Genomic DNA, 124471 nt, shown 5'->3' on the forward strand with positions numbered 1-124471 from the left:
TTATACAAAGATATATTTTTAACCTAATCATAAAAATTATTGAATTCTATTATTGTAACAGCAAAGATAAGTACAAATATCAATTTTTCTTGTGTATAACAGTTTTCCAAAACTGTTATAATTTTTTTCAAAATGGAGCAACTGCAATAAAAATCCTATTGTATAATGATATTTTATCGTTTTAAGAAAATATTAAAAGTTTTTACACACTTTTTACACAAATATGTCACCAAAAAACTTTTAAACAACCGCTATTTCAGGAGATAACTGTTATACGAAGATCTATTTTTCACCTAATCATAAAAATTAATGATTTATGTTATTGTAACAGCAAATACAAGTCAAAATATCAATTTTTCTCGTGTATAACAGTTTTCTCAAACTGTTATAATTTTTAAAAAATGTTGCAACTATAACAAAAATCTTGTTTTATAGTGATATTTTATTGTTTCCAGAAAATATTGATAAAAACCCGTTCAAATAATAATTTTTTTCACAAGCTAACTGTTATACAGTCCTCTAAAATTCAAGAAATCACGGAAATTTATGATTTTTCACATGACAGCATCCAAGAAGAGCACAATAATATATTTTCATTTGTATAACAGTTTTCTAAAACTGTTATAATTTTTAAAAAATTATGGAATCATGACAAAATTCATGCCTATGAACTTTTTAAGAATTTACAACTGTTATACCCAACAGCTAGTGGCCATAGTGTCCATTTTATTCGTTGTTGATATAACATAAAATAAAATTGTTTGAGGTTTTTGTTTTTATTTAAGTCTATAATTCTCTTACCTCCCATTTTGTCCTCTCGCGAACACCTTTCTCTCTCATGAGAATGATAATAAAATTCTCAATTTAATTCCCCGAACAATCACTTGTTGTGCGACTCTCTTTTTTCTCATTCTGTTCCCAGTGCTTGGACCCTGATGCTCAACGAAAATTGATTTCTACAAGTAGAAAAAACGACGCAGATTTCCAACATTGTTTGTATTGAGTATAATCAGAATTTTGCCAAATACATAAACAAATCGAAACAAAAACATTCGAAAAAATTCGAATTTTTCGAACATTTCATTATGTTTTCCTCAATTATTGGCTCAGTTGTTCGTTCAATGGGATCTCGTACAGATTCATTTGAAACACACACTTTTTTTCCTCCTGCTACGGTAAACGGTGAATTTTGATTTTTTTTCAGTATTTGAATTGAAAATTTTGTGATTTGTGTGTGCGCGTGTGTGTATTTTAAAAAATAAAATCGAAAAATAGTCTAGTTGGCCATTCAAACGAGTCTCCATAAAAAAAGAAATATATAGAGAAAAAATTCTCTACAATTAAGGCCTTTTTGGCGCCAAGCGTTGTCTGGAATTTTTGGTTGCGTTGCAATGTGTGTGTGATTTTTTTTTGATTTTTTGAAATTTTCAAAAATATGTGCTAAATTCTGTAAACATCAAATATTTAAAGTGTTTCAGTGGTTTTTGTTTGAATTACAATTACAAAATTGAAATTTTGGCTGAATGTTGTAATTTATGGTTTCTTCGTTCGGTTCGAAATAAAGACATCATTCATCACTCTGCGGCCTGCCAAATGTAAAGTAATTAAAAGGTATATAAATGAAATGCATATAATAAACTATTTAAAAGAATGAAATGTGAATTTACAGCAAAACAAATTAAGATTACCAAGGAAATGTGCCAAGCAAGTGGATTATATAAAATTGTGATAGAGGAAAATGATTTTGAAAATCTTGAGAATTTAAAAAAAAATAAAAAATGAATAAACTGAAAAAAAAATATTTAAAAAAGAGTAATATTTGTAAAACAAATTTGCTATGAAAAATTGAGAAATAAAATATTTCAAAATTAAAATAAATATTTTTTTAATAAAATATTGGAAATATTGAAACTAATTTGGAAATTCCGAAAAGTATTTGGAAATCAGTCTAGCTTCCGAACGAATTGAAGTAGATTGATAAATTTTTGCTCAAATGTATGTTATGTCTGCAGGACTTTTGGTATTGAAAATGGGTCATGTAGGTCCACTTCTTAGTATAGCTCCCATATAACGGTACCTCCCGATATTCGGTATTTTGATGACTTTGGAGACATTATTCACCGGAATGGTTTCAAATTTGGTATTTCATGGATATTCAAAATGTTGGCCCTTTTGTGTGGGAGGTCCCAGAAGGAATGGTCCGATTTCTACCATCTTTAGAACAGATCTTATGTTGACGGAAATATTGAGTGGAACCTGCTGTTAATTTGTCTGAGTGGAACCTGCTGTTAATTTCGCGTTTAATGATCTTCAAGAATATTCAAAATTTTGACCTCTTGTGGGGGTGGTATATGATGGAGTGGACCAATATTTTCCATTTGAGCACCTGATGTAGCACTGATGAAAATATTTGGATATTACGATGCAACAGGTTTGGACCAACTGGGATACTCCCTTCGAGAGTTATCGTGAGCACCAGCCAACCAGACAGGCGGACAGACGGAAGGACTTCGCTAGATCGACTCCAAATGTCCTGAAACGGATTTCAAGTTTTTTTTTTCATATTTTTTAATTTTTTTTAGTTTTTTTTATTATTTTAATTTTTCTACATTTTTTAGTATTTTTTTCTAATTTTTTATTTATTTTTATTTTTTTTATTTTCTGATGGTATAAAAACAGTTTTCTCACGTTCCATTTTTTATATATTTTTTTTAGATTTTTTACATTTTTTCTAATTTTTTTTAGTATTTTTTCTATTTTTTTATTTATTTTTATTTTTTTTTTATTTATTTATTTATTTATTTATTTTTCTTGTTTTTTTCTTTTTTTTTGAAAAAAAAAAAATTTAAAAGATCTGTTGAAGACACATTTTGGCCCCTCAACTTCACAGTGCTTCATATTCACATTGCATTTTATTTTATTCTCAAATGAAAGTAAAAATCTTATTTTGAAAGTAAGCCTCCTTGACTCTTCGTAATTTAAATGTGTCAACAAATTTGTTTGAAAACAAAATTCAGCCTCAGCTTTTTGAGAAATTTGAGGTTATACAAACAGGTTTTTAACTTTCCATTTTTTTAGTTTTTTTATATTTTTAATATTTTTTAGTTAGATTTTTTAATTTTTTTTATATATTTTAATAATTTTTTTTTGTTATTATTATTATTTTTTTTTTTTTTTTGAGTGAAAAAAGTTTTTGAAAAGATCTGTTGAAGACACCTTTCGGCTCCTCAACTTTACAGTGCTTCTTATTCACAGTGTATTTTATTTTAATTTCAAATGAAAGTAAAAATCTTATTTTGAAAGTAAGCCGCCTTGACTCTTCATAATTCAAATTTGTCAACAAATTTGTTTGAAAACAAAATTCAGCTTTTTGGGAAAATTGAGTGTATACAAACAGTTTTCTAACTTTCCATTTTTTAGTTTTTTTTAGTTTTTTTTTTATTTTTTTTTTTAATTTTTTATTTAGAAATTGTTTATCAAATTTTTAATCATTTTTGTATATATATATATTTTTTTTTTTTTTTTTTTTGGAGTGAAACATTTTTTTAAAAACAATTTTTTAAGACACATTTCGGTCCCTTAACTTCACAGTGCTTCATATTCACAGCCTTAGCTGTTTGAGAAATTTTTTAATTTTTTTATATTTTTTTTTTAGATTTTTAAATCTTTTTGGATTTTTTTTATTTTTTTTGAGTGAATTTTTTTTTTTTTTTAAAAATCTTTTGGTCCCTCAACTTCACAGTGTTTCATATTCATATTGTGTTTTACTTTAATCTCAAATGAAAGTAAAACTCTTATTTTGAAAGTAAGCCTCCTTGGCTCTTCGTAATTAAAATACGTCAAAAATTTGTTTGAAAACAAAATTTAGCCTCAGCTTTTTGAGAAATTTGAACAGGTTTTTTGAAACAGGTTTTTTAACTTTCCAATTTTTTTTAGATTTTTTTTTTTTTTTTTTTTTTTTTTGATTTTTTTTTTTTTAACTTTCCATTTTTTCGGATTTTTTTTAGATTTTTTTTAAATTTTTTTTTGTTTTTTATATTTTTTTAATCTGTTTTGTTTTTTTTTTTTTTTTTGAAGTGAAAAAAAAATTTTGAAGATATCTTTTTAAGACAAATTTTCGTCTCTCATCCTCACAATGCTTCGTATTCATATTGAGTTTTATTTTAAGTAATACTCTTATTTTGAAAGTAACCCTCCTTAGCTCTTCGTAATTCAAACACGACGACACATTTGTTTCAAAACTAAATTCAGCCTTCGCTTTTTGAAAAATTTGAAATGAAAACAATTACCTCTGAATTTTGTAGAAATTCTTCTGATTTTTTTGAATGTGTCTCCTTCATTTTTGTGTGATATATTTCCCATTTATTCTACTCTCACTCTCATCACTTTCCACAATGGGATTGTAAACAACAAACAATGCAGGCATACTTTTCTCTCTTGAGAGAGAGCGAGAGAGTGTGTGTGTGTGTGTTTGATTATAACTGGGAAAAAATACACTTTCAAATAAATATTTGCCCAGAAGAAATATATATCCCTCTTCAGCCACGATAAATATGGAAGTAGATTTTCCTCGGGTAACTGAATATATATGCTGCTGGTTAGCTTAGCAGTGTTGAATAACAAAGAAAATTGCTAGAAAAAATCACAACTAAAATAAAATTCGCACGACCAAAAAAAACCGACCGAAATATAGTACACCTGAAACTTGTTAAGTGCTGCCATGGAATTCATGGCATTTTTATGCAAAACTTCGACAATAAAAGCTTGGGGGAGAGAGAAAATATTTACATTCAGCGGGGTTTTTTGTTTGTTTGTGCGTTTTTTTGCCACTGAAACTAACATCAACACAACTAAAACTAGTCCCGGTGGCAGTTACACCAGCATACGGGCCCAATTCCAAAACCATTTCCCACCGACATTTTCAAGCCTTAACTCCTTTCTATTTGCCAACATATTCCACAGAATTTGATTTTTTTTTTGCTACCACGCAGCTGTTTTGGGTTTGGAGCAGTGAGGCGGTGTGGATGGGAAAATGTGAACATAAATCTCCAAACAATGCAATTGTATTGATTTAAACGCAACTTCCCTGCGCTCAGCTACCAAAATAGAAAAAAAAACATTTTAAGTAAATATTATGTTACTACTTAGCGTGCAATTTTGAAATAATTTTCAATTTGAAATTTAAATGGATTTAAGATTAAATGTTTTAGAATGCACTGGGGAGGACACAAAAATGTCTACTGCATAGAAGACCCAAAGGCATTCTATTCTGTAGAAGACAGTTAAAAACTTATTATCCATTGTCAGTTGAAGATCTCCTCACGTAAAGCTGAAACTCTTCTAGGCATATTCAGAAAATATATATAGGACTTCTCTTCTGAGAGGAGAATTCTAAGGCTTGATATGTGAGGAGGAGTTCTTTGTATTCTTACAGAGGAGCTTCTGAACTTTCCATAGAAGGGTGTTCACAGATAAAAATTATAGGCCCTCCCATCGAAGAGCTCTAAAACTTCCCCTAGAATTACTTTAAGAATTCTCCTGAAAGAGCTATAGATCTGTATGTTATATCTGAAAAAAATTCAAAGTCTTCTCACAAAAGGGCTCAAGGTATTCATATAGAAAAACTAGAGGAGGTCTTTTCGTAGAAGAAACGGTTTTATGTTTTTTCAGAGAAGGGTTCTAGGTCTTCTCATAGAATAGCTCGAGGAGGTCTTCTCATGGAATTACTCGAGGAGGTCTTCTCATAGAAGAGCTCCATGGGTTCTCCTCATAGAAGAGCTCGAGAAGGTCTTCTCATAGCAGAGCTCGAGAAGGTCTTCTCACTGATCTTGAGGACATCTTCTCCAGAAGAGCTTGAGGATGTCTTCTTAGAGAAGAAATGGAGGAGGTCTTCTCGTAGAAGAGCTATAGATCTTCTCATAGAAGAGCTATAGATCTTCTCATAGAAGAGCTATAGATCTTCTCATAGAAGAGCTATAGATCTTCTCATAGAAGAGCTAGAGATCTTCTCATAGAAGAGCTATAGATCTTCTCATAGAAGAGCTAGAGATCTTCTCATAGAAGAGCTATAGATCTTCTCATAGAAGAGCTAGAGATCTTCTCATAGAAGAGCTAGAGATTTTCTCATAGAAGAGCTATAGATCTTCTCATAGAAGAGCTATAGATCTTCTCATAGAAAAGCTAGAGATCTTCTCATAGAAGAGCTAGAGATCTTCTCATAGAAGAGCTAGAGATCTTCTCATAGAAGAGCTAGAGATCTTCTCATAGAAGAGCTAGAGATCTTCTCATAGAAGAGCTAGAGATCTTCTCATAGAAGAGCTAGAGATCTTCTCATAGAAGAGCTATAGATCTTCTCATAGAAGAGCTATAGATCTTATCATAGAAGAGCTATAGATCTTCTCATAGAAGAGCTATAGATCTTCTCATAGAAGAGCTATAGATCTTCTCATAGAAGAGCTAGAGATCTTCTCATAGAAGAGCTAGAGATCTTCTCATAGAAGAGCTAGAGATCTTCTCATAGAAGAGCTAGAGATCTTCTCATAGAAGAGCTATAGATCTTCTCATAGAAGAGCTATAGATCTTCTCATAGAAGAGCTATAGATCTTCTCATAGAAGAGCTAGAGATCTTCTCATAGAAGAGCTATAGATCTTCTCAGAGAAGAGCTCAAGGAGGTCTTCTCATAGAAGAGCTCTAGAGCTCGAGAAGGTCTTCTCATAGAAGAGCTCGAGAAGATCTTCTCAGAGAAGAGCTCAAGGAGGTCTTCTCATAGAAGAGCTCTAGAGCTCGAGAAGGTCTTCTCATAGAAGAGCTCGAGAAGGTCTTCTCATAGAAGAGCTCGAGAAGGTCTTCTCATAGAAGAGCTCGAGAAGGTCTTCTCATAGAAGAGCTCGAGAAGGTCTTCTCATAGAAGAGCTCGAGAAGGTCTTCTCATAGAAGAGCTCGAGAAGGTCTTCTCATAGAAGAGCTCGAGAAGGTCTTCTCGTAGAAGAGCTCGAGAAGGTCTTCTTATAGAAGAGCTCGAGGAGATCTTCGCATAGAAGAGCTCGAGGAGGTCTTCTTGTAGAAGAGCTTGAGAAGGTCTTCTTATAGCTATTCTCGCAGAGGAGTTGTAGTTTTTCTCCCAAAGCAGATGAAGTTCTTCTCTCAGATGAGCTGTGGCTTATCTATCCGAGGAGTTGTTGCTCATCTGTCATAGGAGCTGTAGCTCTTCCATCTTATTATATTCATTGAATGATTTTAAAATTTTCCATATTCGAAAATTTCCATATCCTCCACATTTATTTTTCACTTTTTTCAAACGGAAATGACATCTTCTTCCCATTAAATAAAAATATCAGAAAAATCTCTCCCCAAAGTGGTTGTATTTCTTTAGATTTGTGCAGTTGCCTTCATTTTCAATATTTACAGGTGAAACAGCAATTTACTTCGTAGGGGGGAGCACTGCATGTAGATGCAGCAGTCAAACTCTACATGATGCATACACGAAGGGAGAAAACAACAACAACAACAAAAATAAAAAAACAGAGCCCAATTCTATGGCCCAGCAGGTTGTCTGGCATCGAAAACAAGACCCAAACAGAAATAGCAGAAGCATGCAGCATGTGGCAGCGACAGCCACACCAACAGCAACAGAATGCTGTTGTTTACTGCAGCTGTTACAACGAACATATAAAATGGTTCGTTGATTTGGCCAGATACACACACACATACAGGCATAAACACACTGACACACTCTGCTATAGATTTGGCATACGGGTACGTGTGAATATGGATTTTCTAGAATTTATGGCCATTTCTCTTGGGTGTAAAGTCTCTTTTAAATCCCATTGATCTCTGATGCTTTAGTGGACTCCCTCCTCTCTCTCTTCTCCTCTCCATTACCGCTTCAACGACCGGAACAACAAAAAGACTGGCTGCAGTTGCAGCAAAGCCATAAAAATGAATTTAAATTCCATTGATGGCTCGGCCCTTTTTGCATTGCCTCCTAACTCCCCCCTTCCCCAAAAACGAGGTAGAAGTTTAGGGAAATTTTTTCTTGGTCTGCTGATTGTTAGATCCCTATTTTTTCCAACGGACCATGACAAAATTGAAAGGTGTTTTTTTTTTGTACCTGAATTTTTACAACAATTTATATATTTTCACTCAAAAAAAATGTTGTCGGCTTTATTTGGCTGGGTTAGTTCCGCCGCGAATACCACGGCTGTCTACATTTATAACCAGAGATAAATGTTTTTTTTGTGTTTACATCTCGCTTGGAGAATGTGTGTTTCACCCAGTATGGCTGTGTTGAAAATAATTGTTTCCACATTTCCAACTTCTCCCCTCTTCTTCTCTATTAAAAAAAGCAGGACCATAAAACACTTGCAGAGAAATTCTTAAAGAATCTGCAGTGGCAGACAGGTGAATAATGTAATTGGCCCAATAGCGCAAAATAAAGTTATACTTTTGGCCAAGTCAATTGCAGTGAAAATAGGAAACTTTAGTTTGAGAGCAATGCGGCAGAAGGAAAAGAAATTGAGGAGAGACCAACAGGTATTTTATAAAAACAAACTACAAAGAGAAGAAAAAACTTACAACCTTCAGGGGAGAGCGGTAACCTCATATTTGGGGGAAGAGATATACTGCTCTCCTGGGAGAGCTCCTCTTATGAGATGATCTGTAGCTCCTCTCTGAGAAAAGCTGTAGCTCCAATCTGATGAGACAACAGGTATTCTATAAAAAATATAAGTACAGGAAAGAGCTTACAACTTCCTGGGGAGAGGGCATACATCACTACTGGCAGACAGCTCTTCTGGGAGAAGAAGAGAGAGCTATAGCTCCTCTCTGAGTAGAGATGTAGCTCTTCTCTGAGAAGAGCTGTAGCTCCTCTCTGATGAGGGATGTAGTTTCTCTCTGAGAAGAGCTACAGCTTTTCTATGAGACGAAGAACTACAGCTCCTCTATGAGAAGAAGAACCCATCTATAAGAAGACCTCCTCGAGCTCTTCTATAAGAAGACCTCCTCGATCTCTTTTATAAGAAGACCTCATCGAGCTCTTCTATGAGAAAACCTGGAGCTCTTCTAGGAGAGGAGTTCTAGCTCTTCTATGAGAAATCCTGGAGCTCTTCTAGGAGAAGACCTGGAGCTCTTCTAGGACTAGGACGACTTATTCTATGAGAAGACCTCATTGACCTATTCTATGGAGAAGACCTCCTCGAGCTCTTCTATGGAGAAGACCTCCTCGAGCTCTTCTATGGAGAAGACCTCCTCGAGCTCTTCTATGGAGAAGAAGACCTCCTCGAGCTCTCCTATGGAGAAGAAGACCTCCTCGAGCTATTCTATGGAGAAGAAGACCTCCTCGAGGCTCTTCTATGGAGAAGAAGACCTCCTCGAGGCTCTTCTATGGAGAAGAAGACCTCCTCGAGGCTCTTCTATGGAGAAGAAGACCTCCTCGAGGCTCTTCTATGGAGAAGAAGACCTCCTCGAGCTCTTCTATGGAGAAGAAGACCTCCTCGAGGCTCTTCTATGGAGAAGAAGACCTCCTCGAGGCTCTTCTATGGAGAAGAAGACCTCCTCGAGCTCTTCTATGGAGAAGAAGACCTCCTCGAGGCTCTTCTATGGAGAAGAAGACCTCCTCGAGCTCTTCTATGGAGAAGAAGACCTCCTCGAGCTCTTCTATGGAGAAGAAGACCTCCTCGAGGCTCTTCTATGGGGAAGAAGACCTCCTCGAGCTCTTCTATGGAGAAGAAGACCTCCTCGAGCTCTGCTATGAGAATAACTTCGAGCCCTGAGAAAACTTTCGGCTTTTTTATAAGATGACCTGAATTCCCAATCCTTCTCCAAAATCATTTATCCTTTTATCCTTAATTTTTCTTAAAAAAATTACTTCGCAGGATTTTCATTTCATGCTCCTTAATGTGGAAGAAAATAAAAAAAGGAAACCGGATGGGATGAAAATATTAACTGTGAAAAAGTTAAAAACCTTCATTTTCGGCCCTCTTACGAAGGATAACACTTCGAAAGAGAATTTCAACGATTTCAATGCGTGCCTAGCAGTGAAAGTGAAAGAAAAAGCCGCGAAAAAAACGTGAACTCATTGAAATGAAAAGATTGAAACCGATTCAATCAATTGGAAATTATAACGCACACTTGCATACACAAATGCTTAAGGCGGCGATGGCGGCAGCTACTTAAATGGAGGAGAGAAAAAAAGAAAGAAAGGAAGAGGAAAAGTAAAAAAAAAATCCGCCGAAGAAGAAGAAAACAAGTAATGCCTATTAATTCAATAGCAGGGTATGGGAAAAGAGGAGGAGAACAAGAGGAGGAGGAACAGCAGGAGAAAATTGGTTGATATTAAGGCAATTAATGTGTCAAGGGGGAGCAACGGAGAGGATGGGTGGGAGGTAGTGGAGTGGAGTGTTAGCCATACCCATGGAATTAATGAACTCTGGCTGGATCTTGCAAATTTCATTTGTATGTGTTTTCCAGGGAATTTTGAAAAATTTTCAGGAACGAAAGTGAGATTTCTATGATTACGAGAAGCAGCATCAGACCTCCTTCCACTCACCGAGCATATCTCATCCTAGCCCCTAAGCATATTAGAAGAACATATTTTTACTAGAACATATTTTTTAAAATTTCCAAAGCAATGGCATTTAATTAAGTATTCGTTCAAATGAAGCTCCCTTAAATCTTTTGTTCTGGCCCATCCTTTGCCACTTTGTCCACGAGGAAGTGCTTACCGCAAACGCAAATTTTTTTTCGCATTTTAATTGTTTCAAAAAATTTCCGTTTTCAAATTGTTATGGTGATTTGCCAGTTTTTTAAATTTTTTTCTGTTTTTCTCTCAAAATCTCATCCAATTAATTAAAGCCAAGTAGTATTTGTTTTTAATTAATATAAACAAATAGAATGCGGGAAAATTCCGTTCGGGGGAAAAATTGAAATAAGAAGAACGTGCCTTGTTGCGACTACTAAAGCAGCAAAAACAACAACAAACACCCAGAGCCACCAGCCAGCAATTGCCAACATCACTGAGAGATGATTGAAAATGATGGCACGACGACAACGAACGACGAAACGATGACTAGTGCTTTTGTTATTTCGGAAATATTTAGTTGGCAAACTACTGTTATATGGCAGTGTGGCAGTGACTTGTGACAAGGAGGTAGAGGAGGAAGGGTAGAGGTTGTAATATAAATATTATTTAATTTTTTTTAAAGGAAAATCCTTTTTTCATTTTAAGATTTAAATTTTATTGAATGAAAGCAAAAAAATTTCGGAAATAGCATCAAATTTTAGAATAAGTTTAGATTTATTCGAATTGGTAACCTTAGGCACGAATTATGTCCTTCAAACGGCCAATGAAACCGTCACACGCTACCCGAATATTGCTCTGTGGTATTTTGGCCCATTCCCGGCGAAGAGCTTACTTGAGATGATCAACACTTCGGTATTTTTTAGTGCCAACCTTGCTTTCCAAAAATACTCCAGACACAATAGTCCAACGGATTGGTATTCGGAGATTTTGGTGGCCATTATGCGCTGGAAAAGAAGCGAGGAACCTTATTTTGAAACCATTCCTGGGTGGCGTGTGCTGAGTGGTTGCGATGGTGCTGAGTACTGTTGGAATGTCCAAGGTCAGCGGCTTTAATACACCTCCAGAATATTTTCGCGATAATATTGGGCATTTATTCTGATACCACGGTCGATTAATACGAACGGAGAGCGACCACCGGCTGTTATGGCGGCCCACACCATCACCATGGCCGGCTTGAGGCTTGAGTTCTGGTGGCCAACCGAAGGTGCACATTTTCAGCAGACCTCTTTGGCAAGTAAACACGATCATTTTGTTTGTTTACAAAGTGCCGGACAACGAATGTTTTCTCATCGGTGGAAACCAAATTCGGCTGTTCCTTTTGGATAAGAATATCACAATAACCTCCAAGAAGTCATGCCACCCTTCTTTTCAGTGAGAATAATCTGAAATTTTCTATGACAACTCTCATAGTTGTGTTTTAAGGTCCAAAAATTTAGAGTGGGAAGAATCGAGCTTCTCCCCTAAGTAGAGCCACAGTTGTTCTAAGAGATGTCCTCAGTTTTCCTTGTCACTGAGAAACATTTTTTCTCTGAGAACAACATGAGGTCTCCGGAGAGAAAAACCCCAACTCGTTTTGTGAGAAGACACTTATGTCTACTCTACATAGAGTCTCGGTCTCAGCAAGGAGGCCTCAGCTCTTCTGACGGCTTTGTTATACCAGGAGAAGACCTTTACTTTTTCCATGGGAGGAACATTAGCTATTCCCTGAGGAAGATTCTCAGATATTCTCTAAAATTAACCAAGAGCAGTGGGTGAGTGAAAACCTCTCGTCTAAAATTAGAAGATCCTCAGAGATACCCTAAGCCTGGACCCTCAACTTTTCTGTGAGGAAGTCTTTAGCTAATCTGTGACTCTTCCTCTTTAGTTTTTCTGTGAGAAGAGTTTTGGTTTTTCTGTGAGAGGATCCTCATCCCTCCAACAAGAACCCATCTAGCTATCTTACAGGAACGTCTTCAGTTCTTATTTATGTTTTTCTGTGAGAGAACTCTCAACTGTCTTTTTGTAATAGAACTTTAGCTCTCTCTCTCTCTCTCTCTCTGAGAAGAAATCCAGCTTAAATATGAGAATACGCTCAAATCTTCTGTTCAAAGGACCTCAGCTCTTCATTCACTCAACTTTTTGAGAAGATTGTCTACAAAAGATAGCTGTTCTATGAGAACAGTCAAAAATTCTCTTCGAAAAAAAACCTTCAAGCTCCCACATAAAAATACTCTAACGACGAACACCCTATAGCTTTTCTCTGAGAAGATTCCAGTTCTTTTGTGTCCTCAGCTCTTCTATGGAAATACTCTTAACTCCTCCATGTACAAATCCTCAGATCTTTTGGAAGAATACTAATCGCTCTTCTATGAGAGTATCAGCTGTGTTTCTCTTAGCATATTCGATGAGAGTTCTTCTCAGATGTTGAGAAAACCTCATTTGTTGTGGGAAATATAACATCAGCTCTTTTGTGAGAGTATACTCAGTTCTTATTTAGTCTGAAGACGTATTTTTTTTTTCTCGGTTAAAATAATGGTAAGACATAAAGCTCTTCTGTGAGAAGGCCTTCCTCTCTCAAACTGTACTGAGAGAAGACCTAAAGCCCATTAGAACAGCTTCATTTTTTCTTTGAGGAACTTCACGGCCTTTCTGTGAAAATAGCTTTATTTCTCCTTTTATCTCAGATTTCACATGCGAAGGCCCTTAGCTCTTTCCTTCTATGAAAATGATACTTTGAAAATATAACCTTCTATGGGAAAAATATTGGATTCCTTGAAAATATAGCCTCTGAAAATAGCTCCAGTTTTTTCCTTAGCTTAGGAGGTATTTTTGGTGTGTAAAGACCACGAATAGGCCTAAAGTTCTTCTGTGAAAAGACTTTCCTCACTTTCGTGAAAAGATCCACAATTCTAGTGGGAGAAGGCAAAATGCTCTTCTTTTTATGAGACTTTCTGTCTATGAGATTTCCTATGGAAACCTACAGAAAAACCTCAGCTTCAAAGTTGGCATATTGTGACGTTTTCTAAGTTGTCTTCTGTTCGTTGAAACAAGCTTTCAGGTCATCGTTTCCTTTCTATGCAGTTACTCCATAAAAACATCTTTCAAAAAAAGTATTTTTTCTTACTTTTATACCCTCCACCATAGTATGGAGGGTATATTAAGTTTTGTCATTCCGTTTGGAACACCTCGAAATATGCATTTTAGACCCCACAAAGTATATATATTTTATGTCGTTTTAGCGATGTCCGTCCCTCTATCCGTCTCAATCTAGCTTCCGAACGAAATGAAGTTGGTTGATACAATTTTATTCAAATGTATATTAAATCTGCAGGACTTTCAGGTCGTGTAGGCCGACGTTTTGGTATGGCCCCCATATAATAATACCTCTTTTTTTGTGGTATTTTGATAATTTACAGCCTATGACAGAAAATTGTCTGTGCAGGTCCACGACTTCGTATAGCCCCCATATAACGGTACCTCCCGATATTCGACATTTTGATGATTTTAGCGACATTTTTCAACGGAATTGTTTCGAATTTGGTATTTAGAGTTCGTAATGGGAACAATAGTATGTGACAGAAAATTGTCTATGCAGGTCCAGGTCTTCGTATGGCCCCCATAAAACGGTAACTCCCGATATTCGGTATTTTGATGATTTTACCGACATTATTTTCCGGAATTATTTCAAATTTTGTATTTGAAGTTCGTAATGGATACTACAGCCTCTGCCAGAAAATTTTCTGTGCAGGCTTATAACAAAATTTGCGTATGTAGGTCCACGTCGTCGTATAGACCTTAATATACGGCTAAAAAAATTAACAGAATTTTTAATGGATTTTAATTTTTTGAAAACTGCCAAATTTGTACCAAATGGTGGAGGCTATTCAAAGTTCGGTCCGGCCGAACTTACGGTTTTTTTACTTGTTTTACTTTTATTTCTTTTTTTTATTTTATTTTATTTTTTATTTTTTTTTTTTTTTTTTTTTTTTTTTTTTTTTTTTTGATAGACTCATTTCTGACATATCCTATCGCAATAACATAATTGCCAATCACTAAATTAATTAACTGTTATACAAAACTTTTTTTTAATTCATTACCAATTGTTGCATTTTCCCTCATCGTCAGAATCAAATTAAGCGAATGGCGTAATTTTTCATGCCACCCCCAAACAAAAAAACCTGCGTCATTACCAGCTGAAATGTGTATGTGTCTGTGTCTCAGTGTGTGTTGTGCGTTCAATAACTGACCTCTGAAACCTTTCAACACCAATGGCAGCGGTTGGTCATTTATTTATTTCGAAATAAGCTCATAAAAACGAAAATGTTATTTGTTTTGTTTTTTTTTTTTTTTTCGCAAATTTCTTTATTGTTGTTGCTGGTGGAAAGAAATTTTAACAAATTGAAAACAACAAAACAAAACATAACACACACATACACACCATATGATATCATCATCGTCATAGCCAAATAACAGAAAAAAGCCAACAACATCATCGTATTGAACATTTCAAATAACATTTAAATTCTAGGTTAATGTCATGCAGCATTCTCCCACCCCAACCCCCGCCATCCATCCACCTTCTAAAGTGGTTTCAAAAATTACGTCGTTCATTAGGCCCCACAAAAAGAAAATGACTTCATTATGTGAAAGTTAGTAGTTAGAGGGAGAGAGGATGAGAGGCGAGAGGGGTTTGGAGGGTGAGCAACGTTAACTACCTTATCATCCGTAATAATTTAAGGTTCTAGATAACAAATGCTTGGTGTGATATTTTCATTGTTGTTGTTGTTCCCATTCCATTTACCCATTTCTTATCAGTCAAATGGCGTTTGCAATGAGCCATCGTATTTCAATTGCAATTTAACTCGAAAATTAAAAAAAAAAACAATTGATGCATTTAATAAAGATAAGAAATACATTTGGTGTTGTTGTTGTTGTTTGTTTGTTTCCTGGAAATTTACCGGTGAATTTTTCAAATGCTATTTTGTGGCTGTAAACATTTTAGGGCAGGGGTATAGAAAACGAAACATTTTTATTTATTGGGGAACCTTATACTTGAATTTAAAGACATATATAATTTCATCGAATGTTATCGGAATGTAATTTAAAGCAAAAATCATCGAAAAATAGCAAAAACTGAGAGTATAACAGTTTATAACAGTTTTATGAAACTGTTATACTACGGAAAAAAGGACTAGTTTTGAGTTCCTAATAGGTTCTCAACATTGTTATGCATTTAAAAATATTTATTTTTACTATATTGCACAGTATAACAGTTAAAAATTCATTTTTTCATTAGGCAAATCCTTTGTTTCAAATTTTATAAATTTAAAAATGCCTTACATTCCCTCGATAAACAGTTTTCTAACAATATTTCGCTCTTAGAAATGTGTTTCTATTATTTTAGTGCTCAGTATAACAGTTTGCAGAAGCTAAGTATAAAATTCGTGATTAATAGATATATTAACATCGATATCAAATCGAAGACCTCACTGGAATAATTTTTAAGACATAATTCAATGAAAATTAAAAAAAATCGTGTATAACAGTTTATAACAGTTTTATGAAACTGTTATACTCCCAGAAAAGGGTTTTTCCTAAAAGGTTTCCAACATTGTTAAGCATTTAACAATAATAATTTAATTAAAATAATAATAATTTTTAATATATTACACAGTATAACAGTTAAAAGGAGGCCCTTTTCATTTTTCATTGGACAAATCATTTTATTACACCGTCATACATTTAAAAATGGCATATTTTCCCTCCATTTACAAAGTTCTAACAATATTTCGCTTTTCGAATTTTTTTTTTATTATAAAAGTGCTCAGTATTACAGTTTGCAGAAACTAAGGATAAAATCCGCATTAAATAGATACATTAAAACAGAAATCAAAAATAGAAAACCTCACAGGAATGATTTTTAAGACATAATTCATTGAAAAAATGAAGAAAACTTGTGTATAACAGTTTATAACAGTTTTATGAAACTGTTTTAAATTCGAAAACTGATTAATTTACTGTTTTTTAACGGTTCCCCCACGTTATTTAGCCTTCGGAATTGTTTATTTATTATTATACGACACAGTATAACAGTTTGCAAAAAAACGTTTAATTATATGTTCAAAGGCTTTTCCATAGAAATTATTAGAAAATCTCGATAAATTAATGATATCTTGGTGGAGGATCGTCCTCATTAACTCTTCAGTTTTTGGACATTTACAGATAATTTTTCCTGTCAACATTTTATGACTATTTAGGCTATACAAACTGTTATACGCATTTGAGGAGTCTTTAAAAATGCATCAAAATTGCGGAAAGCTATTGTTATGTATTTTTTATAACCTATTACGGCTTAAAAATACGTTCCTCGACAAAGTTATGCATTTTTAACTGCCACACTCTAGTATAACAGTTTGGAAAAATTGTTATAATGTCCAAAAATGTTTTAATATTTGAGCAAATATTTTTTTTAATTAGGCCTAGAATGTTCATATCTCAATTAGTTTCAAAATCTTTTGAAGTTATAGCAGTTGAAAATGTGTTATAAAAGAATAGTCTCATTATAACAGTTAAATATTTATTTAGACAGTCCAAATAACCAAGTAAAATATAAAAAAATAAATTTTTTGCTCAAAATCAATATCTTAGTTGAAAAATTAACATTTTTCTTGTTAAAAAATTGAGTATAACAGTTTTGGTAACTGTTATAATATTTTTTGAGAGTACAACCAACATATTGTCGTCTTAAAACCCCATCAGAAATCAATTATATGTACATTAAACTATTTTACTGTAGTATAACAGTTTTGGAAAACTGTTATAACTTTGAAAAAATATTATAATTTATGTATTTTTATCAAATTTGAGGTTTTTGCACTTTGTGTTTGTTGAAGAAAAATTCCATTTCACAACTTATAACAGTTGGAAATGTGTTATAAAAGAAGGGACATATTATAACAGTTAAATATTTATTCAGACAGTTCCGACAACCAAGTAAAAAGTTAGGAATAATAACATTTCTGTTTAAACCTTTATTCAAGATGAAAAATTAAAATTTTTCTTGTTAAAAAATTGAGTATAACAGTTTTGGTAACTGTTACAATATTTCTTGAAAGTAAGACCAACCTATCTTTGTCTTAAAAACTCTTCTGGAAATACTTATAAGTACTTAAAACTATTATACTGCTGTATAACAGTTTTGGAAAACTGTTATAATTTTTAAAAAAGTTACAATTTATGAATATTCATCAATTTTGATGTTATTTCATTTTGTCTTTGCTAAAGAAAAATTCAATTCCATCAAATATAACAGTTGCAAATGTGTTATAAAAGTAAGGGCAGTTATAACCGTTAAATATTAAATAAGACAATACAATTAATCAAGTAAAAAATTAGGAATAATAACATATTTTGCTCAAAATCATTATTCTAGTTGAAAAATTAAAATTGTTAGTGTTAAAAATTGAGTATAACAGTTTCGTTAACTGTATATATATTGCAAACAACATATTGTCGTCTTAAAATCCCATCTGGAATAAATTATATGTACTAAGAACTTGTTTGCGGCAGTATAACAGTTTTCGAAAACTGTTATAATTTTGAAAAAAGTTACAATTTATGTATTTTCATAAATTTTGATGTTATTTTACATTGTGTTGGTTGACAAAAATTTCCATTTCGCAACTTACAACAGTTGAAAATGTGTTATAAAAGAGAGGGCATGTTATAACAGTTATTTAACTATAGAGACAATCGAAATTCTTCGGTAAGAAATTATGAATCTTAAAATGTATTGGGTGTAAATCGTATTTTTAGTTGAAAACTTCAATTTTCACCATTATATTATTGAGTATAACAGTTTTTGTAACTGTTATACTCTTTACTTTTAGTAAAACCAGTATATTTTCTCCTTGAAATTGCTTCTAGAATAAATCCCTTCATTTGAAACTGTTATACAGCACTATAACAGTTTTCGAAAACTGTTATAATTTCGAAAAAATAGTTAAAATTTTCAAATTTTCCTCTTTTTTAGTAATATCTCATTCTGTGTTTACTAACAAAAAATTCCGTTCAACAAATTTTCCTGGCCATTACACACTTAATAAACAAAACTTTCGAATTTTCAGTCTGGGGGTGCACTTTTCCTCAAAAAAAAAGAAATATTAGCTAGCCATTAGAAAAAATTTAATGCATTAACATTTTATGACAGCTATATAAACAACAAATCCGAAAAAAAGTATTGAAATTTTTTTAAGTTTGAATATTACTGCATTTTGGGGGAGGCAAGTCGCCGATCTCGTTGTCCATATTTGATTTTTTTTTTTTTGAATAATTTTTTTTTTCAAGATATATTCACATGGGCCTACCAACCTAACTACCTACCTATATATCTATATCTATATATTATAGAATTTTCATACGTACGTCTGACCATACCAAAAAATAATTTGTTTATTTTATTGTCTACTTTGACTTTTTGTTTATTTTTAGAATTCTTGTGTTTTGGCCAAAAAAACAAAGACGACCAGCAGCAGTGGCAGTGCGGTGTGGTGTGGTGGTGGTGGCAAAGGCAACAACAAAGAATTTGGTTTTTTTTACGCTATCAAATCAGTTGGAAAGTCAAAACAACAACGTCGAACAATTCTGCCAACAGAGAAACAAAAGAAAAATCACTCAAACAAAATAGAAACGCCGTACAAAGAACAACACAAAGATCGGGACGCGCGCTTTCAAAATAAAACGTAACAAAGGAAATAGGAAAACAATATGAGAATTACAACGGCCACGAGTTATAGTTAGTAGCTAAATAGAATAATAACAAAAACAACAACAAAAGCATCAAAAGACCACAACTAAATATCAATTCCCCCCAAGAGAGCAAGAGAGAAAACAGAACAAAATTGAGACTTTGACCACACACCAAAAAATAATGAAAACAACAACAAAAACAAAACTGGCAACACAATTGGTACCAGGGAACCATTAGCCACCGACAACACAGAGCACATTTCCCTATATTTCCGCCAATCTCTCCCCAAAAAAGAATAAAATAATATAAAACTACAACAAAACATATCTCAACCCCATGCCCAAAAACACACACACACATACATAGAGACACACCTACACCCGAATTTTGAAAAGAAAATCGCCTAACAAAAGATTCCGCAACATCGAGGGAAAACACGAAATTGCCAAAATAAAATTTTCGGAACATTTTCAAGAAAATTAGTTCGAAGTAAAACTTGATGCCGGGCACAACACGGGGCACACGAAACAAGCGAATTGAAAAAAAAAGCACATGCCTGCCATACATCACGCACGTACGGCTGCACGGGGTAAGGCAGTGGCAGAAACGTCATTAATGTTTACAACAACAACAACACCAACAACGTCATCGTCTTCGTTTCGTTTTCCTGAAATTTATTTTAGTGGCAGTGCTTTTCCTTTCTCATTTCGTTTTTCAATAAAGAAATCAAAAAAATACCAAAAAAAATAATAACAACAACATCCCGAAAAAAATATAATAGAAATATCACAAGAAAATAATAATAATGAATATCAAACATAACGGAATATGAAACATGAAAACATAAAACAAAAAAATAACAATTTGTATGCAAAACAAAAAAGTAGAATCCGACAATGAACGGAAATTAACAAAAAATGTAACGAAACAAAAGCAAAGCTAATGGAAACAAAATTAAATGGGAAAAAAATTAATAAATCATTAGTGAATAACAAAATAAATAAATACACATAACAGCAGTAAAAATTCAATCAAAATTGAGAAAAAAAAATATTCAAAAATATTTGAGCAAAAAAAAAAATTAAAAAATGTAATAAAAATATTTGAAAAAATGGAAATTTAAAAATTATTTTTTTAATGAAATGAATATTTTCTAACAGCTTTTATGTGCCGTGGCCTTGAAAACTATTTAAATTCCACATCCATTGTATTTTCCCTTGCAAAAAATGCAAAATTTAAACTATTATACTGCAGTATAACAGTTAAACCAAACTGTTATACTGTATGGAAATGTCAAAATTCAAACCCTTTTAACGTTCCTAGCAATACCTCAAACTTTTGCAACTGTTATACATCAGTATAACAGTTACATCAAACTGTTATACTGTATTAAAGCGTCAAAATCCGATGCCTTTCAAGGAATTTAACATTTTAAACACATTTTCAAGTGTTACTTACGAGTATAACAGTTATTGTAAACTGTTATACTAACGGAAATTTTTGAAATTTTGGATTCTTTTCAATATTTTAAAGTACGGTTTACCAATGGTCTTTTGGAACAACATGTTATTTTATAAAACAAGCCTTTTTGATTCTTTTTTTATGGAGGGACATTATGTTCCAGTCTTACCTGAATCATTAGAAGGCCCAGTATAACAGTTACCTGTTATACAAAGGTAAAAATTTTAAACATTAATCCTTTTTTAAAGAAGACCATGTTATCTTTATGGCAGATCCTATTTTTTTATATATGTTGTGTTTTTAAAAATTTCTAATCTAAAAATAGAAGATTCAATCTGTTATACCAGAATATAACAGTTATAATAAACAGTTTTATACAGTAAAGAATTGTCTAAATTCAACTCCAATATTTTTAGCATTTCCTCACACATTTTCAAATTTAATACACAAGTATAACAGTTACAATAAACTGTTATACTGAAGGAAATCTTGGAAATTTGAATCCCTTTTGATATTTTTAAAACAGCTCTCCCTTTGGTCACATAGAATAACATGTTGTCTCCCACGAGAAGGAAGGTCAGATCCCCCTCTAATCAACCACTTCTTGTGGCAGATCAGGGCCTTTCTAGTTGAATACAAGGCGATTTTCTCATAACCTACCCTAAAACTATTTAAATTCAGCTTCCTGTGAATTTTCTCTTACAAAAACTTGAAAATCCCAACTGTTATACGGCAGTATAACAGTTAGACTAAACTGTTATACTTCATAAAACAATCACATTTTAATTCCTTTCAACATTTTTTAGCAATATCTCGATAATTTCAAGTGTTATACAACATGTTGTCTCCTAAGAGAAGGTAGTACCTTTACAGATACACCAGAAACACCTCCTCGTGGAAGATAAGATTCTTTCCAGTTGAATACAAGATGCTTTTCTCATAGCTAACCCTAAAAATATTTCAATTCAGCATCCAAATTATTTTTTCTTGCAAAAACTTTAAAATTCAAACTGTTATACTGCAGTATAACAGTTAAATTAACCTATTATACTATATAAAAATATCAGATTTCAATTCCTTTCAAATTTTATAGCAATATCTCGGCAATTTCTAGTGTTTTGCAGCAGTATAACAGTTATCATAAACTGTTATACTGAAGAAAATTTTTGAAATTACAGTCCCTTTCGACATTTTTAGAATTATTTCAGACATTTTCAGTTGTTATACACCAGTATAACAGTTATCGTTAACTGTTATACTAACGGGAAAATTGGAAATGTGTTTTCTTTTGTATATAATATAAAAAGGACGATAAAATTGTTTCATAGAGTACCATGTTATGTACTGTTTTTTTTTTTTTTTTATTGTTATTATGAGAGAAAGAGTACCTTCTGGTCTTCTCAGATACACCAGCAAGTTTTCCTGCCGAAATTCGGGATTTTTTTCCATTGAGGACAAGAAGATCTTGCCATTGAAGATATGTGTTACTATTTATTTGACCGTCTATGTGAACACTATTTGATCTTCTTTGGAAAAAGTGTCCCATATTCTACAAGAGAAACATCCTGTCTCTTAGAAGAGGACCAGTCCTCTCTGCCACTGCCAAAAGTTATTCAAAGTAAAAAATATTAATTAAATAAGACTTTATATAAAAACTGATTGCAATAAAAAATAGATTTGAGAATTGAAAAACAAAATTAAAAGTGAAAAATGAGAGACCACTCCGCTCGGCCACTGTCACATGTTATTAAAAGGAAAAATATCAATTAAATAAAATTTTATATAAAAACCTATCTCAACAAAACAAAAATTAATTTTAAAAAATAAATAAAAAGTGTAAAATGTTTATTGGAATAAAAATTTGTATAGATTTTCATAATTTTATGAAATAAGAATTTATATAAAAATCTATCTCAACAAAATAAAATTCAATTTTAAAAAATTAAAAACAAAATAAAAAGTGAAAAATGTTTATAAAATTATATGCCCTGGTTAAAGTTTTAAAATAAAAAATAAAAATATTAATTTCAAAAACAAATCCCTTTAAATTCTCTTTACAGTGAAATAAAATAATTGTCTGAAATAAAAAAAAAAAATAAATATATATTCATGTGTTTGTGAATTAATTTATAACAACAACAAGTGCCATACAAAAAATACTCAAAATAAAAATATTATAAATAAAAATATTTATATATAAAAAAAAATATTATATTATTAAATATTATAAGAAAATATTGCCAAACAAGCTCTGTACACTCGACATCCTGAAAAAAATCTCTCCGTCCAATATTATTGTCAACAAAGCAACAAACTAGTCTCCATTTACTAGATTTTGGATTATTTCTATTTTCCATCACTCCAGAAAACAAAACCGTCAAAATAGGTACCCGTTTGCGAGAACACCACGAAAACAAGACCAATATGATTTATATCGATGACTCAGAGCCGGAAGGTGGTAAGTGTCGCAAATCGTTTCTAATACCTAAAGACTTTTTCAATTGCTATCAAAATATTATTTTTGAAAATTTTTTATAAATAGGTGTGAATTGTTAAAATTTTTGATAAGAGCCATAAAGAGTGCGGAGAGGAAGGGGGGAGGGGGGGAGAGAGTTTGGAAAAATAATAAATAATTTATGATAAATTTAAGTGGACCGATAAAGTTAAATGTTAACTTTGCCAAGAATGATAAGATATATTTTCAATAGTTGGAGAAATAGAGGAGGGGAAGAGGGGCATAATATGTGGAAATAGATAAGCAAGGTCGTTTCAAAGAAAATTGAAAATTTATGAGGTAGGGGCGATAGATAAGGGGATTTTTTAAGTTATTTATATTTTATAGGTATTTATTGTTTAATAAAATAAAAATAAAAAGTAAAAGAGGAAAGTGTCAGATTTTTGATTTAATTTTTTTTATTTTAAATAAATTTAATAATAAATATTTATATACTCTACAACACTATGTGTTCGGGGAATTTTTAAAATTTGATTTGGCTAAAAAGTTTGTAACACCGTAAACATTAGTCCAAGATATTCCTATCTCGCCGAGCTGAGCCGATCTAGCTATGTGCGTCCGTCCTCCCATATCTTGGGGGTATTATATATAAGTGGCAATCAGATGATAATCCCCATGGAATTTTTCATGGAGGTGGGATTAGGGCCAGATTTTTTTTTTTAATGTGATGATCGCAAAATATTTAGAGGATGAAAATGGAGAATGAAATGAAAAAACTGCAAAAAAAAACTTCAGATTGCTGTCATTTCTAAGTCACTCGTCCGACAGCTGTTAGAATTATTCCAGGGACAGCTCTCTATATTGTTTACAAGCCTACAAAAGCATTTCGGGTGAGAATTTTCTAGAAAAAAAGTTGTTCGTGATGGAATTCGCGGAAGCGCGATAGTGTGATTTCTTTATATTTGGCTGGAAAACCACAGGAGGCTATCGTTAGAGCGCTCCATCATTAAAATGCGAATAAATCTTTTGCGTCTCGTACCATCGCTCGTTATCCCGATACTGATAGTGTAGCCCGACGTTAAGGAAGTGGACGGATGAAAACAGCAACATCACCAGAAATGGTTCGAAAAGTAAAGAAGCGACTTGATCGAAACCCGCGTCGTTGTGGCCGAAAATTGGCTCGTGAGCTGAACAAATCGCAATATTCCATTCGGCAAATATTGAAAACTGAGCTCGGGGTAAAGCCATTGAAATTCCAAAAAGTGCAAGAACTTACACCGCAACAGATAGAAAATAGACTCAAAAGAGCTAAAGAGTTGCTCGCTTGGCCGAAAGTGGTGAACTGCCGAATTTGGTTTTCTCCGATGACATCCGAAAACATTCGTTGTCCAGCTGTTTGTAAACAAACAAAATGATCCGCTCGTGTTTACTTGCCAAAGAGGTCAGCTGAAAATGTGCACCTTCGGTTGGCCACCAGAACTCAAGCGTTGGCGCCGGCCACGGTGATGGTGTGGGCCGCCATAACAGCCGGTGGTCGTTCTACGCTCGTATTAATCGGCCATGGCATTAGGAAAAAATGCCGAATATTATCGCGAAAATATTCTGGAGGGTGTATTATAGCCTTGGCCACGCGAAAATTTTGGCCGCAGACTTTGAACATTACAACAGGACTCCAGGTATCATCGCACTCAGAGCACGCGCCACCCGCGCACAATGGCCACCAAAATCTCCGGATACCAATCCGTTGGACTTCGTTGTGTCTGGAGTATTTTGGAAAGCAAGGTTGGCACTAAAAAATACCAAAGTGTCAATCACCTCAAGCAAACGCTTCGCCGGGAATGGGCCAAAATACCGCAGAGCAACATTCAAATAGTGTGTGAAGGTTTCATTGGCCGTTTGAAGGCAATAATTCGTGCCAAACGTGACCAATTCGAACAAATCTAAACTTATTCTTAAATTTGATGCTATTTCCGACATTTTTTTGCTTTCATTCAAGAAATTTAAAAAATAGATTAAAAATTATGGCGTTTGACTTTGTCGCAGATTTATTTATCTCACCTTATTTAGGTCTGATACGAAATGGTCGATATTGGCCCATTCCTTTGGAACCTAATCCATGGTGGGTCAACAATTCGAATAATCATGACAGATGCCAAAATATATTTAAATAATCGAACATTGGCTGAGGGTATATATCTGCCGGCAAAACCGACTATTACTTTTAAACTTGTTTTTACTTAAAACTCCGCATCCATTATATTTCCATAAAAATCATTTAAAAACTCCTTTTATGTACCTCTCGAACCCTTTTCAAACCTCTCCAACAATTCTCTTTAGATTTATTGCTCTCCTTTTATTTCAAATAAAACTTTGTTAATTCATTTCTCTCCCTTATCAGCCAACAGACGACAATCTTTCTCTCAAATGTTCTCCTAATTTGAAAAAAAAATCGCCTAAATCATTTGAATATCTTTTAAATGCCTCATGATGTAGCTAAACTCCATCCCGAATATCCTATGGTGGTGAATGAAAAGCTTTTCTAAATCCCTTATCTCAATAGGCGTCTTGGTTGAGTTGTGTATTCGGAAAAGTTGTTTTCCCTTTGCTCCCATAAATTATATTCACAAATCACCTGAGTTTATCATTAGCACATAATTTAGCAGCCGAACATCCCCTTTTGCAAACATCATTTGGTGGACCGAATCCCTCCCCCCTCCCTGTCCTCCTCCCTTCTTAAGACCATATTTTAAAACAATAAAATCACCATTAAATGGCCATAATACAATCGGCAAGACAAAGCACGCCCATTTCGCCGGAAAAATTCCCCAAGGTACGCCTGGATTGTGGTGACCCAGCGCAGCAAAGGCGTTTACAAAGTCATAAACTTAAAATGTTTGCAAAACACACAAATTTTCGGAAGTTATCCTTTCTTAATACCCCCTCCTCCCGACAAATATCCTTCCTGCCTTCCCTTCCTTTGAGAAACTTCCATTTCAATTTATTTTCCAAAAGGAGGAAGGAAGGAAATAACTCTTCCTCTGAAAAATTTGAATAATGAAACGAATGAATCCTTTCTTTTGCAGGATTTAAATTGTTTTGCAAAATTCTTTAAATGTTTGCCTCCTCGCTTAAGCAACCGCAAATAAAGAAAAATCCGAAAATAAAACAACAAAAGTGAAACAAAAAGTTACCACTTCTCCCGTGTTGAGAAACCGAGGGCAATGCGAAAAATACTTAGTTTCCGATTTGTTTTTCGGGTTTTATGGTTAAATGCTAATGAATGAGGCTGGATGCCAATAATGCGGTTGGGGCTTTGGGTGATTTGCGGATTCAAAACTGAATAAAAAAAAAAAACGGAAAATTATAAAAAAAATAAACCTGAAACGGAAATGAAATTTTAACAAAAACGAAGGAACAGAGAAACCTTTAGAGAAAGGGAGATGAAAAATAGAAGAGCTTAAGCTCTTCTCATAGAAGAGCTGAAGAAGCTCAGCTGAAGAAGCTCTTCCCATAGAAGAGCTAAAGTAGCTCTTTTAATAGAAGAACTGAAGTAGCTCTTCTCATAGAAGAGCTAAAGTAGCTCTTCTCCTAGAAGAGCTAAAGTAGCTCTTCTCATAGAAGTGCTAAAGTAGCTCTTCTCAGAGAATAGCTGAAGTAGCTCTTCTCATAGAAGGGCTAAAGTAGCTCTTCTCATAGTAGAGCTAAAGCAGCTCTTCTCCTAGAAGAGCTGAAGCAGCTCTTCTCCTAGAAGAGCTGAAGCAGCTCTTCTCCCAGAAGAGCTAAAGTAGCTCTTCTCATAGAAGAGCTAAAGTAGCTCTTCTCGTCGAAGAGCTAAAGTAGCTCTTCTCATCGAAGAACTAAAGTAGCTCTTCTCATCGAAGAGCTCAAGTAGCTCTTCTCATAGAAGAGCTAAGGTAGCTCTTCTCATAGAAGAGCTAGAGTAGCTCTTCTCATAGAAGAGCTAGAGAAGCTCTTCTCATCGAAGAGCTGAGGTAGATCTTCTCATCAAAGAGCTAAAGTAGCTCTTCTCATCGAAGAGCTAACATAGCTCTTCTCACATAGCTCTTCTCATAGAAGAGCTAAAGTAGCTCTTCTCATAGAAGAGAAGCTGAAGTAGCTCTCTTCTCATAGAAGAGCTGAAGTAGCTCTCTTCTCATAGAAGAGCTGAAGTAGCTCTTCTCGTAGAAGATCTAAAGTAGTTTTTCTCCTAGAAGATCTCAAATAGCTCTTCTCATAGAAGAGCTCAAATAGCTCTTCTCATAGAAGAGCTCAAATAGCTCTTCTCATAGAAGAGCTGAAGTAGCTTTTCTCCTAGAAGAGCTGAAGTATCTCTTCTCCTAGAAGAGCTGAAGTACCTCTTCTCATAGAAGAGCTAAAGTAGCTCTTCTCATCGGAGAGCTAAAGTAGCTCTGCTCATAGAAGAGCTGAAGTAGCTCTTCTCCTAGAAGAGCTGAAGTAGCTCTTCTCCTAGAAGAGCTGAAGTAGCTCTTCTCCTAGAAGAGCCGAAGTAGCTCTTCTCCTAGAAGATCTGAAGTAGCTCTTCTCCTAGAAGAGCTGAAGTAGCGCTTCTCCTAGAAGAGCTGAAGTAGCTCTTCTCCCAGAAGAGGTAATCTAGCTCTTCTCCCAGAAGAGCTAAAGTAGCTCTTCTCCTAGAAGAGCTAAAGTAGCTCTTCTCATAGAAGAGCTAAAGTAGCTCTTCTCATAGAAGAGCTAAAGTAGCTCTTCTCATAGAAGAGCTAAAGTAGCTCTTCTCATAGAAGAGCTAAAGTAGCTCTTCTCATAGAAAAGCTGAAGTAGCTCTTCTCCTAGAAGAGCTGAAGTAGCTCTTCTCCTAGAAGAGCCGAAGTAGCTCTTCTCCTAGAAGAGCTGAAGCAGCTCTTCTCCTAGAGGAGCTGAAGCAGCTCTTCTCCTAGAAGAGCTAAAGTAGCTCTTCTCATAGAAGTGCTAAAGTAGCTCTTCTCATAGAAGTGCTAAAGTAGCTCTTCTCATAGAAGAGCTAAAGTAGCTCGTCTCATAGAAGAGCTAAAGTAGCTCTTCTCATAGAAGAGCTAAAGTAGCTCTTCTCATAGAAGAGCTAAAGTAGCTCTTCTCATAGAAGAGCTAAAGTAGCTCTTCTCATAGAAGAGCTAAAGTAGCTCTTCTCATAGAAGAGCTAAAGTAGCTCTTCTCATAGAAAAGCTGAAGTAGCTCTTCTCCTAGAAGAGCTGAAGTAGCTCTTCTCATAAAAGAGCTAAAGTAGCTCTTCTCATAGAAGAGCTAAAATAGCTCTTCTCATAAAAGAGCTAATGTATCTCTTCTCATAGAAGACCTAAAGTAGCTTCTATGAATTTTAATTTTTTTTTTTTTTAATTTCCATTTTTCTCTTATATTCCCCCCTCTAGACAACCTGCTGACATGTGTCTTTGGAAAAGCCATTCAATGATCATTTGTCTTTGACACTTTTTCTCGCCCCCCGGTGGCCACATTGCCTTTGCTCTCTTCTCTTTCTTGTTAATGCCCCGGTGATCATTTCAGTGTTGAGTACCAAGTGTTTTGTGTTTTTCTTTGTTTTGTTGTTGTTATTTTGTTGTTGTGGTTAATGATGATGGTGATGAATATAGAATAATACCCCCGTTAATGACCATGAAATTCCGACTTCGGGGGCAATGCTATGCGCCATCATTGTTAAGGTCGTTGAAAGACATTTCATTTCAGTTGAGAATGAACGCACATCTTTTTTTTGAATTTTTGCTACTGGGAGGGTAGATAAGGAGAGGAGGGTAGACATTCTTAAATGTGATGTCATTGGGAGTCTGTGGTTTTTAAGGAAAAAAAATTTAAAAATATTCAATATAAAAAAATCAATATAAAAAAAATATAATAAAAATAAAAAGTAATAAAAAATAAAAACTATAGTAAAATAATAAAGAAAATAAAAAATAATAAAAATTTAAAATTTCTTGATTATAGGCCAGGTAGTCCTAAAAAAATTCCTAAAGGAATGGCCCTTAAAAAATTTAAACGGCCTGTGATTGGTCCTTTTGATCTTGAATTAAAAATCCATAAAAACTCTGAGATATTGGTCTGGCAGTCGAAAAAAAAATCCGTTTGTCATCGTTTCGAAATTTTATACAAAAATCCACAATTTTCACATTAATAATCCTTAAATATGAAAAAATCCTCCAATATTTTTTAAGAATTTTCAAACAGCATTTTTAGTTGAAAAAAAAACTTTTTCTAGTTGGCCACATTGAAACATTGACTACGGCCTTCTTAAATGTTAATGTCTAATTAGACTTAAAAAAAATATTTTTTTAAATAATTTTCACCACCCCCACCAAAAAAAAATTCTATGTTTATTCATCTAGCTTAAAAAAATACAACCAAAAATTCTGTAATTATGCGAATAATTTATTTTCGAAATGACATTTTGTGGCGCTCACTTAACCGGCTAAGCGTTGGGAAACAATGACAAAAATTCAATTGTTTTTGAAATGCTAACGTGTTTTTATTTTTTTATTTTTGGGATTTTCATAATTCACACTAATTGTCGGTGTATAGCTGCTGGCACGCTATTGAGGATAGCATCTCCTTCTTTCATGTTTTTTTGTTTTTTGTGTTTCAAATTCATTTTGCATGGCTTCTCAAAGGCCTTTGGTGGGTGTAGTTTTTGATTTTATGCCAAAGCACTTAAAATTGTTTCAAAAATATTTATGCATAGAAAAATATATACTATATATATATACATATATGTAGATATGCATGCGGCGGAAATTTATGGGCATTTTTAAATATGTATTCACTTAGACCATATATTTTTTGTGCTGGCAGACAATGTTAAAAAAAAAATAATAATGTTTTCAATTTAGCCATAAAGAGAATATTTCTTTTTTAGCAATGAAGACAAGAAAAGTGCGAATTTTTTAGACTCTTTGTTTTGAGTACTAGACAGGACGGACTTCTCGAAAGAATATTTTTACCAGGACCATAGACTTCTGAATGAAACTTCGTATAGCATATAACGAGCTTTTTTCAAACGGTATTTATCTACAATTTATTTTTTAATTTTTTTTAAGTCTCTTCCAAATGGTTAAGGGTATTAAAAGTTCGGCCCGGCTGAACATAGGTATTTTTTACTTGTTTTAAATCAGTTAATTCTCCAAAACCTGGATTTTAAAATAATATTTTTTAGGAGGGCAGACGGACCCCAAAATCTATGTATTCTATATCTTCCTATTCTCCATAGGCAGACAGACATATACAATTCAACATACCTCTAAATGTCGATTTTTGAAGAATATTCTTTCGAAGACATTTAAATGGGATTCGTCTTAGAATTTTTTTTTTTAAATTCCTATCGACTTTCCGACCCTTAAATGTTGATCTTTTAAGAATATTTTTTTAAAGATCAACAGTCATCTAAACCAGGATTTATCTCTAAATGTGAACTTTTAAAAATATTTTTTTGAGGACCAAAAAATCCCCAAACATGGTTTTTTAAAGACTACTTCTTCGAGTACAATTGTCGATTTTTAAAGAATTTTTATTGGTACAAACAGACCTCTAAATGGGGACTTTTAGGGAAATTTTTTTGAATATCAACGGACCTCCTTGTTTGGATTTTTTTGAGAACGAACAGATCTCTAATTGAGGACTTTAAAAAATATATTTTTTGAGGATAAACAAAGCTCCGAACATGAATTTTTGAATATAATTTTTTTGAGGAAGGAGAAATCTCTCAATGAGGATCCCCAAGCATGGATCTTTAAAGATTACTTTTCGAGTATAATTATCGAAAAAAAAAAACACTTTTTTTTTTTTTTTTTTTTTTTTTTGAAGATCCACGGACCTCCGTATTTGGATTTTTTAGAATATTTTTTTCGATTACCGACTGAATGTGGATTTTTTTTGAGAACCAACAGGCCTCTAAATGTCGATTTGAACGTAAATTTAAACCAAAAAATTCTCTTGTGGACCAACAGATTTTTAAATGTGGATTTTTGAATATTCTTTTTTACGCCTCCGAACGTTGATTTTTTGGGGAATTCTTAAGAAATATACACTCAAAGACCCGTAATTTTATAGGGAATTTTTATAGGACCAAAATACTGTGGACTAACAAATTGAGGACCGATTGACCCCCATATTTAGGGCTTATATTTTCTACTTTTAGAGAATTTTTATTTCGATGTCTAAAGGCCTCTACACTGAATTTTATTTTGTACCAACTAACAGCTCTTCTATGAGAAAAAAGCAGAAGCTATTCTAGGAGAGAGAGAGAGGGGGCTACAGCAATTCATTGCTCTAAATATGGATTTAAAATATATTTTTTTCGAGGACGTACGGACCTCTAAATACGGACTTCTAATGTTTTTTTTTTTTTTTTTTTTTTTTTTTTTTTTGAGAAATTAAATTCCTCCTAATTTGGACTTTGGGAATTTTTTTCGAGGTTCTATAGGCCACAACAATGATTTTTTTTTCTAAGGGCCAATACCTTTTCTATAATAAAAATAACTACAGAGAGAGAGAGGTCTATAGCTCTTCATCTATGAAAATCGTAAAAAGAGATCTTAAAAATGCTAAATAAATTCTGATGGTCAATGAGAAAAAATTCTGAAGAATCTAATACTGTTCTCCATGACTGTTTCTAAAAAAAGCTTCAAAAATCCATGACTACAATCTTCTAGATATGGATTTTAAAAGAGTATAGACCTCTAAATGTTGACTCTATTTATTTATTTATTTATTTATTTATTTTTTTTTTTTTTGGCGACCAACAGACTTATTTATAAACGTGGCTTCTTCAGAAAAAAAATTCGAGGTTCAAAATGCCTATACACAAAATTTTTCCTCTACGGACCAACAGCTCTTCTGTGATAAAAGAGCTTCAAATATTCTACGAGAGAGAAGAAAGCTATAGCTATTCTATGAAAAAAAAAAAACTAAAAAGCTCGTCTCTTAAAATCCTTGAAAAAACGGTCCTAAAAACAGTTTTGATGGTCAAAGCGAAAAATTTCTCAAAAGTCGATGGCTGTTATCCATGGCTGGTTCTGAAATTTTTTTTTTAAAAATCCATGGCTACAATCTTCCAAGGAACCAAGGTCCAACCAATCTCCCTACGAAGATTTCTATAGAAATTTTTTTCGAGGTCTAATAATCCTCTAGCCTTGAATTTTTAACGATTTTTGGTCAAGAACCAACAGCTCTTCTATGAGCTGCTGGAGAGAGAGATGGAGAGAGAGAGAGAGAGAGAACTGCAGAACCCTTATGAAAATAAAGAGAAAACATTTTTTTTTTTTATTTCAGATTGGTTCTGAAACATAATTTTTTCATTTGATAAGAAACATTTTTTCTTAAAAAGGCAAGACAGGGATCATCTGAGATCCTTGGGAAAAATATGTAAATATCTGTAGTTAAGCCGTGGTTGACCTTGAGAAAAAAATTGCTAAAATTCTACAACCATAGTTTTGATGGTCTTTCATAGTTTTTTTCAAATCCAAGACTTTTACTCTGTTCTTCAGAAGTATTCCTAATTTGCAGCTCTCCTTACCCTTGGTCAAATATTCTTTAAAATCTACATAAATAACTCTGACATGGCTTCAAAAGTATACCAAAAAATCAACACTTGTAGTTGCGATAAAATTTCCAAAAAAATCCCCTCGCTACCACAGTGCATTTAAGTATTGCATTCTTGGCAAGTTCGAGTTTTCCACATTCTCGTTATTTTCCATTTTTATGTCATTTTACTCCCCAACAACTGACACCTACATTTACATACAGACATATTTTGAATGCAAAAAAAAAATAAAACAAAATACAACAATAATTAAAATATTTAAATGAAAGTCTCTCACACTGGGCCAAAGGGGTTGCAGAAGGCCGCAATGAGTAAGTAAATGTGAGAATGAGAAAGAAAATAATTATTATTATCTAGAGAGATTGGAATTTAAGAAAGCATGCACATACACACATAAACATGCACACACATTTATTTATGCCTGTATGTAAATATTCCGGCGATCTTCGAAACCGTGTTAATGATGCATCATTTTTGCTCTACCTTCAACCGCAAAATTTCTTTTCATTTTAAAAGTTCAATAACAATAGGCATCATAACGCACAGTGTGAGGTAGTATGAAAGCCCCCCTACGAACAGGCGGAGAGAGGACATGGAACTCACCACCCCCATCATCCCAGGATGATTGATGATGACTTGCTGGCTGGCTAGCTGGTTTCTCTAGCTCATCATTGTTCAAAGCATTTCATTCCATTTTTGGCAACTTTTAATGGCCGCTCGCTCGGCAGCCCAAGCATTTGCCAATTGATGACGTCAAACATGCTTGTTAGTAGTTCTTTCTTGTTGTTGCGAAGAAAGTATATCAGCCCCAGAGATGGATTTTATTGCAGGAAATCTTTTCTATGGATTTGTTGATGATGGCTTCCCAAAAAATATTATTATTTTTCTGAAATTCCACACAATGTTTAGATTACATATTGAAGAAAATAGTTGTTGTGTTTGTTGTTGCTATTTTGGGTATTCAAAATAAACAAATTATAAACAAAAACATGAATGAATTTCGGTGTGACGTCAGCGGTTGCACACGAATGGACTGGTGAATTTTGTTGGCAGAGGCAAGAGATTGCAAATGTCAATGAGAAGGGAAATTGTTTTTCTTGGAAAATTTAAAAACAAACATTTATAACAATTGCGGTCTCTTGAATGAATATGGGTGGGAATTTTATGAATTTGGATGAGAAGAATTAGAAGAAAAGTAAAAAATAAAAAAAAAGATTTTTTACGTGGGAGTTTGGGGTTCTTATGGCGAATAATTTTTGGAGAAGGCAGCCAAAACCATAATTCTCGAAAAAATTTTTTTTTGAAAAATCCAACATAAAATGTATATATATATAATGGATCCATATAAAAATATACTTCTTAAGAACTAGGAATCTAGGAATTATTATTATTATTATTATTATTATTATTATTATTATTATTATTATTATTATTATTATTATTATTTTTATTATTATTATTATTATTATTATTATTATTATTATTATTATTATTATTATTATTATTATTATTATTATTATTATTATTATTATTATTATTATTATTATTGAGAGACATATTTTTAAGCATTCCTTAAGAAATTTTTCCTTTAAAAGTCCACTGCTGTAGCTTCAAAATTCTTGAAGAAATTTCCCCATTTCAACCCCAATATTCAATAATCTTTGTTTTTTTTTTTTTTGCAATCGTCCTTGATTTTTTTTAAAACATGTTTATCTTAAAATTGGCGATTATAGCCCCGAATTTTCTAGAACAATCCTTGGATATTTTTATTGACTAGTGTCAACAATCCTTTGAAAAGACGTACTGAAAAATCTACGAAAGGTCCACGATTGTCCTTCAAAAAAAATCTACCCAAAATATCCTAAATTGTGCCTGAAAAAAATACCATTAAAAATTAAGGGTTGTCCTCGGAAAAAAATTTAATTAAAAACTCAATATATATTCCTTGGAAAAATTGCCTTAAAAATTCAGGAATAAAGTTCTCACAAAGACCCCACAATTGTCCCTTAAAAACAATTCTTTAAATAACAAAGATTATAGTTCAGATAATGCTTGGAAAAAATCTTTAAAAAATCGTGATTACAGCTCGGATTATCCTTGCAAAAAATGTCTGTAAAAATCCACGATTGTGCTCGAAAAAAAAATTCTTTACAACTTCAGGATTATGGCTCGGATAATCCTTTTAAAAAATGTTTTTAAAATCCACGATTGTCCTTGGAAAATAATTCTTAAAAATGCAAAATTGTCCTTGGAAAACTTTTCTTCAAAAATTCACAATTATGGGTCATATAATCCTTGGAAAAAAATCTTTCAAAATCGACGATTATAGCTCCGATATTCCTTGGAAAAATGATCTTTCAAAACCACGATCACAGTACAGAGAGTCCTTGGAAAAAATCCTTTAAAAACCGAAAGTCCTTGGAAAAAATATATTTAATAATTCGCCATTATGGTTCCGATAGTTCATGAAAAATATGTCCTTATAAATCCACCATTAAAACTCAGATAGTCCTTTAAAAAAATGTCTTTAAAAATCCACGATTATAGATCTTATAGTCCTTGAAAAAAATGACTTAAAATTTACAATAATAGCTCAGACATTCCTTGGAGAAATGTCCTTAAATCCACGATTTTAGCTCAGATAGCCCTTGGAAAAAATATTTTTAAATATTCACGATAAATGATCCGATAGTCCTTGGAAAAATATTTTTAAAAATCAACGATTATAGCTTAGGTTGTACTTGAAAAAAATTCTATAAAAATGTACAATTTTAGCTCAGATAGTCCTTGCTCGTTAAAAAACCACGATAATAATTCAGATAATCGTTGAGAAAAAAAATCTTTAAAAATCCACGATTATAGCTCAGACAGTCCTTGGTGAAAATCTTTTAAAAAATCCACGATTTTCCTTTGAAAAATGCTTAGAAATTCTCAATTATAGCTCATATAATCTTTGAGGAAAATATCTAAGAATCCACGACTACAACCCAAATAGTCCTTGGAAAAATTTAAAAATCCACGATTTAAGATGAGGTCGAAAATGTCTAAAAATGACACGATTATAACTCCGATGGTCTTTGGGAATAAATCACGATCATAGCTAAGAGAGTACTTGGAAAAAATTCCTTGAAGGATTGTCTTTGAAAAAAATGTCTTTAAAGACTCACAATTACAGTTAAGATAATCTTTGAAAAATATGTCAATTAAAATCCTCGATTGTAAAAAATAAATTTCACGAGCATAGCTCCAAATGTCCTCGGAAAAGAATTGAAAAAAAAATTGAAATCGACGATTGTCCTAGGAAAAAGGTCTTTAAAAATCCGCGATTATGGCTCCGATAGTCTTAGGAAAAATGTAATATAAAAAACACGATTCCTTTAGCCCTTGGAAAAAATTGTCTTAAATAGTACTCAGATAGTCCTTGGAAAGAATGCCTTTGAAAATCCACGATCATAGATCAGATAGTTCTCGGAGAAAATGTCAAAAAAAAATACGATTATAGCTCCCATAGTCCTTAAAAAGAGGTATTTAAAAATTCACGTTTTTAGCTCACATAGTCCTTGAAAAAAATCTATGACTGTCCTTGGAAAGAAATTTTTTTAAAAATCCAAAATGAAGGCTCAAATGGTCTTTGGAAAATTTTCCTTAAAAATCGACGATCATGGCTCAGAGAATCCTTGATTTTTTTTTCTTTAGAAACCCTCAAATAGTCCTTGGAAAAGTTTTATTTTAAAATCATCGATAATAGCTGAGACAGTCTTAGGACATTTTTTCTTTAAAAATCCGTTATTATATCAACGATAGTCCTTGGAAATATTTTCTATATAAATCCACTATTGTATCTTTTGTAAATTTTTTCTCATGAATTTCACGATTATAGCTCCAATTATCCTTGGAATTTTTTTATTTAAAAATCCACAATAATAGCTCCGAAAGTCCTCTGAAAAATCCACGATTGTAGCCTGGTCCATGATTATAACCCAAATTATCCCTGGAAATTTGAAAAAAAAAAAATACAGGATTATAGATTTAGTAGTATTTGGACGACGTTTTCTTCGAAATCTCACGATTATGTATCGAACGTCCTTGATATGTTATACCTTACTTTATATCATTCAAACATTTTGAACAATTTTCTTTAAAAGTCCCGGGATTTTTTTTTATATTAATATCTTTTTTTTTAAATAAAGGTCCTTTGTGAAATCATATTCGTTAAAAAATGAATATTCTTTAAAATTTCTCAGTTATTATTTCAATACTCTTCAATTTCAATAACATCCATCTTCCATAATTCCCATAAAATGTTTTTCCCTTTACATAAATCTTAAAATAAAACCATTATGCCAACCATTAAAAAATCTCTAAATACCATTTCCATTTATTAGAAAAAAAATAAATAAAAAAACAACATCCTAAAATTTTGTTGTACAAAAACAAAATTCCCTCAAATCGCATTTTAGCTGCTAAAAACACAAACAAATGAATTGACATTTGTTTGTTGTCGACATTGACAACTAACTATCTATCTATCAGTGCAAACGGAAAATGGCAAACAATTTCCAAAACTAAATGAAAAAAACGACGAACACTTTCAACTGATGAATATTAAAAAAAAAATTTGAATATGAAATGAAATGATTTGGCATTTCTTGTTTTTTTTTTCTAAATGCACACCAACAACAACAACAAAAAATGAATGACAATAACATACATTTATTGAAGAGTGCCCCAAAGCGAAATCATTTTGAATTTTTTATTTATATTTTTAAAAATCTGTGCAAAATCGGAAAACTATTTAAAAATATGAAATTAAAAAAATAATGGGAAGTTATTTATGCCAAGTGAAAACTAATGGAAATTTTCTATAAATGTATAAGAATATTATGTTGCGAATGAGTTATATAAATTTGCTAAAAATGGCGTATGATTAATGTGAAATTGAGTGAAGTTAATCATACGACCAAGAACCAGAGATGATTTGAGAACAAGAGGAATTGTGTGAGTAGTGAGGAAAAAATTGAGTTCCATTGAGAAAGATACAATCGGATTGCTCTACAGATAAATATGTCCCTTTGTGAAATATGTACCTGAAGGTCTGAGGTCATATGGTAAATAGCTACATACTATAGCAGAATTTTTCTTCAAAAGTCATGGAAAAAAGTCATGTCCTTGGAAAAATGTCTTCAAATATCCTGGATTTTTCTTTTATAAAAATCCGCGTTTTCCCTTGGAATAATTTCGTTAAAAATTCACGATTATAGCTTAGATAGTTCTTAAAAAATGTCTTTAAAAATCAACGTTTATAGCTCATTTAATCTTTAGACAAATTTTTTTAAAAGTCCACAATTAGCCTTGAAAAAATATTTAATCATTCAAGATTATTAGTTTAGGCAATTCTTGACAGATCTTCTTTAAAATTCTACGATTATAGCTCAGATAGTTCTTAGGAAAGTGTCTTTAAAAATCCACGATTATAGCTTCTATAGAAATTCGCCTTAAAAGTTTCTTAAAGGGCATCGCTTTAAAATCCGATTCTCCTTTAAAACCTTACCTTAATAAATCCAAAAATCTTCGAAAAAAAATGTCCTTACAAATCCGCCATTAAAGCTTCGATAGAAAAGAGAGACTTTCCTTACACAATCCTCAATTTTACTTTCAATGGTTCTCGAAAAAAAAATCAAAAAATTTCCCTAAAAAAAATTTCCTATCCTTGGAAGATCAACGATATTCTCTGGACACATTTTGTTCAATTATGAATTCAATAATCATTGAAAGATTATTTAAAAAAATTCAAGATTCTAAAATGTCTTTAAAAATCCAAGATTAAATATCCAACAGTCCTTTGGAAAATTTTTCTTGGAAAGATGTTCTTTTAAAATCCACGATAGTCCTTTGGAGGTTTTTTTAAAGTCTACGATAGTCCTTGACAATTTTTTCTTTTAATTTTTGTTTAAGTCCCCGATAGTTCTAGGAAAGGTTTTTCCTTAAAAATTCAGGATTATAGATCCGATAGACCTTGAAATTTGTTCCCTTAAAAGGTCAGACCATAGCTTCCATAGCCTTTATAAAAAATGCTTTTAAGAGCCACGACTATAGCTTTAATTGACCATTGAGAAATAGCTTTTAAATCCGCGATTACAGCTCCGCAAATCCCAAAAAGATCTCTAATTAAAAATCTACGACTATGGCTTGGAGAATCCTTGGAAGGTATATATTTTTTTTTTTTTTTGTTTTGCAACGATATTCCTTGGACAAATTTTGTTCAATTATAAATCAAATAATCCTTGGAAGATTAAAAAAAATATGAAATTCTAAAATGTCTTTAAAAATCCAAGATTATATGTTCGATAGTCCTGGGGAAAATATTCTTTAAAAGTTCTCGATAGCCCTCGGAAATGTTGTCTTTAAAAGTCTACGATAGTCCTTTGGAGGTTTTTCTTCAAACAAAAGTCCGCGATAGTCTTTGGAAAATTTTCCTTAAAAATACACGATTATAGATCCGATAGTCCTTAAAAAATTTTTCCCATAAAAGTCCAGACCATAGCTTCCATAGCCCTTGTAAAAAATGATTTAAAGAGCGACGACTATAGTCAACGATAGTCCTTGGAAAGGAGTTCTTTAAAAGTCCACGATAGTCCTTGGAAAGGGGTTCTTTAAAAATCCACGATTATAGATCCGATAGTCCTTGAAATTAGTTTGCTTAAAAGGCCAGACCATAGTTTTCTTAGCCCTTTTAAAAAAATGATTTAAAAAGCCACGCCTGTAGCTTTAATTTACCTTGGAGAATAGCTTTTAAATCCGCGATTATTGCTTCGAAAATCCCAAAAATATGTCTTCTAAAAAATCTACAACTATGACATGAAAATCTTCCGAAGATCTTTCATTTCTTGCATCGGCAATCCTGGACAAATTGTATTCAATTAAAAATCCAAAATCCTTGGAAGATTATTTTAAGGAAATCTGAGATTTTAAAATGTCTTTAAAAATCAAAGATTATTTATTCGATAGTCCTTGGGAAAATATTCTTTAAAAATCCCGGATGGTCCTTGGAAAGTTTTTCTTTAAAAGTGCAAGATTATAGATCCGATAGTCCTTAAAATTCTTAGTGTTTGGAAAGTTTTTCTTAAAAAACCCACGATAGTCCTTTGGAGTTTTTTGGTACTTAGAGGGTTTTTTTTGGAGTCCACGATAGTCCTTGGAAAGTTTTTCTTTGAAAGTCCACAATAGTCCTTGAAAAGTTTTTCAATCCACGATAGTCCTTTGGAGTTTTTTGGTACTTGAAAGGTTTTTTTAAGTCCACGATAGTCCTTGAAAAGTTTTTTCCTTAAAAATCCACGAATTTAGATCTGATAGTCCTTGAAATGTGTTTTCTTAAATTCCAGACCATAACTTCATAAAACTTTAAATATTTCTCTTTAAAACGCGTGATTAGAGCTTCAAAATCTCTAAAATAAAATTCCACGATTGTAGCTCTTGTAGTCTTCGAAGATATTTTTCTTTAAAGATCCACAATTATAGTTCAAAGATTCCTTGGAAAAATTTGTCCTTTAAAGTTCATGGTTGTAGCTCTGATCGTCCTTAAAAAAAAAATTTGGTTAATACTCCAAAATTATAGCTCCAAAAATCCTTCTAAAATTGTCTTAAAAAAATCCTCAATTCTAGCCGAGATTGCCCTTAGAGAAATCTGCATACAAAAACCATAATTGGTGATCCGGTAGTCCTCGAAAAATGTGCTTTAATAATCCACGAGTGTGGCTCCAATTGTTCTTTGATCCAATAGCATTCGGGAAATTGGAAAATTTTTTTGTTTATTATATATAAATAATTTTTTTTCTCATATACCGGAATCTAGTTTCTTCGAATATCGATTGTCATAATAAACATAAAGTGATTGTCACGAAATGGTGAATGGTTTAGTAAATTTCAATCAAAAATCAAGATTGCCCTCTTCAATGACTGACAATTAGTGGAGTTTTAAACAAGTTTTCCTTTTTAGCCTTAAAATGTTACCCGATGGTCATACGAATTGGTAGGCTTACGTTCCGTTCTAAACTGCAACTTCATGCTCAATTCCCCGATTATTGAACGGACAGGTTGTCGGACACACGTAACTAAATCTGAAGTCCCTAATTCTTAAAAAAAATAACAAATTTTACTCCGGAGGTCCAGATTTTTTTTTTTTTTTTTTTTTTTTTTTTTGCCCACGATTTTCTACAAATATGTATTTTACGAAAATAGTTTCCATTAATCCCATTTTAATTTCCATGAAAATTCCCCGCAATAACTATTTAGCACCTACCCACAACCTTAACCATTTTTTTTTTCCTAAAAATGCAAAAACCCTGGAGTTCGCTTAAAATTCCAATGCAATTTGCTTGCCAAAAATTATTACCACAAAATTTCAATTATTTTCCCCCCGGCCAAAAATTACAAAAAAAAAAATATTCTGGTTTTTATGAATTCAAATAATTTGCTCACCTATTTTCATAAATGAAATGAATAAAATAACTTACAACAGAAAGTGGAAAAAAACAAACGCCCGGAAAAAGCAATTTAATTTTTGCAAACATCAGCAGGTTTTCCACTCCTCGCAACGCTAAATGGTATTGTGTTAATAATAATAACGATAATATTGCAGCATAATAACCCATAAACTCGATATTAGGAAAAAAAAGTGGCACCCTCGGCATCATCATCATAGAGAATTTCCTTCCTTCCTTTTCTCCACCATTTCTATGAAACACACACACATATTTTCCAACGCCAAATTTGAATTTTAATGCAATGACACACTCATTGACGAGTTCACTTTCCCTCACAACCCTCACAAGCGTAGGAGGTGCTTCCAAGTTGGGGTGTCGAAAAAAAAACAAGTTTGTCATACATTTTAATTTAATTGACAATAACGCCAGCTATGAACAATTTCCAGTAATAATCGTAAAAAAATTGTGAAAATGAAATTTTATCAAACGGTGCAAGGAAGGAAGGAAGAAAAAAAGGAAACAAAACTGAAGGATAAAATTCAAGGAAGTTGGGTTGGCCTCAATTAGAAAAAAAAAACAGTTTATGATTAGAATTGTTAAAATTAAATAATAATCATATTGTGGGAACACCTAAGAGGGAAGGAGAGGGAAATTTAAAAGAAAATGTAGAAAATGCCAAAAAAAATATTTAAAATAAATACTGTATTTTGCGTATGAATAATTTTTCTATGAATATTACTCATCCGCCCCATAGACTGGAATTAAAAATAATTATACGCCACCAAGTCCCAATATATTTATGGCGGTAATAAGTATGTAACACCACGAAATATTGGTCCTAGACCCACGATATTATATCTCGGCGAGCTGAGTGAAGCACCAAATTGGTAGGTTTAAAAAAAAGTCCAATAAAACTCGTAGTACTTTAAGACAATTATTTCAAGGACTTGAATGAATAAAATTGAAATTGATATTTTAAGAAACAAGGTTTATACCCTCAGCCATATGGCTAAAATATATATTATAGGATACGGTCAAAATGTGCCTCAGCGAAATAATGGATTTGGACCCTAGGCCCCTTTGGACCAACATTTTTCTCGTCTGAAAATTAGTGGAGTTCCTCGATAGTATTTTTGTTATTTTTTGTAGGCCCCTCCCGATTCATGGAATTAAAAGCCACTTTTTTATAAGAAAAAATGAAAAGAGCTCCAGCATTTTTGCTTAGAAAAACTCATGATTTTTTGAAGAAAAAAATTTCAGGACATTTGGAGCCATTCTAACGATGTTCATCTGTCTGTCTCGTTGGATCGCATGATAACTCTTAAAGGGAGTAACTGATTTGGTCCAAACTTGTTACATCGTAATATTATTTTCAAACATAGATCGAGTTCGAAGACCGATATTGCCCGGTCCCCTCCTTCTGGTACCTCCCCCACAACAGGTCGATTTTTTCAAAAAAAAAAAAATATAAATATTTTATTACGCAGAAGGAGAAACGATAATGCAATTTTTATTTAACTTTGTAAATCCTAATATTTACATCAGGACAGATGCGATAATGGGTAATATCGGTGTAACTCCGCTACAAAGGGTCAAAATTTTGAATAATTATAACTCTCATAAAATGTGATCTAAAACTCCAATAGTCTTCAAATTTCAGACATCACAATATTTTTATTAAGCTAAGATCTGGTGTGAAGATGGACAATATTGGTTCACTCCTTCTGGTACCTCGCCCACAAAGGAACAAAATTTTAAATATCGCCGAATTAACATCCGATTCCATTCAGACTTGGCACATCTCAATATTTCCATAAACATAAGAATTGTTATAAAGATTGTAGAGATCGGACCATTCCTTCTGGTACCTCCCCCACAAAGGGTCAAAGTTATGAACAACCAAAACGACTATTAAATACGAAATAATCATCCGTTTCTCTTCATATTTCAGACATCCCATAATTTCTACTAACACAAGATCTGCTGTGAAGATGGAATATATCCGTGCACTCCTTCTGGTACCTCCCCCACGAAGGATCAAAATTTTGAATTCCCGTGAAACTCATAAAATACGAAATTAAAATCAGATTCTATTCAGACTTGGTACATTTCAATATTTCCATCAACATAAGAATTGTTATAAAGATGGTAGAGATCGGACCATTCTTTCTGGTACCTCCTCCACAAAGGGTCAAAGTTTTTAATAACCAAAACGATTATAAAATTCGACTATCTTCATATTTCACACACCCCATAATTTTTACTATCAGAAGATCTGATGAAATATATTCGTCCACACCTTCTGGCACCTCACGCACAAAGGGTCAAAATTTTGAATATCCGTGAAGCTGATAAAACGCGAAATTAACATTCGATTTCATTCAGACTTGGCACATCTAAATATATTTCCATCAACATAAGCATTGTTATAAAGATGGTAGAGATCGGACCATTCCCTCTGGTACCTCAACATAGAGTTCAAGTTTTTAAAAAACAAAACGCTTAAAAAAGCATAAAACTCTCTTCAAATTTCACACATACAAACATTTTTGCTAACACACTATCCGTTCTGAAGATGATTTATATGTGCCAAGCCCTTCGGGTACCTCACCCACAAAGGGTCAGAATTTTCAATACTTTCATCTGTTATAACCTGCGAAAAAAAGTCAGCTATTTTTTACAACTGACCATATGGAATATATGATTCCGCATAAAATTGGATAAAAGTGTTCGATTTTCTTGTATACATCTGTCGGCAAAATCGACAAACAGATCGGTACATAAAATTCCTAAACCATGGGCATTTTGAATAAAAAAATTAAATATTTTCTTTTTTTCTATTCCCAAATAAAAATCGCATAAATTGACCACAATTTGCCCAATATGTGGTCAATAATCGACACGAAAAATCAGCAAACTGACCACAAAACTAGCTTTTACTACCTTGGCCACAAAAACATATTTGAAAATCTCAAAAAAAACACACAATGACACTGCCAGAAAGCAATGAACAAACACAGAGACACTTTCCAATAGCTTTTAACAAAAACTAGAAAATTTTCCCTGCATACCTACCTGACCCTCTCTCTCAAATTTGCTAGTTATGCTTGAAAGCAACAGAACGATAACAATCATTCATATCCACACCACACACAATGACCGGAAACACCTCGTAGTAACATTTTCCCACACATACACACATCTAATATTTGTTATGTCGTTACATAGTATTTGCGTATTTGCTTTGCATGGTGTGTGTGTGTGTGTGAGTGTATTTGTGTACGTATGTCTTTTGGTCAACATTATAATCTCTTTGTCGCCAATATATATTCAACGGAACTTCCGTTTATTGTTTGCACTGCTTGTTGCTGTTATTTGTTTGTTTTGCATATTAGGTATGTGGATGGACGTCAGTCTGTCTCGGTATTGCTGTCTTGCCTTTTGTACATATTATGTCAGCAATTACCTTATTTCCGGTTTGCAAGAGGGGGCCGAAAAGTTTTAAGAACAATGGGTCTTTAATAAAACTAGGCGAGACATTTACAAAAAAATATAAATAATTTTAAAATTTGAATTTAAAGTCTAATGACGTTAACATAAGAGCTTTAAAAATCCAGGAATGTAGACCAAAAAAAAGATACCTTTAAAAATCCAAAGTAGACTCGATATTTTGTCGTTGAAAATCCAAGATAACGGACCTTTGAAAATCCAAGAAACTCCCCATTGTAAATTTTTTATTGGATCATTAAAAATCCACCACCATCCATTGGAGACTTTAAAATTCAATGAGAAGATCTCTTGTCTTCTATGAGAAGACCTTTTCTTCTTCTATGAGAAGGCCTTCTCGTCTTTTATGGGAGGAGACCATGTATCTCATCTTTAAAAGTCTATTAGCGGAGACTTGATATTTTGTCTTTAAAATTCAAGGTTTGTAGATTTAATATCCTACCCTTATAATACACAAAAATCTGCGATCTAAGACTTGAAATCTGGTACTGATAAATCCACAATTGGAGACTTGATGTTTGATACCTAAATTTTTATGATTGACTTTAGAAATATGTTGTCTTTAGAAATCCTCGACTGGAGACCTAACATCTTGCCCTTGATAACTATTGGAGATTTTTTTTTTATCTGGTCTTAAAAAAATCACAATTGGAAACTTCATTGGAGACTTCACATACCGACTATAAAAATCTACGATTTATAAATCCACGATCTGGGCTTGAACAATTATAGAATAGAGCATTACAATCTGTTCCATAAAAATCCAATGTTGGAGATGTTTAAAATCTTTTAAAAATCCAAAATTGGAGACTTGATGTTTGGCCTTGGAGTCTTGATATACAGACGTAAAACTTCCATGATTGGAAATTGGACATTAGGTCTTTAGAAATTCATATTGGAGACTTAATATCAGGTCTTTTAAAATCCACAATAGGAGACTAGATATCCTGAATTTAAAAATCCTCTGTAGTAGACTTTATATCTGGTCTTTGAAAATACAGTATTGGATACTTTATTCCACCCCTTAAAAAATTTACGATATATTCTGACTTTAAAAATCCAACTTTGGAGACTTGATATCTGCGATTGTAGATATGATTTTGTCTGGCCTAAAACAAATCCAGGATTACAAATTTGATATTTCGTCACTAAATATCAATGATTGGAGACTTGATATTTTGGCTTTGAAAACCCACCATAGGAGACTTGACAGTTGGTCTTTAAAAATCAAGGATAGAAGATTTAATATCTCGTCTTTAAAAAATCCACAATTGGAGACTTGATATTTGGCCTTGGGGACTTGATATACCGACTTTCAAAATCCAAGAGTAGAAACAGGACATCTGGTCGTTAGAAATCGCCGATTGGACACTTAATATTTGGTCTTTAAGACTTTACGATTAGAACTTGCTATCTGATCGTAAAAAAATCCACAATTGGAGACTTCATACACCGTAGAAGACTTGATAGCTGGTCTTTAAAAAACAAGGATTGGAGACTTGGTATCTAGTCTTTGAAAATCTACCATAGAAGACTTGATAGCTGGTCTTTGAAATCCGCGATTGGAGACTTGGTACCTAAACATTTGGACGATTGTAGACTTGATATTTGGTCTTTAAGAATCCAGGAATGGAACTTGCTATCTGATCTAAAAAATCCACATTTGGAGACTTCACATCTAGTCTTTGAAAATCTACCATAGAAGACTTGATAGTTAGTCTTTGAAAACCACGATTGGAGAATTGATGTATGGTCTTAACTTTATAATCTGACTTTTAAAATTGGATACTTGGCATATCGTCTTTAAAAATCCACGATAGGAGACTAGATATCTTTAAAAATGCACTTTTGGAGACTTGGTATTTAAAAATCTTCTGGTATTTAAAAATCCGCTATTGTAGACTTCATATTCCGTCTTTAACAACCCACGATTGTAGACTTGATATCAGGTCTTTTTAAAATCTACGGGTGTAGACTTTTAAAATCCACGAACGGAGATTTGATATTTCGTATTGGAGACTTGTTATCATCCTTGATTGATAATATCCACGATTGTAGAATTTTATCCGGAGACTTGATATTTGCTATTGGAGGCTTGTAATCGTCCTTGATAGATAACATCCATGATTTTAGAATTTTATCCGGAGACTTAATATTTGATATTGGAGACTTGTTATCACCGATGTTATCGATAGATAACATCCACGATTGTTGAATTTTATCTGGTGTATAAAAATCCTTGAGCGGAGACTTGAAGTTGGGTTTTTAAAAATCTATTATTGAATACTGAAAAAGCTTGGTCTTGGAGACTTGATATACTGGCTTTTAATATCCACTTTAAATTGGAGACTTAACGTCCTGACTTTGAAAATCCAACATTAGATACTTGGATTGGATATATGGTCTATAAAAACCTATGATTTGAGACTTGATATCTTGGTTTCCAAAAATCCAAAATTGGAGACTTGACTTGAAGACTAGATATCTGAACATGGCATTTAAATATCCAGCATTAGAGGCTAGCTATTTCGTCATCAAGAAAGTCAAGGATATCATGAATTAAAAAAAAATTGGAAATGTAGATTATTGGAGGGTAGATAACTGGTCTTGGAAAATCACGTTTGGAGACTTAACGATTGGATCTTTACCTCCAATAATTGGAGACTTAATATGTTGTCTTTAAAATTCCATCATGCCTGGATTGGATATCCTGACTTAAAATATCCACTTGATATCAAACCATGCTCTTTAAAATTCATGATTGGAGACTAGCATTAGAGGCTAGCTATTTCGTCATCGAAAAAGTCAAGAATATCCTAAATTAAAAAAAAATGGAAATGTAGATTATTGGAGGGTAGATAACTAGTCTTGGAAAATCACGTTTTGCGACTTAACAATTGGGTCGTCTTTAAACTCCATCATGCCTTCACTACGTTGGCAAACTCTTGTCTTGGATTGGATATCCTGACTTAAAATATCCACGATTGGAGATTTAACATCCTAACATTAAAAATCCCACATTGGATACTTGAAATCGGGTCCATAAAAACCTACGATTGGGGACTTGATACTTGGTTTCCAAAAATCCAATATTTGAGACTTGATATCAAACCATTCTCTTTTAAATTCATGATTGGACACTAGATATCTGAATATGGTCTTAAAAATCGAGGATATCCTGAATTAAAAAAATGTGGAAATGTAGATTATTGGAGAGTAGATAACTGGTCTTGGAAAACCACGTTTGGAGACTTAATGATTGGGTCTCTCTAAAACTCCATCTTGTCTTTACAATGTTGGCAAACTCGATATCTTATCTTAAATTGGAGGCTTAATATAGGGCCTGAATAATAAAAGGACAAAATATCGTGAAATTTTCATGGAGAGAAATTTAAATAGTCCAAAATATTGGATTTCAGGAAATTTCGAAATAACACAAAATATCGATTTTTAAAGGATTTTCGAGGTCATTAAAAAATAAAAGACAAATATGGGGTCTTAATAATTGTTGACTTAATATTCTTATTTTAAAAATCTACAAATTCAAGTTAGAAAGGTTATGTCCGGACATTAAAAATCCAAAAATTGGAGACTTAATATTTCAAAATATTGGATTTCAGGAAATTTCGAAATAACACAAAATATCGATTTTTAAAGGATTTTCGAGGTCATTAAAAAATAAAAGACAAATATGGGGTCTTAATAATTGTTGACTTAATATTCTTATTTTAAAAATCTACAAATTCAAGTTAGAAAGGTTATGTCCGGACATTAAAAATCCAAAAATTGGAGACTTATTATTTCACCTTTAGACTTCCACAATTGGAGAGTATTCAAATGGTACTTAGACCTTCACAATTGAGGACATTTTATGTGGTCTTTAAACATTTACAGATTGAGATTTGATATCTTGTCTTTACAAATTCACAATCGAAAATTTCATATCTGGCCTTCAAATGCTTAAAATGTTTATGCTGCCTATGAGTAATACCATTATTTCACATGTCATACATCATACGCCCCAAAGGTTGGTATTAATATTACTTATACGCACCTCCGATTCAAATAATCATTTTTGATAAATTTCTTGAATATCCATTGTAAAACTACCCATAAAATTAGCCGCCCTATTGGAATTTTTTACCTCCCTCCTTCCCTCTTTCCTCTCGTATTCACCCCCTCCACAATTTCCGTTAACATAAAAATGTCATTTGATTTTGATTTAAACTTTCAAAGTAATTTCCAACGTTTTTTTATTTATTAACTGCATGGAGTAGCTTTTTTTGTTGCTGCTGCTGCATCGACATGATTTCTTTTTAATTGAATATTGTGGTCATCAAATGTAAATTGTAATTTGCGTGTGTATATGTGTGCATGCGTGTTTTTGATTGTTTGTGTGTGTGTGCGTGGTGGTCAGTTCGGTTCGGTTGCAACATTAATAAATATTTAATTTATACATTTAACCAGACCAAATGATTTTAACATTCAACGAATTCAATTAATAAATAAATCATTAGCAACAAAAACACCCTCCACTTTCCCTTCCCTCCTCCATCCTCAGCACCCCAGCAGATGCAGAGACTCCTCAGACTTTGGTAGCATTTTTTAAATTAACGCATAAAATATGAGCGGGCCAATAAATGAATCCATTATCTGAGAATGTGAAATTTTTCCCCAACTGCCAGCAGATGCCAGAGCAATGCAGTTGTTTAATTCAATTCATTATGTATTGAAATTAAAGTTTGTTTTTTTTTTCAGATCTACACGATAAAAACACTTTTCGAAAAAAAAGATATTGCAATAATTTATTTACACACACAGACAAATAAATTGTCTTTGGCCAATCAGCCAGCCAGCCAGCCAGCCAGCCATCCACTCGATCACTCAATTTCTTGCCATGAATTTTTGTGGCCATCTTTATATAGTGAATGACCCCAAAAAAAATATTTATATAAAAATTTTATTAAAAAAATGTTGTTGTTGCCATATTTGTGATAAACACAACAGAGGGTACACATGCCCCTGTCCATATGTGTGTTTCATGTTTGCTGGCCATTGTTTATGACATCTGCCAGGTAGGGGCCAAGAAAACACAGCCACGTTTTGAAAATGTGATGTGGATGCTGTGGCAATCATGAATCAGTGGATAAAATCGGACAAAGTTCAAGGGGAAGAAAGTTCAAAATTTTGAAAAAATTTAAAATGCCTTTCAAAAATATCGAAATAGAAAATTTCTTCTGGGCCACCAAAATTTAAGAAGGAGTTTTGTGGAATTTTATGATAGCTTCCAATATCTTAAAAATATTATTTTTAAGAAATTTTTTATGGCTATTGAAAGACAAACAAAGTTGTGTTTGAACCAAATTTTATGGGTCTAGAGATTTTGATGGAGAGAAATTTAAAAGGCCCAAAACATTGGATTTCAAGGAAATTTCGAAATGACAAAAAATAGCGATTTTGAGAGGATTGTCGAGGTCATTAAAAAATAAAGGAAAAAATAGTTTTTAGGTCCTTAGAAGCCTGTACATTTCAGAGCCTTAGCGGAATTTATTAACAATTTCTCGAGAATTTTTTTTTTTTGGAATTTTTTTAATGATTTTTTCGAAGCCTAAAAAAGGAAAATCTACAAAAAAAACAGTATTTCTTTAAGAAATATTTTACGGCTATTGAAAGAGAAATAACCATGCGTTTGAAGTAAATTTCATGGGTCTTCAGAATACTCAAAATCGTTCAAGGAAATTTCGAAATGACAAAAAATGTCGATTTTGAGAGGATTGTGGAGATCATTAAAATAAATAAAGTGAAAAAAAAAATTAGGCTCACAGAGCCTCAGCGGAATTTATTAACAATTTCTCGAGAATTCTTTTAATGATTTTTTGAGGCCTAAAAAGCAATCTTTAAACTAATTTATTGAGCGTTTTGGGTTATCAAAATCGACGTTTTTGGGAGAATATTTATGAGACCCTTGGAGACCGAAAGTAAAAGGCCCAAAATATTGGATGTCAACGAAATTTCAAAATGACAAAAAATGTTGATTTTGAGAGTATTTTTGGGGTCATAAAAAAATAAAGGAAAAAATAATTTTTAAGCCCCTAAAAACCTGTACATTTCAGAGCCCTTGCGGAATTTACTAACACTTTCTCGAGATTTTTTTTTTTTTTTTTTGGATTTTTTAATGATGTTTTCGAGGCCTAAAAAAGCAATTTTTTATCGAATTTATTAGGCGTTTTGGGGTCTTAAAATCGAAGATTTTGGGAGACGATTTATGAGACCCTTGAAGACCGAAAGTCTAGCCTTTTTATAACCTCCACCATTTTATGGAGGCTATATTGGCTTTGTCATTCCGCTTGTAAATCCTCGAAATATTCATAATATAATAAAATAAAGTAAATACAGGGTGAAATGAAAAAACCGCAACTAATTTCAGACTGCTGTCATTTCTAAGCCACTCGTCCGACAGCTGTTAAAATTATTCCAGTGACAGCTCATTATATTATTTACAAGCGTACAAAAGCATTTTGGTGAGAATATTCTGGAAAAAAAGTTATTCGTGATGGAATTCCGGCGTGATAATGTGTTTTTTTTATACAATCTGAAAATTTGATCGTTTAATGTTTGTGTGACGTATGAGTATTACGAATATTTCTTAAGTCATAAATCATACGCTCCATGGGCTAGTATTAATATTAGTTATACCCCAGTTAAAATATATATATTTTTGTAATACTTTAAGAAAATCTCTTGTAAAACTACAAAAATTATTTCTGGGTGCCTTCAGAACGAGAGGGTCCTCAATTGACATTTTCAAAATAATAAATTTTGGTCTTTTAATAATTATCTTGCGTATGAGTATTGCGAATTATTTCAAGTCATAAATCATACGCTCCATTGGTTCGTGTTAATATTAATTATACGCACCCCAATTCAGATATTATTTTTTCTGTGATATATCAAGAAAATCTCTTGTAAAAGTATCAAAAAATGATTTCTTGGAGACTTCAGACAAGAGATACCTTAACTGATTTTTTCCAAATAAAAACGAATTTTTCCCTGATAATTAAATCTAGGATGTTTTTTTTTTTTTGGTATTTTATAATGTCTTAAATCATGGATTTTTCCTGAATTTCAAGATGCCTTTAAGTATATAAAAATTAAGAATAGTGAGTAGTATATATATTTCTTAAATCATAAATTATACGCACTATGGGTTTGTATTAATATTAGTTATACGCCCCCTGTTCAAATATATATTTTTTTGTAATATTTCAAAAAAATCAATTAAAAAAATAGCGAAAAACTATTTTCTCAAGTCTTCATATGGAGAGTCTCTTTAATTAAATTTTTCAAAATTATTACCCTACCACAATTGGCCTCATATAAACAAAGGTAGGGAATTTTTTAATATATTCTATAATGCCTGTAATCATGCATTTTTACTGAATTTCAGGAGGCCCTTAGCACTATCAAAATCAAGAATTTTTCGTGGAGTTTTTAAAAAAGCTCGTTTGAATATCTAAAACTTTTTACATTTTTTTAAGAATTTCATAAGATATTATGGTGTTTTCATTGATATTTATAATTTTTTAACTTAAAATCGTGGAATTTAAGTGTTTTTTGTGGGACCAATTTTTATATTTATTATATTCTCAGAGCGCATTCAGATTTCAATGGAACATTTTTAAAAACCGAAAGTCTGTGCTTTTAATATTTGTGTGGCGTATGAGTATTATGAACATATATTAAGTCATAAATCATACACTCCATGGGTGTATTAATATTCAAATGTTCAAATGTTCTTTTTGTCTGATATTTCAACAAAATCTCTTATAAAAATACCCAAAAATGATTTTTGGGAGTCTTCAGGACGAGATGTTCCTTAATTGAATTTTTCAAAATAACCCAACAAAAATCATAGAATATTAAGGTTATTTTTATGGGGCCCTTTTTATATTCATTTTATTTTTCAGAACGCATGTGGATTTCCATGGAATATTTTTCAAAAAATGTAGCGTTTTTTAAGACATTTGTATATTCTAGAAAATAAATTTTAAAAGGCCCAAAAATTTGAATTTCAGTGGAAAAATACATTTTTTCCTATTTTTTAGAGGGTCATTTGTCTTTTACCTACAAAAGACCCACACAAAATTTATCCATCTTAAATTATTTTGGATAATCACCACTCTTCAAATAATTTTCCCAATTTTTCGTTATTTCTCCTTATCAATATCTCTCACCCCCTTCATGATTTGTAACCCATAGCCACATAGCTTACATAATTACAATCAAATTCTTTACGTCATGTAACATCCAGACTCTGATTGCAGGTCCCCTTAATCCATTAGGGGAATTGCTGCTGTTGTTGACATTTTTTCCTCTCTCCTTCGTTTTTTTTTTTTTTTTTTTTTTGCTGTCGCCCATAATTTCTATTCGAATTTCTTTTATAACTGCAGACTGACATGACATGTTTATTGTTGTTGATGTTGTTGTTGTTTTTCCCATTGTCTCATTCCATGTGGGTTGTCTAACGTTTGGGGATTATTTATGGTCGTTTAGATGGATTTTAAATTATGGCTGCACTCTGTTGCACATAACAACATTATTTTTGCAAATAATTATCATTTCTGAGCTCTACCTCATTAACGTGGAGGTAAACCGGCAAGAAGACAAAGAATTGGGAGGGGGAATGTGAAAAAGAAAACATGTTTTTAGCTTAGATAAGGAAGGGGTGGGGAAAGAAATAGGAAAACATAAAAAATAATTATGGAAAAGGGGGAAATTTAAAAATCCCCTTTTGGAAACCCCTAAAATAACCTCAACACCCCTCTCTCTCTCTCTCTCCTGGAATCTGAATATACCCATACCCCTTAAAAATGAAGAATTATTTATTCAAACACAATTACTTTGCCCCACTCTGCCACATGGCAGGAAAACAAAATATGACCCAGTCCCGGAATTGCATCCCTGTCTGGCCACACTGCCACCCATACATGCTTGTATGTGTCAGTATGTTAAGCTTTTAATGTCTGTTGTTTTGTGTCTAATCTATGTGTGCGTGTGTGTGCCTGTCTTGTCTTCCTTTCTTTCATTTTGACAGACATTTTGTCTTGTCTATGAACAAAACATAATCTATCGTGCACCAATGATGAGAAGAGGGGGAGGAGGGTGCTGCACATCAATAAGAAATCATGTGCAGACATGTTAACAATAGAAATTTTCGAAATCCATCTCATTATCGTTGCACGTTGAAGGGGGGAGATGCGGTTGGAGGAGTGATGTTGAAAAATCATGTTGCGTATAAATAATATTAAATGTGATCTATGGGGCGTATGATTTATGTAAACTATTTGGATTTAATTTTTATTTTTGAGCATTTTTTGATTCAAAATTCCAAAGTGAAAGGACGCATAAAATCCACGATTTATGCCTCATAAAATCTTTAAATAATCCTTACCATTTCTTTACCTATAAAATTATTTTGAAAATCAATAAATCACAAAAAATTCGTCTAAAAATTAATGTTTTGGAAAAGTCCTCATAAAAAATTTCTAAAATGGTCCTTGACTTGGATACTTTAAAGATCATTAACAATTTCCTTATTTTCATCTTTCGCCGGAATAACACATTTTATTAAAAATTTTAATAAATTCTGTTTTTTTTTTTTTAATTCTCGATTCAGTGTGAACCAAAATTCTTTAAATTCCTTTAAAATTCTTAATAAGTATTTGAAAAAACTTTAAAACTTCACGACTATATACATTGTAGGATCTTTAAAAATTCCTTGAAAACTGGATGTTTTTGTACCTCCTAGGATCTCACAAAATTTATTCTAAATACTCCATTAAATGTCCTTGATTGTAGAACCTCTATGGCCTTTTTGGGGGCCTTTAAAAATCCACGTTAATAGACTTCCAAGGTTCTCCAAAAAAATAATTTGAAATTGTCCTTAAAACTCCCATAAAATGTTCCAGTTTTTCTTAACATTTCTTTAAAAAAAATAAATTCTTTCAAAGATTACGTTTACAGACCTTCCAGAATCTCTCAAAATTCCTTTAAAAGTCCCATGAAAAGTATCCTAAAAAGTCAAGGCTTGAAGATTTCTCAGGGTCACTCAAAAGTCGTTTAAAAATAGACGCTTTTAGGCCTTAAAGAGGTCCTCTATAGATCCTTTAGAATTCCTTTGAAAATCCACGCCTTCAGACCTCCAAGGTCCTCTATAGATCCTTTAGAATTCCTTTGAAAATCCACGCTTTCAGACCACCAAGGTCTTCTATATGTCCTTTAGAATTCCTTTGAAAATCCACGCTTTCAGACCTCCAAGGTCCTCTATAGGTCCTTTAGAATTCCTTTGAAAATCTACGCTTTTAGACCTCCAAGGTCCTACATTAGTCCTTTAGAATTCCTTTAAAAATCTACGCTTTTAGACCTCCAAGGTCCTCCATTAATCATTTAGGATTCCTTTTAGACCTCCAAAGTCCTCCATTAGTCCTTTAGAATTCCTTTGAAAATCCACGTTTTTAGGCCTCCGAAAATCCCTTAAAATTCCCTAAAAATCCACGCATTTAGACCTCCGTAGGTCCTTTAGAATTCCTTTAAGAATCCACTTTTTAGGTCTCCTAGGGTCGTTTAGAATTTCCTTAAAAACCCACGCTTGAAGGTCCATCAGGGTCCCTCGAAATGCCTTTAAAAATTAAAAAAGAAACCCTTCAAAAGTCCTTAAAATTTCCTTGAACATCCCATGAAAAATTCCTGATAAAATTAACACTTATGGGTCTCTCAGGCTCCCTCAAAACTACTTTAAAAGTCCACGTTTATGGACCTTCAAAACTCCCTTGAAAATCCAATGAAAAATCTCTAAAAGGTCAAGGTTTATAGGTCTCTCTGACCTCCCTTTATAAATCAACGCCATTATGCTTCCAAAAATCCTTTAATAATAAATGCATTTAGGCCTCCAAGGGTCGTTTAGAATTCCTTTGAAAATCCACGCTTTTAGACCTCAAAAGGCTTCTTTAACATTTCTTCAAAAATCAACACTTGTGGGCCTCCAAGGGTTCTTTAGAATAATTTTAAAAATCTACGCCATCAATGCTTTTAGGCACCCAAGGATCCTTAAGAATTTCTATAAAAATCTACGTTTTTAGGCCTCCAAAAAAATTATTTTAAAAATCCACGCTTTTAGGTATCCATGGGTCCTTTAAAATGCCTTTAAAAATCAACGCTTTTAGGCCCCGAAGGGTTCTTAAGAATTCCGTTAGAAATTAAAGTTTTTAGGCCTCCAAAGAATTGCTTTAAAAATCCACACTTTAAGGTCCTCAGAGTCCCTCGAAATGTCCTTTAAAAATTCATACCTGTAGACTCTTAAAATTTAAAAATCTACTATTGTAGGCCTCTCCAGGGTCTTTTAGACTTCCTTTAAAAATCCACGCTTTTAGGTATCCACGGGTCATTTAAAAAGCCTTTTAAAATCAATGCTTTTAGGCCCCCAAGGTTTCTTAAGAATTCCTTTAGAAATTAAAGTTGTTAGGCCTCCAAAGAATTGCTTGAAAAATCCACACTTGAAGGTCCTCAGATTCCCTCGAAATGTCCTTCAAAAATTCATGCATGTAGACTCTTAAAATTTAAAAATCTACAATTGTAGGCCTCTCCAGGTCTCTAAAGAAATCCTTAAAAAATTCCTTGCTTGTATGTGTCCCAATCCCGCCTTTAAAAAATCCACGCTTAGTATTCCCTAACGTCTTTCGAAATGTCTCCGAAATTCTACGTTTGAAGGCATTTCTTATGCCATAAGGCGACTTAATAAATCTGATTCAATACTACTAACGGTTTCCTCGAAATTTATTAAAAAAAAATCCACGATTTTTAGCTCTGGAGGATCTCTAAAAAAAAAACTTACATATTCATGCCAAATATGGAAGAATATTGTCTTTTCAAAAAAATGACCCCTTAAAATGCCTTTTTGTGCCACTTTAAGTCTGTAAAATTTAAAAAAAAATATTTAATTCCTATTTCGAAATGTTTCGATATTTTTTTATTTTTCACATAAAAATTAAGAACGCCCTTTTTTAGGACACTCAATGACCCTTAAAAATTATTCGAAATCTATGCTTTTAGGCCTCCAAGGGTCCTTTAGTATTCTTTTAAAAATCCACGCTTTTAAGTCTACAAAGGGTCCTTTAAAATTTCTTCAAAATCAACGCTTTTAAACCTCTAAGGGGCCTTTAGATTTTTTTTTTTTTAAAAAATTCACGCTTTTAAGTATCAATAGGTCCTTTAAAATGTCTTTAAAAATCGATGCTTTTAGACCCCAAGTTTCCTTAAGAATTTCTATAAAAATCAAAGTTTTTGTGAATCCACACCTCGAAATGGCTTTTAAAAGCCCTACTTAAAATACTCTTAAAAAATTTACTATTGTCGTGCCTCCAGGTCTCTAAAGAAATCCAAAAAATTCCGGGCTTGTATGTGTGCCAGGGCAGTTTAGAAGTCTTGGAAATTCTACGTTTAAAGGCCTTCCTTATGCCATAAGGCGACATAATAAATCCTCTTCAATACTACTCACGGTTTCCTCGATATGTATTCTTGAGGATCTCTAAAATTCCCTTAAAAAACTGACGTATTTATGCCAAATATGGACAAATAGTATTTTTTCTTTTCAAAAAAAGGGACCCCTTAAAATGCCTTTTTGTGCCACTTTAAGTCTCTAAAATTTGAAAAGAAAAAATATTTAATTCCTATTTCAAAATGTTTCGATATTTTTTATTTTTTACTTAAAAATTAAGAACCCGCCATTTTAGGACACTCAAGGACTCAAGAATTCTATGCTTTTGGCACTCTTTACTTCTCTTCACAGTCTTTTGAATTTTTATTCAGTTTTTAGGCCTCTTTAAACATTGGCAAACCTGGGACTGCCAGGTACTTCTAAAAATTCTACGACATTGGACATGATATAGGAACTTAATTTTTATTTTTTCTTTTTAAAAATTTAATTTAAGACTTCTTACAGATTTAAAACCCAAAAATGTTATCTGAAAATCATCCATTTTGATGTTGGAAATATTTTCTGAATGTTGCATCTAAAGCCTTCTTAAAACCATGCTACATTCTTTAACAACTTACAACTTTAGACCTTCTACATTTCATTTATAAACTCACAACAACAACAAATACAAGGCTTCCTCTTTGCCTCTGGCAGCAGCAGAGAACATCTCAACAAATATTTCCATTTTGTTTTGGGGTCAGGCGACAAACGATTACAAAATGTATCCTTGTTTCATTTTTTTTTTTTTTTTTTTTTTTTTTGTAACGCACTCAATTTGTTCTATGCACTCACACACACACACCCTCAGAGAGACACACACTTGCATTCAATACATGTGTATTATTTAACAATGTTTGTACTACACATGGTTGCATTATGCACGCACTCTTGTAAGGTTGTAGCGATGGTTGTGTGTGAGTGTGTTTGTGTATTTCAGACATACAATATAAATATACACAAGATTTTTTATTCATTGAAAATTAAACGTGTCCTCCTCATCATCATCAGCGTTCATATATATTAACGTATATGTATGAGGTACATACATGATGAGAAGGGTGATGTTGTTGTGAACAAGGGAGAGAGCAAATATCATTTGCTGTGAATGTTGTTACCACATATACATATATGTGTGATACCACCCTTCGTTACCCCCTTCGTCGCTGAGGTATCTTCAATTCACTTCACTCCTCCTATTTCCTATGTCTGTGGTATGCGGTAAATATTTTGCCATAGTAAATACATCAATGACGGCTACCACCTGCGGCCACATAGTGACGTGTTTCTTTATGTATGTATGTATGTGTGTATACTCTGTTTTGTATTTTTTATGAAATATGCGAAACAAGTTCAAAATAAGATGTATCTATGCTAGAAATATGAACTGTAGAAAATACAACAGCAATGTGAAAAGGAGGCGAATGAAAACTATGGCAAATTGTTGTGGCGTATGATAAATATTTTTGAAGGGGAAGAAGGCAATGATCATACGCCCCATTGTCTCAAATTAATATCAATTATACGCCACCCAGTTTCGGGAATTGACAATTTATTGAAAATTTACTAATTAAGGCGAGTCCAAAATAGTTTTGGATTTGAATATGTGGGCAATTTTAAGATATTTTTGATTTTCATTTAAAAAAATTAAATCAAACAATTAAAAAAGCAGCTATGTTCGGCCGAGCCGGAACTTTTTTTACCCTCTGCCATTTGGAAGAAAATTGAAAATTTTCAAAAAAAAAAAAAAACATTCCGTCAAAAAATACCGGTCAAATGAAACCCATAATATGGGGGCTATACGAAGACGTGGTCCAGTATAAGTAATTTGCGTAATAAGCTGTAGTAACGATTCCGAACTTTATATACGAAACTTGAAAGAATTCCGGTAAATAACGTTGCAAAAATCATTGAAACGCCGAATATCGGAAGGAACCCTAATATAGGGGATATATGATATCGTGGACCTATATAGACAATTCTCTTCTAGGGATGAAGTACTCACAAGCAACTCCAGGTGGGAATTTCAGACAATTCCGTTGAAAAATGTGGCTAAAATTATCAAAATACCGAATATCGAAAGGTGCGTTATAAGGGGGCTATACGACATCGCCCATCTTCGAACTTGACCTGCCTGCAGACAAAAGAATGATCTGTGTAAAATTTTAGCTTCCTATCTTAAGTCGTTTTGACTGTAGCATGATTACAGCAGACGGACGAACGGACAGGGCTAAATTGTCTTTGAATTTTACGCTAAACAAGAATATATCTTGTTGGGCCTTAAATTATTATTTCGATGAGTTCCAAAAGGGAATGACGAACTTTACATACCCTTCATACTATGTAGGGTGGAGGTTATAAAAAAATAAAAAAAATATAATCAGGAAACTCTTAAAAATCAACGATTTATATATAGCCTCTAATACTTTAATAAGCCTTAGATTTTGGTCCTTTGGTCCTTCATCCCTCAAAATAAATTGAGAAATAAAAGTAAAAATCCACTGATTTTTAATTAAAAATTCAATATTACGGACCTTTTAAAAATCGATGATCGTCTCTAAAATTACTTTAAAAGTAAAAATCTCTAGAGCTCCCAGGGACTCTTAAAATATCTCTAAAATCCCTCGCTTGTGGGCCACTTAGGCCACTTCGAAATTTCTTTTAAATTTCATGCTTGTGGTTCTTTTAGGTTCCCTGGAAATTCATTTAAAAATTGGCCCTTTGTCGGTAACTCATGGTCTCTGAAAATCCTAATAAAAATCCCCCTTGTATGCCTCCAAGTGACTCAGAAAAATTCTTTCAAAATTCTCTTTTGTAGGCCAGTCAACATTCCTTAAAAATCCACGGCTGTAGTCATCACAAAATCTGTTGGAACTCCTTTAAAAATCCACGGCTGTAGACCTCTTAAAATTCCTCTAAAATACCTCGCTTGTGGGCCACTTAGACCACCTCGAAATTCCTTTTAAATTAGAAGCTTGTACTTCATTTAGGTTCCTTCGAAATTCATTTAAAAATTGGCCCTTGGCGGTTATTCATTTCTCTGAAAATCCTATTAAAAATCAACCCTTGTATGCCTCCCAGGGTCTTGTGGGTTACTGGATAATTAAGTGGCATATGTCCTCTGAATGGCATATGTCCTCTGTACTTCCTTTAAATTTTCACAATTTTGATCTTCTAAAGTCTACTCGGAATTCCTTAAAAAAATCGTTCAAATCCCCGATATTCTCTGGAAATTCTTTAAAAAAAAACTACAACTCTGAAATAGCTCTAAACATCAGCCTATCATGAAATTTCAAAGTTGTAGATCTATATATCTTCAAAAGTCATCGATCGAGGCTCTGCAACAGCCACTTTCGATTCCTTTGAATATCAACTATTTTGAGGTTCTATAGTCCTCTTCGAATCCCGCGATTTTTGGTTTCTTGAAATTCTCCTAAAAATCGACGACCTTGGGCCTTTTAAGGTATTTTGAAATTCCACATCTGTGGATCTCATTTGGTCCCCTGAAATTTCCGAAATAATTAAAGAACTAGTCTCTGCAATGGCTCATTGAAAGATATAGCCAAATTTCCAACATTCATGGGCCCTATGGTCTGTTGAAATTAATTTGAAGCTACCACAGTCCTCGTAAAATCCCACTAAAAATATCCACAATGTGAGCCTCTAAAATCCTCCAGAAATTCTTCTTAAAATTTCATTGAAAATCTTAAAAAAAAATTGGATACTTTGTCCACGATTTGAGCCTCTAAATACATCCAGGTATTCCTCTAAAAACTCCATTGCACTCCATAGATGTTTGAGCATCTAAATTCCTCCAGAAATTCCTCTTAAAATTCCATTAAAAAAACCACAACATTTGGTTCCTTATTCCACGATTTCAGCCTCTAAATACCTCAAGAAATTACTCTTAAAATTCCATTGAAAAACCTCAAATTTGGGTCCTTAAAGTAGCTTAAAACGATCCACGATTTTGGGTCTCGAAAGCCCTTTTTAAATTCCAGGGAGAACAACATTATATGGATCTTCTATGGTCTCTTGAAATTCCTTTGAAAATTCAAGATTTTGACCCTCAAAAAACGTCTTTAAAAATTCACACATGTTGGCCTCTCCGGGACTCTATGGTTTTGGGTCTCTGAAAGTATTTTAAATCTTAAAATCAGTGATTTACCTTGTGAAAAGCCTTCAAAAGCCTATGGTTACTTGAAAATCTGCTAAAAATGGCTTTAGAGATCCAGGATAGAGGGCCTCATAAGGCTAAAAAAAGGTCTCTTGGTGTACACTTTAAAATTGAATGGTGGGTCCTTAAAAAATCATTGGCAGAACTAAAATAACTGGGTCTTCTATAGAGTCTTGAAATTCCTTTGAAAATTCAAGACTTTGAACCTCACAATACCATGCCAGAGCTCTTGAATTTTTTCAATCCCAAATTTTTGGGTTTCTTAAATGTCTCATAAAAATCGATTTTTTTAAGAATTTTTGATAATTATTCGAAATTCAGAAAAGCGCAAGGATAATGAGTCCACTGTAACCTCGTTAAAATCCTTTTAAAATCCATTATTTTCCTCTTAGAATTCCTTTAAAAGCCAGAGGCTTTCAAGCTTCTATGGTCCCTTGAAAATCTACGATTTGGTGTCAAAAGTTACTTTTGAAACTCTTTTGAGATCCACGATACGTGGCGTCATAAACCTCCGGAAAATCCACTATTTAGGGCTTCAAAAGGCTTAAAATGCAGGATTTTAGGTCTCCGATGGTCTCTAGCAATTTATAATTACCCTAACCGGCCATTTTCTCCAAGATAATGGTCCCATCTCTGATATAATGGTCCCATCTCTGGCCCCTTTATTTAAGATAATGAACCTGTGAAGGTCTTATTAATAATGAAAATTAATAATAATGTCCCTGTCTCAAAAATACTGTTTTTCTTCTCCTCTCTCTCTCTCTCTCTCTCAGGAATCCTTTGAATCCCATCTTTCCCATTTCCGAACTCCATGGGAAAAAGTCAATTATGAAAAGAAGTCGTCTGCTTTTGATATATTTCATTTCTGTACAATCCTGCTTTAAAGTCCTTTGTTTGCTATTGTTGTTGTTGTTGGCTTTCTCATAATCGCTATGCATCCTCTTAAATGATAAAAATGTCTGTTTTGCTGAGAGAAGCTTGGCGATGTAACATGACATCCATTCCGTTTTTTTGTTGATGTTGATGACATTTGTTCAAGGCTTTGTTGTCATGAAATCCTTCGAACACCATGAGAGGTGAGGGGGAGGGGGTGGAGAAAAATACCAACTTTATTGATAACAGAAAAGAAGTTAATGCACCCATAAAATGAGCAGTGCGGAGCATATTATTCCAATTAAAGTACAGGACGCTGGAGACATATCAATTTAATGGGATTTTCATTTTTAATGGCAAATGGAAAATTTTTGTGGAAAATGAAAAATGTCATAGAGATTTTTTCAATTAATTTTTTTTATGATCCTCAAGTAAATAAAAAAAAAGTGCAGGATGCCATGAAAGCAATGACCTGTGTCCTCCACTACTTTTAAATAAAATATTTATTTATCTTCAAAAATATTATCTGCTATCCTCTCCTCTCCCCACCCCCAACCCCCAGCTCCTCTCCCTCTCTCATTGAAAGAAAAATGCATTTTTCCTCGGCATTCATCGGCGTGTGTTGTATAGCCCAGATTTAGGCCGTCGTTGCTTTTTGTTTTGTTTGTAATATTCTATACAATTTAGAGCATACCTTTAGGCAGCTGAGAAAAATTGCTTTATGTTTGCATAAAACCATGGATATATATATTTTTTTCTTTCTTCCAGCACTTATGTGGGGTTGTTTGGGGGGAGAGGGTTGGGTGGAAACCACTGCAGTGAGTTGGAATTTTCTTTGTTTCCATAGAACCAAACGCCAAGAAGACAATTTGCTTTGCAAATATGGCTTCAATTCATCTGGGGGCTTTTTTTTCCTCAATGGCTGTGCAAGGAAACAAGGACAAGGTTAGGTAAAAGGGGTTGACTTAAATTTTGCACGGAAAATTTTGGAATTTAAGATGCCAAATGAATACTTTGCTCCCTCTCGCCCCTCGGAAAATTTTGAAATTTAAGACGCAAAATGAATGTGAATATACCTCCCTCCTGTCCTCCTTTGTTGCCCATCAATTTTGAGTTGAAAATTAGTGTCTAATGTCCCATTAACACTGACATTTTGTTATTCAATCGAAGACACTGACATAAATGAGCAATTAAAATCAAACGCATCGAGTTGCAGGTCGAGCCAGGTGAAATGGAAAAGGGATTAAGTCACAGAAATAAAAAAAAATTAAAATTAATTCATTAAAGTGGAACATGATGGGAATTTGAGATTCCAATGTTCTAGGTTTTTTTTATTAGAAAAATGAGACGCAGAGATTTTCAAGTTCCCCGGATGTCAAGGTTTTTTAATTGGTCTAGGTTTCTTTATTGGTCTAGGTTTTTTTATTGGAAAAATGGGACGCATGGACTTTTAAGTTCCCCGGAGGTAATGGAAAAAGGGATTAAGTCACATATAATAAAAATGGAAATTAATTCATTAAAGAGGAGAAGACGGAAATTTGGAATTCTAGTGGTCTAGGTTCTTTATATGGTCAAAATCAGACACATAGACTTCCAGGTTCCACGGGTGTAATGTAAAAAGGGATTAAGTCACAAATAACAAAAATTATGAAAATTAATTAAAGAGTGGGAGAGAAGGAAATTGGAGATTTAAAAAGCCTAAACTCTTTAATTGAAAATAAAATTAAAAGCTTTGAGGTTCTCCGTGGTAAACGGAAAATGGGTTAAGTGAAAAAAAAATAAAAAAATCCAAATAAATCATAAAAGAGACAGATATGTTTTGGGGATTCGAGTGGACAATGCCAATTAATCGGAAAAGTCAAATGCTTGGAGTTTCAAGTTCCCCCCGACCAAAGAAAAAATGGGTTTAGTCAAAAAAATGAAAAAAAAATATTTGTCCATTAAAGAGGAGGAGGTTCGATATTGAATTGTGAATTGCTTGTCCTGAACGGTCCTCTTTAATGGAGAACAATTTCCTCACTAGCTACGAACTTCAAACTAATGATCCTGTCCATTAAAGAGGAGGAGGTTCATTAAGGATAAAGGATATTGTCGAGATTGAATTGTGAATTGCTAGTCCTGAACGATTCTCTGTACCGGAAAAAAATGTCCTCACCAGCTACGAACTCCAAACTAATGATCCTGACCGGTCCATAACTCAAAGTACGGCCCCTAACTCAGAGCAGTGCTTTTTTCAGAAAACCAAGGACTTGTCAGACCGTAACTTATCTCAAAGAAAATTATCCCAACGGACCTGAGTTCCCTGAATTGAATGTCCTGTCTGGCCCTTATAACGTGGCCTTTTTATCAACCCCTATATCAACCCTTTCGAGTCACCGAATATATTCCATACTCAATATATCCCAATTGTCCTCTCATATGTTAGCTTCAGTTTCTAGTTCCCCTAGATCAAAGGGAAAATGGGTTAACTCAAAAAAAAGGTAGAAAGAGATGGTCGATATTGAATTGTCAATTGCTAGCCCTGAACGGTCCTCTTTACCGGAGAAAAATTTCCTTACTAGCTACGAACTCCAAACTAATGATCCTGACCGATCCATAACTCAAAGTATGGTCCTTAACTCAGAGCTGACCTTTTCTCAGAAAACCAACGACTTGTCAGACCGGGATGTATCTCCAAAAAAAAATTATTCCAATGGTTCCCACACTCAATTTTTCCGAATTTTTAGCTTCAATGCAGTCAACGACAACCCCATAAATAATTCTCATTTACTTCGTGTGACTACCCGAATATATATTTGGTTGTTATCCAACGAGGATGTCAATCAATAGCCGACAAAGTACCAACAGACGTGTGGCACGTCCGTAGTCCCATTATCAGTTAGCCACTATTCGGTCTAGCTGTTAGCAAGCTTCCAGATAAGCACGATCTCAGCTATTAGCCATTCTCTAGATCAGTTCTTAGCACGCTCCCAACTTTTTAACAAGCCCTCAGCACTTAGCAAGCTCTCTGCTCTTAGTAAGCTCCCAGCTCTTAGCACGCTCCCAACTTTATAATAAGCTCTTAGCAAGCTCTCAGGTCTCAGTAAACTCCTAGCGCTTAGTACGCTTCTAGCTCTTAGTACACTCCCAGAATTTTGACAAGTTTTCGGATTTTAGCACGCTCTAAGTTCATACCGAGCTCCCAGATCTTAGCTATCTATCCGCTTTTAACAAGCTCCCAGCTCTTAGTAAACTCCAGAGGTGTTATGCTTAAGTTCCCAGCTCTTAGCACGATCCCAGCTCCTCGCAAGCTCTGGGCATGCTTCTAGCGCTTAACATTATTTTAGCTCTTAGCAATTTCTCAGCTCTGAGCAACCTCCTAACGCTTAGCACGCTTCCAGAATTTTGACAAGTCCCCAGATCTTAGCAAACTCCCAGTTCTAAGCAAACTATCTGATTTCAACAAGCTTCCAGCTCTTCGGGAGCTCTCAGCACTTAGAACTCTCCCAGTTATTTGACAAACTCCTACCTTTTGGCCACCTCATGCTCACAGCCTTCCCGTGGCCCCTATCCAGCTCTGACTAACCGATCTCTAACACAACAAAATTCGAATAACACAGAGTGGTAGACCTAACGACTGCCGAGCCTACAGCCATCCGATTGCCTCGACCCGACCACAAATGGAGTAGTGCAGAGCTGATTGCTACAGGGCCGTGTCACACACCCGACTTCTACCGAGCAAGTCAGCCAGCGAAGAGCTCAAAACCGAACCCAAACTGAGTCGACAACATTTGTACATCGACGAGTCGGGAATGATATCCTGATTACCATCAACAACCATCCGATTGCCAACGAGCCGATGCCTTCTACGAGGCAGAGCTACTATTATTGGAAATCCGTACTAAAAATTGACCGAAAAGTACTTAAAGGGTACGAAAAGTACTAAACATTTAATGCTTTGTATTGGACAAACGGAATGAGTTATTCTGGAAATTCGTACTAAAAGGGGACCAAAAAATGTACGAAAAATGTAATACTTTGTACCGGACAAACAGTATGAGTTAGAATACTGCAACTTGGAATGAAAGGCACTAAAGGAGTGTAGGGTCATTGATCATATATAGCCTAGTTATATGGAGATTGTTTTGAAAATGTGTACTGAATGGTACAAATAGTACAATCAGTACTACATTTGGTATTGGTTGAAGAAGCAGAGCTTAAATCCTGAAATTTGGTATTGGGTAAAGGAATAGATGGTATAGGCACTTGCTAATTATAAATATTGCAATTATAAGCTCTCCTGTCACACTTAGGGTTTGTGAGTCCTTATGTCGATCCTGACAGCGACTGCCCTTAGACAAATCTACTCATTATACCCTTATATGTGAGAAAAATATCCGGATTAGCCTCAATCGGAGAGAGATTAATTCGTAACGAAAATATAGATCCTGACCTGTCCATATTACCCGAGAAAGGTCCTCAACTGTCCTTAAATTTATTTTTAAGACCTTCTCTCAGCGGGGGCCCATATAGCGTATATTTATTTAAAAAAATAATTCATATTAATCATACGCCTTTCTCTCTCTCTCTCTCTCTTTCTCTCTCTCTTACCATGCCACATAACTCACATTGCACATTATCGAATTTCATACACACCACCTTTCCCAGCCCGAAATTTTCCTTATTTATCAACAGCACCACCTCCCGCAACAGTCGTGTACACGACCACCATAAACGTGACTTTTCACAATATTGGTTTTGCCAATGTCCTGTCACCGGCTATTGTCTTTTTGACGACACAACACATGATGTTGTCAGCGTCATCAAAGACGTCATCGTTGTTGTTAGTGTCCGAAAATGTGTTCGTGTGATCGGGCATTCATTTCCAATGCTGTGGTTAGCAAAATAATTCAGTTTTTCAAAACTACTTAAGTTAATGAGCAAAATTTATTGCGGCAAGTAGGCGTAGAAGCACGCACATATGGAGGTGTGTGTGTGAACACGAGTATGTGTGTGCCTGTTTGAAAAGTGTCCATGTCAGAGGATACAATGCAATTTGGTTATCTCTCTTTCACTCTCGCCCGCTGTGGGCTGTTATCAAGGATGTATTTCGATAAAATAATACCACATTGTTCTTGTTATATTTGGTAGACATTAATTTGTAATTGGAATCTGAGCGGTTAATTAGAAGGATATGGAGATGTGTTCGAAATGGACAATAGAGAGGCGTATGATTGATAATAACAACGAAGGCATAATAAGTTAATCATATGCCTAATGGAATCATAGGGAAAATATTATTTTTAAATGGAAAATCTAAAGAAAAATTTGTTGTGGAACGTAATATTTTCCGTAAAAAAATCGTATGGAGAAAAACGTTTTCCATAGAAAATTTTGTGGAACGTAACATAATATGCATTTTGTGGGACCTATTATTTTTTATAAAAAAACTTAATACTTAATATTTTCTATAGAAAATCTTGTGGAACTTAATATTTTTTATACAAAATCTTGTGGAACTTAATCTTTTTTTATAGAAAATCTTGTGGAACATAATATTTTCTTTTAAAAAATCTTGTGGAACGTAATATTTCTATAGAAAATCTTGTGGAACTTAATATTTTCTCTATAAATTCCTGTGGAACGTAATATTTTCTATGGAAAATCTTGTGGAACATAATATTTTCTATAGAAAATCTTGTGGAACATAATATTTTCCATAGAAAATGATGTGGAACACAATATTTTCCATAGAAAATCTTGTGGAACATAATATTTTCTTTAAAAAAATCTTGTGGAACTTAATATTTTCTATAGAAAATTTTGTGGAACGTAGTACTTTCTATTAAAAATCTTGTAGAACATTATATTTTCTATAGATCATCTTGTGGAACATAATATTTTCTATAGAAAATCTTGTGGAACATAATATTTTCTCTAGAAATTCCTGTGGAACGTAATATTTTCTATGGAAAATTACGCAGAACATGATATTTTATACAGAAATTTTTGTGGAACATGATATTTTCTATAGAAAATTTTGTGGAACGTAACATTTTCCATAGAAAATCTCGTGGATCATGATATTTTCTATAAAAAATCTTGTGAAACATGGTATTTTTTATAGAAAATGTTGTGGAACATGGTATTTTCTATAGAAAATCTTGTGAAACTTAATATTTTCCATAGAAAATTTTGTGGAACACAATATTTTCCATGTGGAACATAATATTTTCTATAGAAAATCTTGTGGAACGTAATATTTTCTATAGAAAATCTTGTGGAACGTAATATTTTCTATAGAAAATCTTGTGGAATGTAATATTTACTATAGAAAACTTTGTGGAACATAATAATTTTTTATAGAAAAACTTGTGGAATTCAATATTTTCTATAGAAAATCTTGTGGAAACTAATATTTTCTATTGAAAATCTTGTGGAACATGATATTTTCTATAGAAAATCTTGTGGAACATGATATTTTCTATAGAAAATCTTGTGGAACATGATATTTTCTATTGAAAATCTTGTGGAACATCATATTTTCTATTGAAAATCTTGTGGAACATACTATTTTCTGTAGCAAATCTTGTGGAACTTAATATTTTCTAATGAAAATCTTGTGGAACATAACATTTTCGATAGAAAATCTTGTTGAAGCTAATATTTTCTATAGAAAATGTTGTGGATCATGATATTTTCTATTGAAAATCTTGTGGAACATGATATTTTCCATAGAAAATTTTGTGGAACATAATATTTTCTGTAGAAAATCTTGTGGAACTTAATGTTTTCTATAGAAAAGTGTGTGGAACATGATATTTTCTATAGAAAATCTTGTGGAACTTAATATTTTCTAAAGAAAAACTTGTGGAACATAATATTTTCTGTAGAAAATCTTGTGGAACATAATATTTTCTATAGAAAATCCACAATATTTATTTCGTATTTTCTATAGAAAATCTTGTAGAATGCCTTATTTTCTATAGAAAATCTTGTGGGACATAATATTTTCCATAGAAAAACTTGTGGAACTTAATATTTTCTATAGAAAATCTTGTGGAACATGATATATTCCATAGAAAATTTTGTGGAACGCAATATTTTCTATAGAAAATCTTGTGGAACGTAATATTTTCTATAGAAAATGTTGTGGAACGTAATATTTTCTATAGAAAATGTTGTGGAACGTAATATTTTCTATAGAAAATGTTGTGGAACGTAATATTTTTTATAGAAAATGTTGTGGAACGTAATATTTTCTATAGAAAATCTTGTGGAACATAATTTTTTTATATAAAATCTTGTGGAACCTATTATTTTCTATAGGAAACTATGTGGAACATGATATTTTCTATAGAAAATGTTGTGGAACGTAATTTTATAAATATATATTATGTCAATTCCCATTCCATTATTTCTCCCCCTTTCGATTATATCATCACACTTGTGTGTGTCTGCTCCCCCCTCTTAGATGAACCACATTAGTCAAATTACCAGAAATACAAATAGATTCCAGTCCTGTTCCATAGTTTTTGTTGGCCACCCAATGCAGAAAAACAACAACAATAAAACATATTCTTCTATTTCTAATCAGCCTAAGTGCAATCACATCAAAAATCACATATTTTTTGGTTGTTTTCATTTTGGACCGATAAGGCGAATGGACCAAACCAATGAATGAGGAGGAAAAAAACAACAAAAAATCATGCTCCCCAAAAAAATCTCTTCCCACAATAGCCTCAAAAATACCTAACATATAAAACATCCTCCCTGCCTCACCAAAAAATCTCAAAATCATGATTGAATGTGTCGAAATGTAAAAGAGATTTCGAACAAAAACCCCCAGAATCCATACGAGGCCCCAGGACCGCTCACAAATAGCGACAGTATAGAAAAGGATAGTTTTGTGAAAGCCAACAAAAGCCTCTAATGGCTGGCTGGCTGTGTGTGTGTGGCTGCTAAAGCCAAGCCAATGCAGGCTAAATGCCATGAGAATTGCTAACGTGTTTGGTGAAATGTTGGCTGAGAGGGAGAGCGGGAGAGAATGAAAACAGGACCGGAAATTCACATAAACGACCATGAAAACAAAAAGATCAAATGCATACAAAAGTAAAACAACAAAAAAACAAACGCTACTACCAAGCGAATGTGAAAATATTTGGGTTATCCTTTCAAAAATATTTTGAATGGCCATATGGTAATGGTGTATTAGGTGGGGGGTAGGAGAGGGTTGAAAATGAAAAAATTGTTTGTGAACGTATAAGTAATGAAGATAAAATAATATTGCTGAGGTTGCGTATGCGTATTATCAATAAAAATATTATTAAGTATACGCCATGATTTCCTTGTGTTATAAAAATATTAAGTATACGCAGAGATAATGAATTGGAAAATAAATAATATTAAGTATACCCCGAAATGTCCATTGTATATGCTCGAAACTTCAAAATCTGACATCCAATTTCAAATTTTCACTCAATTTTCTCCTAAAATTTTTCAAAATATTTTGAAAAATTCTATTCTCTCTATAAAAGTTCCTATATTTTCTCAAAAAATATGCCATGTACTAAAATTTATTTTATCACGACTTTTCCCTCTCTCCTTCCAAACTTCAAAATCTGACATTAAATTTCAATATTTCACTAAATTTTCTCCAAAAATATTCAAAATATTTCGGAAAAATCTATTTTCTCCTCACATAAATTTTCCTAATTTTTCTCTAATATATCCTATCCTTTAAAATTTAAATTTTTTTCCGAATTTCCTCTCTCTCCTCCCCCCTAATACCCATTTACATTTCGACTGGACACATGCAGGATTAAAAGAAGGAAAACATATGAGGTTTGTAAAGCAAAAAAACAATTCCTTTTCATTTTTCAATAGACCTCCGGGCGAGTTAAACAAACAAACCCAACCGGCACGCCAACGGATTATGTCTATGATGTTAGTCAAAACTAAAGTGTGATTACAAAGAGGCTAAACATTGAAATCCTTTTTTTATGCCATTTTAACTTTTATGGAGCTGACAGGGGGAAAAAGTCTATTAAAGTTCTACTTATGAGGGAAAAATGGGGGAAAATATGCTCCAAAAAATTGCGATTTTTCTTTACAACAAAAAGAGCGATATTTTTGTAATAAAAATGTGGAACCTGATGGGTCATACATAAAAATAATGGATATTGTGGAACGTATTCACGATAAATGTTGTGGAACGAAATATTTCCTATGGAAAATCTTGCGGAACATAAAACTTGCGAAAAAAAAATTGTGGAACATAATATTTCTAAGGAAAATTATGTGGAATGTAATATTTTTACTAGAAAATCTAGTGGAACGTATTTTTTCTGACAAAATGTGGTAGAATGCATTATGTCCAATAGAAAATGTGTAGCGTAATATTTTCTACAGAAAATCTTGTGGAACGTAATATTATCTATAGAAAATCTTGTGGAACGTAAAATTTTCCTTAGAAAAAGGTGTGAAAAATATTTTTTTTTTAATTCCTGTGGAACCTAATATTTTTCATAAAAAAATGTAATATTTATAATATTAATAATAATTTTTCTGTAATATTTTCTGTATGAAAATTTGTGGAACATAATACTTTCTATACGAAATTCTGTGGAAAATTACAATTTTTTATAGAAAACCTTGTGGAATATAATATTCCCAATAGAAAATCTTGTGGAACATGATATTTTCTATAGAAAATTTTTTAGAAAATCATTTTTTTAATCAAAAATTTTGTGGAACACAATATTTTCCATAGAAAATCTTGTGGAACATAATATTTTCCAGAGAAAATCTTGTGGAACGTAATATTTTCTTTAGAAAATCTTGTGGAACGTAATATTTTCTATAGCAAATCTTGTGGAACGTAATATTTTATATGGAAAATTTTGTGGAACATGATATTTTCTATAGAAAATCTTGTGGAACATGATATTTTCCAAAGAAAATTTAGTGGAACACAATATTTTCCAAAGAAAATTTAGTGGAACACAATATTTTCCATAGAAAATTTTGTGGAACATAATATTTTCTATAGAAAATCTTGTGGAACAAAATATTTTCTATAGAAAATCTTGTGGAACATAATATTTTCTATCGAAAATCTTGTGGAACATAATATTTTCTATCGAAAATCTTGTGGAACATAATATTTTTTAAAGAAAATGTTTTATAGAAAATGTTGTGGAACGTATGTTTTTATAGAAAAATCTTGTGGATTGTGATATTTTCTATGGAAAATCTGGATCATAATATTTTCTATAAAAAATTTTGTGGATCGTAATTTTTCCTATAAAGAATCTTCTTGGTCGTAACACAAAGTCTTGTGGAACTTAATATTTTTCATGGAAAATGTTGTAGAAACCAAATTTTTATTTGGAAAAATGTTCCACAGAAATTCTTGGACTATTTTGGGGAAAGTAATTTTTTTCAAGATATCTTGTGAAACACAAAATTTTTTATAGAGAATTCCCTGGAACGTAAAATTTTCTACCAAAAATATTGTGGAACATATTTTTTCCAAAGGAAATCTTGTGGATCGTGATATTTTCTGTAGATAATTTCGTGGAACGAAGTAACTCCCATAGAAAATGCTGTGGAACGTAATAGCATTGTCTTCAAAAAACCTTATGGGACTCAATATTTTCCATTACAAATCTTGTTAAGCTGCATCATTTCTATAAAAAATATTGTGTTTTCAATGGGAAATCGAAAATAAAACCTCCGTTCACTTGTCCTCACTTTTTCTATCAAAACTCTCTCTCTCTTTCTCCCTCTCTTTGCCCAATTTATTGTCAGAAAAAATTATCGCAAATTATCTGACATATCCTCGATATTTATTTTCATTCATTCAGCCATTGTGTACTTCATTTCATTTATTTCCTTTCAATTTGCCCTGATCTTTTTCCCATTTGTTTTGCGGCAATTTACTAGTGCCTTATCACTTCTCCCCATCCCTGCTCGCCATTAGCAAAAAAAAAAAACGACATTTGTATTGTTGTATTAATGCCGAGATTTGTATATGAATTTGCGTATCTAATACGCCGAAGAAGAAGACGTCGACAACAACAACGACGACGACAAAATGCTGGCTATTTTTGTCATCATTATTTTGGGCTCTTATCCAAATGTTATCGATGCCAGAACAAGATTTTTCCTATTGTCATTGGGACGGGCCAGTAGTCGCCTCAGGCGTGCATGGTGGTTGTCGTTTGTTTTGTGTTTGGTTTTCCGTTTGTTTTCTTTGCTTTGCTTGTTATTGTTGGCATTGATATTGACTTGGAGGAATGTCGTCGATAGCAATAAAATGTGATAGGGATGTCGAAATGGAGATGATGGGGCAGTAATGTAGAATCTCAAATGAAAATCGGATTTTTCATTCTCAGCTAGGAATTCGGATTTTCCTCTTGTCCAAACTTATTTTATTCAAAATAGCATCTTGTGCTTCCTGGAAAATATTTTCAGTCATCCTAATTTCACCCTGGAAACTACAATGCCTACTAGGGCGTATGATTGTTATTAATTATTTTAAAAATAATAATTAATATTAATCATACGCCTTAAATAACTTCATGGAGCATTTCGTTTCCCCTATAAAACCTCCTCAAAAAATCCCAATTTTTTTTTCTTTGTTCCAACCCATTGTTTGCCCACAGCTTTTTTGGCTATTTGTTTGTTCGCCGAGCCAACAGCATAAACTTGACATTGACACTTAAGTAAACGATGGCAAAGTAAAATACACGACAAAATAAATGAAATTGTTGTCGGCGTTCTTATTCTCTTATGTATGTCTATTATTTGTCTTTTGTGTTCTACTGCCGGTTGGGTAAAATTTGATTTGACAATTCAATGGCGATTTGCAGTTCGGCCATTTACCGTGGGGCTTTGCCATTTTTTTCTTTTTTTTTTGTGAAAATTTTGTTTATGATACATATGGGAACCGTTATTACTGTCGACAATAATTAGCAAAAAATGAAGACAAATTTTTATTAAAAAATTTTGTTAATAAGACAGCTTTTTAAATTAATATCACATAAGAGGCATATGGTGCGTATATGGAGTGGACAATATGTATACGCACTCATGGCCGTTACTTTTATTCTAAATGTTCTGTAGAAAATAATACACTATTTGCGGAACACCATATTTTCGATCGAAATTTTGTGGAACACAATATTTTCCATAGAAAATTTTGTGGAACCCAATATTTCAAAGAAAATTTTGTGGAACATAATATTTTCCATAGAAAATTTTGTGGATCGCAATATTTTCAACAGAAAATGTTGTGGAACACAATATTTTCCATAGAAAATGTTGTGGAACGCAATATCTTCCATAGAAAATGTTGTGGAACGCAATATCTTCCATAGAAAATGTTGTGGAACCTAATATTTTTCATAGAAAATTTTGTGGAACCTAATATTTTTCATAGAAAATTTTGTGGAACCTAATATTTTTCATAGAAAATTTTGTGGAACCTAATTTTTTTCATAGAAAATTTTGTGGAACACAATATTTTCTATAGAAAATCTTTTGGAACATAATATTTTCTAGAGAAAATGTTGTGGAACATAATATTTTCAATAGAAAATTTTGTGGAACATAATATTTTTAATAGAAAATGTTGTGGAACATAATATTTTCCAATGAAAATGTTGTGGAACATATTACTTTCCATAGAAAATCTTGTGGAACACAATTTTTTCAATAGAAAATCTTGTGGAACACAATATTTTCAATAGAAAATCTTGTGGAAAACAATATTTTCAAAAGAAAATCTTGTGGAACACAATATTTTCAATAGAAAATATTGTGGAACGCAATATTTTCCATAGAAAATATTGTGGAACATAATATTTTCCATAGAAAATGTTGTGGAACCTAATATTTTCCATAGAAAATGTTGTGGAACCTAATATTTTCCATAGAAAATTTTGTAGAACCTAATATTTTCCGTAGAAAATTTTGTGGAACCCAATTTTTTCCATGGAAAATGTTGTGGAACGCAATCTTTTATAGAAAATTTTGTGGAACCTAATATTTTTAATAAAAATTTTGTGGATCGCAATATTTTTCATGGAAAATGTTGTGGATCGCAATATTTTCCATAGAAAATATTGTGGAACCCAATATTTTCCATAGAAAATGCTGTGGAACCCAATATTTTCCATAGAAAATTTTGTGGAACACAATATTTTCCATACAAAATGTTGTGGATCGCAATATTTTCCATAGAAAATTTTGTGGATCGCAATATTTTCCATAGAAAATTTTGTGGATCGCAATATTTTCCACAGAAAATGTTGTGGAACACAATATTTTCAATAGAAAATTTTGTGGAACACAATATTTTCAATAGAAAATTTTGTGGAACACAATATTTTCAATAGAAAATTTTGTGGAACACAATATTTTCAATAGAAAATTTTGTGGAACACAATATTTTCAATAGAAAATTTTGTGGAACACAATATTTTCAATAGAAAATTTTGTGGAACACAATATTTTTTAGAGAAAATATTGTGGATCGTAATATTTTGTAGAGAAAATATTGTGGAACATAATAGAACATTTTGTGGAACATAATATAACATTTTTTGGAACATAATATTTTCCGTAGAAATCTTGTAGCATAATATTTTCTATAGAAGATTTTGTGGAATATAATATTTTCTATAGAAAATTTTGTGGAACATAATATTTTCTATAGAAAATTTTGTGGAACCTAATATTTTTCATAGAAAATTTTGTAGAACACAATATTTTCTATAGAAAATCTTTTGGAACATAATATTTTCTAGAGAAAATTTTGTGGAACATAATATTTTCCATAGAAAATGTTGTGGAACATAATATTTTCCATAGAAAATGTTGTGGAACATAATACTTTCAATAGAAAATGTTGTGGAACATAATATTTTCAATAGAAAAATTTGTGGAACATAATATTTTCAATAGAAAATTTTGTGGAACATAATATTTTTAATAGAAAATGTTGTGGAACATAATATTTTCCATAGAAAACCTTGTGGAACATAATATTTTCCATAGAAATCTTTGTGGAACATATTATTTTCCATAGAAATCTTTGTGGAACCCAATATTTTCAATAAAAAATAGAAAAAAAAAATTAATTTGTCTTAAAAATTTCCTTTAGGCAGCCTCAATCCAACCCTGTTTAAATTAAGTTTTTCCTCATTAAACTCTTAACTTATATTTTTTTCAATTTACCTTAGCATGCCAGTGCATGTCTGCATGTGTCTGGAAATTTAACACCATTATAATTTTGTTCTTCTTGTTGTTGCTGACTGGGGGAGTGGAATAATGTTTAAACTCATATTTTTATTAACCATTCGACAATATGAAAATTGAGTGAAGCTGCAGTTAAAAGTTAACATTTTTCACAAATTTCCCCTTGTCATGCCCCCCCTGCGCGCTGATGGGGATGAGGATAATGACGATGACGATGGCATGTCGATGACGATAGCTCCAAGTTTGCCAATGGATTTGTGTTCCCTTTTTTTGCGATGGCTTTTTTGTGCTAGCACCTTAACTAATACCGTTACCAGGCAAAAGTTGCTAGCTATAAGTTCACTTCGGGTGACTTTTTGCTCAGCGATCATGGTGGCTGTTATGTGTATTTGTATGTGTGTGTGTGGGTGTTCTAGCTAAATGCCACATATGCTGACGTTAACAAATTTTGTTCAGTTGGAGCTAGTTTTTTTTTGCTGACTCTTTTTTTTTCATGGCTTGTAAAATCGCGAGGAGGGGGAGTGGAAGGAAGAGAGGTGGGGGTGTGTGAAAAAAGTGCACGGAAACTACGTGTTATGCCAGCAAATGTGTTGCATTCTAGTGCGACGAGGACTGCATATGTTCCCAAATCCAGTCACAGCAAAAACGTCGGATGGGTGGGGATGGGTGTATTTTTCGTTGGTGGTAGATTATGAATTTAAAGCTCCTCCATAGTCGTGAGAGTTTTTCTGCCATCTCATCCGACTAATTCAAAAATAAGCTAAAAATTGTCACACATTCTGCAGAATGTGTGCTTGGTAGAGGGTAATAAAACTAAATGGGATGCAGAGCAGCAGCAAAAAAACACAAGCTGATGTTTAATCAACTCCGTTGAAGATTTAATTTGAATTATTCATGGGAAAATATGAGAGCTGTTGAAACAGTTTTTGCCCCGCTTTTTTTTTTTTTTTTTTGTAAGGAATGAATGTTGCTCTGGAAATTTTTCGGGGACGGGGGAGGAAGTTGAATCATTTTTTTTTTTGGAAAATTTAAAATGAAATAAATTTTAGATGGTAAGAAGTAACTGTCGGAAAATAATATGTTGAGGAATTTGTGTAAGCCAAGGAATATAAACTGTTTATTTCAAGTTTATGATGAGGAAATTTGTTGGATCAACAGTCAATTTAACAATCAATTTAAATAATAAAATTGGCAATAAAAGTTGGGATAAATTTATGTTGGTACAAGAGGGCGTATGGGTGATGTCAGTACTTATACGCAGTGTGGGTCATATTTTAATAGTAGGTAGCTCTGTTGAAATTTCCCAGGGAAGTTGGAAAATTTTGGAATTTATTTTCCATGGTAAAATGAGATTTCAAGGTTCCCCGATAGATAAACACTTTGTCCAGACCTTTCCTGTCTTTGGAAAATTAGAAAAAAAATGGTAAATCATATTTTTTAAAAAAAGTCTTGTTTTAGGTTTATGATAAAATATCTACTGAATCAGTTTCCAAAATTAATAAATTTGCAAAAATAAAAAAACTATAGGATTTGATATTCAATAGAAAAAAATATTTCCTTTGGGGCCTGGTGCGTATGTTTTACATCAGCACTTATACGCATTTTTTATTTCTTTATTTTTTTGGCTCCTCGATAAAAAAAAATCGCTCCAGACCTTCCTTGATTTTGGAAGATTCATAGCAAAAGTTGCCAATTTTTTTTTTCAAAGAGCTCTTGTTCTTGATTTATGATAAGAAACCTACTGAAATAGTTTCCAAAAAAATTAACAAAAATTAAAAAAAAAAATTATGATTTAATATTTAATAGAAAAAAGGCCATATCTTTTTTGGGACATGGGGCGTATGGGTTATATCAGCACTCATACGCATTTTTATTTATTTTTTTTAAGCCTAAATTTCGAAATTATTATCTGCAGTAAAAATAAACATCAGGGCTTCCAAATGGAGGAAGTGTGAAAGTGAAATAATTTTCTATGGTAAAAAAGAATTCAAGATAGAAAAACAGCTTGTCCAGGCCTTTCTTGACTTTATTAATTTTTTATTATTTATTAAATTAGCAGAAATTAAAAAAAAAACTGTAAGATTGAATATTCAATGGAAAAAAGACAATATCTTTGGGACATGGGGCGTATGGGGTACATCAGCACTTATACGCATTTTTTATTTTTTTAGGGTCTAAATTATCTGCAGCAAAAATAAACCTCAGGGCTTTCAGATGGAGGAAGTGTTTATTTTCTATTTGTAATAAAAATACTTCTATGGTGAAATAAAAATACTTCAAGGCTCCCGATACGGGAACAGTTTTTCCAGGCCTTTCTTGACTTTGGAAGTTTCTTAGTAACAATTTCTTTTCTTAAGAGACCGTGTTTAAAGTTTATGATGAGACACCTACTGAATTAGTTTCCAAAACTAAATAAATTCGCAAAAATTAAAACAACAAAAACTGTATGATTAATATTCAGTAGAGAAAATAAAATATTTTCTCCGGGGAATGGGGTACATCAGAACTCACACGTATTTTTTATTATTTTTTTTTAATCTGAATCTAAAAATTATTTTCTGTAGCAAAAATAAACCTCAGGGCTTCCAAATGGAGGAAATGTTTTTTTAAGGGTTTTGAAATTATTTTCTGTGGTAAAAAAATACTTCAAGGCTCCTCGATAGATAAAACGCTCCAGGCCTCTCTTGGCTTTGAAAGTTTCATAGCAAAAATAGTCAAAATTTTCTTTTTTTTAAAAAAGGTCTTGTTTTTGGTTTATGATGAAAAAACTACTGAATTAGTTTCCTAAAAAATTAAAAAATATTTAAAATTCAAAAATAAAATATCTTCTATGAGGCATGGTGCGTATGGCTTTCATCAGCACTCATACGCACCATGCACCAAAGAAGTTATTGTCTTTTTACCACTGAATATTAAGTCCCACAGTTTTTTTTTTTTTAAATTTTCAAAATTTTTTCCGAATTATTATCCGCAGAAAAAATAAACCTCAGGGCTTCCAGATGGAGGAAGTGTTTTGAACTTTTTTTCTATAATAAAAAATACTTCAAGGCCCCTCCAAACTCGTTTTAGATTTATAATAAGATATCTATTGAGTCAGTTTTCAATAAAAATAAAGTAGAAAAAATTTAAATTAAAAAACAACTTTAAGATTTAACATTCAATAGAAAAAAGACAATATCTTTTATTGGGACTTAGCTCGTATGGGTTACATCAGAACTCATAACAATTTTTAATTTTTTTATATTCTGAATTTCTAAGTTAAGTTTCCAGATGGAGAAAGAAATTTGTCAGTATTATAATTATCAAAAAATACAAAAAAAAAATGTTTGAGAAAAAAGGCAAAAAGTTTCTTTGGTGCATTGGTGCGTATGATTCACGTCAATACTCATACGCATTGTTGACTTTATTTTAATCATTTTGATTTGCTCTGATAATTAGTCAATCTTTCAAAATTCTGCAAATTTTTAATTATTAATCATGGTAAAATTTTAACTCAGGGCTCCCTGAAGGAGGAAAAGTTTCAAACCCTGTCCTTTTCTGATTTTTTATAATCAATTTTTTTTAAACAACTCAGTTGGATAAAATTGGGATTATCCTGGATAAGGGGCAACTCCAACTTTTGTCAGTGTTAATTCAAATTAGTAAAAAATCGAAGAAAAAATTAATATTTGACAAAAAAAATCTGCACAAATCTCCTATGGTACATTAGTGCGTATGGGCCACGTCAATGCTTATACGCAGTATTGGCGGTTTTTAATCTATTTTTAATGGTTTTGAATGCTGGAGTTCTTTAAGATGTTAAATTTTGTCCATTGTAAAAATAGGTATCAGGCCTAAATAAAACTCTGTAGAATAAAAAAATCTTATCCTGGTTAAAGACGAAATAGAAAAAGAGGAAGTAACTAGAAACTAGCCAAAATGTAAACATTTCTTTTACATTTCGATATTTCATGGACAAACAAAAAACCTCATCAAAATCAAAATCTCATTTGACAAAATTGTACAAATTTTAAAAATATTTTCCATTGGAAAAATTAGGCCTCTGTCCTCTCTGAATCCTTCAAAATACCAAAAATCAAAAAAAAAATCATATGGTACAGTGGTGCGTATGAGTACATCAATACTCATACCCAGCATGTGTCATATTGAACCCATTTTTAATTGTTTTGCATCCTTCATGGAAATCAGAAATTTTAAATTATATCCTTTGGCAAAAATTACAGCCAGGTTGATGAGAATTTTGTCCCTTAAGGCCAACTCGGCTATGCTTGAAATACTTAAATTGTTTAAGGTTCCGTTATAAGAAAGACATACATGTTTCGATTTTATTTTTTTTTTTTTTTTTAAGAGAGAGAGTGTTTATTCACAAAGAACCCGAAAAAATGACAGCCTATTTGGATAGAACTTGAGGCAGAAACCTCCAAAATACCAAATCTAATTTTCATGTGGTACACTGGTGCGTATAGGTCTTGTTAACACTCATACGCAGCATTGGTCTTATTGAAATCAATTTTAGTTGTTTAAATCCTTTCAAAATTCTCCATGCAAGTTATTAATTTTAAAATCAATTTTTTTGGCAAAAACTACCACCAGGTTGAACAGAGGACTTTCCATAAAAAATCTTTTATTCAGCTCGACTAAATAGAGGTTAGTTTCCATAGAAGATAATTTTTGGCCCAGACTGAAAAATGAAGAGTTTCCCCTGGAAATCTTCTACTCAGCCCGGTTTTATCATGGTTTCCTTAAAAAATCTTAAATTTGACTGGGTTATAAGAAGTTCCATTAAAAATTCCTCCAAGGAACATTACTTTTGTTTTACTACCCCTTCTTCCTTTCCATCCATCCTTCCTTTCGCGTCATCTCCCACTGAGTGCATTCATGTGACTAATAACAATAAGTTCCTATTAATCACATGTCCGGTGGTTTCGTGTCACGAAATCCAATACCTTTGGCTCCTGCTGCTGCCACTAAGTAAACACCGACAGCAAAAAGAAATGACATGTCTGAGCTTCCACAAATACTCCATTAACACAAAACTTCATCTCTCTCACTCTCAGCCCCATCTCCTCGAAATTTTCGCCAATGGAGAGAAACTAATTTCCATTTGCTGTCGGAACCGACATGCAACTAAAACAAAAACAACAATTAATAACATAAAAATGAAAACGAAGTAGCGTTGGGGGACCAACCACAAAAGGAAACTTTTAAGTCTAGTTTGGGAAAAAAACGTAGACCTCTGGGTGTTACACATTTATGGATTTCGGTTGCATGTTGGCAGAGTAGTTTCTCGGTGTCTTAAAGCTTTCTTTTGTTTTTCGTTTTTGTATGGAATTTTAGCCTAGTTGCCTTTGCTCGCTTTTAATGAAATGGCCAAATAAAGTTAACCGTTAGCTGTGGCTTCCGTTGTGGTTATATAAGGTGCCAAGCGTTGAAGCCACATAATGGTTATTTCAATTAGTGCGAAATATCGCTGTTTTTTTTGAGAGGTTTAATTTTTTTCAGCAGCTAAGTTTAGTTGAAGTTGAGAAAAGAAATGGAGAAATTCCTATTGAAAATCTTATTCAGTTTAGCTGTATTTAAGATTCGATATGGAAACCACGATTCATCTAAGCTAAATTAAAGATTTTCTATAGAAACTGGCCAGTCTTGTTCAACCTGGTTTGAATTTAGGATCCCCTAAAATTATCCTAATCATTGGAACCAATTGCTTGAGTACTTATAAAGGTTTCTTGCAACCGTATAATAAATCCTCGTAGTGCTTGAATACTTATTAAGGTCTCTTGCAACCGAATCCTTGAATATCCTGTAGTGTTTGATTACTTATTAAGGTCTCTTTCAACCGAATCCTTGAATATCCTGTAGTGTTTAATTACTTATTAAGGTCTCTTGCAACCGTATCCTAGATCCTTGTAGTGCTTGAATACTTATTAAGGTCTCTTGCAACCGTATCCTAGATCCTTGAAGTGCTTGAGTACTTATTAAGGTCTCTTGCAACCGTATCCTTGAATATCCTGCAATGCTTGAGTACTTGTTAACGTCTCTTGTAACCGCATCCTTGAATATCCTCTAGTGCTTGAGTTCTTATTAAGGTCTCTTGCAACCTTATCCTTGAATATCCTGCAATGCTTGACTACTTATTAAGGTCTCTTGCAACCGCATCCTTTAATATCCTTTAGCCTGCTTGAGTACTTATCCAGATCTCTCGCACTAAATTCATCCCGAATCCTTAGCACCCAAATCCTGTGCCCTTGTTTCGTTTCTCGAGTACTTAGCCAGGTCTCGAGATGAAGAAGAACCACTTCCAGTGCCGGACCGAAGAATAAAATTTTTGTACGAACCCCTGGACCCCGGCGAGCTATTCCAGCGCAAGGGGGAGAAAGCCTGTCGTAACAGGAGTCTAGAAAATCTCATTTAGTTGGGCTGAATTTAAGATTTCCCATAGAAAACCTCTAGCCTTTGAAGCTCCTCTCTTTCTCTCTCTCTCTTCTTCCTTTTAATTACTCTCACAGCATAATAAAGCCACATGAAATATAAACATCAAAATCTATTTCAATGCCTGTTTATGTTTATCACTTCCAAATATTTTTTGCTAATCTTATTACAAACAAGTCTAGCAAACTAGGAAATTTATGTTACGAATAGTCCTTCATGTCTGAAAAGAAAAACAAATATCCTCTCTTTGGCCATATCCTTTCCTTCCAGTTTATCAACATATTTTCAAAGCCATTAGACAAATGATGGGATTTGCTAAAACAAACTATAAAATTAAGACTTTATCAGAGAGGCCAAAAACTGCCTCCTGACAACACATGGTGGATGTGGGCCACAAAGACTCCCTCTCATCCCCCCTCTACGCATCATGAAACGGGTGTGAAGAGAACCCCATTTGAATATTGCTAAATAAGTTATTTTGGCCAGAAGCTCACCATAAAAATGCTCCACTGAAAGCATTAAAATGAAATAGGACTAGCAAAGGACTAGCCCAGCCTAGGCTGTTATGTTGCCCAGCTGCTGGGCCATAAGGCTTTATATCCTCTAACAAAACAGCTCTCCACAGATTAGGCCTTAGATTTTTTTGTTTTTGCAATACAGACAACAATCTGTGGAGTGTAAAATCTTTATAATGCTGAATTGGCTGGAAAAGAAACAAAGCTACTCTCTTGGAACTCTGCTGAGTTGGGTTTCGCATGAGAAGGGTTTGCATGAAGCTGGCCATAATTAAATGATATGGCAGGGGATAAAAACAATAACATAACATAAAAATGGAAACAAAAAAAAATAATAAATACATTTTTTTCAAGCCACTTTTCAATGGCTATCTAAAGCATTGGCTCCCTAAAGCAATAGCTCGAAAAACCTGAATCCAGCAGATGTATCTCAATAGAAGCCTGGCCACATATTGACCTCCTAGTCTATTTTCAGGGGATTTCGGGGAGAGGGGTTTCCTTCCCAGGAAAATAATGCTCACACATTTACAACAAAGATTCCCCTCCATTATCCCTCCCAACTCCCCCTCATACCTGCTGAATATTTTGCATATCTTAATAACTGAATAGAATAACACAGCACGTGACTTCATAACAAGTTACTGCAGGTTTACGCCACAACAAAAGCAACAACAACAACAATGGAAGTTTTAGCAAAGTTTTTGTGGTCCAGTGGATGTTTATCTTTAGAGTGCCTGGGAATAAATCTGTATACAATTATGAAAAATTAAATTGAAGTTATGGAGCTTTTTCTCTCTCTCTTTCTCTGACCTAATGGGTTTTTGGATTGAATTACATTTAAGAAAAATTTGAAAATTTTGATAAAATAGAAAAATAAAAAAAAAAAATTAATAAAAAAAGTATAATAAATAAAAACTTCACTTCTTTGGAGACTTATAGTAAAATTTGATGGAGAATATTTTTGTCTTTGACGTCATTCTCCTATAGTGATGCTTTGTTGGAGATTTCTGCACAAACTCACACAAAGTACGACTTTAACCCCAAAATGTCTATTTAATAATATGTGAATTTCTGGCGTTTAATTAATATATAGGCTTTTATCACCTTCTAGGACCTATAGTAGAATTTCATAAGTTATAATTTTGTGTGTGACCTCCTACGATACCGTTAGAATAGAGTTTTTAATCATTTTTCGAAAAAATAACCAAAAAGACCCCTTTGTTGACTCGCTTAAGGGTTAAAAATATAAACAGAAACTTAATTCGACGACTTAGAGTAAAATTTGATGAAGAATATTTTGGTCTTTGACGTCATCCTCCTATAATGATGCTTTCTTGGAGAATTTTACCCAATTTCATACAAAGTATGGCTTTAACCCTAAAATGTCTATTTAATTTACATGAAATTCTGCCGTTTATGTAAGATTTAGGCTTTTGACATCTTCTAGGACCTATAGTAGAATTTTATGGCAAATAATTTTGTGGTATACTTTGACCTCCTGCGATACCATTAGAGTGGAGTTTTTAATCATTTTTCAAAAAAAGGACCAAAAAGACCCCTTTGTTCACTCGCTTGAGGGTTAAAATTGTCGACTGAAATATTCTACGTATTCTTATCTGCAATATTGCCAAAGACACTATATACCTAAAATGTAAGGATTCCGAGGAATCTTTATTTGAAAATTCCCTATGCCATCTTTGCTGAATTACGGTTCCCAAAGAAATGACCAAAATGACCCCTTTCTTGACTCGCTTGAGGTTTAAAAATATGGACCAAAATATTCGTCGCATTTTTATCTGCAATATTGCCCAAGACACTATATACCTAAAATGCAAGGATTCCGAGTAATCTTTATTTGAAAATTTCAGATTCCATTTTTGCTAAATTACGGTTCCCAAAGAAATTCTTCAATTCAGCCTTGACCTTATCTGAGGATGACTTCCTTTTAGGATATTTTCTATTATATTCTTATGTTTTTTTTTTGTTGTTGTTATATTTTTGTTGTTTTGTTGTTGTTATATATATATTATATTGTTGTTTGAAAAATTATTCGAAAATCTCCGTTAATGCATTTCCCTGATCAAACTATTTGTCGAAGACATTCATCATTTTCCCAAATGGCCCAACGATGACCAGTCACTGGCATTTTCACCATTCAATAATTTTAATGAACAACCCAGCAGCTGTCCCATATAAATCAGCCGGGCACCTCCATCCACTAGCCATTAGCATTATCACAAATCACCTCGAGAACCTTCAAGCCATTTAAGCGTTTTCATTAATTTCATGTTCATCATTTTCGCTTTTCAATTGAATGGCCAGACCCCTACCCCTCTCCCCCTAAATTTATTGGCCAAAAAGATAATAGATATCCCCCGAAGATGTGGTCGATTGCCATGACATATCGGTGACATTTGGCTGTGATCTGTGGTGGTGTGGTGTGGCGATGAATTATTACGCCAACAATTACGCGATCTTAAAAAGATATTTTCTGGGATTTGCTCAACAAATTATTCAATAAATATTATTTTCTGTCAAATTTTCGGCAAATGCCGATCAATAGCCGCTCGATTAATTATTAATTAATGAAAAAAAATATATATATTTTTTTTTTGCATTTCAGAATTGGAACCGGCATTTCCTTATCGCGATGTGCAAATACAAAGAGATGTGGATGCCCATGCCTTGTATGACATACTCGGAGAGGTGGGAAGGTAGGCAGGAGACAACTCATTAAAATTTTTTCTCAAATTTTAAAAATTCTCCCTTAATTTTTCCCAGGGGAAAATTCGGTGTGGTCTACAAATGCCAGGACAAAAGCAATGGCCTCAAGTTGGCTGCCAAATTTGTGCCCACGCCCAAAAAAGAGGATCGCCGCAATGTCGAACGGGAAGTGGAAATTATGAACTCCCTGCAGCACCATTTGATCACACAGCTCTATGCCGCCTATGAACACAACAAAATGATGTGTGTCGTGCAAGAATTGTAAGTATAGCAAAAAAAAACAAAAACAACAACAACAAACATTTATAAAATATTTCAAAACTATTTCAACCCCGAGCTGGGCATTAGAATTGCTAATGGGCAAGACTAAATTCCGTTTCCAAGAGTGTTTGAGGCTCGTGAAACAACTTTTTAGTAGTTGATTAGATTTCTAAGCGTTGCGATCACCATGTGCCTTTTAGCGTTTGCAAGAGTTTTGAAAAAAGCTTTCAATATCTTGGTGACCATAAATATACAATATGGACCCACATATGTGGTCCACATGGTGAAGAGGACAAAGCAAAGAATTCAGAAAAAAGTTAGGAATAAAAATAAAGTAAGTTTCGAATATCCGGATAGAGAGATAGAAGATTACCTATGGAAACCTCTATTCAGCCAGGCTGGATAGAAGATTACCTATGGAAACCTCTATTCAGCCAGGCTGGATAGAAGATTACCTATGGAAACCTCTATTCAGCCAGGCTGGATAGAAGATTACCTATGGAAACCTCTATTCAGCCAGGCTGGATAGAAGATTTCCTATGGAATCCTCTATTCAGCCAGGCTGGATAGAAGATTACCTATGGAAAGCTCTATTCAGCCAGGCTGGATAGAAGATTACCTATGGAAAGCTCTATTCAGCCAGGCTGGATAGAAGATTACCTATGGAAACCTCTATTCAGCCCCGGCTGGATAGAAGATTACCTATGGAAACCTCTATTCAGCCAGGCTGGATAGAAGATTACCTATGGAAACCTCTAATCAGCCCGGGATGAATAGAAGATTACCTATGGAAACCTCTATTCAGCCAGGCTGGATAGAAGATTACCTATGGAAACCTCTATTCAGCCAGGCTGGATAGAAGATTACCTATGGAAACCTCTATTCAGCCCCGGCTGGATAGAAGATTACCTATGGAAACCTCTATTCAGCCCCGGCTGGATAGAAGATTACCTATGGAAACCTCTATTCAGCCAGGCTGGATAGAAGATTACCTATGGAAACCTCTATTCAGCCAGGCTGGATAGAAGATTACCTATGGAAACCTCTATTCAGCCAGGCTGGATAGAAGATTACCTATGGAAACCTCTATTCAGCCAGGCTGGATAGAAGATTATCTATGGAAACCTCTATTCGCCAGACTGGATAGACGATTACCTATGGAAACCTCTATTCAGCCAGGTTTCCATAGGAGAGCTTTTCCTTGGGAAATCTTCTTCTATTCAGCCAGGCTGAAAAAGAGAGCTTTACGGGAAATCTACTTCTATTCAGCCCGGCTGAATAGGCGAGATTTCCCGTCGGAAGTCTTCTTCTATTCAGCCCTGCTGAATAGGCGGGATTTCCCGTCGGAAGTCTTCTTCTATTCAGTCCGGCTGAATAGGAGGGCTTTCCCGTAGGAAATATTCTTCTATTCAGCCCGGTTGAAAAGGAGAGCTTTCCCTTGGCAAATCTTCTTCTATTCAGCCTGGCTGAATAGGAGAGCTTTCCCTTGGGAATCTTCTATTCAGAGAGCTTTCCCTGGAAAATCTCTTCTTTCCATTGAGAAGTTTCTCATTCGTTAGAAAATTCTCATCCTCTCTTTTCCTCTCTTAAAATTTCTTGTTTTACTCTCTGTGTGTTTCTTTCTCTCTATTTCTTTCAGAGTAGAAGGAGGTGAGCTCTTTGATCGTGTGGTGGACGATGAGTTCGTGTTAACGGAGCGTGTCTGTGTGGTTTTTATACGTCAGGTGTGTGAGGCCATGGAATTTATACACCGCAACAATATCCTGCATCTCGATTTGAAACCTGAAAATATTTTGTGTCTAACCCAGGAGGGTAATCGCATCAAAATCATTGACTTTGGTTTGGCGAGGAAATTTGATCCGAATAAGAAATTACAGGTAATAAAATAAAGGTCGTAAAGAGAGACATTATTTCAGCCCTGCCTCCACCCCTCTCTCATAAATGCATGGGTGTAATCTATCCCAGGCTTTATGAGGTTACAAGTTAATGCTGTGATAACCCCCGGAATCGCAAGGGATGGGGGTGTTTATGGCCTTTGTGGCCAAATCATAAAAAGTCTGGTCTGTTGGATTTTTTCTAAAGAGAGAGGGGGGGAGGGGTTTTGCCTTTCCTCTATGATTATTGTGGGGTTATGTTCTTCGAAGCTTTGCAGGCTAATTAAAAATGCTTTAATTTCTTTCCAAGAATTTCTTGATAATGAAATTGGTAAGGGGTAGGGGGGGAGGTATGTGGAGCTCAAAGGTGAATGTGTTAACACATTATTTTCTTGATTTGTCAAAATATCTGTGGAAAGCTTCTGGAGGGTAAATAACTGACAGCTTTATGGCGATACTCGAAATGAAAACTAAATTAACATTTTTCCTTAACAAAGCAGACAATTTGCCGGCAACACTCAGCGAAATTTGAATAAGGTCAAAGTATTTTTCCTCCTAAAAATTTTCCCTAGAAGACCGAACGAATGACAGATTGAATGGGAGTAGGGCTTTCCAAGGGGAACCCAAATTCAGCCCGAACAAATGGGGGTTTTCTATGGAAAATTTTAAGTCAGCCAGGCTCCATTGGGTTGCCCTAAATTCAGCTGGATGAAAGCTCTCTCTTCAGCCCGGCTGAATAGAAAATTAGATGCCTTTCCTGTGGAAAGCCCTCTCTTCAGCCGGGCTGCTTGGACGGTTTCCTGTGACTTGTCCTATTCAAACATCCTTGAAGGTATTTTTAATTTAAACACAAATTGACTTCTCACCGAACAACCAACCAGCCACACACATGGCAATGGCAATGGGGTGTTTCATAATTAAAATAAAATCTCCAGCAAAAGAAGAATGCAATAAAATCAGGATTACGAATGTAAATGAATTTTCTTCGCCCTCACAATCATCATCCCCCACCCCGCAACCCCCCATTGGCTGAACAACAATAACCATTTTGTGTTTTGTTAATTTTTTTTTTGCTCTCTTCGACAGATACTTTTTGGTACACCGGAATTTGTGGCTCCTGAAGTTGTTAACTTTGATTGCATCTCCTATGGCACGGATATGTGGAGTGTGGGAGTCATCACATATGTTCTGTAAGTAAATTATTTTTACATCCTTTGGAATACGAAAAAAAAAACATAACTTCTTCGAAGCGAATGGGAGGGAGGGAAAGAGGAAACAAGAGTGGAAAATAAAACCTGAACGAAATTAAAACCTAATTAAAAAATCTGGTTAATTAAAATCGCGTTTCCTTGGGGAAATCTTGGGGAGAAATTTTTCACTTCTTGTTTTCTTTTTTTTTGGGTTTCTTTTGCTTGAAAATATCCGCCAGCAATTTGAATTCCATTAATTACATTCTATTTCAACATTGATTAACAAATCCACAAGCCCATCGATATTGTGTGAATTTGCTGTCCCGCTGCTTTACAAATCTAATTAAAAAAAATTGCCATTGGTTTCGGTAGGGGTCTGTGACCCCTTAGGAATTAGAAAGAGGTCTCAAGTTTGTATTTCATATTGAATAAATTAAATTATTAAGAAAAAAGCAAAGCCAAAGAGTCGAGGGGAGGATAGAAATTTGGGGGAAACAAATTTTTACAAAGTTTTCCATGAATCTGCGACCCCTTAGGAATAAAAAAGAGGTCTCCAGTTTGTATTTCATATTGAATAAACATAAAATGTGAACGAGGGGAGTACGAAAATTTTGGTGAAATTTTTTTTACAAGATTTTCAGTAGAGAAATCATGGATTCAGTAAAGTTTCTCTAAAAAAAATCTTGAAGTCCAGGATTTTTTTAAATTTTTTCAATTTCCCAAAATTTTTAGCCTTCCCGCATTTGGGGGTTTAAGTAAAATGCCATTGGTTTCACTTTGGGTCTGTGACCCCTTAGGAATTAGAAAGAGGTCCAAGTTTGTTAAAAATAAATTAAATTATTAAGCAAATATAAGGCAAAAGAGGGGAGTGTGGAAATTTGGGGAAAATAATTTTTACAAGACTTTCAATAAAGAAATATTCAGTTTGGTTTTTTTTAAAAAAATCGGGAATTCAAAAAAAAAAACAAAAAATTATACTTTTTAATTTCCAGAACAGTGTTTTTGTTGTTACAAAATGGTCAGGCTTAATCCCTTTATTGTTGTTTTTATAAAAACAACGTTTGTTTATTAGTGGAGAACGGGTAAGATAGGTAATACCTTTTTTTAAACAAAAATTTTTAAAATAACTTCTGTGAAGAATATCCCAGACAAAAAAGAAGGGAACTCATGAGGGTTGTTGGCTCTTTCCGCAACCTAGGTATTCCCTACCTTACCCCCTGGTGAACATTACCATCGATCTCCACTAATAAACAAACGTTGTTTTTAAAAAAAAACAATAAAAAAGGGATTATGCCTAACAACATTTTTTTAATTTCCTGAAATCTTCATACTTCCCTCTTATAAGAAATATTTTTACAAGATTTTCCATCGAAAAAAATATGTTTTCCGTAGGTGAATATAAATACATAGCTAGAATATTTAATCCCATATCATATTTTCCACATTTTTTTAAACGAGGAAAGTATGGAAATTTGGGGAAAATAATTTTTTACAAAATTTCTTCATTTCTTCAATTCAGTTTAGTTTCTCTAAAAAATCTTGAATTACAATTTTTTTTATTTTTTTTTTTAATTTCCCAAAATCTTCATCCTTCCCTCTTTTGGGAAATATTTTTACAAGATTTTCCATCGAAAAAAAAATTGTTTTCCGAAGTTGAATATAAATACATAACCAGGATATTCAACCCTAAATCATATTTTCCCCATTTATTTAAACGAGGGAAGGATGGAAATTTTGGGGATAATTTTTTTTACAAGATTTTCTATAAAGAAATCTTTAAATCTTTAGTTTTTTTCAATTTCCGTATTCCGTAGTTGAATATAAATACATAACTAGGATATTTCATCCTAAATCATATTTTTCCATTTTTTTTTTAAACGAGGGAAGTATGGAAATTTTTGGGGAAACATGTTTACAAGATTTTTTATAAAGAAATCTTCAAAACAGTATAGTTCTTCTATAGAATTTCGAATTCCAAAAAAAAATTTTAATTTTTCTCAATTTCCCAAAATCTTCATCCTTCCCTCTTTTGGGATACATTTTTATAAGTTTTTCCCTAGAAAAATATTTTTCACAGTTGAATATAAATACATATCTATGGAATTTAATGCTAAATCATCTTTTCCCCATATTTTATACCCTCCACCATGGTATGGAGGGTATATAAGGTTTGTCATTCCGTTTATTACAACTCCAAATATATATTTTAGACCCCACAAATTATATATTCTTGATTAGCATAAAATTCTATGTCGATTTAGCGATTCTTGTCCATCTGTCCATCTGTCCGTCTGTGGAAATCACTCTAGCTTCCGAACGAAATGAAGTAGGTTGATAAAATTTTACTCAAATGTATGTTATGCCTGCAGGACTTTTGGTATTGAAAATGGGCCATGTAGATCCACGTTTTGGTATAGCCCCCATATAACCGTATATCCCGATATTTGGTATTTTGATGATTTTAGCGACAATATTCACCGGAATTGTTTTAAATTTGGTATTTGAAGTTCGTAATGGATAGTACAGCCTGAGACAAGAAATTTTCTATGCAGATCCACGAATTCATATAGCCCCCATATAGCGGTACCTCCCGATATTCGGTACTTTAATGATTTTAGCGAATTTATTCCCCGGAATTGTTTCAAATTTGGTATTTGAAGTTCGTAACGGATAGTACAACCTGAGACAAGAGATTATCTACCACTCAATATTCGGTACTTTGATGATTTTAGCGTCATTATTCACTGGAGTAATTTCAAATTACGTATTTAGAGTTCGTAATGGGTACTACACCCTATGGCAGAAAATTGTCTATGCAGGCCCAGGTCTTCGTATGGGTTCCATATATCGGTACCTCCCAATATTCGGTATTTTGATGATTTCAGCTACATTATTTACCGGATTTTTTCAAGTTTCATATTTGAAGTTCGTAATGGATACTACAGCCTATGACAAAAGATTGTCTATGCGGGCCCAGGTCTTCGTATAGCCTCCATATACCGGTACCTCCCAATATTCGATATTTTCATGATTTTAGTGACATTATTCACCGAAATTTCGTATTTGCAGTTCCTAATCGCTACTACAGCCTGTGACAGAAAATTTTCTATGCAGGTCCAGGTCTTCGTATAGGTACCATATATCAGTACCCTATCCCTATATTCGGTATTTTGAAGATTTTAGGTAAAATATAAATCGAAATTGTTTCAAATTCCGTATTTAGTGTTCGTAATGGGAACTACCGTCTATGACAGAAAATTGTTTATGCATATCCAGGTCTTCGTACAGGCTCCATATATCAGTACCTCCCTATATTCGGTATTTTGATGATTTCAGCGACTTTATTTACCTTTTTTTTTTCAAGTTCCATACTTGGATATTTTAATGGCTTATGTCAAAGTTGCCTCTGCAGGTCCACGTTTTCGTAAAGACCTCAATAAAACTGCTATATTCGGTATTATTAAGATTTTAATAGAATTTTTAACGGTTTTCATTTTTTTGAAAATTTCCTAATTTGTTCCAAATGGTGGAGGGTATTTTTTTTTCAAATTTTCTTAAAATCTCTAAACATCCTCTTTTATCCTACCTGAAATTAAAGAAATCCACTTCAATTTCTTGAATCACTTTTTTTCAATTTTCCTAAAATCTCCATCTTTTCCTCCTTTTGTCTATTGTCCTACCTGAAATTAAAGAAATCCCCTTCAATTTCTTGGCTCAAACAATAGGAGGTTTCTCCAAAAAAAATCTTAGCTCCAAATCTTTTTTGTTTTAATTTTTTTTTCAATTTTCCTAAAATCTCAATTTTTTCCTCCTTTTGACCTTCCCGAAATCGACAACATTCCACTTTAATTACTTGCCTCAATAAATCAGGGGTATCTCCCAAAAAAATCTTAAATTCCAAAAAAAATGTTTTATTTTTTTTAATTTCTTAAAAAAACCCCATACTTGCCCTCAATTTTCCAAATAAAATTCCTCTTCGATTGCTTGGCTCATTAAATCAGGGGTTTCTCCAAAAAAAATGTAAAATCCCCAATTTTTAATTTTTTTTCAATTCCCTAAAATCTTCATAGTTCGCTCCTTTACCCTCCCTAAAAAAAAATCTAAGAAATTCCTCTGCAATTGCTTGGCTCACTAAATCAGGGGTTTCTCAAAAAAATCTTAAATTCCAAATATTTTTTTATATTTTTTTCCAATTTTCCCAAAATCTCCAAACCGCCCTCCTTCTTTGCCCTCCCTGAATTCGAAGAAAATTCCTCTTCAATTGCTTGGTTTGCCACGAAAATCGTTAGCTTTAAGCTTAAGGTTCTTAAGTTAATTTCAACTAATTTTTTATTTTTGTTTTCCTCCAACTTTCTTCTTCTCTTTATTTCATTCCACATCCTTCCGTCAAACATTCAACTCAACAACCAAACAACAACAACGAAAATCCCAATTTTCATTACTTTTGGCCATTAACGAAAATGACTTAACAACAATTTGGGCAATAACAACCACAACAACAAACTACAACAATGAAATGGCTAACTTGGAACAACAACACCAATCATGTTACAACAACATAATTACATTCTTCCAACGTTTTGGACATGGCAACAATTGAATGGTCTCTCTCTCTTCCTCCCTAACCCTCAAAAAACTCAATTCGAACAAAACCAAAAACAACAACAATAACAACGACCTGGTTTCAATTCTTTGGCTTTTTCTCCTCCTTCACCCCGTTCTTCAAATTCTGATGCTGTAGAATTTCTGGTCTCTCACCGTTTATGGGCGAAACCGACATTGAAACCATGGCCAATGTAACCATAGCCAAATATGATTTTGAGGATGAATCCTTTAGCAGTGTCTCACCTGAATGCATCGATTTCATATCGAAATTATTGGTAAAAGATTTGGAGTAAGTATCGAGAGGACCCAAAATTTCCAGGAGAGAAATTATTGAAAATTGGATTTATTGAAAATTTGTTTTTCCAGTACCCGCATGACCGCTGCCCAGTGCCTGAAACACAAATGGCTACAGAGACGCCCAAAAAGTCCACCCAAAGTCTCACCAAAACCCCTGACAATACCAGAGGCCTCACTCAAGGCCGCCACACCCTCACCCATACCGCCCAGCATTGATGGCGATCACAGTTCGGAGGCCAGCAATGAGAATGAGGAGAGTGGGTCTTTGACGGGGGTAAGTAAATTTAGATAAATAGAATAAAAGCTTTCCACATAAAAGCTTTATTTAGTCGAGACGTAGAGAAAAAAGCTTTCCAAAGGAGGTTCAGCCAGGATGTATAGAATGTTTTTTCCAGGGAAAGCTATATTCAGGCTGTGCATCATAGAAAAAGCTTTCATTTGGAAAATCGATCCAAAAATTTTCCCACGGAAAGATTTTTGTTCATCCAGGCTGGATAGAAGAAGCTTTTCAGTGGAGAGCTGTCTGGTCAGGCTGAATAGAAGAAGCTTCCCCCTGTTAAGCTTTATTCAGACCCGGCTGGATAGATGAAGCTTTCCCATGAAAAACTCTTTTCAGGCCGGCATCAGACCTGAAATAAAAAAAAGCTTTCCTATGGAGAGCTCTATTTAGCCGGGCTGAACAGACGATGTCCTGTAAAAATCTTTGAAATTTAAGCTTTTCATTAAAAGCTCTAAAAGAGTGAAACAAAATTCCATGTGAAAAGCTCTAATTCGAAGCTTTCATACGGAAGGCTTTCTATGACAAGCTTATGAAAGATCCTTGAACTGGACTGAATAAAAGCTTTCCTATAAAATCTCTATTTAGCCGGACTAAATAGAAGCTTTCCTAAGAAAAGCTCTATGAAGAAATAGAAGCTTTGATATGAAAAGCTCTATTCAGCCGGTCTAAAATAAGCTTTTTTATGAAAAGATCTATTCCGCCGGTCTAAAATAAGCTTTTTTATGAAAAGCTCTATTCCGCTGGTCTAAAAGAAAGCTTTTCTATGGAAAGCTCTATTCAGCCGGTCTGAAAAGAGGCTTTCATAGAAATCGGATTGAATAAAAGCTTTCCTATGAAAAGCTCTTTTCACCCGAGCTAAATGTAGCTTTCCCATGAAAAGCTCTATTTAGAAATAGACGCTTTGATATGCGAAGCTCTATCCAGCCGGTCTAAAAGAAGTTTTCCTATAAAAAGCCTTATTCAGCAGGGCTAAAATGAGCTTTTATAGGAAAAGCTCTATTCAGCCGGTCTAAAAAGAAGCTTTTCGTAGAAACCGTACTGAATAAAAGCTTTCCTATAAAATCTCTGTTCACCTGGGCTAAATAGAAGCTTCCCTTTGAGGCTTTGATATGAAAAGCTCTATCAAGCCGGTCTAAAATAAACTTTTTTATGAAAGCCGAGCTAAAAAGAAGCTTTTCTATGGAAAGCTCTATTCAGCCGGGCTAAATAAAAGCTTTTCCATGATTGAAAAGCTCTAATCTCCCTTCTGAATAAAGATTGAATAGACAGCTTTCCAGAAGCAATTTTCTATTTAGCCCGGTTAGATAGAGAGCTTTGCGAAGGAAGTTTCCATTCAGCCCGGTTGAAAAGAGAGCTTTCCGGAAGAAATTTTCTTACCGGATGAATAGAGAGCTTTCCACTGGACCGGCTAAATAGAGAGCTTTCCACAGAAAATTTCCTATTAAGAACGGCTGTATAGAGAGCTTTTCTCAGGAAAAGGCAAAGCTTTCCCACGAAAAGTTATATTCATGTCGGCCTTAAGGGCAAAGCTTTCCAATGCAAAAGCTCTATTTAGCTCGCCTTCTACAAGGCAAGCTGTGTTCAGGCTTAACAGGCTGAAAAGAAGATCTCCTATGGAAAGCTCTTTATTACCCAAGAAGAGCTCTTTTTAACTGGATTGAACAGAAAAGCTCTATTCAGACCGGACTAAGGAGAAGAAGATTTCCCATGGAAATTAGAAATATGTAGTCTAGAATGCTCTCTATTAAGCTGGGCTGAAAAGAAGAGTTTCTACGGAAAGCTCTTTTTTCCAAGCCGGTGCTGAATGGGAGCTTTTCTATGTAAACCTGTATTTAACCGGCCAGAATTTAAGATTTCCTACGAAAAGCTTTTTTTACGGAACTTTCTCTATTCATCCGGCCTAAAAAAAACGATTTCCATGGAAAGCTCCATTTAGCCCGGCTTAATTGAAGTTGCCCGAAAGCTTTTATTATTCAAATTACATATTCGTTTCCATTATGAATTTTAATTGAGAAAAGAATAAATCCGCTGCCTTTGGCCGGAGTTTTTTTGTCGCTGCTTTTATTTCCTTTTTTTTTTTTTGCTATTTTTTTAATCCTTTTTATGTCCTCCTCTTTTTTTTTGCCCCCACATGACAGACAAAGGAGCTGGATTCAACAAAAGATAATCTGAAAAACTTCATAGAACGCTGGGAGGAACATCCGAACAGTCCGTATGTTTTCGATGTCGAAGGAAATGTCATAGCCCCGCTCAGCGAGTCAGAGTACAAGAAAGTGAAGGCTCATGGCCCCGACAGCATATCATCGTCCAGAGGTGAGTACCGTATGACAGATAGGGCGAATGTGTCGCCTGCCTTAGCGGCGGCGGCGGCAGCCAACAGCGCCTGTGCCTCTGAGTCGGAATCTGAATGTGATTGTGCCTCTGCATTTGCCTGCTCTGCCCTGGCGCCCAACAAGAACAACAGCAATGCCAACATCAACACCAACAATTGCAATAACAAAAGAACAAGAACCGAACAAACGACACAAAAATCACCGGCAAATGTTGTGACAGTGTCAGTGGTGGTGTCGTCTGCCATACCTACAACAGCCACAGCAACAACAACAACATGCTCACAAAGACAGCAACAGCAACAACAAGAACAACAGCAACATTTAATAAGAAGCACATAGCGAACATGCCAAAGCAAATTAAAAACAAAAAGCAAACTCTTCCCACCTCCCTGGCCGGATAGCCGAGATCGTCTCCCCAACCCCGGAGACGGTCGCCTGCTATCCTTCCAGGGACTTGTTTTGGTTTGCTGTCTGTTATGTATTTATTATTTAAGCCAAAGATTAAGTTTAGTCGTTTAACTCTAAAGAAAAGGGAATCTATCCTCCCCACAACCTCCAACATCCTGCCTCTATGTTTTTCTTTTTTCTTTTGCAAAAACTAACCTCAATTTTCTGTGTTTCATTTCATGTAGATTTGTTATTATTTCTTGGCATTTTTTTATTACTTTCATCTTTCGTTCTCTATTATACTGTGATAAGTCTTACAACAACAATAATAAACAATTTTCTTTTTTTTTTTTTGTCATTTATATATGTGTAAGGAATCAAATTGAAAAGAAGGAAAAACGGCACAGAACACCGAACACAAGAAAAACTGTGAAATTAATAAAAAAAAAAAAAACAGAAAAATATTCATTGACAAATTTAACTTCCTTTTCTTAACACTTCTATTCTGCTATTCATTTCTTTTCTTAGTTTTGTTGTTGTCCTCTATATTTTGTTGTAGCAGGGTTTGGGTCAATGTTTTTCATATTTGAGGTAACCCAGCAAACCTTTATAAAACAGGCCTTTTTAAGGGCTGAATTGAAGTTTTCCTATGGAAAATCCCTATTCAGCCGGGGCTGAATAGCAATTTTCCTCTGGGAAAACCCCTATTCAGCCGGGGCTGAATAGCAATTTTCCTCTGGGAAAACCCCTATTCAGCCGGGGCTGAATAGCAATTTTCCTCTGGGAAAACCCCTATTCAGCCGGGGCTGAATAGCAATTTTCCTTTGGGAAAACCCCTATTCAGCCGGGGCTGAATAGCAATTTTCCTATGGGAAAACCCCTATTTAGCCGGGTTGAATAGCAATTTTCCCATGGAAAACCCCTATTCAGCCAGGCTGAATAGCAATTTTCCACGGAAACCCCTATTCAGCCAGGCTGAATAGCAATTTTTCTATGGGAAAACCCCTATTCAGCCAGGCTGAATAGCAATTTTCCTGTGGGAAAAACCCTATTCAGCCAGGCTGAATAGCAATTTTCCTGTGGGAAAAACCATATTCAGCCAGGCTGAAAAGCAATTTTCCTATGGGAAAAATCCTATTCAGCCAGGCTGAATAGCAATTTTCTTATGGGAAAAACCCTATTCAGCCGGGGCTGAATTAAAGTTTTCCTATGGAAAGCCACCTATTTCCTACGGAAAATCCCTATTCAGCCAGGGCTGAATAGCAATTTTCCTATGGAAAACCCCTATTCAGCCGGCGGCTGAAAAGCAATTTTCCTATGGAAAACCCCTATTCAGCCGGGGCTGAATAGCAATTTTCCAGGCTAAATAGCAATTTTCCAGGCTAAATAGCAATTTTCCAGGCTAAATAGCAATTTTCCTATGGAAAATCCCTATTCAGCCGGGGCTGAATAGCAATTTTCCTCTGGGAAAACCCCTATTCAGCCGGGGCTGAATAGCAATTTTCCTCTGGGAAAACCCCTATTCAGCCGGGGCTGAATAGCAATTTTCCTTTGGGAAAACCCCTATTCAGCCGGGGCTGAATAGCAATTTTCCTATGGGAAAACCCCTATTTAGCCGGGCTGAATAGCAATTTTCCACGGAAACCCCTATTCAGCCAGGCTGAACAGCAATTTTCCTATGGGAAAACCCCTATTCAGCCAGACTGAATAGCAATTTTCCTATGGGAAAACCCCTATTCAGCCAGGCTGAATAGCAATTTTCCTGTGGGAAAAACCCTATTCAGCCAGGCTGAATAGCAATTTTCCTGTGGGAAAAACCATATTCAGCCAGGCTGAAAAGCAATTTTCCTATGGGAAAAATCCTATTCAGGCAGGCTGAATAGCAATTTTCCTATGGGGAAAACCCCTATTCAGCCAGGCTGAATAGCAATTTTCCAAAGGAAAACCCCTATTCAGCCGGGGCTGAATAGCAATTTTCCTTTGGGAAAACCCCTATTCAGCCGGGGCTGAATAGCAATTTTCCTTTGGGAAAACCCCTATTCAGCCGGGGCTGAATAGCAATTTTCCTATGGGAAAACCCCTATTTAGCCGGGCTGAATAGCAATTTTCCACGGAAACCCCTATTCAGCCAGGCTGAACAGCAATTTTCCTATGGGAAAACCCCTATTCAGCCAGACTGAATAGCAATTTTCCTATGGGAAAACCCCTATTCAGCCAGGCTGAATAGCAATTTTCCTGTGGGAAAAACCCTATTCAGCCAGGCTGAATAGCAATTTTCCTGTGGGAAAAACCATATTCAGCCAGGCTGAAAAGCAATTTTCCTATGGGAAAAATCCTATTCAGGCAGGCTGAATAGCAATTTTCCTATGGGGAAAACCCCTATTCAGCCAGGCTGAATAGCAATTTTCCAAAGGAAAACCCCTATTCAGCCGGGGCTGAATAGCAATTTTCCAAAGGAAAACCCCTATTCAGCCGGGGCTGAATAGCATTTTTCCTATGGAAAACCCCTATTCAGCCGGGGCTGAATAGCAATTTTCCTATGGAAAACCCCTATTCAGCCGGGGCTGAATAGCAATTTTCCTATGGGAAAACCCCTATTCAGCCGGCAATTTTCCTATGGAAAACCCCTATTCAGCCGGCAATTTTCCTATGGAAAACCCCCATTCAGCCAGGCTGAATTGAAATTTTCCTATGGAAAACCCAGTTCTGCCAGGGCTGAATTGATGTTTTCCCACGGAAAACCCCATTCCTACAGAATTTCAAATTTTTTTTTTGTCGAAAAGGTTTGCTGGGTTTCTTCTTCTCCTCTGATATTTCAATCTTCTTAGTTCAGCTTATATTTCTCCAATGTCTCCTTCCCCCTTCGTCTCTCTCTCTCTCTCTCTGCGTTTGTTATGTGTCATGTATGTATGTGTTGTAATCCACGAAGTGTATATGAGTATGGAAGGATAATACTTTGTAAGCTCTCCTTAAGCGCCTTATGCATAATTTTGTTTTAAACACAGCGCAACGCTGCTGCTGCTGCGACACTATCATGCACGGATTCCACGTCAACCACATCAGCGAACGAAGGCAAATATTTTCATCATCTTCTTCTTCTTCTTCATCATCATGCAAGGGATTCATGACCGAGCTACTGCCACAAATAAATCTGTGTAAAAGGAAAAATATTTAATTTCGATTTGAGAAAAAAAAGAAAAATTCTGGCGCTTCATGAAGGGACACTGATTGCAGGCAAGGATTTCTGCTGGAATTTCCCTCCCTAGTGAGGCTCCTTTGGCCTCCCATCTTCTCTATGTGTGTCCGTTGTCCTTTCAGTCGGCCAAATGACATACCGATGGCTTTTTTTCTCTCTCTCCCTCTCTTTGGCTTTCCTTGCTCCCTGATGGTTGCTACTGATTTCATTTGTTGTGTTTTCTTTTTCAATACTGGTTCGCCATTTTTTGTTTATCTGGGTCGTAACTATTGTATGTGTGATCTTTATCTATGAATCATGTCCTTCTTCTCTTCTTACTCTTTTTACCCCTTGTCTGTTGCTATTTCCTGTGGATTCTTAAAGTCTTTAAAGATATGCAAATTGGAACGCAATTGCTGCCGAACATTCTCTAGGGTCCAGTTACCCAGCAATCCTTAGATAAGTCACCAAAGTCCTGAACAAAAAAATTATCTTCTCATTTAACAAAAAACAAATCCGCTGCCAAAGCTCAAGGATATCTGTCAATCTGTTCGTTCACACCCAATTGTCCAAATAACAAAAAACACCATTCAGAATCAAATCAGAACAGAAAAAAACCCGAAACTCGGAAGGTAAGCTTTTTTCAAATTCTAAAAAAAATCTAATTTTGTTTTTGTTTGACTTCTGGATTTTGGCACATTTTATTTGGCTCAAAGGCACACACACCCACACAAAATTCTGCAAAATGCACCCAAGTTCACTCACTCACGCACACACATACATACACACACACATATACCCACCAAGAATTAGCAACTGTAAAATTGAGAAAATGAATCTGCAGAGTAAAGTTTGTCCTTCATCTCATGAGTTGTTATTTTCTGAAAGCTTTCATGGCCTCAAATTGGTGAGATCGATTGCAAAAACTTGGTTGGCTAGAATGGCTTTGGCTTAGAAAAGCTTGGTTCATTGGTTGTATTTTGGCAAAGCTTCATTTCGAACTTAAAAGCTCCACAGATTTTCATCTTTATGTTTCATTTATTATAAGTCATAACAATAAAAGCTTTGAAAGCTTTCCATTTAAGCTTAAATATAAGAATTCCAAAAGGAAAGGCTCTCTATACAACCGGGCTAGATAGAAGATTTCCTCTAGGAAATTTTCTAGTTAGCCCGGACTGAAAGCTCTCTAGTCAGCCCAGGCTGAAAATAATATTTCATCTTGGAAAGCTCTCTATTCAGCCCCGGCTAAATAGATGATTTTCTCTTGGAAAGCTCTCTGGTCAGCCCGGGCTGTATAGAAGATTTGCTCTTAGAAAGCTCTCTAGTTAGCCCGGGCTGAATAGAAGATTTCCTCTTTGTTAGTCAGCACGGGCTGAATAGAGAATTTCCTCTTCGAAAGCTCTCTAGTCAGCCAGGGCTGAATAGAAGATTTCTTATGGAAAGCTCTCTAGCTCTTCCTCTTGGAAAGCTCTATATTCAGCTCCGGCTGAAAGCTCTCTCTTCAGCCCTGGCTAAATTTATGCTTTCCTCTAGGAAAGCTCTCTAGTCAGCCCGGGCTGAATAGAAGATTTCCTCTTGGAAAGCTCTCTAGGCAGCCCGGGCTGAATAGAAGATTTCCTACCGGAAAACTCTCTAGTCAGCCCGGGCTGAATAGAAGATTTCCTCTTGGAAAGCTCTCTAGTCAGCCAGGGCTGAATAGAAGAATTCCTATGGAAAGCTCTCTAGTCCTCTTGGAAAGCTCTCTAGTCAGCCCGGGCTGAATAGAAGAATTCCTATGGAAAGCTCTCTAGTCAGCCCGGGCTGAATAGAAGATTTCGTTTGGAAAGCTCTCTAGTGAGCCCTGGCTGAATAAAAGATTTCCTCTTGGAAAGCTCTCTGGTCAGCCCGAGCTGAACATTTCCTAATGGAAAGCTTTCCCTCTATTCATCCGGACTGGATAGAAGAGTTCCTCTAGGAAAGCTCTCTATCCAGCCGGGATGGACAGTCAGCCCCGGCTGAAAGCTCTCTCTTCAGCCCCTCCTAAATTGATGATTTCATCTTGGAAAGCTCCCTATTTAGCCCCGGCAGAATAGAAAATTTCCTAATGGCTGAATAGAAGTTTTCCTCTTGGAAAGCCGGACTCTGAATAGGAGGTTTGTGATTGGAAAGTTCTGTAGGAAGAAGCTTTCCTTTGGAAAGCTTTCTATGAAAAAAGCTTTGTATGAAAAAGCTTTCCTTTGGAAAGCTCTTTATAAAAAGCTTTTCGATACAAAGCTCTCTACGAAAAAAGCTTTCCTATGGAAAGCTCTATTCAGCCGGCTAAATACAACAAGCTTCTCATCTCAGATGTTCTAACTCTCTATATCTCTCTCTTCCACTCTCCCTCTCTCTCTCTCTCTCTATATATATATCTCTCTCTCTCTCTTATCACTCTCATCACCTCATAAACTCTCATTCTCTTGATCTTTTAAATTTTGTCTCTTGGCTCTTGTAGATATGTCCTTCAGAGGATTGTTTGCTTTTGTGTTTTTTAATTTGGCTTTGAAATTTCAGAACACAACGCTTGGCTGTACAAATACACAGTTTTTAAAAAATGAAATATTTAATTTTGAAATTATTTTTTTTAATTTTTAATAATTTTTTTCTTTTTGTTTTAGTCTGCTCTCCATCGCCCTGCGAATCCCTGGACACGGTCACCGATGACGAATCCTATTTGTCCGAGTTCAATAACATCGATGAACCCCCCACACCCATTAATGAGTCACGTGAACATTTGTTCCCCACCTCGGCCAGTGGCGCTGCCACTCCCACTCCTCAGAGTTTCAATATGGCCAATCCCTTCAGCAGCAGGGTTGATGAGCTAAACGGCTCGACAATGAATTTGCAGCAACGCTCTCTCAAATCCTATCTTCATACATTCGATCGTCGTAATTCGGATACCAATTATTTGTTGGGACGCCGATCGTCGGGTGAGCGTGTCAATTTGGCTGATGAAATTAAAAAACTCTCCGATCATCTGCTGATGTTGGCCCAAATCAATACGAAATTCAATAAGGAGGCGGCAGGAGAAAAGGATGCGGAGGATGAAGGAACAGAAAACGAGAAGGAGAAGAAACCCAAAACCAAAAAGGGCACCGGGGAAAAGAAGAAGACCTCACCCAAGACCTCGGAGAGTGAGAAAGCTACAAATACAAAAGAGAAAGAAGGCAAAACCTCGGCCAAGGCTGGCAAAACTTCAACAACAACAACTACCTCAAAGAAAACCCTGGAAGGTTCAGTGACCTCCAACAACACCACAACCACCAGCACCAATACCACTTCAACCTCCACCACCAACAATTTCTTCAGCAACCTCAATCCCGGCAAAAGCCGAACCAGCAATCTGTCCTGGCGCCTACAACAGTCCATTGAGGAGACACCCAAATTGAACAGCAACAGCACCTCACGAAAGTCTTCGGTCAGCACCATGACAACTGGTAATGCCAAAAACTCATCGTCCGCCGATCGTTTCCAAGAGGCGGCCAGCATAAAACGTGCCAAATTCCGCATCAGTCAAATGAGTCGCGATGTCCCTGTCGGCCTGCCCAATACACATCAGGCAGTGAATTTGGAAGAGGCTGCCAATAATACCAAAGATTGTTTGCTACATCTGCTCGAAAAATACAATGAGTCAAAGACCCGCAATCCGCTGGGCAGGCATCAAAGTATTGGGGCCATCGATTGGAATGTTAGCGACAATTTGGAATATCGTTCGATGAGCTCCATTAATGCCTTCTTTCAGCGTCACAACAACAGGGGAAATATGGTTAAACAATTGCAGCAGCAACTCAAGGAAAAGACAGGTGGCGGGGCAACTAACTAAGAGCTGTAGTCCTTAGAGAAACTTTTTAAGATGTGTCCTGGTTTAGGATTTGATTTCATTTTTTTTTTTTCGTTTCCAAACAAAATACTCTTAGCCTAAAATTGTTAAATGTAAACGCTTGCTAATATGTACTCTTAATTAGCAAAGAGGGAGAAGAAGAAAAACATTATTTGTAAATTTAAGCTTTTTTGTTTTTTGTTTTTATTTTCTATGTTAATTTTATTTATTTATTAAATAATTTTATTTATTTATTTTATCAAATTAAAGAGAAAAATTAGTTTTGTAAATAAAACAAAATTTTTGAAATGTGTAAACGTTATTTGTTTTATTAAAAACCCATGAACATTGCCAAATCACTTGGGAGAGGCAAAGAGAAAAATCTAAAAGGAAAAAACTTTGAGTTAAAGAGAACATACACATACTAAATCGGAAATAAAAGTGAGTCCACAGTTTAGCCGATTTAGTAAATTTAATTTAATTTTCCAATTAATTTTCCTATATAAACGTTAAATAAGTTCTCATAAAGGTTAGCCAAGCAAAAACTGTAATGTAAACGTAATATTATAGTATATATTAACCTTGGATTTAAAATCTACTGTATTTCGTCTATTAAAACTTGTTTTAAGCAGTGGTGCTCAAAACCGTGTTCTAGAACATGAAGAGAAAAAAGAGATAATTTAAGAGAAAATTAAAATTCTGTTTTTCTTTATATTTTACGGTTCTATTTAATTGTTTTTAAACACGAATGTTTGCCAAAATAATTTATAAAGCAAATGGATAAAAAATATTTGTATAAATAATGACTTAACACTGTTTTGTTCTTGATTTAAATAAGCAAAGAGAAATTTGACTGAACAGAGATATTTTTTCTTGAGCACCCCTGTTTTAAGGCAGCGTCAAGCAAATACACTCACTTGTGCTCTCTGCAAATGAATTACTCTCACAGTGTGGAGTCGACAAACACACAATTAGAACCATTGAAAACAATTAATCAAAGAGTAATGCAATAAAGAGCGCCTCTCTTTCCGTCTCTGCTTTAAGGTTGGTCATTGTAACACGAGAGAATTGTTAAATCTCTGGGAGTCAAATTAAATGTAAACAAACACCAAAATATCCATTACTGTAATGCTGTATTAAGAGTTCGTTTAGCAAAGCCAATCACCCACCATTACGGCATTGCCATACCAAACATTTTTGTCACATACTTTTGCTTGGGCATTGCCACGCCATATTTAATATCAACAGCATGGGATCGATAACGATAGTTTTTTATTATCGGGTTTGTGTCTGCAATCGCTAATGCATTGTTGGATTGTGTTCGCACTTGTTTATTGAAGAAAAATAATAAATTTTAACACCACAAAGTTATTTACTTAGCCTTCAGCGGATAATTTTAATTTTTTATACCAGGTAGGTATTTTTAACCTGAAGGAATTATGCGCTTACATGTTAATTGATCTGAATGTTCGGATATGGTTTTTATGGAAATACTTATCCAACAAGTGGTCATATGATGGTATTGTTTAAACGGGGGAACCCATAATAGAAGAATATAGGTAGATGCATTAACGCTTGGGAACATTGATATGTCAACAAATTTAAAATGTTTTGTCAAAAAAAGTAGATTTTTATATGTTTTATTATAAGACGCAATTCGGTTGTTATAATATGTATTTTCCAGATTTCAGTAATTTTTCATTCAACATTTTCAATTTCAAAATCGGTTTGACAGTTCATTTTCCCAGCAGCTGTGTCGATGCGACTACCTATAAATATACAGGACAATTTATATTTTTATGCCCTCCACCATAGTATGCTTCTTCAACTCCTCAAGGTACACATGATCTTTATCAGAATAAAAATCTATTTCGATTTAATGATGACCGTCCGTCCGTCTGTGGAAATCACTGTAGCTTCTGAAGGAATTAAAGTAGGTTAATAAAATTTTACTCAAACGTATACTATGTCTGCAGGACTTTTGGTATTGAAAATGGATCATGTAGGTCCACGTTTTGGTATAGCCCCCATATAATGTTACCTCCCTATTTACGGTATTTTGATGATTTTAGCGACATTATTCACCGAAATTGTTTCAAATTTGGTATTTGAAGTTCGTAATGGATACTACAGCCAGTGACAGAAAATTGACAATGCAGGTCCACGTCTTCGTATAGCCCCCATATTTTGATGATTTTAGCGACATTTTTCACCGGAATTGTTTCAAATTTGATATTTGGGTTCAGATTTGGATATAGCTCCCATATATAACTTCGTCCGATTTACCTTTTATTGTGCATCAAACGTCTAATATTTGCCCAAATGGGATGGAATTTGGCACATACGACCGAATTTAGTCTAGAAGGTAGTATGTCAAATTTGGTGAAGATCGGTTCAGATATAACTATAGCTCCCATACATAATGTTCATCCGATTTGTTGTATTTGTTACCCACAACCGTAATATGCACTCCGTAACAACGATATTCAGGGAAATATATCAAATGCAGCTCAGAAATACCTTTGCTAAATTTTATTGAGATCGGCTCAGATTTGAATATAGCTCCCATGTATATCTTTATCCGATTGTACACCAAATGGGCAATGCAAGTCCGAATTTAAAAGATACAAATGCTTCGGCATATTTAGTCTTTAGAACTTTATATTATTTATAATCATAGCGTGTATGATTGAATTCTCCCATAAAAAATTTTAGTTGTTATGTGGAGCTCTACTAAATTAGCAAAGTGGTGTAGGGTATCATAAAGTCGGCCCCGCCCGACTTTAGGACTTTCTTTACTGGTTTTAATTTGCTTCGTATTCTTTTTATATATTTTTTTAATTTTAATATTTTTTTCTTTTATTATTTATTTATTTTTTTGTTATTTTTTTAATTTTTTTCTTTTTTTTTAATTATTTTCTTCTTTATTTTGTTATTTCTTTAATTGGTTTCTTTTTTGTTATTTCTTTAATTTTTAATTTTTTGTTATTTATTTTTATTTATTCAATTTCCATTTCATAATACCGAAGCCTTCAAGGCCAATAAATAGTATTAACAATATAAAACATTCCTGAGTAAACTTAAAACTAATAACAATATCCATAACAAAAATAATTTAGTTTTTTTTCTTTTTTTTATTTATTTATTTTTTTTTTTGTTATTATTTTTTTAATTGTTTTCAATTTTTTCTTTGTTTTAATTATTTTCATTTTTTTGTTATTTCTTTTATTTTTTTCTTTTTTATTTTTTTCTTTCCTTTTTTTGTTATTTTTCTTTTTTATTTTTTTCCTTTTTTTCTTTTTAAATTTTAAATTTTATTAATTTCTTTAATTTTATTGAACTCCCTCGAAGCATATTACATTTAGTGTTTCATTGCCGATAGATATCTCAACAAAGAGATAATAAAATACTGCTACCACCACTGCATGCTGCAGTGTCACTCGCCGTCGAACGCATGCAACGTCCATCAAACCGCCAACCAATGAATAGATACAATTTTGTTTATTGCTCTAGATAAGAGGAGTTTTTCTTCTTTAGTAACTGGAAAATGCATGCATGTGACGGAACAAAAAACGTGGATGAGAAAAAACCTCTGAATATGGACAAAGTCGTTCGTACAACGAGCCATTGTGTGGAAACAACAGAAATCCACCACCACGTGCATATCTGTTCGTTGGTTGGTAGAGCATTTTCTATTGTCGCTTTGAGATAAGAAATGTTTGAATGTGCTTGGGATGGCCATCAATGTTGCCGCTGTGGGTTACTTTCAGACACATTTTTAAATGAATTGAAGAAAATTCGAAATCAACACATTTTTTGAGGAAAATTTGAGGTTAGGTGGAGTTGGAAATGGTGTTGGAAATGTTGTTGAGGAAAAGGAGTTTTTGGTTTCCATTTTACCTTTATAATACTTACATGATACATGGTAATAATTCCCAGATAATTTTGGGTTCTCGAAAAGGTTTACTTTCTAATCCTAGGGGACCCTCTTTTGAGTCAAGTTCTAAATTGGGGAAACTTTCCCGGCATCCTTGTAGAATTCACAAGCAGACTATGACGATTCACCATCATAACTACATCTCTTTCCCTTTGAAAATGAAACAGCATCGGAGTTTTAAGTTTTTTTCTCTCTCTAGGATTTGTTGGTGTGTATTTGTATTTGTTGTTATATAAGTTTTCTTTTCAATTAAATTTTGTTTTGGGTTTTTTCTTTCAATTTTCTTATAATTACAGTTATACAAAGTTATATTTAAACATAAACAAATATATTTATGGGGATGGTATAAACTATTTTTGTTTTTAATACAAATTAGGGAGGGGAGGGAGGGGGGTATTGGATAGATGTTTAAATGAATGATGCAGTAGCAAAAAATATTGAAGATTGTAGGTTTTGAAAATGATGTGTAAAATTAAATGGGATTTTGTTCTTCCTCTCATTTTTTTTCAAATCAAGAATTAAAAATAATGTGTATTTTTTTGCAAAACAAAAAACAAAAATGCTTTAAATGTTATAAAAAATTCTTTTGTTTGTTATATTTCTTAGATGCATATGTATATATATTTTTTGCAATATAATTAGTTCATTTGTTATAAAAATGTATGGTATTTATTACTAAAATTATAGTAGTATAAATAAGGAAAAAAATAAAAGGCTCTGCCTACCAAAAAAAAATTATACAATTTACAAGGGAAGGGGAAGGGGAGGGTGAATGGGGTCGGGGAGAGTGCTTAGGGAACAAGTTGTTGGCTTTCAAGCCCCCTTCATAAACAAGGCCTGAAAGCAAAGAACTTTTTCTAATTTTTAGTTAAGGCAAAAATTCCATTAAATTTTCGAAATGATTTTCCAAAATTCAAGGAAATTTTTTTAAAAAGTATTTTTTTAGAATTCTTTAAAGAGTTTTACAAAATTCAAATGAAATGATGGGGGAAATACACTTCAATGTGGAATTGAAATGACAAAAAAAAACATCACAAAAATATGAAATTTTTTCAAAAGAAAAAAGGTTTCGAAAGGGATTTAAATTAAATACTTTTCAGTTAAAAAAAAATTTACAGAAAATGTGAAAAAATTCGAATTTAAGAAAATTTCAATAGTTTGCAAAGTTTTTAAATTTTTCGGAAAATTTTTAAATATTTAAAAAAAATTGTGAAATAATTAGAATTCAAGAAAATTTCAATATTTCGGAAAATTCGTAAATATTTAAAAAAATATATGGAATTTTTTCTTGAAAAAAATTTTAACAATTTTTTGGAAAAAAATTGAAATATTTTTGGAAATTTTTTTAATTCTTTTGAAAAATTTTAAATATTTTTAGTTACTTGTTTCAAAAGCATTGAAATGTTTTACGAAAAAGTTTGGCTTTTTTTTTTGAAAAATTTTGAAAATTTTTTTTCAAAAAAAAAAAAAAAAAAACTATTAAAAATTTTAAAATTGTTTAAAGAATCATTAAATATTTTTTAGGAATTGTTTACAACTTCAATTACATTTTTTTAAATATTTCGGAAAATTCAAAAATATTAAAAAAAATGTGAAAAATTAGAATTTAGGAAAAATCCAAGATTTTGAAATTTTTAAAATATTTTGCAAGATTTTTAAATATTTAAAAAATATCTAATTTTTTCTTAAAAACAATTTAAGAATTTTTTAAAAATATTGAAGTATTTTTGGAAAATTGTTGATTTTTTTTTAAATATTTTTGAAAAAAATTTTGAATATTTTTTAGTTAATTGTTTGAAAAGCATTGAAATGTTGTACAAAATTTTGAAATTGTTTAAAAATATTAAATTATTTTTAGAAATTGTTTACAACTTCAATTCCATTTTTTTTCTTGTGTTTTTGAAAAAATTTCAAGTTGTTGGGATATTTTTTTAGGGAGGCTTAATTTCCCCGCTACGATTTTGTAAAACCCTAAAAGAATTCTTTAGGGGTAAAAGAAGGGGCCGGAGGAAGGGGGTTGGGGATTTGATAATTTACAATGTTTTAGTTTGTACTTCAAAAGGATTTGGTTTAAGGTATTGGGTGAAAAAGAAAATTTCAACAATTTAAAAAAATACAATTCTTGAAATTTAGATTTTTTTATATAAAAAAATTGTAAATTTCAAAAAAAAAAGAGGGATAAAATTGTTAAAATTTTCCATAAGGAAAAATAATGGATTTTAATGGTTCAAAGAGTCTGGCAATTGTTGTGTTTTTTTGGAACAAAAAACAAAGGGTTGGAATATTATAACATATGAGATCAATAGCCAACTCTTTTGCCTTTGTTTCGGTATTAAACAAAATCAATTGCCAAAGTCTTAGGTTAAGGAAAATTCATTCGACTTCAAGTTTTTGGGAGTTTGGGGGATTTGGGGTGGAGAAACTTAAATGCTAAATTGTTCATATGCCTTAAAATAGTTAAGGATAATACCCCCAAAGGGTATTGGGAACTTATCATCTAAAGTAGCTTATAATTAATTAATAACTAAAAAAAGAACTTAGTTTATGGCATTTAGTTTTTCGTGTGTGTGTGTGGTTGGTAATAGTGTAGTTTTGGGTGTGAATTTCCTGGGTAAAGAAAAAAATAAAACTTTTTTCTGTTGGGGGGTATAGGAAATTTTGTTGTTGGATTAATCCATTGTTGTTGTTAGGGGGGTAAAATTTCCTCAGTGTGTTTGTTATGATTGGTAATATTTTCAGATGATTGCAATCAATTTCCTTACAAACTAAGTATACACGCTAGCTGCTGGATGGTTTTAATTGTTCTTTAGTTTTTTTTTTTTTTTGTGTTTCCTTAATGCTGCTGACGTGTTCTTAGTGAAAAATGCGCTGCTATGCTGTTGGCATTTACGGCATGGCTGACCGATGAGGAGCCGGAGGAGGTGCGCATACGCTTGGCAGGGGATACTTTCTTGGGGGTTTGAGCCAAACGTTTACGTTCTTTCATGTATTCTAAAAATAGAAAAAAAGAAAACAAAAAAGGGATTAGTGGAAATGTATTACATAACAAAAACACACACATGGGTTTGTAATGTGATATTTTCCTATAAGCAATTAGAACTAGGATCCTAAGAAGATCTAATAAGAAATTAGAGAAAAAAGACCTCATGCTGTTTACATTTCAAAAAAAGAAAGAAAGGACTAAAATCAATTAAAACCCTAGGCATAGTTTTGTTCATCCCCAAAGAAATTTGGTATTTTTCTCATACCCGACTGACCTGCCTTGTCGTGTGTTTGCTTAAACGTCACTGAACCTCTTTCGAATACATCCCTTATGCCTCTACATGCATAGTTGTTGTATTAGCAAATATTTTAAGGCAGGGGTACCTTCGAATGGCACGCGTTCGGCACAGGACCAAATTAAGTATACAAAAACAACAAATCCATAGATTCAGAGGACAGTTTTCACAGACATGGAGACAAATACGAATTAATCCCCAAATTGCAAACATGTCTTTCCTTTACTACATTTGAAGTTTCAAAAACTCCCCTAAAGTATGTAACTACTGATCCTGCTCTATCCCTCAATCTTGCTTGAAATGTCAAAAATTCCAAATTTCCATAATTTGATAAGGGCTGTTTTAAGGCCTAGGTAAATTTTCTTTTCCAAACATCTGTTATAAATGAAAAATCCTGAAAAGCTAAAACCAGGCAACCCCATAAACATCTGTTCACAATTCTTTGCTTGCCACGGGATGAAAGATTTTCCAACAAGATCATTACCACAAAAGCAAAAAAATCATCTATCAAAAACACGCACATCACCACGGAATGGCACAGGCAGTGGACAATGGATAAGAGGGGTTGATGGCCAAACACAAGAGCCTTACAAAGCATAGCTGAAATAAAAGGGGAAGGTTTGCCAACTACCTTACATTTTATGGGGGTTCATTTTGTGCCATACAACACACAGCTGGGCTTCCAAATCAAAAAATAAAATCACTTGTGCTTTAGATTTGAATTTTTAGAGATATCAAACAACAGCAACAAAACAAGCTATGTAGAGAGACAGAAAAACAACCCTTTTTGTTTTGCCATGGATATTTTTGAACCATGCCAGAAGGATCGCTATCTACTGGCAGACAAATATGTGCCAAACCTTGAAACGGAAATGAAAATAATAATGAAAGCCATTAAATCAGAAACCGCAAACAAAAGGTAGGTAGGTACAACGCCTACACGCAACGAGAACTTTACTCCCCCAAAATAACTTGTATTGTTTGCTGGCTCGACCGTTACTAAGGCTTGGCTTGAAACAAGAAAAAAAAACCCTCCCAAAAACCGTTGAATATTGAACTTTTTTTTTTTTAGAGGGTGGAAATTTAGAGTATCGATCGTTATGGGAAATTAATATTTTAATATCGATTTCCCACACTTGTTTTCCTGGCGAAATTACTCTATTTCCCAAAAATATACGTTACTCTTTTTTCTCGGTCCCTTAATTGAAGGTGTTTAGGTTGAGGAAATAACATTTCAAGGTTGATTGCTTGGGAATAAGGTGTGGGAATGAAGGGGGGAAAATGTTGAAAATCTAGTAACTGTATGTAGATGTAATGAAGAGGGATTTGAATCACAAATTTTGGATACTAATCTGAAGTAATTAGAGGTGTAATTCAAAATGTTGAAAATAATTGCTTGGGGAAAGTTTGACGGTCGAATTTTAATTGCAAGATATAACTGCGCAAGTAGTTTCTGGTCTTCAAATCAGGGAAATCTGATGCTTAGAATTCTATAATTGCTAAGCCTTGAAATGACTTTTTCAGATAACATTTGTAGTTGAGGGGTAATCAAGAATTGGGATTTTTGAAGTCTTTCTTTTGATTCTAAACTAAACTTGTCCTCAAATCGCGGAAATTTAGTGTTTTCAATTCTATATTAAATTTGTCCTTAAATCGCGGAAATTTAGTGTTTTCAATTCTATAACTGCTATGTTTGAAATTAGTGTTTAGGTGAAGTTTTGCTGTTGAGGGGAAAAAATATTGCGTCTTGAATTCTATAATTGCTAAGTCTTTGAAATAACTTTTTCCCTTAAGTTTTCCTGTTGAGGATTAATTAAGTTCCCATCAAAAAATTGGGATTCTTGAACTCTACTCTTTCGGTTCTAAACAAATCTCATCCTACAATTATCAAAATTTCCCAAATTAAAATCAAATATATATCGATTTCAAATATTTACCTGTAATCTTGGGCTGTCTCTTGCGCAAGTGTGTTTTGCGTGGCACAAAGACACTGGTTTCGGCGTTATTGGGACCAGCAGGAACTTTGAACTCAACCATGGACTCATCTTGGCTATCATCGCAGGAATCTGTATCGGTGGCAGCTGAGGTCTGTGACAAATTGAATTGATTTTCACGTTCGGCCCGCTCATCCATTAACATTTCCAAATTGGTTTTGGGTGCAGGGGTGGGGCGGACATGAGCGGCCCGTGTCAGGGTGTACATTTCGGGGGCGATTTGATTTTCCTGGGTGGAAACACGTTCCCAAATGTACTGTGAATTGGCCGACAATGGTGATCCGGTACGGAAGTCAAAACCCCATTTGCGGGAGGCTCTTTCTTGGCATTTTTCCAATTCCTCATTGAAGATTCTACACAAAACACAATACGTTAGAGACGATACTTAAGGAAGAAGATTTGGGAATAAAATATTTAACTTACTTTGTGGTTTCAACGGGATTGGCAGGACCAAAGAGATCCCTTTTAATGCGATTCAACTGGCGTCCACATGTCATGTTGCTGCGCATAGCCACTGGGCTGCTGGAGATTTTACAAATCATGGGATTCAATACACGGGCTGCAGACATTTTTGCGTTTTGTTTTTGTTGTTTTCCTTATTAATCAGGCGTTTGCAAATTGTTTTTAATTATTATTTTATTTGTTGCACTTGTATGGCTGCTTTATTGTTTCTTCCAATAATTTTGTTTTTTTTACGATGTTTTTTTGCGTCTTTGCTTTTTTCTATGGTGGATCTGTCAAATTTTGGCGCCAAAATCACTGACAATTTCCCCAACCAACAAAGCTTTTACTCCACCTTGCACGTACAGTTGTCAATGCTCCAATTTAAAACAGCAACAACAAATTTGACATTTATGCGTAAGCAATGTTGCACTCACAAGTGGCACGAACGACTCTCTTGGCGAAACACGTTAATTAAAGGAAAACAAATGTAAATGTTTTTCTTTTAATTATGCACAATTGTTATTTGTGTTTTTTTATTGCCAAAATTGTTTATTTTCTTTAATTAATTTATTTTTAATAGTTTTTTCTTTCTTTTTTGAAAAGCCCTGTTTTCTGTTATTTATATTCTTCTGCTCTCTCACAATGCTTTGTTTCACTCTCACACTGTTACTCTTTCTTCTATGCTTTGACACAATGTTAATGTTAACAAAATTTAATTTGTTTTCCAAGGTTTTTTTATTTATATTACGAAAATATAACAATGTTTGCTCAAAATGCAATTGCAAAAAATGTAATATTTTATTAAATTTCGTTTAAAAAACGTTTATAAAATGTTTTGTCGAATTAATTTTTCTTTCCTTTAGCGTAGCGCAAGAAATGTTGTCAACTCGACAATAGTTTCTCTCAAACTGATTTGACATTCGTTGTCTGGCATTCTTACTTGCCATCGCACGAAGTCAAAACTGGGATGAGAGCGAGAGCCCAGCAACAACAAACACACACAACAATAATGCAAGCGAACACAAACGAAGAAAAAGAAACCCCCAAAATGAAAACAAAACCAAATGAGAAATGAAGCAAACGAAACATTGAGCCAGCAATTGTTTGGTGGAGTTTCGTTCTTTTTGTTTGTACTCTCTCTCAATGTATTGATTTCTCCCTTGCTCTCTTTCTCTGGCTTACAAATGGAAAAGGCAGGCAACGAAACCAATTGCCGTTGCAGCGATGCAACTTCTCTGCTGCGTTCTGCATAAATTACAGTGGGGAAGGTCATATAAAAGTGGTTAAACTGTTTTTAAAGGTCATTGGAACTTAGAATTTTTAAATCGTAATGATATTAATGTAATATTAAAGGCATATTTAATACAAAATGGGTTATATAAATGCAAAAGTTTAATAAAAATAGAAAATTTAAAAAAATACTTAACATTTTTGTTGGAAAAGTCAATAAGATATTTTATAATTGACAAAACTCTTTACCAAAAATACTCAAGCAAAAAATGTTAAAATAAAATTTTGGAATTGAAATGATTTTAATACAATATTTTTGACTTATATAAGCCAAAATTGGTTATATTTATGAAATTACAAATAGGAGTTTAATAAAAAAAGATAAACGGATTGAGAAAACCCAGTGGGGTACCTATAACAATATTAATTTTTGGAATATATTAGCTCAACTATTTTTAAAGATTTTCTAAATAAAAAAAGCTATCATCAAAAAATTAAAAAATATTAATTTTTTTACCATATTCATATTTAAAATATTTAGCTCATTCGTTTGAAATTTCGCATAATTAGTTTTCATTTTATTTATTTACTAAAATCTTAGGAAGAATATTCCTAAATTTCTCCAAAACATTTGTAGTTTGGTTAAAATTTGGCTGCGGAGGAATAAAAAATTAAAAAAAATAGATAAATTCAAAAATGTTTTTCAACGGTGGATATTTTTTTTCATACCTGAAATATTCAGAAATCGTTAAGAAATTCGGAAAATTTGTATTATTTTTATTTACTAATTCAAATCTAATGAAGAATATTGCCAAATTTCTCCAAAAACATTTATATTTTGGTGTAAATTTGCCGGCGGGGGAAGAACAGATACCTCAATCTAATAGAATTTGGAAAAAAATATTTATAAACTGGGAAAAAATCTACCTATTCACCTCCGTTTCGTGTCGTGTAAGACGTATGAAAATCTTTTTAAGTTTGGAAAAATATTTTACAAATTTTGACATATTAATGTTCCCAAGCGTTGATGCATCCTCATGTATTCTTCCAGGCCACGGCTTTTTCCCAAGAAGCCTACAGCTACAGGACCAAACGAATTAAGTCCAGTTATTGATAACGTCTGAAAAAAAAAAAAACATTTCTCTGACCAAGTACCAAGTGATGGAGCAATTTTCAATATTATGGGATATATATGAATAATCGGGTTTCTGGTTGAGATAAATATTTGGATGTAGCAAGTTCTACAGAATCGCTCCATTGCTTCGCAAGTTATGACAGATAAAAGTATTGAAAATTTTGACCCTTTGTGGGTGAGGTAGAGGGTTAGCAGATATATATCACCTTCACAACAGATTTTGCGTTAGAAAAATGTTTGGGTGTGTAAAATTTGAAGAGAGTTGGAAGCATATATCGCTTTCTTTGAGCATTTTGTATTTCAAAATCTTTAAGCCTACGTGGCGAGGTACCAGAAGGTGTGGTACATCTCTACCATCTTTATAAGAGACCTTGTGTTGATGAAAATATTGAGATGTGACAAGTTTGAATGGAATCGGATGTTGATTTTGCGTTTTATGAGCATCATAGATATTCAAAATTTTGACCCTTTGCGAGGGAGGTACTAGAAGTAGTTGACTGATATATCCCATCTTCACATCAGACCTTAGATTAATAAAAATATTTTCATATGTGTAATTTTAAGATCGGACTCTTACATCACATTTTATAAGATTTATATATTTATTTCAAATTTTGACACTTAGTAAGGGAGATACTTAATAGAGTCGACCGATATTGTCCATTTCCGCACCTGACCTAGCACTGATGTTAATATTAGGTTTCGCAAGTTGGGGCAAAATCGGATTATCCTATCTCTTTCTGTGCAGTAAATTATTTTCTTTGAAAATGTTGATATTTTGTGCAAGAGGTACCAAGAGGAGTGGACCGATATTGCCAATCTCCGAACTCGATCTATGTTTGATAATAATATTACGATGTACCAAGTTTGGGCCAAATCGGATACTCTCTTCGTGCGCACCCGACAGACAGACGGGCGGACAGACATCGCCAGAACCACTACAAATGTCCTAAAACGGATTTGGTCCAAAAAGACCTAAACTGTTATTTCAGTGAGGTACGTTTTGGCCGTATTAAGTGATATATACCCTCTCTAGCCATATGGCTGAGGGTATAAAAATCTGGAAATATTTTAAAATGCCCTTGGAACCCATCCAGTTAATAACGATCAACTTTTTTCATAAAGATCTTTTGTTTTATTCAAAAATAATTGGTCTGTTCCAGAACTGCAAGAATACAAAAAAGGTATATAAAAGGTTTTACTATTATAACCGATTTTCCTTTATGATATCGAAGAAAATTGCAAAACTATGAATTTATTGCCGGTACTGAAACCAAGCAAATATGTGGCTATAAATTCGATTTTTTATTTTAATTCAATTTTTTTATAAAAAAAATCTGTAAAAAATTTACTTCACATTTTGAAGTACAATTTCATACGTGATTGAAAATCCTTGCGAAAAATCGAACAGTGTTGGCTTGTTTGTTCGGGATACCGTAGTATTTTGTTGTTGCAAAATAGTCAGGTTTATCCCTTTATTGTTGTTTTTATAAAACCAACGTTTGTTTATAAGTGGAGAACGATGGTAATGTTTACCAGGGGGTAAGGCAGGGAATACCTAGGTTTCGAAAAGAGCACATATCCTTTTCTAATTGGAAAAATCCTTAATCAAGGAGTGCATACCTAAATACCTAATACTTTGATTTTTGGATTTGAGTAATTGGTTTTCCAATTGGAAATGATAAAACCAAAATTTTCATATTTTTATTTTTTAATAAACAAATTTTATTATGTAAATATATTTTCGTTAAATTTCGAATTTTAATTTATTATCCTTTTTTCTTCAAAAATTCTTTGCATTTGCCCCACTGTGAACATTAAAATGCCTCTCAGCCTTGCTCTGCTGCCAAGCAAACGGACATCGTCGCAAGCAGCATTTTCAACGTCTGCCTCTGAAATTGTTGATAGGAATAATTTTTTCTATTTTTATTTAAAAAACAAAATATTCTAATTTAAGTTGTTGTTATTATACCGCTTTCTATAGATTTTCCACTGTTTTTCTTGGCTCTTGCGTCAATACTTCACACACACACACACACGGCGACACACTCACACACAATTCTGACATTTGTATTCTTTTTTTGTTCTCTCTCCCTCAACGTTTGTTTCATCGTGGATTTTTTGTTTTGACCCTGTTTGCTGTACTTTTTTGTCTGCCACTTTTCCTATGACATTTGGTTGGGTTGGTATGGTTTGGTTTGTGCGATCATCGTCGTCGTGGTGTTCGTGTTGTCCATTCGGCTTTGGCTTTTGTTGTTGGCTGCCTGTGTGTTATCATCTTCGTTGTCCCTGGGAGGAGAAAAGATATCACTTGGACACTTGGTTGGATGTTATTTTATTTTTGTTGTCTAGTTTTTCCTGCCTACCTACCTACCTACCTTTCATTCGTTTCGTGTTTTTTTTTTCTTCTTTCAGTGGGTTTCCATTTTATTTTGATTATGAAAATTCTTATTTTTGGTTGGCTTCGCTTTTGACTTGACGTTTCGTTTCTTGGGTTTGTTTATTTGTTTTTAGATTATCGTCTCATACGATCGTATCTCGTACAAATACATATCACCGCCGTCTTCTTCTTCGGGTTTATCGACGAAAATAGATTCTTCTTGGATTCTGATTTTCCAGGAGAGTGAATTTAAAGATTGGTAATCGGTTTCCATACAAATCGATTCTTATTGCAAAAGATTCTTGTTTTGTTTTGGTTTTTCCCAAACGGGTTTTTGGTTTTTCGTTTCGTTTTGTTTGGTTTTTTTTTCTTTGTGTCCAAGAAAGGTCAGGGTCAGTCTCTTTTAATTTCTCGTGAGAGATTACAAAACATATCGTGAAGATCTGAATAGTTTGAGCCATTAATTTACATAAATTATTTTAATCAATCTATTATGGTTTGGGATTGTTTTTTTTTTTTGTGGAAAAACGAAGAATATTGAAAATATAAAAAGGGCAAAGTGATTAGTTTTGAGTGAAAATTAAATGAAAAGAAAAGAGGGTTTTCAATAGAAAATCTTTACACCTTCACATTGATGAACTGCATATCTTCTCCTGGAAAATATATAGATCTCAAAAGTGAGTTTCTAGATCTTTTCATTGAAAATCGGAGGATCTCCTCACAGAAGATCTACTCATCTTCGAGAATATCAGTGGGCCTCTCATGAAGGATCGGTATTTCTTCTCATAGAAAATACGTAGATCTCCTTATAGAAAATCAGTGGATATTCTGGTAGAAAGTCTGTAAATTTTCTTGTAGGAGATGTGTAGATCTTCTCACAGTACAGCCGGTTTTTCGAAACTGTAACCGGGTTTTCGATATTTGGATGTGGGTTTAGGGTTTGGTGTTGATGTGCCTGTTGATTGGCTATGATTTTCAAATATCTGTAATTATATACAAAACCGGTTTTTTTCAAGATTATCTAGCGGTTTTTTTTTCAAGCCGCAACCGGGTTTGTGGGCAGTTTTTAATAGTTTTGACCGGTTTTTTTTTTGGATTCGCAAATGCTTTTGTAACATTTTTAACAATTTTTCCAAAAGAGATTTTTTTAACGAAAATTATTGATATATTTAATAACCGGTTTTCATAAATTGTGACCGGGTATTTGGAATCGCAAATGCTTTTATAATTTTTTTGAACGATTTTTCCAATAGAGATTTTTTTTTAACGAATTTTAGGAATATTGTTGATTTGTTTTATAACCGGTTTTCATACATCGTGTCCGGGTATTTGGAATCCCAAATACTTTTATAATTTTTTAAACAATTTTTTTCGATATAGATTTTTTTAATGAATTTTAGGAATATTCTTGATATATTTTATAACCGGTTTTGATAAATTGTGACCGGGTTTTTTGAATTCAAAAATGGTTTGAAGATTTCTTAACAAATTTCTAAACAGAGATTATTCTTTTACTATTTATAATAATATTATTGAGACATTTGATAACCGGTTTTCATTAATTGTAAGCGGGTTTTCGAGATTTCAAAGCGGGTTTAGGACTTTTGAAACTAGTTTCTATGAGTATATACTCAATTTATACAATAAGAATAAACATATTGAATTTTGCCGCCAATGTTTTTGATTTAGAACCGGGTTTTATGTAATCATAACGGTTTTTTAGATTATGTTGCGGGATTTTAATCTTTTAAACCCAGTATTGGACAAGTATGAGATACATCTAAGTATTTTAATACAACTTAAAAATTGTATTAACGGTTTTTTAGATTTCGAACCGGGTTTTCAAAAATTTAAACTTCGAAATTCCTCAGCGAGTCTAGTACTTTTGAGATTAGTTTCTATGAACATATATTTAATCTATGTAATTACAATAAAACAATGAAAACCCCTGTCGTTTTTTTAAGTTTTGAACCGGATAAGCGGTTTTTTGAGATTATACAGCGGGTTTACGGTCTTTATAGCCAATGTTGGTAAATTTAGAATTGATCTATACATTAAGAATACAAATTAAACAATTTTCCTGCCGGACTCTCAGATTTAGAATCGAGTTTTCAAAATTATGATCCGGGTTTAAGAAATTTTACGGTCGTTATGGAACTCTCACTCTATGGAACTCTCTTTTCTCCTTGTAATCTGAAGAGAGCATTGTTTAATTACTCCAAATAGTTTGAAAATGTAAACAAAGCACACACATTTTTGTACAACAACCAGCTTTGTTCTTGGGCTGTAACAAATGTTTGGTTTCGAGAATTCTGAAAAATAAAACAACCTCCATAAAAATTTACATTGCGTTCGAATTTAAAATTTATATTTGTTTATTTGATCTCAAAATTTTCATAATCATTTGTTTATTGAATTTCATTCCATGAGTGTGGGTGTGTGTGCGCCTGAAATTTATTTGAATTTTACCCTAAAATAAACAGAATTATTTTAAATACAACACAATTTTCAAAATCGATGCATTTCTTTGTTGAAGAATTTTTAATTGAAAATTTCTTGAAATTTTGAAAAAAGTTCAATGGCATTGCGAGGTTTCTAAAATGGGGAAAATCCCCTTATTATACCCTCAGCCATATGGCTAGAGAGGGTATATATCATTTGATACGGCCAAAACGTACCTCATCGAAATAACGACTTTAGACCCTAAGTCTCTTTGGACCAAATCCGTTTCAGGACATTTGGGGTCGATCTAGCGATGTCCGACCGTCCGCCCGTTCGTCTCTCTGGCTAGTGCGACCGATAACTCTCGAAGCGAGTACTAGATTTGATCCAAACTTGGTACATCGTAATATTATTATTAAACTTAGATCAAGTTCGGAGATGGGCAATATCGGTCCACTTCTTCTGGTACCTTCCCCACAAAAAGGTCGAAATTTTCAAAAAAAATATTTTTTGCATAGAAAGAGAAAGGATAATACGATTTTGCTCCAACTTTGCAAATCCTAATATTTGAATCAGTGCTAGGTCAGGTGAGAAAATGGACAATATCGGTGCACTCCATCAAGTACCTACCCCACAAAGGGTCAAAATTTTGAATAATTATAAGTCTTATAAAATGTGATGTAAGAGTCCGATTGTCTCCAAATTAAAGATATAACAATGTTTTTATTAACCCAAGGTCTGCTGTGAAGAAGAGATATATCGGTCCACTCCTTCGGGTACCTCCCCCACAAAGGCATCAAAATTTTGAATAACCATGAAGCTCATAAGAATTGAAATTAACATCCGATTCCATTCAGACTTGGTACATCTCAATATTTCCATCAACACAAGATCTGCTAAAAAGATGGTAGAGATCGGACCATTCCGTCTGGTACCTCTCCCACAAAGGGTCAAAATTTTGAATAATTTTAACTCTTGATGATGCAATAGTCCGATTATCTTCAAATTACACAAATCTCAATATTTTTATAAACCCAAGATCTGCTGCGAAGATGGAATATATCGGTCCCCTCCTTAGGGTACCTCCCCCACAAAGGCATCAAAATTTTAAATATCCATGAAGCTCATAACACGCGAAATTAACATCCGATTCCAATCAGATTCGGTGCATCTCAATATCTCCATCAACAAAGTATCTGTAATAAAGATGGTATAGATCGGACCACACCTTCCGGTACCTCCCCCACAAAGGGTTAAACATTTTGAATAATTGCCTCTCATAAAATGTTAAATAACCATTCGGCTCTCTTCAAATTTCACACATCCCAATATATCTATTAACCCAAGGTCTGGTGTGGAGGTCTGGTATATCGGGCCACTCCTTCTGGTACCTCCCCCACAGAGGGATCAAATTTTTTATAATAAAACGCCCTAAAAATGCGAAATAAGTGTCCGATTTTTTTCAAATCTCACACATCTCAATATTTCGACCAACACATTATCTGGTGTGAAAATGAAATGTATCGGACCACACCTTCTGGTACCTCCCCCACAACGGGTCAAAATTTTGAATAAATATATCTCTCACAAAACATGAAATAAGTATCTGACTCTCTTAAAATTTCACACATTCCAATATTTCTATTTACACAAGATCTGGTGTAAAGATGGAATATATCCGACCACACCTTCTGGTACCTCCCCCACAGAGGGATCAAATTTTTTATAACAAAACGGCCTTAAAATGCGAAATAAGTGTCCGATTCTTTTCAAACTTCCCACATCTCAATATTTCGATCAACACATGCTCTGGTGTGAAAATGAAATATATTGGACCACACCTTCTGGTACCTTCCCCACAACGGGTCAAAATTTTGAATAATTATGTCTCTCGTAAAAGGTTAAATAAGCACCCGACTCTCTTAAAATTTCGCATATCCCAATATTTTTATTAACCCAAGGTCTGGTGTGAAGATGGAATATATCGGATCACACCTTCTGATACCTCCCCCACAGAGGGATCATTTTTTTTTTATAATAAAACGCCCTTAATATGCAAAATATCCGTGTCCGATTCTTTTCAAACTTCACACATCTCAATATTTCGACTAACACAAGATCTCGGGTGAAAATGAAATATATCGGACCACACCTTCTGGTATCTCCCCCACAATGGGTCAAAATTTTGAATAAATATATCCCTCATAAAATGTCCCTCATAAGCATCCGATTCTCTTAAAATTCCGCATATCCCAATATTTCTATTAATACAAGATCTGGTGTGAAGATGGAATATATCGGACCACACCTTCAGGTACCTTCCACACAGAGGGATCAAATTTTTTTATAACAAAAGACCCTTAAATTGCGAAATAAGTATCCGATTTTTTTCAAATCTCACACATCTCAATATTTCGACCAACACATTATATGGTGTGAAAATGAAATATATCGGACCACACCTTCTGGTACCTCCCCCACAGCGGGTCAAAATTTTGAATAATTTTGAAAATTTTCAAAAATTATATCTCTCATAAAAAGTTAAATAAGCATCCGATTCTCTTAAAATTCCGCATATCCCAATATTTCCATTAATACAAGATCTGGTGATAATATGAAATATATTCGACCACACCTTCTGGTACCTCCCCCACAGAGAGATCAAATTTTTTATAATAAAACGCCCTTAAAATCCGAAATAAGCATCCGACTCTTTCAAAATTCCGCATATCCCAACATTCCTAAAAATTGAAAATTTTATTCCCAGTCCATCAGAAATTTGCCACCCAGACATCCCATCAACCGGAAAACTCCATCTCTTTAATGTCATGACCTTTTCCTCAAAGGCTTTAATTTATTCAAAACCAGCCATTCAAGTGTCCTGTTCAGTTTGATTTCTTAAACCTCACAGGAAGGAAGTCCGTGGCAGACATGTATACGTCCACACTCTGGCTATCAAAGTGACAAGGCAGGACATCTTTATATTTTGCTTCAGATGAGATTTGGTGAGTGATAGGCTGCCGGCCACCTAAGTGATGGAAAGGCCACCTAAGTGGAATTTAGGAAAATGTCGTAATTTTTTCGGTTTGAGTTTTTGGGAGAGGAAATAAAATTGGAAATGAAATTC

General features: G+C 33.7%; 2 protein-coding genes and 2 long non-coding RNA genes across 5 annotated transcripts; 2 read left to right on the plus strand and 2 right to left on the minus strand.

Moving 5' to 3' along the window:
- The first annotated feature begins 1114 nt into the window (after window positions 1-1114).
- Window positions 1115-19299, plus strand: LOC105262508 (uncharacterized). The gene is made up of 2 exons (XR_891811.3): window positions 1115-1611; window positions 19050-19299. It is a non-coding gene; the product is annotated as an uncharacterized LOC105262508 (long non-coding RNA).
- Window positions 19300-23050: 3751 nt separating this feature from the next.
- LOC101900981 (calcium/calmodulin-dependent protein kinase type IV) lies at window positions 23051-104674 on the plus strand. Of its 2 annotated transcripts, XM_059128895.1 has the most exons (9): window positions 23051-23227; window positions 86164-86254; window positions 86322-86525; window positions 88165-88402; window positions 89486-89589; window positions 94331-94483; window positions 94561-94765; window positions 96910-97084; window positions 103303-104674. In XM_059128895.1, the coding sequence occupies exons 1-9, from the start codon at window positions 23194-23196 to the stop codon at window positions 104505-104507; spliced, it is 2409 nt and encodes an 802-aa protein (XP_058984878.1). In that variant the 5' UTR covers window positions 23051-23193; the 3' UTR covers window positions 104508-104674. The 2 variants fall into 2 exon arrangements, with proteins under 2 accessions (XP_058984878.1, XP_058984879.1); XM_059128896.1 differs by lacking the exons at window positions 23051-23227; window positions 86164-86254; window positions 86322-86525 and adding an exon at window positions 86703-86859.
- Window positions 104675-110761: 6087 nt separating this feature from the next.
- LOC101900806 (cyclin-dependent kinase inhibitor 1B) lies at window positions 110762-115070 on the minus strand. The gene is made up of 3 exons (XM_005188760.4): window positions 114137-115070; window positions 113657-114066; window positions 110762-111432 (listed from the first exon to the last, which is right to left on the minus strand). Exons 1-3 carry the CDS (start codon window positions 114280-114282, stop codon window positions 111275-111277), a joined length of 714 nt encoding a protein of 237 aa, XP_005188817.1. The 5' UTR covers window positions 114283-115070; the 3' UTR covers window positions 110762-111274.
- Window positions 115071-118270: 3200 nt separating this feature from the next.
- LOC105262156 (uncharacterized) lies at window positions 118271-119412 on the minus strand. Its single transcript, XR_002195099.2, has 3 exons — window positions 118893-119412; window positions 118495-118811; window positions 118271-118414 (listed from the first exon to the last, which is right to left on the minus strand). It is a non-coding gene; the product is annotated as an uncharacterized LOC105262156 (long non-coding RNA).
- Between the last annotated feature and the right edge of the window lie 5059 nt (window positions 119413-124471).

This window comes from Musca domestica, unplaced genomic scaffold (assembly GCF_030504385.1).
Source record: "Musca domestica strain aabys unplaced genomic scaffold, Musca_domestica.polishedcontigs.V.1.1 58, whole genome shotgun sequence".
In the NCBI taxonomy this organism is placed as follows: Eukaryota; Metazoa; Arthropoda; class Insecta; order Diptera; family Muscidae; genus Musca; species Musca domestica.

Coding starts and splice junctions, on each gene's coding strand:
- LOC101900981 (XM_059128895.1), top strand. CDS start 23,194: ATGATTTATATCGATGACTCAGAGCCGGAAGGTG. Junction 86,255..86,321: donor ATACTCGGAGAGGTGGGAAG/GTAGGCAGGAGA, acceptor AATTTTTCCCAG/GGGAAAATTCGGTGTGGTCT. Junction 88,403..89,485: donor ATCCGAATAAGAAATTACAG/GTAATAAAATAA, acceptor TCTCTTCGACAG/ATACTTTTTGGTACACCGGA.
- LOC101900806 (XM_005188760.4), bottom strand. CDS start 114,282: ATGTCTGCAGCCCGTGTATTGAATCCCATGATTTGTAAAATCTCCAGC. Junction 114,067..114,136: donor AATCCCGTTGAAACCACAAA/GTAAGTTAAATA, acceptor TGTTTTGTGTAG/AATCTTCAATGAGGAATTGG. Junction 111,433..113,656: donor GAGACAGCCCAAGATTACAG/GTAAATATTTGA, acceptor TTCTATTTTTAG/AATACATGAAAGAACGTAAA.